Raw genomic sequence first — 144,179 nt, 5'->3', positions numbered from 1 at the left:
TCATTCTCAGAGAAAAATCTAGCTAATGTGAGTTACCTTTAATATTGGTTCCAGAAATAAAAATGTAATTCCCCTAATTCTAATAATTTGGAGAGTTCACTGGAAATTTGGCTGGGGAGAATTCTATCTTCATCGGAAACCTGAAATCAAGAAATTGACTCACCCTGTAATTGTTTAATTAATCATACTTTTAATATTATTCTTCTCAGAAGGCATTTCAAATGAAAAACAATTATGTGTGAAAGTCCTCACAAATGGCTGAACACAAAACCTATGCCGCTAGAAAAATATTGATGAAAAATGTGGAAGTTTTAAGACATTTCTGTAAGACCAAAGATTATATATGAATCATTGAATAGAAATATAGTTATAATCCATCCCCCAAAACAGACATTTTAATTTAAATTTTATTTTTCATAAAGTGGTGATTTGATCTGAAAAAAAAAAAAGAGCCTTGGTGACATGGAGTAGCTGTCACTTAGGATACCAGGAGGGGAAGGAGTCCCTCTCTGCCCATTTGCCTGATCCTAGAGAATTGCTGAATGTCAGAGATGGCAGTGTGGCCACCAAAAACAGCTTCTTTTGTGGACCAGGTTTACTTCACATTCTGGGTCTCTGGACTTCAGTGGCAATGGGAGATTCTGTTGGGGAGCTTGGATGGCACCAGGCTACAGAACCACTAACATGACTAGAGCTATACAAGGTTTATTAGATGGGATGTGCTTAATTGTGATGCCTTTTGCTAGCAGTAGTGCAACTCAATAACAAAACAAAACAACAAAACGAACAAGGGATTCCTTTCAATGTGAGAGTGGTTTTCCCATTCTTCCTTGTCATGGTAACCAAGAGCTACTGTTAAGAATGAACAATCATCCTTTGAAGGATATTATCATAAAATGTGAAATGAGGGTCTCATATCATTTATTTTGACTATCCAATCCTATTTGGTGGATGAAGAAATTACAGAACGGGAAAGGGAAGGGAAACCGATTTCTTTAGCCTCCTGAATTCTTCAGTTAAATCAGGTGCAAAGAAAAGGTGTGTTTTGTTACTCAACACTTACATCCACTCAAAAGCCCATGAGAGAACTGAAATCTCTGTTTACCTTCCTGACACACAGAAGCTTAAAGCAAGTTGCAAGACTTTGCCACATAGTAATCTGTGCAAATCAGAAAGATTAGCTCATGTAAGACTTCTAACAAGAAAAGGCAGCTACAGCTTTTTTTTTTCTTTTTTTCTAAACTGAAAAAACTATTCAGGATGATATTTAGAAAGATAATTGCTTCTATTTGCCATTTAGATGTTTACTTCCAAAATCCCTTCAAATACGTCTCTTATTTTACATCTAGTATGGAGTGGTTGGGTACTTTACATATTGATTAGCATATTTCCAGTGTAGTGTTTTCTTAAAACACATTACAATCCTGTCCTTGATACCCAGAGCTGGAGAGGAAAGCTGGATGGAGATCTGCTGCTGCCAAGAGCACCACATATTGATGGCTCTTGGAAATAGCAGGCACATGCCCACAGCCACCCCTTCCTCCCAACCCACAAATGAATGCTTGATATGTTAGGGAATTTCAAAATTCTTATTTTGAAATGATATGAAGACTCAGCAACACTAAGCTTGCATTCATCTTTGATGACAATGAACTAGAGCTGATTAGTGGCTGCTTCGGTGGCTACTGTCATCACCTTCACCCTGTCTAGCACTATAAGAATTTTAATTTGCAAAACAAAGTCTTGGCATATCGCAAGTAATATATGTCACAATAGATTTCCTCTTAGGTTATACCACTATGGAATCTACCTCTGAGTGAATATTATGTCAGTCATTCATCAAGAAGTATTTGTTGAATGAATATGTTATTGCCCTTTATTTACCTATGAAAACATTTTATGGTGCTTCTGCTTGATCCAAAACATGAAGCAAGTACCTTAAAACATGTAAACATGTAAACCTTAAAAAATAAAGTTCTTGCCTGAGCCCTCATAGCAATTACAGTGTGAACCTCATTAGTTATTTCATTATCATAAATTCTCATTTTTTTGTCCTCTTTCATGTATATTTATCATGCCTCCCCAGTGAAACTGTAGCTCATCAAAGATCAGGATGTTTGTCTTACATCTTTATGATCCTCCATGGTGGTTTGCACATGGCAATCATGCAATAAATGCACATGCATTTATTTAAAAGCTTACGTGAAGCAGAAACATCCCAACATCCTCCAACTGTCATGACAGTGCATTGTCTGAGACCATCCTCCTCTGCCTTTTCTTCTTTTATAAGAATAATCCAGGGCTGAATCACACAAAGCAATGCCAACCAGTTTTTCTAGATGTGTCTTCCATTGGCTTTTTTTTCCCCTCAAATCACAAGCAAGGCTCCTTTGAAGCAGGCCCTGCCAGAGGCATGATAATGATCAGGCTGAGATTATAATAAGCATGCAGTGTTGGAACACAGCACTGGTTACTGGCACTTACATGTTCACACCAGGCTCTGCCAAACCACATGTGCTCCAGTACAAGGAGCTTCCTCTCAAACAAAGGGCAGGCTCGCAGGCTGCTCACGCAAGGAGATGAATCAAGAGCCCTGAAGGCAAGTAATAAACTCCCCTCTTCTTGGCATAGGCCATAGTCTAAAATGGATACAAATTGATTCCATGAACATAGATAATGATTTAAAGTGAATGCACCTAGACTCTCCCCAGTGAAAAAGGAGCCATTAATAGGTTGAAGTAGACCAGGTTGAAATGGAAATTTTACTGTTGGTTCAATGGGTTTAGGCAGTATGTGGCCATGGTCCCATAAATATGACATGATGACGTGGCCAAGTGGGTTTAAGAAACCTAGCCTTTTTCCCGATACTTTATTTTTGTCTTATCTTGTGCTGGTACAGTACATGGTATATTGCAAGTACCCAGTGACTGCCGTTGGATGGAACCGTCACTTTATTATTAATAGTTACAATACTTAAATAGAATCTAAATCCTCATACTAAAAAAAGGGAATTGTCAGCTTTAGAGAAGGCAAATGGTTGCTGGTGAAAAATACTATAACTACATTCATACATAATCTAAAACAAGATGATTTTAAAATCAAAATGGTATTGTTTCATCTTATGTAAAAACAGGGATGAAGATTGTATTGATGCTCCCTTTTACTGCCTAGGTCTGTTGGGAGTTTTACTGAGTTTCTTGTGGGATGTTAGCAATGCTGTTTGAATATGGTTTAATCACATTAGAGTAACACATGCAGTGATAATCAGTTCAGTAGGTAAGTGATTAATACAATAAGAGAAGAAATATTTATGTGGGCCTAGTTCTCATAATTTCTTTTCCCCTGTATAACCCACCATTGGCAATTATTTTATGGTCCTCTAGGGTGACTTACATGGAAAAGAAACAAAAGTGACAAGACCTCACATGCATTTGTGTCCAATGAGTTATAAGGCTTGCTATCAGTGTTAATAGTAGGAATATTATAATTTTGTAAAGAACTGGTTTTTGATCTCAGTCTAAATTCTACCTCCCACCATCTCATTTAAGTATTGCCCCCATACCCAACTCATTTATGCTCTGAATTTGTAATATTTTAGTATCTGTAATGCACTTACATTTTGAAATAACCATCTGTATAAACATTTTCTGTCATATTTACCACAGAGTAGGTGTTCAATAAATATTTTCCAAAAAATTAATGAACAAATGAGAATTTAATATTTTCAAATAATCAAAGTGACCACATCAAAAATTAAAAACATGTTCTTTATTTCCAAGTACATATTTCTGAGGTATCTTTGAGCATCAGCCCATCTCTCATTCATCTGAGCATTACTGTCCCATTTCTTAGCTTGGGGAGAAGGGATAGGGATGTGGGAGGTTCAAGGATAGGAAAGAGTGGGTCTCAAGAAAGAGACACAGATTTATTTTTCACTATTTTTTTGTAACAAAAAGCAGAAGTTTGATAATTTGTTTTATAGACCACAGTAAACTTTTGATGACCTCAGCTTAAGACTCATTTTCTTGACTCTCTTGGAGTAGCCAAGCAGAAGTCATTGTGTGTGCCTTCCAGGAATGGGCTTTGCAGTGGAATGACTCAGCTGAGAAAGAAGTCCTTTTACCCTTTCCATCTCCTTCTTCCTCCTGCAGAGACTACAGATGAAGTGGCTAGAACTCACTGCGGCAGTGTTAAGGATGGAAGCTACACAAAGACAAGGGAGAGGAGAGACAGCCGCCTGGTCCACTGATGGCATCATGGGGCCACCATTCCGGCCCTGGATTGGTACCTCTGATAATTTTTTGAGAGAGAAAAGTACGTTGTTCCCGCCATCATTATTTAGGGGGGTTCTTCTATACTATTTATCCAAATCTCTCCTAATCAATACATCACTTTAAAAACTATAGCTAAATAATATCAAAATGATCAACTAAGTCTAAATTGCCATGTTAAAATGGCTATATCTAAATAGCATACATGTTTTACAAAGCTTCTACCTCCTCCATCATTTTAATGCTTACAACATACCCCATAAATCAATTAAAGAAGATATGGTCATACCCATTTAACAAATGAGAATATAAGACTAAGGAGGTTAAGTCTTTTACCCAAGGTTTCTAGCTGGTAAATCAGACAGCAAATCATCTGACTCTTAGCCCAGGGCTGTTTCCAGTAGAGGATGTTTGCCAGTTGCTGAAATGCATGTCAGTTTCAAGAATTCCTACATATGCATTTTAATGATATTCATAATCTACATCCAGATTTCCTCTTTGAGAATGAAATTTTAAGAGCTTAAGCATGTATAAGGAAGATGACACTAAAGTTTCTATTGTCACTAAATGGTTTTTTAAAAATATTCCTATAAATTCTGAAATCTCTTCTGTAGAAGATATGTATAAAATAAATACTACAGGCAAGTAACAATTTTTTTCCACTTTAGGTCACTGGGAAGTAAACCCAGTTGGAGCGGAGTTAATGTTGCAACTGGTTGCCGTGGCTCATACCTGTAATCCTAGTGGTTTGGGAGGCTAAGGAAGGTGGATCCTTGAGGCCAGGAGTTCAAGACCAGCCTGGTCAACATAGAGAGACCTGTCTGTACAAAAAAGTTTTAAAAAAAATTAGCCAGGCATTGTGGCATACTACTAGGGGGGCTGAGGCAGGAGAATCACTTAAGATCAGGAGGTCGAGGTTGTGGCTGCAGTGAGCTATGGTCACATCACTGCACAGTCTGGTGATAGAGTGAGATTCTGTCTCTTAAAAAAAAAAAAAAGATTGTCAGCCAATGTAACTCACAATATGGGCCAAATAACTCAGATGGTAGATTCAAGAATGTACATTAAGACAAGGTGAGGGTTCTAGCTGTATAGTGCCAATACTTGATACCACAACAAAAGAGTGATACAATATCACCAGCTTTGGAGCCATTTCTATATTTATTGCCAATTAATCACAAACAGATTGTCATACAATTGATTCAATACATTTAGGACCACCAGATTACATAATATTTATCAGTTGGAGTCACCTAATGAATCAAGGTGTATTAATACCATAAAATCCATTTGTTGAAGAAAGATTTTTTCATATAAAAAGAAATTTCCTATAGATAAATCACAGATATTATATAAAATGAAAATTTCCTTATGTACATTAACATGTCCACTACTGCATGGATCACTAAATTTAGAATAGTAAATTAAGAGGACGATTTTCTAACCTGTATAGAGCTGGATTTTGAAGATGCACTAATATCCTACACTTTAGGTGGGTGACCTCATAGAAAAGAAAATTTACTTTTCTAACTCAAGAGATTTTTGAGCATGTTGGCCACTAACTTTCTAAGTCTCTTGACTATGTACATTTTGAAACAAGGTCATTATTTTTCTGGAGATAAAATAAATGGTAGGCAGAGATGATGGTCAATATTAAACCAACACCAATGTTTTGTATCAAAGATAATTTTTAAAAATGTACAGATCCTTATCTATAAGGAATATAGAATATCGTTATTTTGGATTTCATCTCATTTTAGAAATAATCTAGTAAAGAAAAAGAGGAATAATTTTGTTGGGTCTGCCTAGTCTCATCAGTACTGAAAGTATAAATATCAAATGATTTCTTGGACACAGCTCTCTAGGATGTTTCTAGACTTAGGCACACTTCCTGAGTCTAGACAAACTCTGAATATGTTCTGGGAACTTTCCTGAATGTTCTAAGATCTGGCTTCTCTCCACTGCAGTCCCTATGCCTGATACCTACACTTCTTGTTATAATGACACATTTAATGTTTCTGGGCTGTTCCGGATTCTGTCCTACATCAATATCCTCATTCTTCTTTGTGTGGTTTTGGTATTACTTCATATGGCCTCTCAGGGAATCATAAAATAATACGTAACTAAAAAACTGACTTCTTCTTGCCTACAATATATATATTTACAACCTAGACATTTGAGTAATGTTTACCTTATGGATTTCAAGACATAAGATTTGCTCCCATGCTTTGAAAGAACTGCCAGAAACTCACTATTCACCCAAAGAGACTAACAGTCCAAAGAGAGTGTCCTTTCATTAGGTCTTTTTATTTTTTGAAAGAAAAATATTCTCTCAGAGATTCCAGTAGACTTCCCATCATCATCTTACACATACATTCCTAAACAAATCACTAGAAAGAGTTACCATATTTTATTTGGAAGAATCAAGACTCGTGACTCATGCCCTAATACTTCCAAGATGCCCAGCCTTTCTAGAAGCCTAGGGCTATTACCTGAAATAGTCAGTTATCAAAAAGAGTTAAGGATGATGGCTCTTGGTTAGGTGACGGGCAGTGTTTAGACAGCACTCTTCCAGGTATGAAATGATTTACTCTTCACATTTACAGCCCCACTTTGTTGCCTTTAATCTTTTAATAAAATATGTATGTGGTTCTATATATGTGCATGTTTATGTATATATACATACATATGTGTATATAAAGATATATTTTATATTTTCTTTAGAAATATCTTCATATATACATACGGGTGTATATGTATATATACCAGGCTCACATAAAAATTACACCTTCATATTTTATGATGATGATGCAGATGATGATTGTTTCTGTGAGGATGATGTTGAAAAGATCAAAGCATGAATAATATCCATTATGTCAAACTACCTTTAAAAAATATTCCTTGATTTGGGACTTTGAGCAGATTGCATCTGATTTGGCCTTAAGAGGAGTTACTCCATTGTTCACTCCTGTAAGTTAATTATTGGAATCCTCCACCCAGTGGGAGAAACATTCAGTGGCTGAGGCATGCTGATTTGCCCCAGAGTGAGAGACAAAGAGGTCTTTGAGCTCCTTAAGAAGGGATAGAAGCTCTGTTTGTTTTAGAATTTAGAAACATTTATTTTTAGTTTAGGTTTGCCATACAGAATTTCTCCCAACATCACTAATTAAGGGGCATATTCAGGAGCTCTTATTCTTTAAGGATTACCAGAGGAAAAATAAATGGGAATATATTTTAAAAAGTCATCAAGTATAATATTTAATAACTATTCTTCAAAAGTTTTAAGTTTAAATTTCTGTCTTAAATTTTAGGAGGGGATGTGGAAGGTTTTGGGCTGGTGAAAAACATATGGATTTGGCAGCAGTGGGATTGTTGAGAGAAAAATACAAACAAATTACTGCTTATACAGTGAATCCCGAAAAACAAGTAGGTATGTTTGTAAGGATATGTTTAAAAATGGGATTTCATTTTTTCCACAAAAAGTTGTAAATTATGGTAAATCCCCAGTTTAACCCAGTGAATTATAAAAAGAATGCCACTGATGACTGGTTCGTTCAATTCTTGATATGGGAAAATTCACACTGAGCTGTAATACTTGATAGAAATTCTTCCAGTATGGTGGACTCTGCTGATACTCTGCTGTATTGTAGCAGCAGAAAAAAAGAGCAAATTGCCCTATTTTTCAAAGATGGTTGCTCCTGGGATAGTGTCAGTACAGTATCTGTTCCTGAGGTGGATGGAAAGGGTAAAAACTGTAGTAACAAGGAGCACAGCCAGAGAGTCATCCATCATTGTCCCATTGCAGTGTGAGCCATTCCTAGGTTAGGGGTCCATTTATTTGACAGTCATCCATTTATCAAGTTATGTAATATTTCTTGAATGTCAACCTCAGAGTAAACACTGTGCCAGGCTCTGGGGAAGCAATGAAAACCAAACGACAGACATGGTCTTTTCTGTCTAGGAGCTTACACCCTAATTTGTAATGTTTGGATGGGCAAACAATCAAATAACCACATGTGAATAGAATATTGCAGTTGGGATAAACACTAGGAGATACAAGGTCTATTAAACAACAGAACTACACATTTACAGAATTTTGCAGGAGACTCTTAACTTGGAAAGCTACAGAAGACTTTTCTGAAAAAAAGATTTCTCCTAAAGGGTGTGTTAGAGATAATCAATCAGGAAAGAATTGGGATAAGTCAGTAGAGAGGCGTGAGAGAAGGCCAGAGGGGCAAGGGCTGAGAAGGGGAGGGAGTGCTGTTAGAAGTGACCTGAGAAGTAGATTGGGCACCAGACCTTAAGTGCCTTACAGGTCATGTTAAACATTTTGGTCTTTAGCCTAAGAGTATTAGAAAATCATTGACTTTTTTAATAGGTAGAGAAACATGATTTTTTTTTTGTAGTAAATATTGATTGGACTATAGAGTTGAGAAAGGAATGAAAGGGAATCAGAGTTGGGAAGTTATTGTGGTAACAAAGAGTAATGGAAATATCTTGGTAAAGAGAAGAGGTTCTCAAACTTCAGTGTGCATCAGAATCACCTGGATGACTTATTAAATCACAGATTGCTGGGTCCCAGCCTCAGAGATTTACACTCAGTAGGTCTGGAATGAAGAACAAACATTTGTATTTCTAACAAGTTTCCAAGTGATGTTAAAATGACTGGTCTGACGACTGCATTTTGAAGACCGCTGGTCCAGAGGAATGATGGTAGAACGGAGGTGACAGAAGTGGACAGATGATTTGTATGTTCTTATTTTCAATGCACAGGGAAGTCTCCTGAGTAAAATGATTTTAAAATTTCCCTTGAATACTTATTTTGTTCTTTGAAATTTTGAGGAATAATGAAATCTAATATAACTTAGCATTTTATGATTTCTGACTTAACACTGGTCTCGTGGTAGGGTTTTTATAAGATTAAAATGATTAGCTGTGTTTTCTTATTCTAGTCAATATTTTCATCACAAAATAAAAAACGATTTTACTTGAGTTGATTTGGAAATTTGCTAAATTAGCTATAATGTATTTATAGTTTTAGAATAAATATGTTTGCGTAAGACCCACATAATATGTGCTTTGCAGCAGTGCAAAGATATCTGTAAAGGACCCATTTTTCCATTTTTTGTTTGTTTGTTTGTTTGTTTGAGACATGGTCTCACTCTGTTACCCAGGCTGGAGTACAACGGCATGAACATGGCTCACTGCAGTCACCTGGATACAAGCAATCCTCCCGTCTTAGCCTCCCAAGCAGGTGGGACTAACTACAGGTGTGTGCCACCATACACCAAAAAAAAAAAAAAAAAAAAATTTTACTTTTTTTTTTCGTAGAGACAACTCACTACATTGCCCAGGCTGGTCTTGAACTCCTGGGCTCAAGCGATCCTTTCACCTCAGCCTCCCAGAGTTCTGGGATTACAGGTGTAAGCCACTGTGCCTGGCACCATTTTCTGTTTTTAATGTCTTATCTGCCAGAACTAATATATGTTCCACATACATGTGCTCGGTGAGCAGTATGTATCCCGTGGACTCACACATAAATTCAGTAGCACCTGGACTGGTCCAGAATCTGTTCAGTGAGATGAATACACTGACCACATATTCGTATGTTGTTGCAATGTCACCTTTCTCCAAAAGTTTCTAAATGCATGCATTTAATTTCTGTAATTACCTTGTTGTATATAGGTAGCCTACCATTCATGGCCTGGCAGCACAACCTTACAGGAAATATAATTATATTTTTTCCTGAAAATTATTAGTCAAAAGAGATCTTCAAAATGGGCAAAGTTCCGCTGAATTTCATAAATCAAAATCAGCTTCACTAGTGTTTATTTTGCAAAAACCAAAATGGTAGCACAAAGCTAGGAATATGATAGATAATCAAGATTTTGCTTTATTTTACTTGACATAACTTTTAAAGAAAGACCCCAAGATTTCAGTAATTAACTTATTTTGCAGTGACTTTGTTTTATCCTAGCAATCTTATAATCTTTAAAAATTTGAATAAAATTTGACTTACACTACAGGGTTTAATTTTAGGCAAAATTTCTTTGGATTTCTTGATTGTCCTTTCCTAATCTTTTTCTACATGCTTGAAATTGCTATCTAGTTAATGCTTAACTCTGATATTTTTTGGTGTTTAATGTGCTCAGGAACAAAATAAACAATCCTGGTATCTGCCTAAGCAGGCTGGAAAACTCGCAGGACACAAGATTTAGTGCTTTACCCTCTAACTCATTTGACTGTCTGAAATGTTTTATCATAATATCAATAGTAAGACCCTAGAAGTTTCTTGAACAAATTAAAACATTTTATTTTTTCTAAATGTTGAAGTACTATACTGTTCATTTCTATATCAGAATCCTTAAATATCCTGGTACATTTATGTAAGAGGAAAACAACCCTTCTACTTTTCATAACTCAACAATGATATGGGTATCAGTACTGCATTCTACTTTAGTGTATTTGCTGAGAAGAGAGAATAATTTAGACCTGAAATAAATCATTCATTTCTAGAGATTCATAAGATTTGAACTCCTTTTCAGATTAGGCAGTAATTAACTCTCTGATGTGATAGAAAGATATACTGCTGGCTAAATATGCACAACTCCTGGCTCCACTTCTGAGAAGATGAAGTTGATGCACTTGTTCCTATTTCTCCCACTAATTAAACTAAAACCCTGGACCTCATGTGTAAAACAAGCATCAGATGATTCTAAAAGAAGAGAAGAAGGCAGATTGGCTATGGATCCTGGGACCTAAGGAATGATATGATGCTGAATCCCCTAGATGTTCATTTGGCCTCATATATCCAAGACTTTTAGTTAAATAAGCTAGCAGGCCAGGCATGGTGACTCACACCTATAATCCCAGTACTTTGAGAGACCAAGGCAGGAGGATCACCTGAGGTCAGGAGTTCGAGATCAGCCTGGCCAACATGGTGAAACCCCATCTCTACTAAAAATATAAAAATTAGCTGTAATCCCAGCTACTCAGGAGGCTGAGGCAGGAGGACCACTTGAACCCAGGAGGTGGAGGTTGCAGTGAGCCGAGATCACTCCATTGCACTCCAGCCTGGGTGACAAGAGTGAAACTCTGTCTCAAAAAAAAGAAAGAAAAGAAAAGAAAAGAAAGAAGCTAATAAGCTGGAATCACTGATAGGCATGGACAAAAAATAAATAAATTAAAAATAAAGCCTTCTCTCTGTAGGAAAAGGATCAGGAAAGAGGCAGTCTAAGACCAAATAAAAATAAAGACAAAAACAAATATTTAGACAATGACTACTTTATTCCAGCCAAACACCACGGCGGGAGGGAAGAAAAAACCTACAGCCCCACTTATGCTCATACCCACACCAGCAAATACTGAGGGAGGGACCAAAGTGCCTGGGCTTCTACCCATGGTAGGCTGTGGTGAGGTGCCTCAACCTCCCTCCATGAGGATGGTGTCAGAGAATGCTAAGTGGAGAGTCAGAACTTTAGCAATCCCCAGCAATACAGAGGCCATTTCTCCAAATCCACCACTAACAGTTGGAAATTTCAGCACTCCTATCTCAACAATTGATATTTATAGAACAGCTAGACAGAAAATCAGCAAGAGTATAGATTACAACACTGACAACAAAATGAATCTAATAGACATTTATAGAACACAACTTAACAACAGAAGAATATACATTCTTTTTAGGCACCCATAAAAACTTAGCCAGGTCATAAGAATTGAAACTGTAGAGAGTGTGCTTTCTGATAACAAGGAAATGCACCACTCCTCCACCCCCTGCCAGAGAGGTATGCATAAAAGCCTAGTCGGGAGCCAGCAATTCCACTCTGACCCAGGAGTAACACGGATCCTTCACTCCTCATATCAATGGAGGTTGAGGGGGACACCCACAATTCTCCCCCAACTGGGCAGTGACAAGGTGCCCCCATCTTTGTCCTACCTTGGTGGGGTTAGAGTAAATCAGCTAAAACAGAAGGTTTACGTAAGTTCCAGACTCTTATAACATAATATTCCAAATATTCAGGTCTCAATAGAAAATCATTCATCATCCCACAAAGAACAAGGAAGATCTCAATCTGAGTGAAAGAAGACAATCAATAAATGGGAACATCTAAATGACAGATATTAAAATTAGCTGACAAAGATGATAAGGAGGCCATCATAAAATGCTTCAATAAGCAATTACAAACACATTTGAGACAAACAGAAAAACGGAAAGTCTCTGAAATAGAAAATCTCAGCTATAAAATAAAAGATATAAAGGAGAACCAAATGAAAATATTAGAACTCAGAAAATACGATAACTGAAATTATTAATTATTATTTTAAAAACTCAATGAAAAACTCAGTGAAAGTGCTCAACAGCAAAATGGAGGAGCTACAGGAAAGAATACGTGAATTGAAAGATGGAACAATAGAAATTATGCAGTTTCAGCAATGGACAGGAAATAGACTGACAAAAAAGATGAACAGAGCCTCAAGGACCTGGAGAACTATAACAAACAAACAAACAAAAAAAACATTTCTGCCATTGGAGTTCTTGAAATAAATGAGAAAAAAATGGGGAACTGAAGAATTGATCAAAGTAATATAAAATCAAAGTGAAAAACTTTCCAGTTTGGTTAAAGACACAAACATACAGATTGAAGCTGAGTGAATAAAAAACACAATAAATCCAGAGAAATGTACAATAAGACACAGCATAGTCAAACTTTAGAAAACTAAAGAAAAAGAAACACTTTTATGGAAACGAGAGAAATAACACATTACCTATATGGGAAAATATTTGAATAACAGCAAATTTCTCAGGAGAAACCATAAAGCCAAGAGGAAGTATCAGTACCATTTTCAAATGCTGAAAGGAAAAAAAAAAAAACTATCAGCCTAGGATCCTATATTTAATTAGTAAAAATATATCTCAGGAATGAAAGGAAAATCACCATATTCTGAAATGAAGAAAAACGAAGAGAATTTGTTGCTGAAAATCAACTCTACAAGAATGGCTAAACAAATTTCTCTAAACAGAAATAAAAGAGAATAGAATCTTGGAACATCAGGAAGGAAGACACAACACAGTGAGAAACAATACACATAAAATATAGGTAAAACATTAAACTATGATGATTGAAGCAATTAAAAAATATATAGCAGTGTTTGACATGGTTCAATATGTATGTAGAGAAAATGTTTAAGACAATTATAAATGCGGGAAGGTGAATGAATATAAAGTGAAGTAAAGCTTCTGAACTTCACTCAAACTGGTAAAATTATACTATCATTAGACTGTGATAAGTTTTGTATGTATAATGTAACACCTAAAGCAACCACAAAAAAAAATTATACTATGAGATAAACTCTAGAAACAATACAGATAAGTCAGAATGTAACTATTTTTAAAAAGTTTGGCCAGGCGCGGTGGCTCTCGCCTGTAATCCCAGCACTGTGGGAGGCCGAGGCAGGCAGATTAAGAGGTCAGAAGATCGATACCACCCTGGTTAACACGGTGAAACCCCGTCTCTACTAAAAAATACAAAAAACTAGTCGGGCGAGGCGGCGGGCGCCTGTAGTCCCAGCTACTCAGGAGGCTGAGGGAGGAGAATGGCGTGAACCCGGAAGGCGGAGCTTGCAGTGAGCCCAGATGGAGCCACTGCACTCCAGCCTGGGCGACAGAGGGAGACTCTGTTTCAAAAAAAAAAAAAGTTTAAGAGCCCAGCACAGTGGCTCATGCCTGTAATCCCAGCTACTGAGGAGGCTGAAGTGGGAAGATAGCTTGAAGCCAGGAGTTTAAGATGAGCCTGTGCAACGTTGAACAACCCCATGTCTCAAAAATTTTTTAAAGGTTAGCCAGGATTTAGAGGTGCAGCACAGCCACTCAGGAGGCTTAGGTTGGGAGGGTGGCTTAAGCCCAGGAGTTCAAGGTTACAAAAAGCTATGATCATGCCACTGGGAAGACAAAGATTGGCAAAGCAGATTTTACAATACCATCCAAATATAGTTTCTACAAAAATCTTACTTCAAATATTCATAAAACAATGTAAGCCGATTAAAGTAAAAAGATAAAGAAGATATATTATGAAATATTAATAAAAAGACAGTGGAAATAGCTTCTATTATGATAATATCAGATTAAATAGACTTCAGAGAAAATAAAAGAATTCGGGTAAGACATTGTATAATGACAAAAGGGTCAATCTACCAAGAAGACATAGCAATTATAAAAGTATATATATATATCAAACAACCAATATGCAAAAGATGTGAAACGAAAAGCAATATAACTAAAAGGAAAACTATACAAATCGACGACTAAAGTTGGAAATTTCAACACCCCTACCTCAACAACTGACAGAACAACTGGACAGAAAATCAACAAGATTATACAAGATTAAAACACTAAATGAATTCACTAAATGAATCTAGTACACTTAAAGAACACAACAACGGAAGAATATACATTCTTTTTAAGCACCCAAAAAATGTATGCCATGAAAGACCATATACTGGGCCATATGAATTGAAACCATGAAGAGTATGTTTTCTGATAACAAGGAAATCAAACTATAAATCAATAATAGAAAGAAAGAAAAATCCTCAAAGACTTGAAAACTGAACAACACAGTTCCAAGCAAATAACTCATTGGCCAAAAAAGAAGATTGAAGAAAAACCCAAGAAATATATTCAACTGAATGAAAATAAAAACACACCATACCGAAATTTTGAGGACAAATGTAGGCAAGACTCAGGGGGAAACTTATAGCACCAGATGTATAGATAGCACTTAGGATAGAGACAATGCTTCAAATCAATAATTCAACCTTGCACCTCAAGAATCTATAAAAAGAAGACCAGTATAAATCTAAATAAAGTAAGCATAAGGAGAGCAATAATAAAGATAACAGCAGAAAAGCAATGGAATTGAAAACAGAGAAAAAAAAGAAACGAAAAGCTGTTTATTTGAATGATCAATAAGACTGACAAACTTCTAGTAAGACTGACAAAAAAGGAAAAAGATGATTCTAATTGCCAACATCAGGAATAAAACAGACCCTGAAAACATCAAAAAGATAGTAAGTGAATACTACAAACATCTCTGCATAACTAAATGTAATAACTTAGAAGAAATTTTACCATTCCTCAGAAAAAAAAAAAAAACAGAAAACTACCACAATTTATCCAATAAGAAATAGAAAATTTGAACAGACATTTAAATATTAAGTAAATTGAATTCATAAGCTAAAAACTCATCTCTATCCCAAATTAATCTCCACCCCAAATAATTTCTCTGGCGAATTCTACCAAACTTTTAAAGAACATTTAACACCAATTCTACACAGTCTCTTGAAGGGAAGAAAAACAGAACATTTCATAATTCATCATATGAAGTTAGTATTACCTTGATATCAAAACCAGACAAAGACAGTACCAAACAAAACAAAAGAAAGCTTCAGACCAATATCCTTCAAGAATATAGATGCAGAAATATTTAACAAATATTAGCACATAGAATTCATCATACATCATGACCAAGTGGGTTTAAGACTAATTTAATATTTGAAAATAAATTAATATAACCCACCAAATGAACACCCTAAAGAAGAAAGAGCACATGATCATATACTCTATGAAGAAAAAGATTTTGGAAAAAATTCAACATGCATTTATAATTTAAAAAACTCTCAGAAAAATAAAAATTGAGAATAACTTTCTCTACTTGATAAACAGCATCTACAAAAATATCACAGCAAAAATTATAAATAATGAAAGATTGAATGCTTGCTCTGTAAAATCAGGAACAAGGCAACAACATCTGCTCTTACCACTCCTATTCAACATAGTGCTCAAAGTTCTAGCCAGTGGGATAAAACAAGAAAAAGAAATAATGGCATGTAGATTGAGAAAAAAAAGGGATAAACTGTGCTGTATGTAGTTGGCATTATTATTGAAATAGAAAATCCTATGGAACATGCAAAGAAAACGTCTCCTAAATTAAAAAGTGAGCTCAGCAAGATCACAAAATGTAAGATAAACATTAAAAAAAAATTAATTGCATTTCTATATACTAACAATAAACGCTGGAAACAAAAACTTACAATTTTATTTATAATCACTTAACAAAATTAAATAGTTCAATGTAATTCTATTAAAACACACAATTTCCATGCTGAAAAATATAAAATGCTAATAAAAAGTCAAAGATGAGCTCACTCTGTCACCAGGCTAGAGTGCAGCACCATGATCTCGGCTCACTGCAACCTCTCACTCTCTGGTTCAAGCAATTCTCCTGCCTCAGCCTCCCAAGTATCTGGGATTACAAGTGCCTGCCACCACACCCAGCTAATTTTTGTATTGTTAGTAGAGATGGGGTTTCACCATGTTGGCCAGGATGGTCTCCGCCTCCTGACTGTGATCTGCCTGCCTTGGCCTCCCAACGTTCTGGGATTACAGGCATGAGCCACCATACCTAGCCAATATACCCAACTTTCCATGACAAAGATACAAAAATAATTCAATGAAGGAAAAATAGCTTTCCACAAAATGGTGCTGAAGCAATTGGACATAAACTGGACAAGCAATTGGACCAATAATGAACTTTGACCTAAACCTTATACTTTATATAGAAATGAACCCCAAAGGAATAACAAAGTTAAATGTAAAGTATAAAATTATAAGACTTTTAGAAAAAAAAATGTCTTTGGGATATAGGGCTAGAGTTTTTAAACTTGAAGCTACAACCATGACTTATAGAAGAAAAAAGAATAAATTAGACTTTATCAATATTAAAAATGTATTCTTTGCATCAGACCCTGTTAAGAGGATGAAAAAAACAAGCTACAGACTGAGAGAAAATATTTGCTAACCATATATTAGGCAAAAGGATTAGTATCTAGGATAAGTAAAGAACTCTCAAAATGTGACAGGAAAAAAAAAAAAAGAAGAAGAAGAACCTAAAGAATTTAATTATACAACTGGCAAAAGACATGAACAGATATTTTATTAAAGTGGATACACAGATAACAAATAAGCACATAAAAATGATAAATATTGCTAACCATCCGGAAAGTGCAAATTAAAAACACACTGAGATATTACAACACACCTCTCAGAATGAACACGATTTTAAAATTATGAAAACACTAAATGCTGGTGAGGATGTGGAGAAACTGAATCACTCATATTTCTGGTGGGAATATGAAATAACTCAGTCATTCTGGAAAATACATTCAGTTTCTTAAAAAAGTACATATATGCAACTATCCTATGGCACAGCAATTGCACCTCTGAGCACTTATCCCAGAGAAATGAAAATTATGTGCACGTAGAAACTTGTACATAAATGTTCATAATAGCATTATTTGTAATAGTTTCAAACTGAAAACAATTCAGATGCCCTTCAATTGGTAAATGGATAAACAAACTGTGTGAAATACTACTCTGTAATAGCCAAGAATAAACTGTTAATATATGCATCACCTTGAATAAACCTTCAGAGAATTATGGTTGAAAAAATCCTAAAAACTTACACAGTATATGATTCCACTTACATAACATTATTGAAATAACAAAATTATAGAAATGAATAGATGAGTGAAATGAAGAGCAGTGATTTTAATTTTAATTTTTTTCTTTTTTTGAAAAAGCAAAAGTTGCATAGGTGGTTCACAAGATTACTGGCCAGGCATTAAAGGAGGGAGGACAATTAGGAAGTCATTATGACGCACTGCACAAGGGATTAAAAGAGTCTAAATCTGGAAGCAGAAATGGGAGAACCTACTATGCCCATATTTCAAAGGAAGATTGACAGCACTCGAAGACAGAAGGATGTAGGAATTTGCTTTTCCTCTCAAATAACACAAGTTCTAGTTTTTCTTCCTGTTTTTCTATATCTATTAACCTAATCCAAATCAACAAAATAGAAAAAATATTTGCTCTAAAAACAACAGCAAAAGAACAACTGTCATGTTTTTAAAATCTCATTTTTATTTGAAATCTTCCTAAAAAGCATTTAATATAACCACTAGTAAATCGCTCAATTTCTAATCCTGAATTTGCCACGTGACAGATTAAGAAATTTATCTTCATACAAACACACTGAATCAGTGATATCAACTCAAGTTTCCTAAAAATCTGAAAAAAAATATTATTTTTCTCCTCTTGGCATTGATGTAATGCTTGATCATGAAACTATATATTCCATGACCTATCAATAAACAATATCTTGTCAATGAATAACTGTGTGAACAATTCTTTTCTTTTTAATACTTTCAATTTAGTTTCTAAGCAACTATCAGGCATTGTTCTTTTTTCTTTTTTTTCTCATGCTAGTCTAAGATGTCAGGCATTGTTCTAATAAGAACTGGATCTAACAGACATACTCAAACCAGATTCACTTAAAGAGTTGTTAAACAAATGTGATATGGAATATGAATTTGGAAGGGAGCAGAACTATTCATTATAGACAAGCAGCAGTGAAAATCTATATTGTAACTGGTCCTCAGGAACTCCATAGCCTTGACAGATATCACCAAACCTCATTATTAGGGCATCCAATAGCCTTGACAGGTATCACCAAACCTCATTATTGGGACAGGCCAATCTCAGAATTTCTCCTTTAAATCATATCTTAGAAAGCTTAGAAACTTAAAGTATTATTCAACATGCTCAGATATTTTATTTGACTCAGCAAATCCCACAAAACTAGTTATCTGAAGTTGTTTCAACAACACATCAAGATTAATCCAGTGAGTATAATTACTGCCTAATCAAATAGTTTTTAAAGTTCATTTTCTGTCCTCTAGATATATTCATGTGCCATAAACATAGGTAGATCTGAACCGGAGTACCTCTAATTAAAATATACAACTGTGCTAGTCTTTAAAAACAATTAAAAAGAATATATTCTAAGTATACATTATTACAAGATGCAAAGGGATCTCCTTTTAGAAGTATCTTTTATTCTGGGAAATAAATAGTCTTTTACAGTAAGGAGGTATAGAGGCCAGCACTGACAAATAATTCTAAAACTACATATAAAATTTATCATGACCTCTAACCATTTCTGTCCTTCCTTTCCCTCAAGGCAACAGTTTTTCATACAAAGCTTAAAATGTCAGGCTTTAAAGTCAAGGAATAAATTTGTGCATTTATGGTGAACATATAGTGTAATTTAGAAATTGAATACTTTTGAGCTCTGAAAAATATGCCCCAAAGAACTGAATCGTCTATTTATATACACTAGTAGGATGCATCATTGCTCATGAGAACTCCTTCAATAGAAGTCAGTCATTCAAACTGAATTAGAGATGACAACTATGCTATTTGTTTCCACTAGTAAATTCTAATGTTTGTTTTTACTTCTAAAAAAATGTTCAATCAATCTAACTTATAAAAACCTTTTTAGAAAGGTCAGTTTATTATACTACAAAAGGCTAGTAAACAGTCTTTGAGTATGTCTGAATATGTCACTATCCAAATCAAACTACCACTGGCTTAATATAATTGGGGAAATAATAGTATGTCATTATTATGTCGAAGGGTAAATAAGACTGAACTTCCATGTATTTGCATGGGGTTACGGTTGAAATGCTATAACTTCCTGATTTCAAGAGAAACTTTAAAAAATTATACTTAAAATATTTGAGCACCCATATAACTATTAACAAAACAAAACAAAAAACCTTTAATCATAGAAGGCTTAAAAACTGTGTCAGTTCTGAGCTGCACAATTTACCAGAAAGTTCAAGAATTTGAAGCAAGTTTAGAGAATAGCCACAAGGATGATTAAAAGACTGAAAAATTGGATCTAATAATAAGAGAAACATTTAGACAAAGGGAAACAAGTAAGGACTTAAACTTCAAATTACTCAAGACAGTTGAGCAGCTGTTATCTATTGCCTTCTATCCAAGTCTTCCATTACTCCACTGTGGCTAGCAAACCCTTTGTGTTTTCTGCATTTTCAAAGCAGAGGGTCATCTAAGTGCTGTGGAATATACTGTATAAAGGTCACTGTGAGACTCCTGTCACTTAATTTCCTAAATTTTTCTTCTACAGGGTTGTTTCCATGGAGCATTGGATTTTAATCCTTCACTCTAGAGCCCCTGTGGAGACAAATGCCAAGTAATTGTCATAATATGTGGAACGTTTGAGACTTCTTCATTTTCTTACTTGACATACAACAGACTCCAATCATTATTATAGCTTGAATACCTGTTCAAATGAAAACTCACTGTATCACCACCAACATTTTTTATTTCCATGGCTAACCACATTTGTTCCAATTCCTAATAAGCTGCACATTTTATTTTTAATAGACATTTTGTGGTGCTGTCTATGGCTTATAATCTTGAGCCCTATCTTCTGATTTCTTAGGGACACCCTGATATTGTGTCTTGCCTGAAGTGTTCTGAGTAAAACTTAAGTAAGTGTTCAATTAATAAATCAAGTTATAAATTTACTTAGAGAATATGTCTCTTCTACCTAAATTCTGGTATCAAATATCACCTTTTATGAGCTCTCTAGTATAGTTATTCTCTAATTGATAACAAATTTATAAAATTTCACAGCATGCACGAATATTAAATTTATCACCATCCTCTTCCCTTTCACTAATTGCTGTTTGGCATCTCTTGTATTTGAAAACTTGGTTTGCCCAGACTCTAGAGGATGGGGTTGTGGCCAAAGCTGAAGTACACATCTAAAGACCACATTTTATAAAACACATACACGTACACACACACACATACCAAATTGCTTGCCAAATTTCATTGCTGTTAGCTTCCCACAATATTCTAAAAAATATCAGACAAACAGGCGTCAGTATGATTAATTCTGATGATTACTTAATTTATTTTTGCTATGCACAGTGACCTCTGGAAGCTCTAAGTTCAGTTGACTATGCGTAGAGTCTCTTCAATTAACTGAAGTGTTTGTAAACAGATGATATCTTTTCTCCATTAACATGTCTCCATCTTGACTCACAAGAGTACATTGTATGGGCCATCTCAGATGACTAACTTGCCTTTTTCTTTAACCCATTGTAAGAGAGAAAAAAGCTCAGGGAAACATAGAAATAGTTTAAAATATATACATATTCAGGCATTACTGTAGAAAGTGAATTTCTGCTGAATTTAAGTCAAATTTTCCTATGAGTTCCCATTTTTTGTCATGAATACCAAATTCCATTAAATAACAATAACAAATAATATTGAAATTTTGACTTACAGATAAAAAGATAGTTTTATTTGTATCATCTCATTTTACTGTCACAAAAATCTTATAGTCTAGGTATTACTGTTCTCATATTACCAGTGAGGAAACTGAGGCTCAGGGAGGTAAAGTTAATTGTCCAAGTCTCACAGATAGAAAATGCTAAGCTAGATCTCTATCTCTTGTTCTTGGCTCTTGGCCACCATCATTGTGAATGTGCACATAAATGCATCCAACATGAATCTACATACAACTAAAGATGATGAGATACATTTTAAATTGTGATTAGAAACTCCAAAAGCACAAGAAACAAAAGCAAAAATAGGCAAATGGAATTGCATCAGATTAAACAGCTTCTGCACAGCTAAGGAAATAATCAACAGAGTGAAGAGACCTACATAAAAGGGAGGAAAACATCTGCAAAACGTGTATCTGATATGGATTAATATTCAAATTATAAAAGGAAGTCAAACAATGAAATAGCAAGAAAACAAAGAACACAATTCAAAAATGGGCAAAAACTTGAATAAACATTTCTCAAAAGAAGACATCCAAAAGACCAGTGGGTATATGCAAGGGTCCTCAACATCATTAACCATCAGGGAAATGCAAATCAAAACCACAATAAGATACTACCTTACACCTGTGAGGGTGGCTTTTACTACAAATAAAAAGATAAATGTTGATAAGTATGTGATGAAAGGGAATCCTTGTAGTGTTGGTGGGAATGTAAATTAGTACAGCCATTACGAAAAGTAATATGGCAGTTACTCAGAAAATTAACAGTAGAGCTACTGTATGATCTAGCAATCCCACTCCTGCAGATATATCCAAAGTAAGTAAAATCAGTATGTCAAAGAGATATCTTCACTTCCATGTTCATTGCAACATTTTTCACAATGGAATAATGTGAATTATTGTTTCAATATATGGAAACAACCTGAGTGTCCATCAACAGATGAATGGCTAAATAAACTGTGGTATACATGCATGATGGAATACTATTTAGCCTTAAAAAAAAGAAGGAAATCTTGTTCTTTGTGACAATGTGGATGAACTTGGAGGGCATCATGCTCAGTGAAATAAGTCAGGCACAGAAAGACAAATATTACAGGATCTCATATATATGTGGCATCTAAAAATACTGAACTCATAGAAGCAGAGAGTACAATGATGCTTACTAGGGGTTGGGAGTTGGAAAGTGGGATGGAGAATTGAAAGATGTTGGTTGAAGGGTACAATTTGTATTCAATTACAAAGAAAGAATAAGTTCTGGAGATCTATTATACAGCATGGTGACGATAATAATAATACATAGTTACTTAAAAATTGTTGAGAGTAGAGTTTAAATGTTCTTAGCACAAATAAAATATGTATGTGATGTGATGGATATGTTAACTTGTTCATTAGCTTGATTTAATCATTCTACTATGTATACATGTACCGAAACACCATATTGTATATGATAAATATATACATTTTCTTATTTGTCAATTAGTTAATTATTTCAAATGTGACAAGATTTCTCCAAATTCCAATTTGCTTAAAGATCACTTCTCTGGTTAATAACACTGTACTGGCAGAAGGTTGTGTTTGTGCATTTCAGAGCAAAATAAAATAGTATCTATATAAATAGAGTTCCAGATATAAACTAGATTAGCTACCAGAAAAGTATCCTTGTTATGTATCACTTATTTAAATAATGAGATAATGCCTATATAACTAGAGTTCCATCTAGAAATTGTATCAACTAATAAAAAGTAATCTTTTATCCATCATCTCTAAAAAAAGGGAAATATGCGTTAGCTTATGCAATGTTTAGTATTTTAAAAATAATTTAATTTTAATTTCTTTCATAATTTAAAACTTAGGGTGTAGTTTTGTCTATCATTTAATGATATTAATTCTTTACTTAAATACATGTTCAATTTTATATTAGTTAAATAACATTAGTTGCTATACTAAACTCCAAAGTTTCAACAGCCTACAACAAAATTTATTTCTCAGTTATACCACAGTCTGACCTGGGTGTTCCTAGTAGGCTGCTTTTCTTCACAGGGTGATTCAAAGATCTACATGATTTCCATTTTAGGGCTCTCCCCTCAATTGGGGCCTCATTTTACACTATGTTGAGAGAAGGAGAAGAAAGCTTAGAGAAAACACACCAATGACCATGCTGCTGCTCGTGGCACCATTGGCGAGATCTACTCCCACGCCTCAGCTAAATGGAAAGGGAACTGCAATTCCCAACTTAGCAGCTATTCCCAGCTAAACTTTACACTATGGCAGGCAGTCCTGAATTTGGGTGGCTAGCTGGCATCCCTATGTAACTACAAAAATATATGCAATCTGCCTGCCTTTGTTCTATCTTGCACAATTAATCATTTTTTCTCACTTTATGTTGTATATCTAGTCTGAAGGCCAGGTAAATATACTTCACTTGGTATGTGAATCCAATTTGAATTTCTTGTTTATTGTTAGTGCAAAAAATGAGAAAATCACTTGTTCTCTCTCAGAATCCATTTTCTTTCCATAAAATGGGGTTTTGGAGTTCAACATTTATCAAACCATCCCTGAACTGTGATGAATGAATTTTATAAAGCAAAGAAAGATAAACTATGTAATAACAAAATACTGGATATTTGTTCATTTCAAAGCATTTCGTGTCTAGTATATACTTGTGTACTTTGCATGCTTTGCACAACCATCTAGTGAAGAGAATGAGACCTAGAGTCACTTTTTCCATTTGTGACCTTGAAAAAAGGATGAAATAGTGCTCTTTCACTAAATAGGGACAATGAAACCTATAACTTGGGGTTTGCAAGAATTAATGTGACATATTAAATGTCATATATTAATATAAAAATGTATGTGAATTTTTTAAACTATATAGTTCTTTATAAATTTTATTATTTTTATCATTATAACTTATTACAAAAAATATACAAAAATCTCCTAGCTTTAACATCTTTTTGAGAGAAGACCTCTCTTAAGATGATTGTACTTCAGGCATCCATTATGGAGCGGATATATGTTGACAAGTGTGAAATTCCTATAAACTAGGAAGAACAGGAAAGTATGGAAGCACTAGCCACAGGTCCAGAAGCTCCAACACTCCTATACCTATGGCTGAAAAGCACATATGGTAAGGAAAGAAAAGGGCAAGAGGAGATGGATTTATAGTTTTGCTATGAAATCTAAGTAATATATTTATATATGTCTATGTGTACTTTTTATTTTAAAATATTTTGTAGACTTTTAATCCACAACATGCTAGTTCTCATTTTGAAATCAAGCTTATGTCTTTTACCTCTAGCATTTTAGCAAACATTTTTACTACAATCTCTCCCTACTCAAATACTTTCTGGTAGTCAAATAGCTTATTGTGTAGGTGATAAGCACTAGGGAAGAGAAACTCTCAATATAACTATTAGCTTGTCCAGCCGGCACAGATTTAGAGAGATACCAATAGGTTTCTTGAGTAAGTGGTTTATGTTATGGAGTATCAGATCACCCACACAAAACATTTGTCTGACTACTAACCCATGTGGAGTGCTTATGTATGTGAGCACTCACAGAGACACTGTTAACATCATATACAACGTGTAACTGGAGACAGGTACAGTCTTTTGTTTTTCAGTAGTAGTGTGTTATAGATTATTTCATTGAGACATAAATGCTCAAGTAATTCAATAACCCTACTATATAAATTTATATTTTAATTGGTCACTGAGAAGAAAGTGGAAATATTTTAAATTTCTATCTTTTCCAATCTTGAGTCTTAAAATCGATCAGGAAAAAAATCTGTTTTGCATAGGAAATTGTACTGTAATCCAGAGGCCTATATACTATAACCCAGGGGCTTAGCAGAACTACTATGATCCCATAAATTGAAAAATGTATTTAAGATTTACAGTTGGAATCAATCAAATCAATGCTTTCTTTTCTAAATCTGATGTCTTATCTACCACATGTGACTAATGACAATCCAAAAGGGAAAATGAAAACAATTGGTCTTAATAGAATAATTGAACACTACTCTGTCAGAATTTCGAATTTCTTGGTTACTTGAATATGTAGTTTACCATAAATATCACTATGTGACTTATAAGAATGAGAATTTTTGGATAATGTTTTTTTAAAAGGTAAAATTTGTTTGTCAGATTTTCTTTTTCTTGAGACACTGTGATACAGTGGGAAAAGTCTTGAATGTGGGTTCAGAAGCCATGAATGTTTCATTTCTGTCCCTTACTCTCCATTTCCTTAGATAAGTCTCTTAGTCTCCCTTAGCCCACTGACTCATAGAAATAATATGTCTTCTTCATGGAGTTGTTGTAAAGATGAAATATAATAATGTTTGCGATGTTTAGTTTCTGGTAGGTATTAGGTAGTGCTGTGAAGTATCTCAATTTGAGTCTGAGAGTATATTAGGCTTTTGGGGGCATGTTTAGGAAATTGGCAAGGTGGACCCTCCAGAAGTCTATTTGCAATGGGACTGGGTGGCCCCCAGGAAATACTTTTCCTGATGGAAAAGGTAGCCTAGAATAATGAGCTTAATGGAAAGCTTTGGTTACTGGAGGTGAGAGATCTGAGTAAACATGGCATCTCTTCCTTGGATTTACCTGTTACTTCAGCCCTGCTGGACTCTCATCTGGGACATGATGAGAAATGAAGAAAAATGTGGAAAATGAAGAAAAAATCAGAAGAGAACCTTTACTAGCATCTTAGTCAAGACTTTAGAAGAGAAGCAGCACTTCTTTGATCACGCTGAAAGAAGCCTTTCCCATTTGAAGCAGAAACCTAAGGAGTCTTAACCCATCAAGGCCTCCAGTACCCCAGCTGCCATGAGGTTGGAGAGGTCTGGTAGACACTGAGGCACCCAGCAGATGCCGAACCAGGACTGGGAAGCCAACTTGATCATCAGTGTGTGTTGGGCAATCTGGGGGAGGGAGTTCCCAGGAAAACCAGAAGGACTCTATCCAGAGAGCTGATAGAGTTCTATTAGCAAGCAGGGATGGGGCCAAGGAAATTATTACCGTTTATGTGACTGCATCTGTCACTATGTGCTGGCGATGCACGGGAAAAAACTGAAAATACAAAAACATACTGTTATGTCATACCATTAGTCCATTTTTAATTGTTTTTTAAAAATTCATGTTTTGTACTCTCAAAGACTAAAAATTTCTGTGAAATAGGATGTGAAAATTTTCAAATGATGTTGCCACATCAGTTTTTTTTCTTTTCTCAAAAATAAAAAAGGATGTGAAAAATCTGGTCAACACACATGTTGGACATAAAATGAGAATTCTTTTTAAAGCCAGAAATACCTATTCATTTCATTCACACATTCACTAAGCTACTAAATCTGATACTAGTTTTGAGGGATACTAATTATTTATGGTTTTAATAAAGAAAACAATTGAATGAACACACACACACACACAACATATACATGGATTGTTGAAGAACTACTGAAACAAATTTGATAACTAGGTTTTCGAATGTTTATTTTCTGGTTTTGTTTTTCTCTTTTGTGGCAATGTAGTATAAAGGAAAAATCACAAGCTCTTCAAATCTAACAATTCCTGATCCTTCCACTTAACTGGTTGTGATCCTTAGAAAACTGTTTGAGCTTATCTTTAAAGTGTTACAGAACAAAATTAGATAATCCGCACGTGGCACCTAGCTCAGCACCTGTTACATTCAGCAGAAATGCTGTTTTTCTGCCTTCTCAATTCCCTGCCCCCATTCTTTCCAAGCATACCTTTCCATGCCAAGGATCCACCAGCAAAGCAGGAAAATGGTTAAGAAACAGCAAAATGGTTAAGAAACAGGTCTGTATCCTGTTTCTGGCAAGTTATGCTACATTCTCAAGGTTTCCGTTTTCTCATCTATAAAATGGGGATGACTGAGCTTTCCACACAGATTTTTATGAGCGGTAAATGGGTTAAGTCATGTGAAGTTCTGAGAACTGTGATGGGTTTGTAGTAAGGCCACTAGCATGTAAGTTCTACGGGAACTTTTTTGTCATTCCTATGTTTAAGATATAGAAGAGTACCTGGAACAAGTAGGTACAAAATAAATATGTGTAATCAACGAATAAATGCTGTGACATGCTTGCTTCTCTTTGTCTAATACAAACTCTCCCTTTGCAGACTGTGGGACCTGTGTGGGTGTGTGCGGGGCAGAGTTTTAGAGGCTGCACCCAAATGGAAATAAGGAAGCCTCCTCGTGACTTCTCATGACTCAAACTGTATTTTCTGTGACCCACTATCACATCCTTCCATAGTAGATATGCCTGCCCTGTCTTGCACAGGCACAGATCGGGGTTCAATGCTTGAGCACTGATCTCTGTGCCAGTGTGTCTCCATGCTGCCTTCTGTCCATGCTGACTGAGAGTGGAGCTGCTGAAGAGCAGTTTAGTTGCTGTGGTACATTGCATCACGAAATAAAAGATCCATGGAGAGAATCACTTTCCACATTACCTTGTGAATACGTATCTTTATTATAATGAGCTCTCTTACACACAAACTTTCAATAATTTCTAGTCTCTTAACAGTAATATTATAAATTCTGGAGTTATACAAGGAATGTTATAAAATTCCTTTGGTCTGGACCACCATTTAAGAATACCTGAACAAGTACCTAAGTAGATTAAGTGCTACTGGAATGTGGTATGTGTCCTGATGATTCTCTTTGATGACTGCTAGTAAGCTAGCAGATGGTGCTTACTATATATAATGTAGGTTATGCACTAGGCAATCCAGACTTCCTTTTATAATTTAGATATTAATCCATATCAGGTATACATTTTGCAGATGTTTTCCTCCCTTTTGTGTAGGTCTCTTCACTCTGTTGATTATTTCCTTAGCTGTGCAGAAGCTTTTTAATCTGATGCAATTCTATTTGCCTATTTTTGCTTTTGTTTCTTGTGCTTTTGTAATTGTTTTAAAAGTAAATTATAAATTCAACATAGTATTATTATGTGACTCTGAACTTTGCTTTATGAAACTCTGTGAGACTCTATATGCCCTGAGTTGTTGATTATTTTTCTAACATGCTTTTAAGTGCAGTCCCTTAGTAAAAGCTGAGTATCCCTAACCCGAAAATCTGAAATCTGAAATGTTCCAAAATCTGAAACTTTTTGAGGGTCAACATGATGTTCAAAGGAAATATCCACTGGAACATTTCAGATTTCAGATTTCAGAATGAGAAATGCTCAACTGGTAAGTATAATGTAAATATTCCAAAATTTGCTTTAAAAAATCTGAAATCTCAAATGCTTTGGATAAGGAATATTCAACCTGTAGTTAATTGCAAGCAAACTAAACTCTATTAATATGGTCCTCACTAATTCTCAACATGCCATGCTTTAAGAAGACTAACTGAATGATGAGGGTGGGATAGGAAGGTCATGTGATGTTTTGACTAAGGCAAATGAAGGAAACTCACCCCTTTCAGTCTCTGTGTGATGCTTTTTTTCTACTCTTCCTTTGTGATGAGGCAGCAAAATGTTTATGATGAGAATCACTGGAAGTGTCAACCACATGCTGAATGAAAATAGCCAGATCAGCAGCCAGGAGGATGCCATGCCCAACATGGCGGAGGGACTTGGAGTTTCGTAATTAACATGCCATCCCACCTCTCCCCCAAGTCAAACACAGGATGACAATTACTTGGGAAAATATTTGATAGTGTTTATTTTTAGAAAATTTAATTCATTGCTTTCATTGCTTTGATCCCGTCTATACTACAATATGCCTAGTGAAGACTTCTCAAGACAATCATTTTCTTCTTGAAGCTGATCAAACAAGAGAGTTTACAGTTCCTCATTTTAGCAATCAAAGAGACCTAGTATCATTCAATCATGAATCACACTCTATTTCTGTAATAAATGTGTCTAATAGTAGATGCTTAAGTAGAAGGGCAAATGCAGGAAACAATCTTATTTGTGATTATGTGTGTGCGTGCATATGTACATGTATGTTAAAATTTCAGAATCTAAACATTTTTTGTTACGTTTCAGGGTTGCAAGCAAAATCATCCTTAATTTGAGAAACAGTGATTGTGATAGTCTTAAAAATGCTCTAAAACCTTTACCATATTCCCTTCCCCCCAAATAATCTTAGAACTAACAACTTAAGCTTTCACTCAATTTGTTAGGAAAATACAAACTCTAGTTTGTAAATGCTAAGGGATACATGAACCGAAGCATTTCTTCCCCAAACTGAGAGCCTTGGGACTTATAACTCTAGTCTGTCAGATATCACCAAAAGGTCTATCGAGAGGTTTATTGTTGCAAACACACACACACACACACACACACACACACACGAGTCAAGTCAACTGGGAAATAACACAGGAATAATGGGTGACGTGTGGACGTGATTGAGCCAATTATAATAAATAATCACATTGCTTTAATTTAAGAGATCAAATGATGGTTGAAGTAACACTAAAAGTAAGTCCTTTTGGCCAGGCGCGGGGGCTCACACCTGTAATCCCAGCACTTTGGAAGGCCGGGGCGGGCGGATCACGAGGTCAGGAGATCGAGACCATCCTGGCCAACATGGTGAAACCCCGTCTCTACTACAAATACAAAAAATTAGCCAGGCGTGGTGGCGGGCACCTGTAGTCCCAGCTACTGTGGTGGCTGAGGCAGGAGAATGGCGTGAACTCGGGAGGCGGAGCTTGCAGTGAGCTGAGATACGGCCACTGCACTCCAGCCTGGGCGACAGAGCGAGACTCCATCTTGAAGGAATACATAAAAATAAAATAAAATAAAATAAAATAAGTACTTTAAACTGTTTTAAAATGATCAGTCCGGTAGGTGCAGCTCAGTAACAATACCCTCGGGATTCTACAGCTCAGCAGATCTTGTGGAGTCCTGAAACAGTGATTCTTGACTCCTCTTGGGTACCAGACCAGCAATGAGATTCTCACCAAAGCCCTAGACATTCTCATCTGAAAATGCAGACACATACAACATTTTGAATGCAATTCCTTTGGTCTGACCACTGTTTCAGAATACCTGAACAAGTACTTCAGGATGTCTTTTCCCCGAGGTGTCTTACACAGCCATCATCTGCACTAATAATCTTAAATATTGAAGCCAACTATTCTTATGTTTATAAGGTGGAATCAATGAACACACTTAGCATGCTTGATGAAAATACAGAAATAAAATCCATATATATAGACTTTACTAAGTGTATCGACAGCCATCTGTGCTAGAGTGTATGTTTTACATTCAACTGTGAGTTGTTTTTTATTTTTTATATGTATTTTTTTGAGACGGAGTCTCGCACTGTCGCCCACGCTGGAGTGCAGTGGTGCTATCTCAACTGTTAGATTTTTAATTAATTTTCCATAATTCAAAATCTCAGATTTTCTTTCCAAATAATTGGAATGTATATTTTTAAAATACCAAGTTTGCTTCTTTTCTTCCCCCAGATCCCCGTCTTCAGAGAACAAGTTTACTGCTTAATGACTCAACACTTGATCTGCAAAACCCCTGATCCACTGACTTACTGTGCTAATAAAACTTACTTCCATAATAGCATATTGTTACAGGTGGGTTTTTGTTCTTAGGGCTCCCAAGATGGTGGCAGACCACTCCCAAGATGGTGGCTGCCACTCCCAAGATGGCAGCAAGCCTTTTGTTTTCTGATCTGGGGTTTTTGGCCTCACAGATTCCAAAGAATGGAACCTTGGGCCATGAGGTGAACGTTATACCTCTATTAGAAGCCGTGGGTCACAGAAGAGAACCGTGGAACCCAGTGACTACTGTTCAGCTCAATTACAACGAACCCAAGCACTTAGCCGCGCAGGAACAATGGTGAGCCTCTAATCTAAACGGGAGTTCAGCAAGGGGCGCCTGGCTGGATCAGAAATGCAGCGGACACCCTACCGGATCTGGAGGGGTGGACAGCAGCGAACAGCAGTGGTGGATGGTGAGCCAAAGTTCAGCTCCAGGCAGAACAAACGCAGACCAGAAGAGTATGCAGTTGCAAGATTTAATAGAGTGAAAACGGAGCTCCCATACAATGGGAGGGGATTCAAAGGGGGTTGCCCACTCCTGACTCGAATACCTGGGGTTTATATCCCAATCATTGTCCTTCCTCCCATGCTCTCAGATGATAGATGATTTGACTATTTCTTTACCTCCTGCTTTTAGCCTAATTGGTATTTTAATGAGCCCTCTTTACTACATGATTGGTCGGGTGTGAGCTGAATTACAAGCCCTGTGTTTAAAGGTGGGTGCAATCACCTTCCCCAGCTAGGCTTAGGAATTCTTAGTCAGCCTAGGAAATCCAGCTAGTCCTGTCTCTCAGTATCACTGAGAAAAGGATGCAAAATATTGACCAATTTTTTAAAATGTGGAAGTGATATTTATTAAGAGGACTGTGATACGTAAAAAGGAGGAAATCTGGAACAAAAGAATATTGGTACAAATGCACAAATGTACAACCACATGTACTCAATTCTACCTTGCCCGGCTGGTGGCTAGCATTAACACAAAATCTGAAATCTGTGCAGAACTCTACTGTTATGCCTAGGAGGCTCATTTTATAGCTAAAATGTTAACTGGCAAAGCATTGCTTAGAGCACATGGGGCGTGAGAAAACTCATGGACAAACAGGTCATGACATCATAAAATGAAGTGTTTAATAAGTAAATATTAAGCACTCACTTATATATTTGAAATATTCTCAACTTACTTTCTACACAGAAGTTTTAATGATCTGGTTGCTAGTTGTAAGGATTCAACCATTGCCTGGGAACTTTAGGTGATTCCTAAGAGCCTGGCTACTTGGCAACACCACCTTGCCAACAAGGAGCCTCTCTAATGAAGCTGATCTTCTAAAGAAGATTCTAGTCCCAGTGCTAGGATCATGCATGGGGATGATTCAGCTTATTTCTCCTTTTTCCACAGCAGCCATCCTTTTCTTAGTTTCTGGAGAACTCTCTAAGGCACACAATAAAATGTTCAGCTATGCTCAGATATTTCTGTCACTCTTCAATGTTTCTTAACATGTCTACTATGGAATCCTAGTCCTGTAAGATTCCCTATGGAAGGAAGGAGGGGAGGGGCAATTTCTCCTTGGATAAATAACTTTAGAAAACATCATGTAAAATGTTCCCTCAAGTGAAATCTTATAATACAAATTAGTACATTAAAGATCTGATACTTTGGGTCTGCACAAAATTATTTTTTTAACTAAATTTTTATTTGCTTATTAACCAAAAGCCTGTTAATATCCTGGGGATTCATATCTTGCATACACTTTGGAAAATATTTTATCATATCCTAGAGCTCATTCACACATGTTTTTGCTTCTACTCCTAGCCGTCCCTCCAACCAGAATAGAAGTTCAATTCTCCTTGCCCTCTCTCCTATCTGACGTTTCTTCTCCGGAAACCATTCTTTCCTTCCCTTCTCCAGAGTCATTATCAGATATGACCTAATTACTGAGTTTTTCTTGGAAACTTTTACTACAAATGCTTATTGTTTTCAGAAGTTTAGAAATAGATTGGTGATTATATGTACCATGTTTACAGTTTTGTGGTTGCACTGAATCCCTCTTAATAGATTACAGCAAAATACATAGAGTATTTTAATGTAATTTAGCTGCCAGCTGAATCAATATTGTTAGTTCTCCTTAACTTTCATTGGATATAAATTTGGAAGAATAAAGATTAGTAAGCAATTTTATTATAATATGTGTTTATTAAACTTATGACTGCATATGTGTATCCAGTTGTAACACAGCTAGCTTTAAAAATGGCCTAGGTATTCACTGTGCTAAAGGGCTATTGGGTTTTCATGATTTGCATTGGCTTTTCAACACCTCAGTCAATGATCATTCATTTTTTTCATAAGCTCTATAAAAGTTATTAACATTCATCTGAAAAGTAAAAATTATCTAATTTCTGGGGCTCTGAAATCCAACTCCTTGCTGTGAGTCAATGCTCCCCTTTTGCTCTGTGACCTTTGCAAAGTTAACCTTTTTGCCCTTGGTTTTCCAATATGAAAAATGGTAGTAATACTAATATAAACCTCCATAAGACTGCTAAGTGAATTACAGAAAATAAACTCAAAGGGCTTGGAATATTATCCAGAGAATGGTAAGTGCTTAATAAATGTTAGCTGTTGTTACTATGATGAAAGTGGTATAGATAAAATAAAATTCACTCCAATGTCCTCCTGCAAATGCCTTCTCTCATCTCCTTACTAGAACTTGAATGGCCAGAAGTAGCAAGAAGTTGATTCAGGAATGGAGGAAAGCAAAAGTTTGTCCCAGCACACACGCAGAGATAATCCACGTGCCCAAGTCATTCGAATTGGGCATAATAGCAAATGTCAAGAAATGCAAATACACACACATGTATGGAGAGGCATGGAGTTATTAGTTTCTATGAAAACTGAGTAACTTATCCATGACATCGATGTCAGTAAGCATGCACTGAGCAAATAACAGGGGAAGGATACTCACCAGAGAATTTAATTCTCTCACATCTTGCTCTCTTTGATAAAATGGTACCTTCACACTATGACCTTCCCTGATGACTCCATGTGCAACTCCAATACCTCTTACACTTCCACATCTTCTTATTTTTTTATTACATTAATCACTTTAAAAGCTGTATATATACATATATATATGATCTTATTTATTCTATTTAATGTCTAGCTCCCCCTACTTGAATATTAGCTTCATTGCATAGAGGTTTTTGTTTTTTGTTTTTTGTTTTCTACTTTTTAAAGCTATACCTCCAGCACTTAGAACAGTTCTTGGTTCCTAGCAAGTCCTCAATGAATATTTGATGAATGAATGAACAGTAAGTCCAGAAGTAGGCTTAATTAAGTCAGTAGCTAAAGAATATTATCAGAGTAGGTCCCTTTCATCTCTGCTTTGCCATTCTTGGTGCTGGCCTCATCCTAAAGTAAAGCCTTATGGTCACGTGATAGCTGCAGCAGTTCTAGGCATCATATCCTGAGAAGACAATGACCAGAAAGGGAGAGCCAGAAAGTCCATTTTAAAAGCAAGATGCCACTCACAGAGGCTCCTAATGACTTGACTAGAATTTGACCACTTAACCAAATTAGTGTTAAGGAGAAAGGAATTTCTTTAAATATTAGACTAATCAGAATTTCCTCTTAAAATGAAGGAAAGGGCCAAGCTCCTGAAGAGGTAAATACTTGAACGAATTTGGTGCTCCATGAGCAAAGAAGAAAGCCTGGATGACTGGGTAGACAGCGAGCAAATAACTTTGTCTCCTACCTCCTCAGATCTCCACTTCTGCGTACTACTGAAGTGAGTTGCAGTAAGGCTAAAAGCTTTTAAAACAATTTCAAATAATACTGCCCTTCACTATAAACCAAAAAAGGTAAAGCAGAGCTACATTCAGGAGGAGTTAATTGGACTACTTCACATGTGAGCTGATTTAGGGAACATTATTCAACTAAAGGCAAGTAAAGTGAGTTTTTATTAATATTTGTGTCCTGCTCTCTGGATGATGGCTCTGCTTTCAGAAAGAGTGTGAGGAACATTGACCTAAATAAATCCATCTGTGAACTAATCTGTTCCAGGAATGTCCACTTAAATTTCAAAATGTATTTGATACGTTTATGTTATAAAGATTAGTTTGCTTTATCTTGAACATAAACAGCCCCATTTCTGTTGGTTTTTTAAGTGACTGAGACAAAAAATTAAAAATGGGTATTTTTATGGATGTGAGATGTGATGTGTTGAAACATTTTATTGGTTTAGATTCAGCTAGGTAATCTTCTGGCTTCTTTTTTTGAGTTGCATAGCAGAAATGAAAAAAAAAAAAAGGGATTTATGAAATGTCTTCTATAAAATAAAACAGCATGATTATTTGCACAAATATGCAAGTAAAACATTGAATTGGGGTTTTAAGTGACTGAACTTTACGTTTTTTAAAAATATTAATTTTCAATAATACAGCTTAATTATGAAACTTTCACTTTTTAAGCGATGATGATGTACTTTCTTAACCTCCATCTGCTCTTTAATTTTATGTATTTTATCTTACTATTGTCATCTGCAAAAGAAGAAAGTCAGCTGCCACAGTGATAAAAGTGATATTAGTTCAGTTTACTAAAATTTAATACTTCTGATTCAGCTCCTGTATTGGCTAGTATGGAATTGATGAATGACCAAGAGTCATTTTACATTTACCTGTTAAGGAAATATTGAGTGCTCTCCTAGACAAGTGCAGCCTTCTCACGCACCTGACCAGAGTCTATGAGTAACAGATTTCGCTCAGGAACAAACATACACCCTTATGTTCTACTAGGAATAACTCAGTATTAATTACATTTGATGCATTTAATTGTCAAGCTACAATTGGGCCTTTCCTGAGGGCTATTTACAAGTACTTTAACACTCCTCCCTACCCTCTAGAATGCTATGACTCCCTTGTCTGTTTACCTTTTCCTATTGTACCTATCACCTTCTTGCATACTATACAGTTTACTAATTTATTCTATTTTTTTAGAAGTTAAAGTTGAAATTGGATAGGTGCTTTACCTATATTAACTATAGGCTGGGCACGGTGGCTCACGCCTGTAATCCCAGTACTTTGGGAGGCTGAGGCAGGCGGATTGTCTGAGGTCAGGAGTTCGAGACCAGCCTGGCCAACATGGTGAAACCCCGTCTCTACTAAAAATACAAAAATTAGCTGCGCATATTGGCGCATGCCTGTAGTCCCAGCTACTCGGGAGGAGAGTTGCTTGAACCCATGAGGTGGAGGTTGCATTGCAGTGAGCTGAGATCGTGCCACTGCACTCTAGCCTAGGCGACAGAGCAAGACTGTCTAAAAAAAAAAAAAAGCTATCAGGGTGACATGTATTTAGTAAACAAAACAATCAAGCAGCAGAAAAAAATACCTCTTATTAAGTTGGCCAAAATTTTTGCAACACACAGACAACAACATTTACGTTTTAGGTTATCAGTATTGTGATTTATGTGATAGACTTAATAAACAAATCAGATAGTAACAAATTTCTTGGTTCTACACTACACATCCTGAGATTTCCTGCTTGAAACAGACTACTTCTATTCACTGACCTACATAATGAGGAAATTTAAAAAGATGAAGGTGAATGGTCAGATCTGCAGAAGGCCAAGGTTTGAAGACCTCTTCGGGCAATAAAAAGGTGATAGGCATGCTTTTAAGGACATGCTGCTAATACTGCTCCCTAGGGGAGGGCTCTCCAGCCGACTGTCAAGTAAAAATCTACCTCTGGGTGGAGAGTTGTCAATCTCTCCAAAAAGAGCACGCCTCATTTCATTGAAGTTCATGCTTAACATAATAAATGATAGAAAAAACATGAGCATTCTACATATGATATAGAATGAATTGCTTTATTAAAGAAGATGATACAGTCAAAAGCTTCATTTGGGAGAGAATGTAAGATCGTATTTCTTATAAAGAAAAGTTATAGCAAGAAATGAACACATTATGAGAATCTTCACTAAAACTCTACTTATCATTTGACTGAAAGTTCAAAGAAAATATGAGGATGCCTCATTATTGCATGACTTAAGTAAAACACATTGAGTTCATTGAATGCTGGGAGACCCTTAATGCCCTAAGGCAAGGACTTCACTGCTGGTGCCAGGATTAGAGTGTCAGATTCAGCATAACCTGAAGCACATAGTGCATTCACACTCAACCTTCTAGTCCTACATTTCCATAAATGTAACAGAATTATCTAGTTCCCTTTTGTTTTTAATCATTCTGTATAAGAAACCACCTAACTTGGATCCATTTTTTCTAGTACTTATTTACAAACAGAATAGTAGTAAATTTTATCTGAGTAAATATTGATCTCGTTCCTATAGCAAAACATCTAAAGTTGTAATTTTTCAGAGTATTCATTTTTAGATTTATGGAGAAACTATAATGAAGAAGGTAAAAAACAGAAAGAGGAAGTAATTGAAATCAACTATGTCTTCTGCATTTTTTTTTTTTTTTTTTTTTTGAGATGGAGTCTTGCTCTGTCACCCAGGCTGGAGTGCAGTGGCACAATCTCAGCTCACTGCAACCTCCACCTCCTGAGTTTAAGCGATTCTCCTGCCTCAGCCTCCCGAGTAGCTGGGATTACAGGCGCATGCCAACACACCTAAATTTTGTTTTTTTAGTAGAGACAGGGTTTCACCATGTTGGCCAGGCTCATCTTGAACTCCTGATCGGCTCACCTCAGCCTCCAAGGTGCATGGTATTTAGATGGCATTTTACTTGTGTTCTTGTGTTCTAAAATACTTTTTCTTCTTCTTTTTTTTTTTTTTTTTTTTGATGAAGTCCCACTCTGTCACGTAGGCTAAAGTGTAGTGGTGCAGTCTCAGCTCACCACAACCTCTGCCTCCCAGGTTGAAGCGATCCTCCTGCCTCAGCCTCCCTAGTAGCTGGGACTACAGGCACATGCCACCATGCCCAGTTAATTTTTGTATTTTTAGTAGAGATAGGGTTTCACCATGTTTGCCAGGCTGGTCTTAAACTCCTGACCTCAGGTGATCTGGCTGCCTCGGCCTCCCAAAGTGCTGGGATTACAGGTGTGAGCCACCTCGCCCAGCCATATTTTAAAATACTTTAATTTTTTTCTTTTAGTGACATCATTTTGTCCTTGAATACAAAAGGATCCATATATGTAGGGAACCAACAGTCAAGCAAGTTGGCCATTATCTGGTCAAACTGTATTCAGTCAACTAATATAAAATAGAATGCTCCAGTGGCAATCAGATAGATTGCTATTCTTTCTGTCAGCCCAAAATATGGGATTTCGAGTATTGGTCCCCCAAATCATGAAATATAAGCATGTAATCTCACTCCCAGTAAGTAGTAATCCTTAAAAGTATCGTTGGCAACAGTAAATAAAATGGAGGAAAATCACACATACATATTGTGAAGTTAAACCAATCACGAAAAAAAAAAAAAAAAAAAAGATGCCATTTAAGGGCAGCTGTAAAATAATATCTCCATATAAAGTAGCCTCTGTGTGAAAATACAGTAAGTCTTTAAAATTGCAGCAACAGATGATACTAAGACCTCTGTTATTGGAGATGTTCAATAATAGGCTCAGTGACCATTCAGCAGGTATAGAAACAGATTCAAATACGTTTAATAACTGGGTATCAGGAATAAACAAGCTTTAAATTCTCTACCTCTTAAGAGATTACAATTTGATGTCTATTCAAATATTTATCAATAATCTCAAATAATTGCCACCTAAATTTCGATAGGCTATTTTTCCCCAAATAAATCCATAAAATAAAATAGCAAAATTGGGGCAACTAAATAGACAATGTTCTGTCCCATGAAAAATAAATATGCATACTTTATTTCTTTGATGATTGTTTCAGTTCCCCTAATCCAGCTTCTCTTTCTGAATTTCCTCTATGACTTTTTGGTCACAGTCAGTTGGTGACTCATCTCCTCATTTCTTCTTGGAAAAAAAAAAAAGTGGTTTATCATCGTGTGGCTTATATCACAATTTTTTTTTGTCTATTTTCTATGTGTCTTTTTACTTTAAATATATTGAGCTTTCCTTCAATTAAAAAAAATTATTTTTACCTGCTCAAAAAATAACAGGTCTGTTGTTTTCCAAAACTGGCCCTTATAATATCTGTACTTTTTGACATGATTTAAGAGATTCTGAACCTTGATCCTTGAATCCTTTTATAATATAGTATTTCAAAGATTCATAGAATATTAGAACTGAAAAGTAGAATTTAACCCAAATACCACATTTAACACACGAAGAACTCAATACTCGGAAAAGTTAAATAGCTTGGTTAAGCAAACATCTAGCAAGAGAAGAATGAGTATTCAGACTTCTTTACCTTAATTCTAATATTCTTTCCAGGGCACAATATTGCCTTTCATGGTGTGATACTATTAGAACTTTTCAAAAATAAATACTTGAATAATATATTCCCTAGATCTGAAATCTATAATTATGTATTCGTTACACAACATCAAGTTACTATTGGGAACAAAAAATTGGGTTTTTGTATGTGTAAATCCTTGCTGGATGGAAGGATGATCTATAATAAAACATTATTTGAACCACTACAAAATAGTTTCCTAATATTTCAAGATAACCACTGTAGCAATGTTATAAGGTAATGTTTAATCAATTGACCTATACAGTTAATAATGATTCAATCTTCAGAATAGAAAGAAAACTCACAGAGCAGGGTGATCAGAACGAATTTCATGGGGGAGTAGGTCTTAAAAGATGCATAGTATTTCTAAAGCTTTTGTTGTTGCTGCTAAATATAACACAGGGACATTAAAATGCATAAAGTGGAAAATCCTAAGGCAAATACTCATATAACCATCATGAGTGCCTCGGCATTCAACAGTATGTTCATTCCTTCATTCTTACCTTACAGATAACTGCTCTATTAAATATGGTGGGAATCATAGCTTTGCACTACTTTATTCTTTGGCTATTTGAATATGCATCTCTAAACGAGATACTTTTTTTCCTATTTTTAAATTTTACAAAATTGGAAAGTGGTAGTATATATTCTTCTGTATCTGACTTCTTTGGCACGATGCTGTGTTTTCAGCATTCGTCCATGAGATCCATCGCTCCTTCATTTATTTTCAGTGCTTTGGTTCATTCTATGAATACATAATTGATTAATTCATTCTTTCTTTGATGTGCTTTGAGTTAAACTCCTAATGCATCCCTTGAAACTTGGCTCAATTTACCTGAAGAATGGCAACTCCATTCTGCATTTGTTTAGGCCAAAAGCCTTAGGGCTGTCCTGACTCTTGCTTTCTCTCATAGCTGCACATCCAGTCTGCCAGGAAATCCTGTGACTGCTACCTTCAAAACAGAGCCACAGTTTGACCACCCCAAGTCTGGGTTATGTTTGGCTCTTAACTGGTGTCCCGGCTTCTACCCTTACATCTCCCTTACAATCTGTTCTGAAACCAGCAGCCAGAGTGATTTTTCCCACTCCATAAAACACAAAGGGAATCATGTAATGCCTCACTCCCTACAAAGACCCACCATTTCACTAAAACCAAAGTCAAGGTCCAAATAGTGACCCACATAATCTAGCCCTGGGTTTCTTCTCTCAGCATTATCTTATACTTCTCTTCCCTTCTTTGCTCTGATCCCATGGGCTTCCTGGATCTTCTCTGAACATGCTAGGCATGGTTTCCCTTCAAATGTTGGCCTTAACTGTTCCCTCTGCCTGGAATGATTTTCTCCCCAATAAACGTATGCCTTTCACGGATTGCATGAAAGCATGTATGTACACATGTTTCCTTAACTATAGGTATCAAATAAAGTTCTTTACTATTATGATTTTAATAACAAACATCTGTTGGCATTATTCCTTATTTCTTTAGAACGAACTTGATTTACCTATACATTGGAATCTTGCTAGGATAGTACACGTCATACACAGTTTTAGTTACAGCATTGATGAAATCACAATCTCTGGAACACTAATCTTTTAGGTATGTGCCATTACTCTCCTGCAAGATAATAGTTGCCATTTGTTTAGTGCTCACTATGAGCCAGGCCCTGGATTTAAAATGCATTATCTGATTTAATCCTCACCTCAACCCTATGAGATTGGAAACATTTTTTCCCAATTTAACAGAAGAAGAAATTAAGCCCCAGAGTATTAAATAACACTCTTAAGCCCATAGTCAGTAAATGTGCTAGTTTTCAAACATGGGACTGTCTTACTCCAAAGTCCTATATGCCACAAAGTCTTCTTTGTTCCACATATCAAAACTAGAAAAACATCACTGTGAATTTTTTCAGATTTATCTGATATGTAATGCTCTTGAAATTACTTGAACTATTTTGGATGCCAACATAATTTAATGACAGAAGAAAATAATTCCATGCTCTAAATTCAATTACTACCCTGTTTCCATTTAGTAATGAAGCAAACATGGAAAACTCCTGATATACAGTAAAACATATAAAAACAAAGTGTCAAAATAAATTAAAAGTGCAATAGGGGAAAAGAAACAAATATGAAACATGTTTGAGAGGACCATGAAGAGTTCATTTAAGGGCAAGGAGTTCCAGAATGTCATACAAAATCAAAACACAAAAGAATCAGGTCATTTTTTTCTGTAACAACTGAGCTCTGATGAAGTTGAGCTGTGTGATGGTAAACCCAAGGGTATGGATGATCTAAAATCACATAGATCCATGCTGCTATGTTACTAGTTGCCAAGCAAACAAATGGCCACATTACAGTTCAACATAAGAGTTTTTGCCATTCTTTCCCTTTGCCTGGCTGTGAAAAGGCAACAAGTAGCTTTAGAGCCAAATGGGAGATACAAATGTGTAGCAATGCCATCTGTGCTATTCTATTCTGGTCAAGAGCAGGCATATGCTGTTTGAGAAGACACCAACATATACAGCTGTTAATAGTTACTCTAACTCAACGTGTGTTAAGACCAAAGAGTAGTTGTCATCCGGCGCAAGTGCAAGAGCCTCTTTTAGATGACGCAATGGGGTACAAGTCTATCACCTCTAGCTCAGAAACTATTCACCAACTACCCAATAATAAACACATCTATTCCACTTGTTTTAAGGCTTTCTAGAAATCATTAACTCAAAGTATCTTTGTAATTGATACACATCTGGAGACCACAGGATAGCTGGGACATAACAGTTATAATGAAAGAATGATTATGTGTCAACACGAAAGAGTGTCTCATAAGAGCCTAGACATTGTAAATATAATGCCATATCTTGCCTTTGGAAGGCCAGGGAAAATATACGTGTCCATTCACTAAATATACTTAAGGCCTTGCTAAATTGTTATTCATTTAAAGAAAGCTTTAGTGATAATAGAACATTATAAAATTTAAAATAATTGAAATCATGGTTGTTTTCCATCCACAGAGAGTGAAAATGTTCATAGTGTTGGGGGAAGAAAAGACCAAATGATGAAAGTGGCTAAGAGCTCTTACATCTTGGTGAGAAAATATTTAACCTCTCTTGGCCATCAGAAACCTGACTAAGCGTGTTCTCATCTTTGTCTGCCAAAGGCTATCTTGGAATCTGGGAGCACTTGTTTTAAGCGGAAAGAAATTGTCTTAGTCTAGATTCCAGAGGCATGTGTGGAGACCTTCCTCTCATTTCTCTCATTTACTCAACAAATATTTAAGGCAGTATTGCATACAATGATGATGCAACAATGAACAAGGCAGACAAAGCCCCTGCTCTTCAGAATCTTACATGCTACTGGTGGAGGTGAGTGGACTCATAACTGAACAAATAAGATGATTTCATGTAATAATGAAAGCTCTGTATAAAATAAAATAGGAAAGTACTGAGATTGATTAAAGGAAGAAGGAACCTGTGTATTAGGATGGGTTAGGTATTCTGTACTAATAAGCAACCCCAAAGTCTGAATGGTATTTAAAAACCAAGTTATTTTTTCCCATACAGTATTTGTCCATCACAGTTCAGTGTGGTGCTTAGTTCCACATCCTCTCTCAGGGATGCAGGACGAGGGAGGCTTCACTGTTGAATGTCATCAACTGCAGTGACATAGGTAAGGACATGTGGTAAATCATATACCAGCTTTTAATGGCTTCCACCGAACAGTGTCAGATATGTGCTCTCACATTTCATTGACCAAAGCAAGTCTTTGAAGGGGTAGGGAAATGCAATCCTACTGCATGCCCAGCAGGAGGAGAACCACAAATATTGATGAAGAGCAATAGTAATCATCACTGTCTACTTTAATTAGCTTTGTCTTGGAATGCTTCTCTGAATTAATGATAAATGAAAACCTGAATGATAAAGAGCCAGTCATAAATAGATCAGCAGAGAGGAAGCACGAGATTTCAGGAGTGAATAAGGTTGGTGTGTTGGAAGAAACAAGGATGGAAACTTTGGAACACAGTTAACCAGCACCGTTAAGGAGACTGGAAGATTTCATAGTTGGGGTCAGAGAGGCATACAGGAACCACATCATGTAGAAACTTATTGATTAGTAAATGCATATTTTATTTTATTTGTAATGGAAGCCTACTTATAATTTGGAAAGACTAAAACCAAAAACAGATCAAACATAACTTTTACAACATATACAGCTGTTAATAGTTACTCTAACTCAACGTGTGTTAAGACCAAAGAGTAGTTGTCATCCGGCGCAAGTGCAAGAGCCTCTTTTAGATGACGCAATGGGGTACAAGTCTATCACCTCTAGCTCAGAAACTATTCACCAACTACCCAATAATAAACACATCTATTCCACTTGTTTTAAGGCTTTCTAGAAATCATTAACTCAAAGTATCTTTGTAATTGATACACATCTGGAGACCACAGGATAGCTGGGACATAACAGTTATAATGAAAGAATGATTATGTGTCAACACGAAAGAGTGTCTCATAAGAGCCTAGACATTGTAAATATAATGCCATATCTTGCCATATGCCACATAACTTTTTAATCCACAAAACACATGTTATTATATATTAATTTGAACTCTTCATTTGTAGTGTTACTATTCTTTCCTGACAAATTAACCAAAGTCAGCATGCTATAAGATAACAATGTACATTCTTCCCAGAAATATCACTATTTGGTAATATTTCTAAGAAAATGCTCATAAATATATGCAGAGATTTAGTAATATGTCATTTTCATTGTGTTGCTTTATAATATACTCAAGCCTTTTAAATTACATTAAAATGCTTAATCACATAAGAAAATTTCATAATACTTTATATGCCCAAATGATTCATCTATCTATTTTAAAACCTCATTTAAAAGACCAATATTTAGTTTTAGGAGAATTCACACTCATATCCTGTTTTTATTTTCAAACTGATGTGTGTCCTAGAGTGCAATTTGCTATACAAAGATATAAATATATGCATACCTTTGGCATCAATAACAATACTTCTGAGAATTTGTCCTAAGGAAATAAAGTTATAGATATATTTGAAGAATAAATATGTTTCAAGGATGTTCACTGAAGTATTGCTTGTAAAACCAAAAATAAAAATACTTAAACATCCATTATTGTATTTTAGAAAATCAGCTGTGTATATCCTCAAAGTGGAATTCTATATAGCCATAAATCATGATGGTGCAGATATAGACCTATTGAAATGGACAGATGATTATAACCTATTGTTATTCTTTAAAAGTAGGTTAGAAGATGTCCTATAAAATAGATAATCTATTTTGCAAAAAACTGTATAATTATTATATACTAGGATTTTGAAAGATTATACCAGAAGATATAAACAATGGTTATTTCTAGGTTGCTGAGAGTTTGCATGTATTACATACTTTCTTATTTTATTTTCTGGGTTTTTTGCAATAAACATTCATTTCTCTTATAACAAGAATCATTCTTAAGAAAACAATTTCACAGCACATTAATAAACACTGTATATAAGAATAGTTTTATAACAACAACTATGCATATATGGGTGTGTTTGTTATACATTTGTGGTTTTAAGCACACATATAACACAAGTATACACACTATATATATATACACACACACACACACACACATATGTGTGTGCGTGTGTATAGTATTTGGCTAGGTGTGTGTGTGTGTAGTGTACATGTATGCGATATACTATACATATATGTGTACAGTATATATATACACACACACAAAAACACAAACCATACACACACACACACACACACCATTATATGAATGCATCTCCCAAAATTGTGGTGATTAACATTTTTAAAAATTTCTTTTGTGTTTATGTTTTTCTGTATCTTAAAAATTTACTGTAACAGTCATATATTGCTTTCACAATAAAAATTTTACTAAATAATATTAATAGGTTTTATTCCTCCCTACTCTCATTTTCTATTATAATTTTCCCTGAAGATAACTTTACACAATGTAGGATTGTATTCCCGACGAGCCATGACCCTCTCATTTTGACTCTCTAACCTGCAGGATATTAATTTTAATAGAGATAGTCCATTTAGCTTGAAAAGGTATTCTGGGGCTCTCTTACCATACAGTAATCACCATTTTGGCAATCTTATATTACAATAAAATTCTCACAATTCATTGCTTTATTAAACTCTAAGTGGAGCATAGAAAGCATTAAATCCCCAAACAAATCTGTCAAACTTTAAGCTCTATGTCAAAATGTATTTACTGAAAACCTATCATATGAGACCTGTGAAATATGCATAAGCTCTGCCTTCAAAGACTTAGCACTCCAACTTGAAAAACAGTTAAAGAACAATAAAAGGCATCATTGTTTGTTAGAATACTTTTTAACTACTCAACATCTGAACCTTGTCCTGTTTGGGAAGAAACTCCTCTTTTTTTGTGAGTCTGGGTGGAAGGCCAGGAGATTTCCCTATCCTCTGACAGCTATAGTTGGAGAGTGTGACAGAGATTGTTGTATATTTCCACCCAGAACTTTAACATTGAACAATTGATGCAACAGCAGTAACAACAAACACCAAAAAGAGAGGGAGATAGAGGTTGAGAATTCATAAATGATGAGAGCATGCAATAAGCAGGTACAACAGTACTCAGCCATGGTGTCTTAACCCAACTGTTTCTGCAGAAACTCCCCTGTGCTTCCTGCTGTCTAGGCTCTTGCTTGTGACCCAATTTTTATGCCTTTTTGTCAATATATCCTGTTGATTCTGTGAGATGCCCAATATAGTTCTGTACAAATTAGCTAGAACCTATTTCTGTTGCTTGTAATCAATAACTTTGACTAATACAACAGTATATAATTATAGGCCCTGTAATGATGATACTAGTTAACATTTAACATTTACTGAAGGTTTAATATAATGTTTGGTACTTTACATGCAGTATTACATTTACCTGTCCCAAGAAACCCATGAAGTTGATATATTTATTCTGTTTGTTAAGGAAAATAAGTTAAGATTGATTATGAAGTGCCAAACAAAGCTGGAAACTGATTGAAACGAGATTTGAACCTAGGAAGTATGACTTCAAAGCTTAGGCCCTTGACAACTATGTAATATCTGCCCTTCCTCCTTGTATAGTTGGATTATCCACAGGGTGTCAATCTGAGAAGCAGGTTAAGGAGGCTTTGGATTTCTGTCATAGAGGGCAGAGAAAGAATTTCCATTCATAGAAGAGCAAAATGTGTGCGGTAAAGACCATAAAGGGTTTGTGGGTGAGGGAGGCCGAAGGTTTCTATTAGAAAATAAGACTGGCTTTGTGCATGAAATCAGACCACAGAGAGCTGTGAAAATCGGTCAGGAGTTTTAGGTTGAAAGTGGTTGTCTTAACAGAAAATGTCTAAGCTGTGAAATGGTATAAAAATGCTATTTTATTTAACTGGCTAAGATGTGATTAAGCTCAAAATATGCAAAACGTGTCATTTTAAAGTGCTTCATTACCATGACTTTGTCAACTGTAAAAGAAGACCAAACGGCATAGGACTGTCATTTTGATTATCAGTGGTATACACAGAAGTTCATATCTTTCCCTGTTCATAGGTAAAAGCAAATGAACTAATGTTTTTTGCAGTCATGGAGCACAGAGACCTAACAAATCCTTGTACCTCACATACTCAATAACCTCTTCCCACAACAGTCATTTTAAAGGGCTGGCTGCATGCCTTTAGTAGGCCTTCGAGCTTTGTTCTAATTGCATTATAGTTAATTGACTATTCCAGAGAATGCTTAATTCATGGTCATCAATATTTATTGAAGTTTTCCCTCTGGACTTTCAAGGGTATAATGATGTATTCTCCTAGAACATAAGAGAAAGAAAATTCATTTTATTTTTTCCTTGCATCTTATACACAATTATATCTAAATTCCCTCTACTACTGCCAATATTATAACCCTTTTAGAATAGACATAGGAAAACTATATTTAGTTGGGGGGTGGGGTGGAAATGTCCTCATCATGTTATGAGAGAGAGAGTGGCAAAAATCCCACCACTGCAAGAGTTCTCCTTTTGCTGGACTATATTCCAACTGGGCTCAAAGCCTATTGGGCAAACAGAACCATGCAGAAAATCTCTAGGACTTTGAAATAACCCAACTCTATATTCTAAAATGCAGAGATAACTTGTTTTATCTATTAAGTGCTCTAAAGAAGTTTACAGGCCGGGCGCGGTGGCTCACGCCTGTAATTCCAGCACTTTGGGAGGCCGAGGCGGGTGGATCAGGAAGTCAGGAAATCGAGACCATCCTGGCTAACACGGTGAAACCCCGTCTCTACTAAAAATACAAAAAATTAGCCGGGCGAGGTGGCGGGCGCCTATAGTTCCAGTTACTCGGGAGGCTGAGGCAGGAGAATGGCGGCGGAGCTTGCAGTGAGCTGACATCCGGCCACTGAACTCCAGCCTGGGCGACAGAGCGAGACTCCGTCTCAAAAAAAAAAAAAAAAAAGAAGTTTATAGGTGCTTTGAAGAGACCACATAGTTAAGAAGGGGTCTCTAGAGGTCACCAAATTATTCTTAAAAATAAGAAGAATACACCTGTGTTTACATACTTACAAATAAGGACTGTCATTCTGAAGTTAAGATTGATAAATTAGTCAAACATATCTGGCAACTGTTAACAATCTGTTGTGTGTTTAATCATCTTCAAGGAAAAGTGTCCACACAAAGACTGTAAACTTCTCAAATGACTAACAGGAAATGGTCAGTAGTGAAAATGAGTGACATGGGCTGACTAACAATAGCAAGCCCACTGATAAAGACAGCCATACACAGCATCAGCTGATTGTCATGTGGGAAAGCAACCCAGATTTTCACTTTTAAAGTTTAACAATTAATTTCTTTTTTAATGTTATGAGACAATATAAATGTATACCTAACTCTGAAATCAGCCTGGGCTCCCAGTTAAAACCAATAATCTACAGATGGTATAAAATCAGATCTAGCATTTCTTTTCAAATCTTTCTCAAATAGAAGTCACCCTTGACATTTTCTCTTTATATTGGAAATCGGTCTTCACCTGCTTATACAAAGGAAAACTTATTTCACCCATTCTGGAGCCTTCTCTCCAAGCTACTGGCTAAGTGGATACTAATCAGTCTATCAGCCACAGAAATATGTAACTGAGAAAGAATCTTAAAGCAGAATATCAAGAAGGCAATATAGAATGATAGAAAAAATGTAAGTTTTGAGTCAAGTAGATCTGTGTTTAATTCCCAGACTTAAACGAAGTTCCTATGTTATCTCTCTGATAACATATTATATTATCATTCATAGTTTGAGCCTGGTACCGCCTATGAGGATGAAGTGAAGAAAAGCATATGTAAAATCCCTAGCACAAGCATAATTTATAGACCTTTCTGAAAAACTATATTCCTCCTAGGAATGCTAAGTGTCAATCTTAGAAATGGAGACAGTCTGCCGTTAGCCTTCCTATAAGGTGCCCATATTAGTTGGGATTGTGTTTGACTATGAATTATTTTTAAAATAAAATAACATTACTTAGAGAGGACAAGTATAAAGAAGGCAATTTGGGATGCTTATGCCAGCTCCATTCCATGATCTCTTCAGGAACCTAGTTCTTTCCAGCCACCATTCTGCCATAGCTGGAGTAGGACGCTTGTCCCCACAGTGCAAGATGGTAGCATCTGCATTCCAGGGAGCAGGATAGAGAAGCAGCCAAAGAGAGGAAGGGCCACGGTGTACATCAGCTGTCCTAAGGAAGTTTCCCAAAAGCTGTCATAGGATAGTTGGCTTCTATCATATTTGTCATAACGTAAGACACATGGCATCATTTTGCTGCAAGGGAGACTGGGCTATGTAGTGGCACTGGATGATAGACTAAAATTTTTGTTAAAATGGAGGAAAGGGAAGGTCGATTATTGGGAGAAAACTTACAGTTGAAACCAAGGGCTAACCTGATTAGGTCTGCCAAGCTTAACCTGCCTTGCTTATTTTTAGCTACTTGCTTTTAGTTGATTTTAAAATCTATGTAGCTAAAAGTCATGTGGCTAAGCGATACATAACTGAACTTGCACTAGCTTCCCCACAGATAACATCTCTGACATATAGGTCACCATGGTGATGGTTAGTCGAGTTGTTTTTCAGGAACTTAGAGTCAGCTCTAGTCCAGTTCAAGTCATTTGCAACCACTGACCCTGCTTGAGTGTTCAATAGGTACACTTTTGATGTTAGAGGGTCAGAATGTCCACCTTCAGATCATGCTAACACCACCACCGTGTGAACATGCATCCTATGAAGAGCCATGAAGCTTGACATGCTTGCATATGTCACTGATAACCTCACTTTTCCTTACTCCCAACCATTTTTCCTCATACTTCAGACCACCTCACTCCTCTTTCTCATAAATATCCCTAAAACCCCATCTTTAGGGAAGCAGATTTGAGACCTGTTCTCCCACCTCCTTGCTTGACTGCTTCACGAATAAACTCTTTCTCTGCTGTAAAACTTACCATATCAGGGATTGGCATTCCACATGACAGGCAGAATGGACCTGGTTTGGCATCACAGTCTGTGTCTCAGAGGCCTTTTTATCTAAGGACAGCAGAGCGGGTAACTTGACATATGTCCATTCTTATCCTACTGATTGTCCCCACTAAAAACTAAAACAGCTGCTTGCTCTACCCTTCTGTTCTACTTTCATTAATTCTTTGTGGGGTTATAACTGGAGGGGCTCACTGGGGATAGATGCCCATGTTTAAATGCTTGCTCGATTTTCATTGTCCACCTTTTGCTGTTTCTGTGGGTGCCTGGTTACTTCCAGCAGCAAATTAAAATATATAATCAATGGAAAAAAGACTTCTGGATTTCTTTTAAAAAATTAATTTCTGAAACAGCATTGCTAGTTTCCTCAGTTTTAATGTGCTCTAAAATTGTCAGTGTTAAGTGGAAAGGAAATAGAGACAAGCCCTTCTCAGAAGAAGGAGTACTGAATGCTTTTCTTCACATAATTAACTATTACTTCTCAATAACAGACTTTTAGGTTTAGAAGCAAAGTATCTTACACACAATAGGACTTTAATACATGTGTGAAGACTCAATGGAAAGAGGGAAAGAGAAAAGGGAAGGAAAGGAAGAAAGAGAGGAAGAAAAAAGGACAGATGACAAACAGAAGGGAGGACAGGAAACAAGGTCTCTCGCCACACAATTAACTCATCACCAACACCTCAAAAACCCTTCCAAGAGACAGAAAGCTCTGCTCCATCATGAAAAAAGAATCCTATGGCTACTTATTGATGAGCTGTTCCTCAGATGGAGCTAAAATCTATGTCTATATAATTTCCACTCACTGGTTCCATTCTGCCCTTTCCAGAAACAGAGCTTTAGTTTCCATGTCAGAGTATATTCATTTTAGGCAAGTGCTTTCTGACTAGTATAAGGATCAATTCCTTGATATGAATCTGGCATTCAAGTCGCGGTATTGTTTGTGCATTTTACAAACACAGACAATAATGTGTACATAAGTTGCTAAGTTAGGTTCAAAGAATGAAAATGGGTCATAGGAAAGCTCCCCACCTCCTCAGAACTCTGTCACATTCAGGAAGACAGAAAGAAAGACAGAAAGAGAGAGAGAGAGAAAAGAAAGAAAGAAAGAAAGAAAGAAAGAAAGAAAGAAAGAAAGAAAGAAAGAAAGAAAGAAAGAAAGAAAGAAAGAAAGAAAGAAAGAAGAGAGAGAGAGAGGGAGGGAGGGAGGGAGGGAGAGAGAGAGAGAGAGAGAGAGAGAGAAAGAAAGAAAGAAAGAAAGAAAGAAAGAAAAGAGAGAGAGAGGGAGGGAGGGAGGGAGGGAGAGAGAGAGAGAGAGAGAGAGAGAGAGAGAGAAAGAAAGAAAGAAAGAAAGAAAGAAAGAAAGAAAGAAAGAAAGAAAGAAAGAAAGAAGAGAAAGAAAGAAGGAAAGAAAGAAAGAAAGAAAGAAAGAAAGAAAGAAAGAAAGAAAGAAAGAAAGAAAGAAAGAAAGAAAGAAAGAAAGAAAGAAAGGAAGGAAGGAAGGAAGGAAGGAGAGAGAGAGGGAGGGAGGGAGAGAGAGAGAGAGAGAGAAAGAAAGAAAGAAAGAAAGAAAGAAAGAAAGAAAGAAAGAAAGAAAGAAAGAAAGAAAGAAAGAAAGAAAGAGAGAGAGAGAAAGATGTTAGCATATGCAAAGATCCAAAAAAGAAAGCAAGTAAAAATAACTCGACTTTGGTTAAGGGGCTGATAAAGTTAAGATACTTCACTGAAACATACAGGTCCATGTTTAGGTCTTAATCACTGTTCTCCAAACCTCTCATGACTGCAGAATTAGGTCAGAGATTTCCATCATGCAATGCACTCCAATTGTCCGTGCAGGATTAAAAAAAAATGTATTTGGAGAAACTAGTCCAGGAAAAGATATGAGTGTAATAGACACTAAGGCATTTGTTTTAACAACAACAACAAAAAGCAGACATCGTGAAACTATGCTTTATTTATGCACAGATTGCTAAGAGTAAATCACACTGAAAGTGAGCAACAGACTGTGATGACCAGAGCTTTACTGCTCTGTTATGGTGAGATATTAAAATAGAGTTGCTATAATACATTTTGACAAATCAGCTAAGGCTAATTTGAAGTTACCGTAATTTGAAGGTACCATATACTTTTCTAATTTAGATCATCAAAGTGGACCCCAAAATAATAAACTTAGTTTTAAAATCTCTTACCTATAATATTTAGAATTTATAAAATTATTTTATTATTTTTTCTAGATTTGCTAAATATGCATTCCTTTTAGGAAGTACTCTCCATGCACGTGAATTTTCATTGTAAATAAACTTTGTAGGGCAACACATTTTCTTGATGTAAATTGATTGTGGGAAAAGAAAATAATGTGTGCCTACCACCACAATCAGAAAAAACAAAATCATGACCAATGATTTTATATAGACAAACTTCAAGCCATCAAAAGAAACCATTATGTGTCTGCTGCTAAATTCAAGGTTTACAAGGAGCAAAATTTTGCCTCTTCTCACTTTTAATGTCTTAGGAAAACAGAGCTCTCTACAAGTTTGGGTGGAGATAGCTGTCATTCATTCATTTTTTTTTCAAAGGATATACAAAATCTGAATATTATGAAAAATAACATATTAACACAAGATACTCTAACTTTAAAGATGCTATCATATATCTGAATTTAGAGAATCATCAGAAAGGAATTTCCTCTTTCTCCCAATATATACCTACTTCTTTTTCTATTAATCTGTACTTCTGACAACTACCTGTCTGTATGCAATACATAAACACATACACGGTCATCCACAACAGTTGTAAACACACACGCATATATAGCCATGCAATTGAAGTTTTTTTCTCAGTGATCCATACACAAAGTAATGTAGTAAATACACTGTAAACATAATCCTTCTTCTCTTTTTCATGATTGTAACTGACGCTAACTTTCCAAACTCCATATTTAAAAATTGTTAAATATGAGTTGAATAAACTCAGAATATGATCCTCATTTCGAAGTGGAGGGCTTAATAGGATTGACCCAATGTATTTAATACAGTCACTATTGCTTGAAAAATGTACTTTTAAAATCAAATCCATGCAAGAAAAAGGGTAGATCTTTGTGTTATAGCTAATTATAGAAACTATTTTTCCAGCACAACTGTTCACCTTCTCCGAATTAATCTGATTTGAGATGCCCTTGAGAAATTCAGATTGATTCACTCATAAAATTTTAGGGTAATATATCATCAGTTGTTTTGATTTTGCTCAGTTGGCATGCAATAAAGCATTGATTTCAACTTACTTCTCAATAAAATTAAAAAGTCGGTCAGGCATCACTTTGTTTTCATTTGAACTATGCTGCTACCTGGTTTTAATTGTTAGAATACCTTACTGTTCAGTAGTGATGTGTGTATTTGTGGCTCCTGTCCATCCAGTAGACCACTCTGAAGGACCCTCTTTTATTGACAGCACATTTTGCTCTACGAAACATAATCTGTTTTCTGTGCCAAAAGAACTATTTGAAACAGAGCCAGTGTCTCATTCCAGGAAGAGGAAAGGATATCAAGAGTTTCCATGGCAATCAGTTGATGGAACTAAATTAAGCAGGAAACCTCTTCAGAATGCAAAGTAGTCTTGCAAAACAGAGTGGTTTGAAATATCCAGGAAGTGTGTCACAGCACAACGAAAGAAATGGAGATATGAATACCTCCATAATGTAAACTCCCTAACTGTAAAATAAACAATTAAATGCTAGCTTTTGTCCTACAAAAATAAACTCTCAAACAACTGTCATTTCTAATGAAATCTTTTGTTCCAGTTAGTTTTAGTTTTTTTAGTTCTTATCTCTTATGATCAACATCATGTAAGAATATTACCACAACTGTTTATGTAGGTAGGAAAAATAACTTTTTATGTTACTGCTGTTAAATTTAGTTTGTATGAAATTGTGCAAACTTCATAAGCTAGTTATTTACCAGTAAAATCAGAAGGAATGACCAAAATTTATTTTAGTGAAAAAATAAATGAAGAAACAGATTCCTTAGTTTAGAGAAAGGAATTGAACTTTTTAAAATGGGATTCTTCATGGTAATTTGGATTTTTGATAGTTTTAAAAATATCATTCTACTTCCTGGAGTGGAATTAGAAGTAATGAGTCTTGAAATTCCAGGAAATAGAAGAATTAGAATGAACCAGAGGTTCCCTACCTTCTGGTCAATTGCCAGATCGTTATAATAGTTTGCTTGGAAATGTGGTTTCAACCTGTATCAGTAACTACTTATTTCCAAAAGTTCTTCAGACCACCTAAATCTTTCCAAATGCTTTCTTTTTCTCTTTAAGAAAAGAGTTATTAGAGCAAACATTTCTAAAGCAGATGGATTCACAGTAAAAAATATTTAAACAATTCCTAAAAACCTATTAACCACTGGTTATCCCAGCTTTTTAAGTTAAATCACTGTACCTGCTTGAAGTAAAATTATAAGGTCTCTTTTGAAAATGAACACATAAGAATCTTAAAAGAATCTTAAGATTCTTCCTCTTTTAAAAGGAAGGTCTTATGAATTTTAATTTCAAATATTCTGGCCTCAATTTCAATGTGAACTTTAAAGTGTCATCTAAATGCTTACTGTGTGTAATATAAACATTAAGGGCACATTTTGATGTCAACTGCCTGATAAAACTCACCTGATATCATGGTGCTAAGCTTTTCTCAAATTTTCTGGACCAGAAACATAGTCCAAACATAGCACATCATCATCTCACACAGACACACACACACACACACACTCACACACTATCATACACACAGCAAGAACACAGTACAGCAGCAGCATACAGTAAGTGCCATAGGTGTGCCCACCTTAGAATGTTATTGAAAATTAGACTCTCCTGGTCAATAGCCATCAAGTCCTATAACCACCACCATCTTTCCAAGATATTTTCCCCAATTCCATTTCACTCCCTAAAATACTAGTCTCACTGGAGACAAAACATGGCAAGAACTCTTTACACAATCTCTTAAAAATCTACTTTATTTCACATTGCACGCCTGTTATCAAAACATCTCAGGTATCCCATAAATACATATACTTACTATGTGCTCAAAAGTTTTTTTAAATCTACTTTAACTTGGATAAGTTAAGTATATTTCTGTATATTAGGTAGAAAAAATCAGGTGGTTTTCTTAGTTTGGGTTAGCAGACTCTGAGACAATAATCCAAATGCAAATGGTTTATCTGGGCAGTGATCCCAGGAAGAACAGTGAAAGAATAAGGAAGTACAACAAAGAAGGAAGGAAGTGAATATAGCTAATATTTATATTGTTAATCAGCAAATCACCACTATGGAAATGTAGGCTCAGTCTCACTGAGATGCTCTAAGAAGCTGTACAGAACATTCTTCAGTACTGTACCAGCAATGGCAAGAAAGCTAGAGTGTTTATCCACCAGATCTCATCCCTCACTGGTTGAGGGTCACTCCTAAGGTTTTGATTTTCCCAGATTCCTGGTCTGCACTTCTTGGACCTACCACATTTCCATGATCAGAGAATGCTCTCCAACAGAGACACAGGAAGTTTCATTTATTCTTGAAAGTTGAGTGGCTCAGGCTCACAGATATTAATGATCCAAGTATTTTCTGGTGTTTAGAGCTAGCCATAGTGTGATATCTAGGAATGTCTAGCCAAGCTGACCAAGCCTCCTTCTAGCAATACTCCATTACGCGTACCATTTATTACCTGGTTGCTAGGGACAACCACACTTTGCCTGTAATGATGAATAGAGGTCCTCCTGACCCAAATATCTGAGTGTATTTGAAAGGAGTTCTTTAATTTAAAGTCATATATAAAGGCAACAAAAAGCAGGAGTTGCAATATAGTTTGAGAGCTGAATAATTTTTCTTGTATTGTTTATGTAGACACAAATATGTATATAAAAAATTAAGATTAGTGGAGTCATGATATTAACTTTCAAACTCTTCACAGAGAAGTAGTGAAACTGGTTTGACTGAGAGAATTCTCTCACTCTGATTCTTTCTGATGTGTCTTGGTTCTTGCTTTCTAATTCTGTCTTCACCTAAACTGGTACATTCTATGATGTTCATGTTCCTCCGTGAGACCACATCAGAATGATCACTTCCTTGATGCAAGGCTCTCAATTATGACTCCAGAGAAATCCAGAAAAATCTGTTCCCATCGGTTACTGCTGAAAAAAGTACAAGATCTTGCTCAGCAGCATTCCTAAAGAGAGTGCTTTCTTTTGCTCACATTTTTTCAAAATGCCTGCTGTCTGTTTTACCTTAAAAATAGTAATTCTTAATTCATATAGCATTGCAATTCATAACTGTGTTTTTCCAAAATACCCCAAGATGTATCAGTGAGAAAAATTATTTCCTATTTGGGCTTTCTCTGGGAAAGGGACATTTCTAACATTTTACTTCCATGTGCAAAAGTCTTCAAATTCTGGGATATTTCCCATGAATCTTTAATCTAATCTACCTAATAATGCCCTTTGAGTTGACTGTCTGAGGTTTTATGGTTTAACAACTTCATGCTCACTGATATATAGGTTAGGCTAGCATCAAAGGAAATAGGTTAAAGAAATAGTTTCACTTATTTTGGTCCACCTAAAACCAGGACTTGAACTTTACCAAAAACTAAATATCTAAGTACAGCACGTTAGAAAGCAGCATATAGTATACAAGAACAGTAGGCAGGGCACAAAGCTCAGGTCTGTGGCTTAATAGTGACCGACCACAGGCACAGTGGTAACTTCTCTTAACCGTCCTGCCTCATCTGACAAGCAGGGTAAATGTCATCTACGTTACAAAGTGGGTGGTGGTTCTAAATTAGAGAGCCTAGACAAAGTGTCCCTGACTGCTGCATATCATAGGCTCTCAGAAAACATTAACTAACTGCCTTCCTCCTTCCTCCAAAGTTTCAGTTGAGAAAAGTATAAGCTCAAGGAATAGAAGATGAATGTTCAGTAGAATAGGAATGGAATCTAATGCTTTTTCATGCTGTGGTAAATCACTGAAAATGTGTCTTCATGTCACGTTCTGTTTGCAGAGCAGTGTCCATTTCCCCTTCTAAATATCATTCATCATTGCATCCTTTCTCGTCTCCAAATAAATGAATCTTAAATCTCTCGTTAAATAGTTATAAGGCATGTGGCTGACACAAACCATAAATCTAGATAAAGATTTGAAGAATATGCTAACCAGGCTTGAGATTACTAGAAGAGAGAATAAGGAAAATTGCAAATGAACTGTTCTGAAATAAAATGACTACCATGCGTTACAATTAGAAAATCTAGGGGAAAACGACAAGTTGAGCTTTGTCTTCTTACCAGAAACTGCACTGCTTTCTTTCCATGTTTCTACTACCACTTTTGCCACATGTGGTGAGAAATACAAAATAGCACGTTAGAAAAGTGAATACTGTCAGATAGAAATTGGGCCTCACTCTTTTCTGGGAATTACATTCCAGGGTTTGAATGACTGATTACCTTTAAGCATGAACAACTCAATCAACTCATCTCTGTACTCACCCCAGCTGGGTCTTGGCAATAATTCAATTTGGGAAGGATCTTCCAGAAAACCATGCTAATATTTTTAGTTTTTAGAAGAAAAAAATCATACATTGTAGATAATTGATTTGGGGTTTGGCAATGTAGTTGTAGGGGAAAGGGATTCAAGTAAGGACTATCATTTTTTTTCCTTCATGGAAGGCAAAGGATTGGAGAGATTAAGGAACTTGATTAAAGTCACAAAGCTACAAAGAGGCAAAACCATGGTTTTGGCGAGACCTGGCTGGTTTCAAGAAGCGTAGTTTAAGTGTTTTGAGAGCCTATCATGTACCAGTCACTATGTTCAGAAATTTATATACAGTACCTAGACCCCTCACAACAGGTATGCATGGTAGGCATTGTTACCCACCATTTATAATTTAAAAAGCTGTGACCTACCCATTGTCTCCAAACTAGTTACACTGCAAGCCTACATTTGAATTCAAACTTGTTGGATGCAAAATCCTACATTTTCTTTTACTATACTATATTGCTTCCTAAGAACTACAAGTATTATATCCTAGAAATGTTAACAGATCAATAATGTTTATTATCTGGTTCTTCAACGGCTTCAATATTTCCTTTGATTGTGTTGATGTTTCCATCTTGAATTTATTCTGAGCCCCTCCTTGTAGAAAGGGTAATTCATGATTGTCAGTAGATAATGATAGAAGTCCTGTCTTTATACCAAAATAACATAAAGTAATGAAGAAATAAAACTGTAGTTATTGAGCTCCTGTTCTGGTTTTTACCAATGAATGATGAAAGTGACACAATCCATGCAAATGCAATCGTCAGCAGTATACTGTGGATGCAGATAAGAGCTTACAGAAAAGAATAGCCAATCTGAGACCATAGACAGAGAAATAGACACGCAAAATCAATGCAGAATGATAGTAAATAAAATACATTCAGATTTAAACTTCAAATTTTATTACTCAGCTCTGTGGCCTACTACTGCCAAGAAGCTTATTTTGAAAAAGTGTGACATATTAAGACTAAAACATTAAGAGAACATGCAACATAGACAAAATGTTCACAATTTAATGACATGCAATAGTAGTTAGTGGCATGGTTAATTTCAAAGTAATGGATCCATACTTTGGTTGATATCGAATCCTGAATCTGGAGTGTAAAGACCTGAACTACCTACGAAAATCAATAATCTTCCAGAGATAGTTTAACTAGAATGCTACTGCTTATACTAAAAGTAGAAAATAAGTGTTAGTAGCAATGGCACATGGTTTACCACCACATCATAGGACTGGAATGAGGTTAATGATATGTAGTCAAAATATTATATTTGTATAGAACTATTTTATCAAAAATACATATCAAAACAATTGTTTCTTGGAAAGCATTATATTAATAAATTTGGGTTATAAAGACTTAAAGTTACTAGGCAACTTTTCCTCCATTGTGTATTTTATCAGTCTTTTTTCTCTAAAATTTTGGCCATTAACTGAATTATTAAATTATCCTTTTCTAAGATTATACTAATACATCTTTGAATGAAATATTTTAATATAAATTTTAGAATAAGAACAATGTTTATGCTATGGGTATACTTTCTGCCAATCTAAGGGGAAACTTGATCAAGTTAAGAAGGATTTAGAATTCACTTCATGCAACTCTGTATTTTATATATTGGGGCTCAGATTTAAATATAATTGTTTCTGCTATTTTTCAGAAGCTGAAACTACCTCTAAAAGACAAAATAAACTATGGATTTTTCCATAGTCTATATTTTTAAAATATCATCTTTTCCTCAAAACAATTTAATGAGGTAAGGATTATTTCCTCTGTTTTACAGACAAAGAAATTGAGAACCCCACAATTTACATGCCTTGCCCCGATTCTTACCAGCTACTTATGTGTCTTGGCCCAATTCTCACAGTGGATTAAACTTTCAGTCATGATCTTCCTTTCAGTCACCCTCTTTATTTCTCCAATAATATTTGGTAGGAGGAACTCCCAACATAGGTTGAAAAAGCAAATGGACTAGTAGCAGGCTCCATTTATGGCTAATACTCACATTTTAGACAACAGGAAAACCACACAAAAACCATTGCTTACAGTTTACCATTCACAATAGTTTAATAATATTAACATAACAAATCTGGTACAAAATCTTAAAGAAAAACTCAAAATAATTTTTTATTCCCCAAAAGTATGTAGCTCCACTAGATAACAGTTCCAATTAGAACTTGACGAAAGTAGAATTGAAAAGCAGACAGATTCCTACAAGGAACACTGGGACACAGTGCTTCAGAGCTGTGTAGGATGTTAAAAGTTGTAGTCATCTTGCTGGTCATGAGGTATTTGCTGCCTTTCACATAAGCATATTATTTAAAATTTACTTTTTATTATTAACATGCAACATAGACTAAGGATTACACATTCAGATTTTAAGCTTTGTACAATTTACTTAACTTCTCTAAGACACAACTCAAATGTGCTCTTTATAAAGTTGGAATATGGAGGGCATTGTTGTGTGTGTGAAAAACCCCAAAACAAAAACCTATAGGCAATATCCCAAAGCATAACAAAATGTGAGCAAATCGAATCCAACAATGTGTAAGTACCGCATGACTAGATAAGGCTTATCCTAGGAAACAAAAAGCTTAGTTTAATATTCAAAAATCAGTCAAACGTATTCATGATATTAATAGATCTTGAAAGAAAAATTACAAAAGCATTCAACAAAATCCAACATTCATTTCCAATTTAAAACAAAAAATAAAAACCTCTCAGTAAACTAAGAATAAAAGAGAATTCTTCAGCCAGATAAAGGACACTTATAAAATGACATAGCTTACATCATTCTTTTTTTTTTTTTGTAAATTATTTTATTTCTTCCTTGATGATTTAGAGGGAATATAGTCAAACCAGTACAAATATTTCATACATAATACCTGGCCATTTTCTAACCAATTGAGTAATTTGTTGCACAATAAGCTACCTCACGTCTTTCAGCAAGAAATACATTACATTTGAATAGTAAAGACATTACATAATGAATTAGGACACAATTAAAATTTGCTTTAAATATTGCTTTGGGGGAGAGGACACCACACTTCTACTCAATGAAGAGAAATGTTTTCACAGTCCAGAGATCTTTTATTTTTTTAACACCTAGTATGCCATGAATTCACAGGGAATAGGTTCCAGCAGCTCAGGCTCCTTCCCACTGATTCCCACAAAGTGTGCTTTTCTGGGCGGAGCAGGCTGAAGCTTCAGTTGAACCCAGGTACCTTTCTCTTTGGCTTCTTTCTTTTTCTGATCATTTTCCCTCCCACGTTTCAGGAAGCTATCTTAGCTCTTATAGAGTGCTTAATGTGCTCAATACACACATTAATTCTCTTGGCAAGAATCTTGCCCTTAACTTGTTTGTTCACAACAATGCCAACAGCATGCTGGGGAACACTCTACACTCTCCCAGCCTAGCCATGGTAATGCTTCTGGGGCATTCCATTCCTTTGAAGTCTACAATATCACCTTTCTTACAGATCTGCATATACGTGGCCAAAGGAACAACTCCGTGTTTTCTAAAAGGCCAGAAAACATGTATCGGGTGCCTCTCCTCTTTCCCTTTGTGTTTGTCATTTTGGCAAATTACTGAAAGATGGCAGTTCCAGCCGAAATCTCTTACATCATTCTTAATGGTGAAAGACTAAATATTATTTTACCCCTACATCAGGAATAAGACAAGAATGCTCATTCGCACCAATTCTATTAAACACTGTCTAAGAGGTTCCAGCCAGTGAAATAAGGCAAAAATAAAATCTCTCCAGATTGAAGTAGAGCTATTATTATTCACCATTACCATCATTGTCTACGTGGAAAAAGAAGCCCAATGTAATTGACAAGTCAATATTTACCTCCACACATAAAAATTAACACAAAATGGAACATTTGTGAAAAACCTAAAATCTTAACACTTTCAGAGAAAAAACGAGGAAGAAAACCTGTGATTATGGGGTAGGCAAGTATTTCTCAGACAAAACATAAAAACTATGCACTGTAAAAATTAAAAATTAATCAACTGAATTTTATAAAACTTTAAATTTTCAGTCTTCAAAGACACTGAACAGCATGAAAAGACAAGCCACAGACTGGGATAAAATATTTGCCATCACATATCTGATAAAGGACTTGTATCAAAAATATCTGAAGAACTCTGAAAACTCAGTAAGAAACAGCCCACTTAAAAAAAGATGAGCAAAAATTTTGAACAGAAACTTCACTAAAGAAGATATATGGATGGCAAATAAAGACTTGAAAATATATTCAACATCATTAATCATTAGGGAAATGCAAAATTAAAGCCATGATATCACACTACATGTAATTATTAATATTTAAAATTATAAAGGCTCACCACACAAAGTGTCAATGAAGATGTGGAGGAATTAATATGCTTTTATATACCACTTATGGGAATATTAAATGGTACAACCACTTTGGAAAAATATGGCAGTTTCTTAAAAATTAAAGCTACACCAACAATATGATCTAGTTATTCTACTCCTAGGTATTTACCAAGAGAAATGAAAGCATACTTGCATACAAAGACTTGTACATTAATGTTCGTAGCAGCTTTGTTGGTAATATTTTAAAATTGAAATCAACTCAAATGCCCATGAACAGATGAATGGATGAATTAACTGTGGCATATCCATACTGTGGAATACTACTCAGCAATATAAAGGAATGAACTACTGATACACACAACATGGAGTGAATAAAGTCTGACCCCCAGAAAAAGAAAGAAAGAAAGATAATTCCAGAAAATGCAAACTAACCTATAGTGACAGAAAGCAGGTCAAACGTGGTGGTTCACGTCGGTAATCCCACCACTTTGGGAGGCCCAGCCGGGTGGATCACCTGAGGTCAGGAGCTCGACACCAGCCTGGACAACATGGCAAAATGCCTTGTCTACTAAAAATACAAACATCAGCGGGCGTGGTGGCATGTGCTTGTAATCCTGGCTACTTGGGAGGCTGATGCAGGAGAATCGCTCGAACCCAGGAAGCAGAGATTGCAGTGAGCCAAGATCGCAGGAGCAAAATTCTGTCAAAAGAGGGGAGGGGAGGGGAGGGGAAGGGAGGGGAGGGGAGGGGAGGGGAGGAGAGGAGAGAAGAGAAGAGAAAGGAAGCAGATCAGTGGTTACCCAGGAACAGGAGTGGGTGATAGGAAAGGATGATAAACAGGCATAAGGAAACTTTCAGGGGTGATAGAAACATCTACTATCTTGATCATGGTGAGGACTTCATGTGAATATACAAATCAAAATTTATTAAAATATATGCTTTAACCATTTATAGTTTATTATCTGTCAACTTCCCCAATAAAGTTGTTTTTAGGCCGAGGCGGGTGGATCACGAGGTCAGGAGATCGAGACCATCCTGGCTAACATGGTGAAACCCCCTCTCTACTAAAAATACAAAAAACTAGCCGGGCGCGGCGGCGGGCGCCTGTAGTCCCAGCTACTCGGAGGCTGAGGCGGGAGAATGGCGTGAACCCAGGAGGTGGAGCTTTCAGTGAGCCGAGATCGCGCCACTGCACTCCAGCCTGGGTGACACAGTAAGACTCCGTCTCAAAAAAAAAAAAAAAAAAAAAAAAAAAAAAAAAAAAAAATTAAAGTAAAATAAATAAATAAATATTTGTAATCTTCACATATGTATTATATATAAAGTCCTTAGTATAATCTTAAACATTGTAAGATCTCAATAAATTTTGAGTGGTGGACATGGTAGTATTAGAGTATGAGTAGTGGTTGAAATAATCGCAACAGTTAGGAAAGCTACTTTCTCTTGGGCCCCACCAGTGCTGGATATTGGTAGTTCCATCATCTGTCCTTTACCTGCTAGAACGTGAATTCATAGCTCCTTGTACAAGTCTACAATAATTCTGGTGGGGCCAGAGGTAAGTAACTACCTGGCCACTGTCTTTCAAACGTTCCCATTGCCACTAGAATCCTGAAGCCCTTCAGCTGATTATTCTCAGCAGATATACAAAATTAAATTTTAGTTAATGAATTACCACATCAAGAGAGTACCCCATGACAAGACAGGGAAATCTGGCTTATAAGAGTAATTCTTATCTCTTTGAGGATTAAATATTGTCTCTACATTATCCTATTTGCCAAAAAACTTTCAAAGTTGGTTAAATGGTACACTGTAAAAAACAAAATCATAGAAAACTAGAAGAAAATGTAGCTCAGTATTAACAACCTGATCTTGTGGTGGGGAAGGTCTTTCTAAACACTTTTTTAAATGGCCAAAATCATATAAGAAACTATTGACAAATTTGACTATGCTAAATTTAGCATTATGTGTTAAAATTGAAAGGGAATAAGAAAATTTATATAAACACACATACACATAAAAACTTGATATTTTATGTTAATGGCTAGTGTATATTATATATATATAAAAAATGTCAATGAATAAGGTTAATTCAAGTTTAGTCAAAAAATAAAAATTAACTCCACATCATTTTCCTTATAAAATGGGTAAAATAAAAAGAGGTAAGCTGGGCACGGTGGCTCACGCCTGTAATCCCGGGCACTTTGGGAGGCCGAGGTAGGCGGATCACCTGGGGTTGGGAGTTTGAGACCAACATGGAGAAACCCTGTCTCTACTAAAAATACAAAAATTAGCCGGGTGTGGTGGTGCATGCCTGTAATCACAGCTACTCTGGAGGCTGAGACAGGAGAATTTCTTGAACCCTGGAGGTGGAGGTTACGGTGAGCTGAGATCACACCATTGCACTCCAGCCTGGGCAACAAGAGCAAAACTCTGTCTCAAAAAAAAAAAGTAATATTACCAATACTGTTTATAAGTAAGTTCACATATTGCAGATAAAAAATACATTAAATTATACCCTTCTGGCTTGCACAGCTTGGCTGTGGCGTGCACCTGGGGTGGAGACGTGCACCTGGGGTGAAAACCTGACCCTGGCCTGGTCCGGCCTCATGGCGCCTGAATGCTTTGCCCACCACCTGTTCCCACCTCCTGCCCTGCGCCCATCCTTGGCTGAGCCCTGGTGGCCAGATGCCCAGTGTCTGTCTCGGAGTAGGAGCTGTACTTCCTCATCAGTCGGTACCTGTTGACCAGCCTGTGTCAGAGAGTGCTCTAGGTACCAGTGCTGGAGTTGAAGCAGCACCAGTTGCTGCTGAAGAGGTTGGACTGGGAGGGCAAAAAGCACAACAGTCTAAAAATTTGAGGCATGATTATTAGACTGAATACAAAGAATTGGTCTTGTCCATTAAGCATGTGGCTCCTGATCATCTGCTGTGGGTCTGCCAGTGCTTCAATCTTATTTTGGATAAAGAAATTCCACTCCGTATTTCAAGAGTCACTTCTTTCCTTCGTGCAGGAGGCAGTCTTTGTTACGTACAGCAAAACGTAGGTTAATGTGGAGATGTGCTCTGCTTTGTGTTAATAGCTGTAAGCACTGTGGAGGAAATGTGATAATATATATGCGTCATGCTGTGAACTATACAATTCTCTGCATTTAGCATAGAACATTGAATTTTGCTGTGTGTTTCATGGGTCCTTCTGCATTTAAAAAATTGATAAGGACACATTTGTTAGCTAAAAAGCTTGAATTTATTCTGAGATGTATTTGAGGTTTTATCAGTGTGAATTCTTAATCTTCCACTTTGTAGCTCACTCATAACTTCATTGAATGTAATTGTATGTGTCTGATAAACTCTTTAAATGCTAGGAGTATTTCATTTGATATTTACATTATGAAAAGTCCTTTGTTATAAAGGGAAGTGATTTTATAAATTTAGAAGCAGCTTGAAAACAAGCACCAAAAATGTAAAACTGCTTGGTTCTTTTCTTTACCAATTTAATTTTTTTTGCAAAGTTACGTGCTAGCAAAATGTTTGGAATTGCTATCCTTTTTCTGTTAGCTTGGTATAAATGACTTAAACTAAGTATATGCATGTGATATGATCCATGTGTACATCTGATTAAATTGTCAATGGGCAAAGATTGTTGGTTCTTTTGATCCTAAGCATACATTAAATTACATCCCATGATTATTTTTTGTTGCAAGCTATTGCTGATGTGATGCTACCTCTTAAATGCACCACCAATATAAAGCTTAACTGAGAAGGAACCACCCTCCCTCTTAGTTCCACGCCAGACTGGTTTGTCAGCTTTAGTTGTTTCTTAGTCCTCTATAGCAATGCCACACTGTGGCATCAGGAAACCGTTTATATTCTTTTTTCTTCTGTGTCCCTATTCACTTTGTAATTATTCTGTTCTAGGTGGTTATATGGTAGTTACTAGGGTAGCATGTTTTCCTTTGTTTTCTCTACTTGCGTCAAGTTCAATGTCATGGTTTTGTTATGAGCACTGCTTGCTACTGGCCGATCTTAGAAGAGACTTCAGCAAGCAGCTCCAGAGTAGGGGCATTAATTCTCTAGTTGTTTTGTACTAGTACCACAAGAGGATGCCTTGTAACTGCTCTTTGGTCATGACAGTGGTCACGAATCCATTCATGTAAAATGCAATATGCCTGTTGGTTGTTGGTTTGGGGCACTGAAGATTCCACAGAGGTTTAGTATAATGCTCTGTCTTCTTTCTTTTTGAGTGGTGAAGAAACTAAATTTCAAGCACAGCATGACTGCTCATAACCTGTGTTCTGCTGTTATCTGCTATAGAGGGGGGCAGATGCTGTTTTCTTAGTGCATTTGCTGGTAGGTCAAGGAAGGATGGGACTTTTGAATTTGTGTTCAGACTCACAGATCCTACATATGGGCTTTTCTGTGGAGGATTATCTGTGATCCTAAAATAAAAGGAAAGGTACTTAATTTTAATTTGTCAATACTTCATAAAGAGACTAACGTCATGGCAGTATTGGCCAAATTAATTTTAAAACCGAAGAAGTCAAGAATGTTTATGTAAATTAAAGAAATTTAATTTTTCCTTATAAAAGTTTCCATTTTTAAAAAGTTGAATCAAACGTAAGGCCTTTCATCTTTAATATTGTATGGCATAATGCTATGTTGAAAAATCAACACTTATTTGGCATTAAATGGGAAATAAATAAATAATAGCTTTCTGGAGACTCTTTGAATATCTATAATCTGATTTGAAAATTCCACCTTGAGAAATTTACCCTAAGGAAATTCTCAGAGATATATATAAAATATCAAATGCTAAAACGTTCATTTCAGTCTTATTTATGACAGCAAAAGATTTCAAAACAACATACTCAAAATTAGACTGAATAATGGCATTTTCATACAATAGAAGAACATATAGTCATACAAAAATCTTACTATAGAAGTGTATATTCATGTGAGAAATAGTTATACTATTATAAAATATACAGAATGATTCCAACTTTACAAAACTAACTACATATATATGCATGACAAATGCCAAAGAAAATGTTAAAGATGCTTATCTCTGGGCAATAGGATTATGGGTGTTTTGTTTCACAGTTTCAAAACTGAGTGTATGTGTATATATATATATGTATATATAAAAAATATTATATATATAAAGATTTATATGTATATAAAGCTTTTTTTAAAAGTAACTAAATGGTGAATATACAGAAGGAGGAGGAAGCATGAAGCATGGAGTCCAACAGTCATGTGGAAGAGAATAGTGAGAGAACTAGTGGGGTTAGCCAGTACATGGCAAGGGGAAGCTGTCCGTCTTCAATCAGTTTTTCAATAATCAAGGATCCAACCGATTAACCTGTGATCTTCGAGGCTATTTAATTGAGATTGTGCAGTTGCCACACTGTGAACTTCTTTCAGTTTCTGGTCATTTTCAATGAAAAAGACAGGAAAGGGAAGTGGCTGACACAGCTGCTCTTCCCATGGGTAGTCACGTTAATTAGGGGCCAAGGAAGAAGAACAAGGGAAGTTTTCTGATTTTTCCTGAGGAAAAAAACTTACTGTCAGCAGCTTTCTTTCTAATCTCGTTCTTTTAGCAAACCCCTCCTTCTCTTTCTGTCTTCTTTGGGATGCTGAATATTGATGAAAAAAATTTTTTAATCCCTGCCCTAAAATTGAAATAATTTACCTGCAATGCAAATAACAGGTATTGGTTTTCACAAAAGCAATTGAAAACTGTACCTCAGACCAAATTCTCAAAAAATTATAATTCACCAGGCTAATGTTATAAGAAGAAACATTTAGAGTAGAAGAGAGCAAGAGATGATCCGATAGAATACAAGGTGTAGAGCAAATGCTCTCAGATTCCTAGAAGTGCAGAAAAAGCATTAGGTATTCTGAGCTTCTGCTACAAGGTGATCAATGTCTAATCTTGGAGGGAAAAGTCACTGGAAGCCTCATCCATGAGAAATCTTGGAATCTTTGGAAATTCTGCCAGCAGGCTGGTGTCCGCCCTTGGGCAGGGATAGAAGCTGTATGCTCATCTCTCTTCTTAACCAGAAAAGCCAGGAAAGCCAGGCAGGCACCTTTCCCTGTCTATTTAATGAATGAGGGTGCTTTTCTTCAGGAGATAAGTCACAACTGAAGACCAGAGTTCTAAAATGCCAGGGTGGCATTCTCCCTAACACTGCCTCAGAGCAAGATTCTGTCGTACATTGAAGAGAAAATGACTCTAGAGTTTGGTTGATTAAGACTTCTCTGCAGTCATATTTCAGTCATACTTCCTTTAGGAGACATGGAAGCCTTCATGATAATACTCTATTTACAATATAAATCTAATTATCCTTATTAGCTATTCTGTTTCTCTTGACAAATTAACATTTGATAGTCTTGATAATTCTATTTAGAGACTTTGTTACGGGAAAAACAACCCTCAACAAATGGCTAAATTTCCTAAGCTTACCTCAGATATAATTATTTGATATAAGTACAGATTGCTTTGATATTTCGGTAAATGGGATTAAAGTTTCTGGGATTCACTTTCTCATTAAAAAGAAAATAGCCGAGGGCAAGTGGGTTGAATCTAAGGCCCTTTACAATATTAAGTGCCCAAGAGATATACACCCCAAATCACTGAAAAGTTTCTTTAGAGTTTTCTTTGTGAGCCTCAGCTCTACAGCGAAAACGTATTCTGATCTAGAAAGGTCACACTGTTTTTATTATCTTGGACTACATCTCTAAGCAGGGCTAAAACAGAAAAAATTCTAATGCCACTTCCTGTCTCCCTGGGTTAGCTCTGATACTTCGACAATGACCACAAAATAGATGTAGATTATAAAGCGCTAGCTAGTATAGGGCAGTAGATCCTGTTTCAGTTTGAAACAGCAAAATGCCACTAATCCAATTAAGAAAGTTCAGCTTCCCAGGTCACTGAAGGAAAATGTCTCTCAGGAGAGGTTTAGACATGATAGAATTAAGGCCTGCTTCCAATACAATGCTTTGTAGACCTCTCAGTCAGGAAGATAATTAGAGATCAGCAGAAATCCATAGATAAATATATGTATGAATATGTTTGCCAGAAATTTGATAGAGCATTGGTTTCTTCATCATCTTATGAACAAATGAAGACCATTTCCACATATGTATCTTTACTTTCATGGCTTTTCTGCCTAGAGTATCTCTACTCTCTTTACTTTTCTGGTGAAAACTATATGCCAAGGCCTAACCCAGGTCCCACCTCTTCTGTGAAACTTTTCCAAGTTGGGTGAAGATTATTTTCTTTATCTTCATCCTTGTGATAACCACCATACCATTGTTTAGCTCATAATTTGCTATCTGGTATTCATTCATTCATTCATTCATTCATCCAATCAACAAATATTTATCCAAACTTATTACATTGTACCAGGCACTGTATTCACTCCTGTGTGTACAATGGTGATCAAAACAGAAGTAACACTGCCTTAGTGAAGCTTAGATTTTGGTAAGTTCTAAGGAAGAAAAGTCCTAGGGAGCTGTGGAGGGAGAGACAAGGGACACATGCTTTAGTTGGGTGATCAGGTGCCGGACGTGGTAATGAACATCTGCCATTGGGGGTGCCCAACATCTTTTGAGTACCCTCCCTATGTCATAGTAGCTTTCTACATTGTGAAAACAGCCTTCCTAAGATTGAAACCAAAAACCTGACTCTATAGGGTAAATACGTGGTATGTATCCTTAGATTCCCTCCACTGCCTTCTTCCTTCTAAAGGTGCCACCCACTCTGAACAGTGCCAGCACTCTTCTGGGCTTGCAGGCTGGGTGGAGGCTGAGATGAAGCTCCAGGCCACATGGTCCACATCCCTCAGATGTTGAAGCAATCCACCCTAAGTTTCCCCTACATTTCCAGACCTAGAAGAAACGCCACAGTACTAGGAGTGGGATTCAACAGTGACCTGAATTATACAAGTTGAAAGTCTGAGGGAACTGGCCCATGGTGAGGGCAATCTAGTAAAATAGGAAACATATATGGGAGAAAGCTCCACAGATAAATTTCTCCTCCTTTCTCCCTTCTAAAGATTACCCTGAATCAGTTCCTCTTTTTAACTGCTCTGGAGAAGTACGACAGACCAGTGGATACACATTCTGAACACAGGAACCAACACAGAAATGCATCATAGCACCTTTCTCTGCTAATTTTCTTTACCCTCACTGCTGGATTTGTACTTCTCAAAGAAAGTGTCAACATGTTAATCCTTGCCTTAGGCTCTGCTTTCTGGAGAACATGGTGTAAGAAATGTACATTTCCTAGACTCCTTTGCAGTTGTGGGAGGACAAATACCCAGGTTTCATTGGTCAGATGAATCTCACCTGAGATTTGAATGTAGACAGAAGCAATATGAATGAGTGGCTACTAGTGGGGACATCTTTTGGCTTGTGCCGTTGTGAGAACAGTATTGTGGAGCTTCTGGAATTCAGATCCAAGATCCACAAATGATCACTGCCAACCAGGGACAAAAGCAGCTGTTTTTTTTCTAGGGGTTCGAAATATTGCATACTTTACAGAACTGTTGAAAAGAAACTGTGCCAGCATATGTGAATGAGTTGCACTATCTCTGAAGTGTTACATAAATGCCTGTCTTTTTTTTTCTGTAAATTCAGGATATTGACATAGATTAGAGATGTCAAAACACCTAATATACTTGCCAACATTCTCTATGCTGGGTCCATGCCTCCATAAGTAATCAATTATAGAATTCTTTTTTCCTAATCCATATGCAGACCTAGAATTCTCAAACAATATTCCACACAACCACTACCATTTCAACAGCATTAACACAAGAAAAAATACCTATTTAAAATCCCAGGTTTAGATGGTTTCTAAGATCTAGTCTATCTATAACACACTAATTCCAATACTATACTATACATGTGAGTAAGTTACAAATAATTCCACACTGTGTTATACCAAAAATTTGATATATATAATATATTTAGTATAACAGATGTTTAATTTAAGGAATGTGTCTGGTGGAGGATTATTTGTATACACTTTTAAATCAGCATGATGCTATTATTAACATGCCTGCTTTAGGAATATGATAGCCCAGATTATTTGACAAATTGAAAATCAATATAATTTTTATGCATTCTAAACCATGTGTTTATTACTGTGATTTTATTTATTTTCAAGATGCTTACTACTCTGTATGCCCACCTAACTTTTATTCTTTTCTTTCTTTCCTTCCTTACCATAACCATACTCATAATGATATCAAACACACACATGAATTCATACACACACACAGTTCTTCAAAGTTCTTAAGGTATAAAACAGAACCTACACTAAGGACAAATGTATAATGAAGTATTTCTTTTTATAAATGACATTACACATATCCACAAAGGGAGAACATGGGCATAATTTATAGATAATGCTCTGTGCTGTATTCGAGATGATAAAATCCAGGAATAAATGTCACTCTAGCTGGACACCCTCAAAAATATCTAGAAATTTACAAATAACTCAAAATGCATAGTAGTCTGAAGTTGAAGATCTCTGATCTTCAGAAAATAAGTAGTAAACCTCAACATTTAACTTCAGACCCAGTGGATGCAACCCATACACATCAGATTCACTCGCTTAGCCAGGATAGCAACTAATGAGAGAGGTTTTTCACTCACTTACACAGGAGGAAGGAAGGCTTTAGTTAGCAAGTTCACTTAAGCACTAGACCAAACAGAGACAAGCCATGGGCTGCTGCCCACTGACCTCAGAGGTTTCCCAAGACACTGAAGGCTTTAGGTATCTGTCCTCCCAAATGAGGCTCTACCTTAAGCAATTATTAGTATACTTCCACGTAAAAATAGTGTCCATGGGTGTCCTAGTATATATAACAAGGATATAGCTTTGGTCAAATACAGGTCAGTTACTGGTTACTTGTTAAGGTATTTTAGCCAAACTTATTGTGAATTAATATTTTTTAGAGATTAATCTCCCCCATTATCTATTTCTTTTCATCTAATATGGATAATCAATAAGAGGTCAAGTAAAACATTTATTTTTCACTTAATTTCCTACTATCTACACATAGGAGGAGCAGGGAAAATGGGATTCTCCTCTTTCCCCTGATTCTTCTACAAGAAAAGGAATAAAGCAAGGGCAAAAGATAAAGTAGGGGAAAGGGAATTTTTTCACTTGCCTTCTTATAGCTTTTACCCTCTAATGTTCTACAAAACTAATTCACTCATTCCAGTAGACAACAGAATGAAAAATGTTCTTGCTATTGAGATTAAAAAAAATATGGTCATAAAATTAATCTTGAAAACATACACCTACAGTTGTATTGATTAGCACAATCCAAGAACCAGAAATCCATTTGGCCTGGCCCCAAAAGTCAATGTCTGGAAAAACAATAATAATCTAAATTCTAATCTATGTTTTCTGGTGCAGTAAAGCATTTCTTAAGACTGTTTATGCCAATTACATTCAGATGCATCAACATTATGATATTATTAAAAGTGAGAGGAAGAAGACAAGTCAAATCTCATTATCACAAATAAGGTTTCATGTTTCCACGCTAGAGCAGTTAGCTTGTTCATTACACATAACTGTGATTTCAATGATAAGGTAAATTCCAGGACAGAGATAGAGAATCTTAATGGAAGCAGTGATGCCCCATTGAAATATTGTGTGTATTGAATCTGGACTATGGAAGTTGAGAAATATCAAGATTCATGATTAAAATATAGCAGAATATTTTGAATAACTAATAAATCATATGAAATATATACTAGTAGAAAACATAGACTCAAGCAAAATTACATTCTGTTTATGCACTGTAGTAAAAAGCAATAATAGAATAATGTTAGACAAAACCTATATCCCTGCAACAGTGAAAAGTTTCAATGGACATGATTTTTTACAGTTACAGATATATTTTCATGCAGAGCCTTTTTGAGCAGTGCTGAAACAAAAACATTCAATGTCTCCAAAACTCTACCACCTTGACCTGATTCTGTAAGGCTCATTCAGTCTTGAGTGAATTTGTGCTGCCTAGATTTCCAGATAGAGTACATGAGTCTTGTCCTTAAACTCCATCTTTATGTAAGGCATATGTTAAAAGTCTCATATTATTGAACTGTATTATATTAGGATAATTTTTCAACTACAATAGAACTGTGCACATGATTCAAACAATTGAAGCATAAAATTATACAGTTAGGTATGCTGTGCAAAATAGACTATACATGTAAACAAAGAGGGGAAAGAAAATTTAGGAAGTGATGGTACCTGAGTTGGATCTTGAAGGAAAATGTCTTGCAAAGACAAACTCGGCCCCTTTGTTTAACTTCATTAATATAGATAACCAATCTAATATAAATAATGAATCAACATGATACAGAGAAAAAAAATCTATTGGGGTTTAACAAAGTATAAATTACCCACAGATCACCTGTGATTTCATAATAGCATGATATGTGTATGTAATGTTATTGTCTCCAGTAATCTTTATGCAATTAAGGGTATCCTTTTGCTAAATTTGCTTATAGAAGCATAATCCTCAAAGTGCCTATGTTTCCTATGTAACTTTTATGGAAACACATTCCCTAAACACCTTCGACAATCTCTACCTCTTTTATGAATTTGAGAAATCTTAAATTTAAGTCTTCTTGCTAATTCATCAGAACCACACATAGACTGTATTTCTGTTGTTTATAGAGTTTTACTCAATTGAATTTCATGATTACCTTAAAAACATTATAAACACATCCCTATGACTATTACTACATTTATACTTGTTAGAGGAAAGATGTAGATTATACACTTTATATGTACACTATAGTTATCCACTATATTATGCCAGTTTTTCTTTGTAATAAAGATGCAAAGAAAACATTTCTCTTGGGGTTCAGCCTAAAGGAAAGCTCTATTTCTGAACAAAAGGTTCTCTTTCATCATTATAATCACCATGAACTTACAGATGTTTTCCTTTTTGCTACTTAGAAATGAATTGAAGAAAGCCTAAATAGATAATAGACTAATATCTCAATAAATGGCAGATGATCAAAACATTTTACCCCATCATATTATATTAGAGTGAGTTCAAATTCCATCCAGCTAAACTCTGCTAAGAGCACACACTCCAAACCACTAACTGCAGAAATGACCTCACTGAATATGGGAAAATCTCTTTTTCTTCCCCTGGTCCTTCAAGATATCCAGAATCTGCCTTGCTAGTAGCCACATTTATAAATTGTCTCGTTAGTTAATCTGACATAAACTCCTCACAAATCATCTATCATTGTAGGATGGTGTGGGACCATTAGTACTTTCTTATCAAACAATGTCAGAGAATACATATAATTCATTTTTAAAACTACAAAAGATAATCGTTCTTGGGTCATTTATAAGTTATTATTATTATTATTATTATGTTAGCAACAAGATCTTGCTATGCTGTCCAGCATGGAGTGCAGTGGCTATTCACATGCATGATCATAATGTACTGCAGCCTTGAACTCCTGGCCTCAAGTGATCCTCCCACTTCAGCCTTCCTAGTAGTATATTAGTTTTGAGGTATCTTTTCTATATAGTCTTTATATTTCTTGGCTTAAGTTTGTGAATCATTTTAATAAGCTAGTTATCTAAGAAGCCTAGTAGAAATGCTTTCTGGGCTGAGGATTCAGTGAGACCCATGGGAAAACGACATTTGGAGATGGAACTCACAGCTGGTTCCCACAGCCTCAATCCTCAAGTGAGACTCTCAGAGTGACAAACCTAGACCAAGGACCTTGGCTAGGAGAAATGAAAAGACTTGATTTTGTGTGTGAAAAACAGCAACCTATGTGAGCTGTCCTCCAACTCAGCCTCTTGAAGACCTGTGACAATTTTTTCAAGAGTGGAGAGATATACTAAAAATGAATCAAGAAATGCACTCCATAACTAAAGGTACAGTAGAAAAACAAGAAAATGAGGTCAACCTGGTTTTTGACTCACTACTAAGATCAATGCTTGTGATAAAAGGATATTTACCACAAATCTCTTTATGACCATGGTTTGAGCAGAGTCAACACAGTGATACAGAAAAGGTGACCTGAATGCAGTCAGCAGAGAGGGATGGCAATGAAAAATGATTAAGAGCAAAGTGTGAGTACATGCTGGGAACTGGAATCAGGGTCCCCTTAGCAGAAAAGATGATGGAGTCTAAAGTCAGAGAATGTGAACTTACCATCATGTTATGACTCTATTCATCATTCATCAGTTGCACCCAAGGACTACTGGGTAATAATCTGTCAAAAAATAGGATTTTATAAGTTAAAAGTATAAGATACACCTAAGTGTTAGAGTTCAAGACACATATGACAAAGAAGTTCAAAAGAGCAGAGGGAACCAACATAGGAAAAAAAGAATATGGAGTGTTCACGGCACTTGAGACTTCTGCAGTTACTGAATTACAGGACGAATATATTGAAAAGATGGGATTGGTAAGAGAGGTTGGAGTCAGGTTAGGGTTTGAGAACCCTGAAGAATGGGCTAAGGCATTTAGATTTGTTACTAGAGGAATTTGGGATCTATTAAATATTCAAGAACAGGAGAGTACACCTACCATATTTGTTGTCTAAAAGGTAAGAACACTGATAGTTTGGTGGGTGGAGTCAAGGCTGATGGTAGGCAGGAGATACTGACTCCTCCAAGGAATGTCACTGGGGATGATAGTGAAAAAGCAGATTTGAAATATATGTGAGTTGATAGAAGCAAAAAGATATGGTGACTGATTAAAGTTAGAGGGCATCAGGAGATGCCAAAAAGTGGTCACTCCTTCAACATCTAAGATGATTTATTGAGAACCTTCCATGTGCCAGGGACTGTGCTTGTTGCCAAGGATAAAATGGCTGACCAAAATAAAGATGGCTTCTGTGGTTTTGGAAAACAGTGGCAAAAGTGAGAAATATATTTATTTATGTAATAATCATTCAAATGTTTGTATTTCCAGGGCAGGCAGGTAGATGGGGCTGGAGACCGAAAGTCTGCATTCATCAATGTCCACTTAATACTTTTATTCATGACTTAGTGAATTTTTCCAGGGAAATGAAAAAGAAAAGAGTTTAGAATGGAACCCCAGGGAAGAAGCAATAATTAAACAATATGTGAAGCAAAAAGAGGGAGTAATAAGACTGGGTAAAAGTTGTCAGAAAGACTAAAAGAGGGACACAAGCGTGATGTCATGGGAGCCAATGGCAGCAATTTCCACAGAGAAAATGGTTAATTGGGTTGAACTCATAGACTGATCAAGCACAATGTACTGTAAAAAGCCCATGCTTAGTCAAGTCATAGGTCAAAGGCAACTTTAACAAAAGAAGATTCTGTTCAGGATAGAGTCTGGAAAGCTATTGAGGAATGAAAAGAAGGAAAGTTCCAGAAACACTGTAAAACAAAGCAAAAAAAAAAAAAAATCCAGTTTTATTTCTATATCTCTTAGTAACCCTTAATTTTTCCCCCTTAAAAATAGAGACTTAACCACCTTCTCTAAAAACTGAAGTTGCAAAGCCAAATTCAGTGGATGGTTGTACGCTTGATATGGGAGAGTTTACAATTTTTAAAACTAGCCTGAGATAATTTGAGGGGAAACAAATCTGATATAATTTGAGAGAATAATATTTTTTGTGTGTGCTTTCCTTGTAGAATCAGATTTGGTTTGCAAAAAGGTAAAAGTTACGTATGTGGGTAGGATATCATCTTAAACACACAGCAGATTCCAAGAAAGTGTTCAGTGGTTAGGCAAATAGTTTTCCCTCAGTTCCGGTACTTTCCGCTGGACTTTCGCCTTCTGAGTTTGAACTTGCCTATTGGGAAAGCAAAGAATGCTGTAGAAACATGTGTCTGCAAGTGTATGCTTATTTCAAAACAGTATAAAAGAATTAAGTACGTAGGTTGCAGTGACTTTGTATAAAAAGTAGATGACCCTCACAAAGTGACAGGTTAACACAAATTTAAATAAATTAAAACTTTTAACAGCTTTATTGATGCATAACTGATAATATAAAAAAGTACACATATTTAAAGTGTACAATTTGATAAGTTTAAACATATGCAAACACTCTTGTAACGATTACCACTATTAATTGCTGGACAGATCCAGCAATTCCCATAGTTTCCTTTTTGTTTTTGTTTGTTTGTTTTGAGACAGTCTCACTGTCACCCAGGCTGGAGTGCAGTGGTGTGATCTCAGCTCAGTGCAGCCTCCGCCTCCTAGGTTCAAGCTATTCTCCTGCCTCAGCCTCCTGAGTACCTGGGACTACAGGTGCATGCCACCATGCCCAGCTAACTTTTTTGTATTTTTGGTAGAGATAGATTTGTCCAGGCTGGTCTTGAACTCCTGACCTAAGGTAATCTACCCACTTTGTCCTCCCAAACTTCTGGGATTGCAAGTGTGAGCCACCGCACCCAGCCCCCATAGTTTCTTTGTTTCTCATTGTTGTGTTTTTTGTTTATTTTTGTCATAAGAACACTTAAAATGTGATCTACTCTCTTAACAAATGTTGAAATACACCATACTGTATTGTTTACTATAAGTCCAATGTTGTACAGCAGATCTCTAGAACATATTCATCTAGCATAGCTGATGAATAACATAGCAGCTCCTGGCAAGCACTATTGCACTCACTACTTCTATGATGTTGACTATAAAGATCTCTCACACAAGTGGAATCATGCAGTATTTGACCTTTGGTACTGGCTTATTTTGCTTAGCATAATGTCCTCCAGGTTCATCCACATTGTCCATAAATGGCAGGATTCTCTTCCTTTTTAAAGCTGAATAATATCACATTGTACATGTATAGCACATTTTCTGTATCCATTCATCTGTTGATGAACCCTTGGGTTGTTCCCACATCTTGCTATTGTGAATAATGCTGTAACAAATAAGGGAGCGCAGCAAGCTCTTCAAGAGCCTAATTTCAATTATTTTGGATGTATACCCAGAATAAGAAATAAAACTCTACTTCTTCAGCTGGCAAAGAACTTTTATAAAAATATATTTTTAGAACTGTGTTAAAGCTATATATTCTTGTTAATTAACATCCTAGTATAAGTTTATGCAAAATGACCGATTTCCTCCCTATTACCGCCAGGTAGGCAGGCACAAACACACACACACACACACACACACACACACACACGAAAACTAAAAGGCCATACAGAACTCAGATGACCTCCAAGCTAATAATAAAGGATACAGCATACAATTGATCTGCATATTAATTACTTTTAAATTAATAACTTCTGGAAAATTTCACTCACATTCCAAAGAAATTCATTATTTAATACAGAACACAGATGAGCTTGAGAGTGAAAATACATGGCATATAATGAGATATGTGCGTCAAATTCAACAAGACTGATTTTATTTTGAGCCACACATCTTTGCTCCATATTAACCCTTAGGTTTTATTTAATTCTCTTTAATCTATTAGCAAATCACACTATATACTATTTTTATATTATCTTAGCCTAATTTTCAAAACAGTAATCATGATGATAAAACAGCAACAATTTCTCCTGTCTTGTAGGTTGCAGAAAACATGTAGTAGGTGTTTTATACATTTTCATCCTGTTTTATAGACAAACTGATACTTGGCGAGTTAATGCAATTTGTCCAAGGTCGCACAGTTAGTAATTGTAAAAGCATGGATTGAAAACTCAAGTATTAATCTGAAACCCCAACTCTTTCCTTCACTACACTGTAATCCATTATTATGCCAACAGTTGAATGGAAGCATCATGAAATGAGAGAAAAAAAACAACAAACTAATGTGTAGAGAAAAATATCTGTTAAAATATGGGAAGCCAAAGCTTCTTACATGGTTCGAGCATTTGTTGTTGCAGCTGAAAATGATTAAAATCAGAAATCCAAATCAAGTATTCACAAAAGGATTTTTATTCTGGAATCTGTTTCCACATTACAACCATTTTTATAACTTTCTTAAGTAGTATATTTGACTTGACCACCACCGGTTGAAATTCTTTCTCTTAGTTCTTAAAGTTGGAACAGCATGTTTTTAGTATGATCTTCCTTGAAAACTCCCCTACCGGCCGGGCGCGGTGGCTCACTCCTGTAATCCTAGCACTTGGGGAGGCCGAGGCAAGCGGATCACGGGGTCAGGAGATCGAGACCATCCTGGCTAACAAGGTGAAACCCCGTCTCTACTAAAAAATACCAAAAAAAATTAGCCGGTTGTGGTGGTGGGTGCCTGTAGTCCCACCTACTCAGGAGGCTGAGGCAGGAGAATGGTGTGAACCCAGGAGGTGGAGCTTGCAGTGAGCCAAGATCGCACCACTACACTCCAGCCTGGGCAACAGAGCAAGACTCCATCCCAAAAAAAGAAAGAAAGAAAACCTCCCTCCCTTCCTTCTTCTCTGACTTCTATTGATTTTCCTAAGACATCCCCCAGGGACCCCACCCCTATATACCCTCACTTTATTCTATCTGCCAGCCTAAGCCACTGAAGTCGGAGTAGAAATTCAATGGCTCACTCTACACAGCCTAGCTGTGCCTTATGGGGTGGGTGGAACAACAAGTGCTTTGCTAAATTAGGCACTATTCAGAGGCATCCCCAGTGTATTACCAGTCTTATTATTCAAACATGCACCCTATGATGTGACATGAACTACTAAACAAGAAAAGGAAAGGAGAAAGAAACCGCTTCAAAAAAGCATTAGAGATATCTGAAACTCGCTGTTTGTAGGCCGTGGGTACACTGCTACAACACAGAGGCTGTTCTGTTTTGAGAAAAGTCTAGCTAACCTTGAGACAAAAATGACAACTGGAAATATCATCTGCAGCTACATCAAAACAAACACTCAAGGTGCACAATGTGAAATAACTGCTGGCAACATACCCCCACACAGAGATAGTAATCACTGCCAGGAATGTTATCTTTGAAGGGCAGAAGTCTAAGTGATTGACTAGCCAGAAAAAATAGCATGGACCCTTAGAACTACTGATCAAAGCAAACTGAAGTTCCCTAAAGGAATCAGGATATGAAGTAATATACATGTTTCTGAAATAAGGATACACTCAGATTATGTGTGTGTGTGCGTGTGTGTGTGTGTGTGTGTGTAACCCCTGGATATCACCCATGGGCATCCTAGTCCAGACCATACCTTTTGAGCTCCAAGAGAATTGGGAGAAATAAGCTTGGCATAGCCGACCCTCTTGTTCATGGTTTTAAGATTGGGAACATTGAAATTCCTTACATTTCTTCCAAATTAAGATATTCAGATTGCAAACCCTTTAATCCAACTGGAAAGAGATATCTGGAATGTCTGAGTTCTCCTCCCAGATTGAGAGCTGTTTTTCAATTAGTAACATGCATTGAGGAATGTTCTGGCATCTGCCACTAAGTGAGTAAACTCAAAGATGATAAAATAAACTTAAAAAGAAAAAAAAAAAACCCAGCTCATTTTAATTAACTTCCGGTGAGACTTAAAAGACAGCCCAAACCACAAAAAGTCCGTTTCCAAAAACGCTGCTCTTTTTTATTTTTGCCAGACAGCATGACTCCACTGCCACTTATTAGTACTGATTTTTAAATGTATTGCTTTCTTTTTTTTAAGTAACAGATTCACAAACAGAGAGAATACAATTCTCAGAGGAACCAGGACAATATTGTCATCTTTAAGTTGTTTTAAATTGATTCATCAAAACTAAAATATGAACACATCTCAATATTAACTATCTTACAAATCTAGGCCAAGACCACACTAAATTTGGACCATTTCCCTTAATAGTGCAGTAAAATACAATGGGTTTTTCAACAAGGAATACTTCTAACTCTGTGTGTGTGTGTGTGTGTGTGTGTGTGTGTATGTGTATCTATATATATAACTACTGCCTCTATTTCCCTCAACCACCACTAGATCTTATATTTACTGCAATATCCTAACTACAACACTGAAAAGAAAACCTTATATCTATGAATTACATAAACGTATTGGTATTTTGAGAAAAGTTGGCATCACATTGTCATCAGATTCGATTAATTTTTCTGTTTAATTTTAACTTGTTAAAATTTATTTAATTGTATTTATTTCTTTTATTATCAGTATGTTCTTTGCCCTTTGTTTAACCCTATCAAACCTTTTGACAAGTGGCAAGTTTACAAAAGATGAAATTTTATGTTAGAAACACTTTACACTAAGATCTTGCCCAGATTAGAAATCTTATTCAAGTGAAAAATCTTTCCTTCAGACATAAATGTGGCCCAATAACGTGAGAGGTTCACAGTATCTTAATTCAGTTCTTGTATTTTGCAGAGTTAGCAAAAATGGTATTTGTAGAAGTTTTACCCCAAGAAAATTGATTGATTGATCTGGCAATTTACTCAGTTTTCCAAATTCATCTTGAACTATAACCTTAATCCAATCTATACCTGATTGCTCTAAATGATAATGTGGTATTGTTTGCCAATTACCTGTCCGAAGAATTAGCAACTTTTATTTGCTATACTATACAGGGTTTACTTGATATAGCTATCTATGTGTGAAAGGTTGATAACTTTTTAAAAGAAGGTGTTGAAAAACGTGGTAACAAATAACCTGTATCATTTCAAAGAATAATAGCTACAAATTCAGCATGTGATATGTGAATTATAATGCTGTAATTCTTCACACTTGAATTCTCTTATGATTCTCTCACTATTCACCTACCACTTGAGAACTCATTCTGGAGGCTGTCCGAAAAAACACTGGAGTTTTCCTACCACTTTCTTAGAAATTGTGGTGAGAAAACAAGATAGTATTCTTTCCATAGGGTATCTGCTCAAGTGTCAAAAAAGCTTGACATTTTTCTATGTGTTTTTGAAGAGCAAATTTTCCTTTCTTAAAAGACAACTGAATCCCAATACTTTCGGAGGCCAAGGAAGGCAGATCACTTGAGTCCAGGAGTTTGAGACCAGCCTGGGCAACATGGAGAAACCCCATCTCTGCAAAAAATACAAAAATAATTAGCCCGACATGGTGGCACACACCTGTGGTCCCAGATACTCAGGAGGCTGAGGCAGAAGGATCACTTGAGCCTGTGGGGCAGAGGTTGCAGTGAGCTGAGATTGTGCCACTGCACTCCAGCCTAGGCAACAGAGTGAGACACTGTCTCAAAAAAAAAAAAAAAAAAAAAGACAGCTGTAAGAAAGCACTTGAAATAACTATTATTAATTGCCTCTCCTTTAAACTCTTTCCATCTCCTTTAGTCATTGAACCTGAATAGGTTTAAGGCAACCAGACTACTTTGTCCTCACTCTAGTCAAGTCTTGGGGGCAGCCTCAGAATTGATTGCGCTCCTTCAAGATTTTTCACACCAAGGGTGTTGCATACATGGACAATGCTTCCCCAGGATGCACATCTCCCCTTGTGAGATAGCTGAGTGTGGAAGAATCAACTGACCCAGGACAGAGAAACTACCTCCTCCTCCCTGCCAGGCATACAGAAATAAAGGGCACCCATTTTGCTGATGTAAAGGGCATCAGTGGAGGGAGGCAAAGGGAAGTAATCAGGACCAATACCCCAAATTGCAAATAAATCCTCTTAATTAGACCCTTATTAGTGGAAAACTAGAAAAGTGTAACTGTTACCAAAAGGAAGAACTTGTTCTGACATAACAAGAGCACCAGCATAAACATACTGTTCTGCTCTCAGTAACGCCTATCAGTCCCCACCTCAGATGAACTGCAGAAAAACCTTCCTCTCTGCCCTCCCATCATCTGCCACCCTCCTCTACAATCTAACCTCTTTTCAGCCACTGGCTCAAGCTCATGATGAATCATCCACCCACTCTCCCCTTAACATTTGATGTCCTTTAGTCCTTAAGTAGGAGAAAAGCATAGAAGGAAACAACCTTTGCTGATCTGGCCTCAGAAAGACACAGCAATAATGCCGACAATTCATGTCTTGATAAGTTTGGCCACCTTATCACTAGCATAATTCCAGTGAGTTATGATGCACAGTCACTTCATAGCTTCTCCATTTTACCAGACCCTTTTTCTTTTTAATTATTAGAAGACAAGGTCTCAGGATAAGAGTGGGTAAAACACTTAACTCCAGAAAGCCAGTAAGAGGGAAGAAGGGATAAAACCTCATCCTGCACAGTATGATGCTGAGATTCCTCACATATCTTCAAAGCATCCTAAGAAAGTACGTTTGAGTATCTGTGGGCACTTGGGCTTCAAAGAACAAACAAGAGAGGCAAAATCAAGGGAGTTCACAACTCTCCCTCTTTCATTCTTACATTATAACATTTATACATTCGTAGACAGCAAATGAAGAGTCTCATATACATCATGTTTTGGATACAGGTCAGAAAGCTGAAACACAAAAATGTCAACCACTTGAGGATTTCTGACTTTTAGTTCTGATTCTCAGGACTTAATTTTTGTCTTTTGTTATGCCCCATCCCAGAGAAAGGTCAACTGTTTCTTCAAGGCCAAGAGACTGTGGGTGTCCAGAGAATCCTCAATTGGAATATTTTTTCGGGTCTTTTATTACACAAATGAAATACTCTTCAATAATTGTTGGGGGGGTGGTATTTTTGTTGTTCTGTGAAACAACTCCAGTGGGCTTTTTAGCTCTGCAAAGCCCCTCCACACAAATGGTGATGCTTGACATTTCAGCTCCAAGAAAGTAAAATTGCTTGGGGATGAAGTTATCAATGGTGATGTTGAAGTCAGAGATGCACCTCTGCAGACCAGGTTATATTTGAGGAAAACATGCTTAGCTAAAAGAAGAAAAAGAATAGTGATCAGATATGTCAAGGTGTCTGCCCAACCTCTTGGCCTGGGTCTCATGAAGAAGTTGGTGAGATTCAGAAGGCAATGAAACCATTTTCATTGAGTGCATAAGCACAAGTAGATCTGTCCTTGGGCCAGAAGGGCAAGGAAATCATGGGTTTTTACAAATTTAATTAGTATCTGGCCACTTCAACAAATTTCTACCAATGCTAATAATTCTTCAGTTGAGTTTTTAGTGTACAAGCATATTATCTTCATTTAAAGATAATGTTACTTTATTCTTTTAAAAAGTTGTACCTCCTATTTCCTGCCTTATTGCTTCAGCTATAAAGCAAATCTATATGTACTTAGTTTGAATGATGGAAAGGGTGTTGAGAATTTTGAGTTGTTTTCAGAAATATGGATTTGAGTACAAAATGCTGAAGACAGAGAAACTGAAGAACTATTGTAGTAGTTTAGGTGTGGGCCGGGGGCAGTGGCTCATGCCTGTAATTCTAGCTCTTTGGGAGGAAGACAGAGGCACATCATGAGGTCAGGAGTTCAAGACCAGCCTGGACACCATAGTGAAACCCTGTCTCTACTAAAAAAAAAAAAAAAAAAAAAAAAAAAAAAAATTGCCAGGCATGGTGGCAGGAGCCTGTAGTCCCAGCTACTTGGGAGACTGAGCCAGGAGAATTGCTTGAACCCGGGAGGTGGAGGTTTTAGTGAGCCGAAATCATGCCACTGCACTCCAGCCAAAATCATGTCACTGCACTCCAGCCTGGATGACAGACTGAGACTCTGTCTCAAAAAAACAACAAAAAAAGTTGAAGTGAGGTGACAATGCATGAAATAGGATGATTGCTAAAAATATATAGAGAAGAAGAAGTAGCTATAGAATATTTTAGTTTTAAGAAAAAGATCAACTGGAAAAGATGGGTAGGCAACAAAAAATAACTCCAGACTTTTAACATGCACTATGGTTGACTAATAGACAATAACCAGGATTGCTATATTTTTATAGATACTAAAATATACGACAACATAGAAATCTAAACAGGGATTTAAAATGGTAAATTAATCTTACTTCTTAGTTTATAAACAGTGTGAATTATGCAGATCAAGAGAAACATTTAAATATTCTACCATATCTCCATGATCGCATATAATCTTGCTCATACCATAATATCTCACATTAATGACATTTGTATAAAGCTTTCACACTATACGAAGTAATTACACATATATTATATACAAAAATTTTTCCTGAGAGATTGACATTAACACTTCCTAAAAAGTTATACTTTAAAAAATATTTTCTATGATCTCAGTTGATAATTGCAATCCATTCTTTATTCTCTTTGCAGACTCCATTCTACCAAACCTGATTTACCAGTGGCTTTTGTATGCAAACATCTTGTTCTCCCATTCTATATATCCTTCACCTTTCCATTCTTGTACACAAAGTGAAATCCTAATTAACCTTCAAAGTAATCTTTTGCCATTCCCTTGAAGTGGCGGACTAAAGGGCAGAGGAGAAGAAATCGGTACAGACAGCAAGTTTCTATAGAGGAGAAATGTCAGTCACCTTGCCCTTCCTGGGCATGTGGGTAGAGCAGAAGGTCAGGGAGTGCACCAGCAGTTCCATTCCACAGCCCTTAAGGCAATCACAGGAAGTCACTATGTCAGCAAGCAAAGCACAGGAAACCATATCACTGATGATACTAATGTATCTGCCTTGTTTCCATCCCCAAAAACAAAATAAAAATTGTTCCTTCTTCCCTCTCCCTCACCCTCCCCAGCCCACAAATCTTTCCCATCAAGCTAAATTCATTTTCCTTATTTAAAGGAGGAAAAAACAGTGGCTTTTATTGCTTGTAAAGGCAAACCACAATGAAAGTTGCAATTCATTTCTCTCCAATCCCAATTTTATGTATGATTCTTTTGGCCAAGAAGAAATTTTAAAGAAAGCAGAAGAAAATTCTATGAAAAAAGTTCAACATAAAATGAGATAAAGCATAAGCAATTAAATTTATAAAATTATATCACTAAAGTTTTTAATATCACTTCTATGATAAAGAATGAAATTATCCAAAAATTTAGCAATTGCTCTTCGCAGAATAGTTTATTCACTTTAATAAAGTGTATTTAATACATGCAATTTTAGTTTCTTTATGCTTCATCTATTAAAACACTGTTGAGTCTTTAGTATAAACAAGACTGGTGTGACAAGTATATTTTTCCTAGTTGTATCCCCTCCCTTTCTATTCTTACATTCCATTTCCTTTTTCTAACTAACTTGCTGTTTTCAAATAGTTTTAAATGTTTTCACAACAGTTTGAGTCATTTAAGGTATTTAAAGCCCAGATATGACATTCTTAGGGAGTACACAAATAAAGAAGGTAAAAGCATCATGTAAGTATGATGGGGAGAGGTGAACAGCTAGCTTGTTAAAACTGTAGTTTTTGCCTTTTGTGAAGTGAGCATAGCATTTCTTTCTGACTTTATGGCAGAGGTTTATGGGCCATAAGCAGGAGCTTCTTTGGAATCAGACGTTCATGATACTTAACAAAAAAAAAAAAAGCAGAAGTTCCTGAAAGTTAAGATGGAATTGTTATCGCAGACAGGTAATCCCTGTGATCTTGTTTACTATTAATAATTGCTGCTGACTATCCTATTGTCTTCAAATTGCCAAGGAGTCATTAAGAGAGTGAGGCAGGGAAAAGGAAGAGGAGGTAGACCATGCTGATGAGAGTAAAACAGTTTTATGCACCATTTTAAGCAACCAAAGAGATACCGTGTGAAAAATTAATGTCTGTTGCTAGTGATCTTATCCCAGAGTCTGATCTAATTTTGGCAATGCTAGAACAAAGCACATGCTGTCTGTATTGCTATTTGCTTACCTCTTTCACTATGACAATAGCAAAATGCGGATTATGAAATAATTTTCCTTGGCATAGATTTTGAGAAGTATTTTTTCCCTTTTTTTAGTTTCGAGACATTGTTCTTGGGTAACTTCTCAGAAACTGTGCTCCCAGGACAAGCAGCTTATCTGACTGACAGGATGCCTCTCAAGGGTCCTAATATCCATTCTCACTAATCCTATCCTATGGGTACTTCTCGATATACTAAATCACTCATGGTAGGTGACAAAAAAATCCCAGTCATTTACATCTGTTCAACAAACATTTATTGATAGTGTTATGATATTTTTAATATAAAAGTAGTGATGCTGTATTCAGCCAACAGTGGACTTATTACATCTAATTTACTGAAATCCCTTAGCTCCCCCTATAGGAAGGGTTGGATTAAGTAGGAAGTAAGAGAAGACAAATTCACATGCAAGCCCACTTTCATGGCAGAAAATAAAAATTAATGAATCTGTTCTTCTTGTCCAACCATGTAAAAGCCAAAATACCAACTAAGAAGATTGGTCTTATCTTTACAGCTGCCTGATCCAATGAGTAAAGGAAAAGCACACCTTTGCTATTTTGCAGAAGAGGCAACTTAGAAAACAAATCTCATCTCTGTTACTCACCATTCTGTCTATTCCCCTATTCCCTCTACAGCTCAGTATTAGCACTAGCAAAGGGTCTCATTGATGAAGTTAATACCCAGCTTGGGTTTCAGTCTCATTTAAGCCACTGCACTAATTCAGTCATTAATTCAATGAACATTATTATGCAACTGATATATTTAAGAAACTCATAATTTCTCCTCTCAATGTTTGCTTTGAAATAGAGAGGTAGACTGTTATACACGTGTTCCAAACTCAGTGAGATAACAGCTACAAAGTATGTCTAAGGTAGGGAATATTGTAGCACACATAGAAAACAGCATAATCAATTCTCTGTGGTTGAGAAAAAGGATAGTTTTAAGTTTCACAAATATGGCCGGGCGCGGTGGCTCAAGCCTGTAATCCCAGCACTTTGGGAGGCCGAGATGGGCGGATCACGAGGTCAGGAGATCGAGACCATCCTGGCGAACACGGTGAAACCCCGTCTCTACTAAAAAAATACAAAAAACTAGCCGGGCGAGGTGGCGGGCGCCTGTAGTCCCAGCTACTCGGGAGGCTGAGGCAGGAGAATGGCGTAAACCCGGGAGGCGGAGCTTGCAGTGAGCTGAGATCCGGCCACTGCGCTCCAGCCCCGGCGACAGAGCGAGACTCCGTCTCGAAAAAAAAAAAAAGTTTCACAAATATATCTGCTGATTTCTTCATCAAGCCAAACTGATCTTAAGAGCTTTTATATCAGTATTTCCTTTGCATTCACACTGCCACTGCACTAATTCAGACCATTATTACAAAACACCAAAACTATATAGTCTCTTAAGTGTATTCCATGTTATCTTTCTTTTTCTCAGTACGCAACAGAACTGTGAGTTTATCGTCTTGTATTACTTTTTAAATGTCTCATTGAATAAAATCGTGAATGCCCCATCCACACGATACATAATTTGAATATAGAAGTGAGGCTAAATACCGGGACTTCAGGGCCATTACCATAATCTAGTTCCCTCTTTTATTATTATGGGTTACATCATAATAACCCAATTGTTATAAATCCAATTAAAAAGTTACAAAGCAATATTTGCTTAATTCAAAATCAAGAAGTATTACAACAGCACTCCAAAACACCTCCATGCCCATAGTTTACACCTTTTCCATTACAGTTTTTCCCTCCTTGCTAAGGATAACCAGCAATGCTGAGTCTGCTATTAGTCATAATCTTGCCTTTTATGGCGGACACTTTTGGGCTGTGTATCACAATTCCTCAGTCCGCTTCTAATTGCAATCACAGCTCTGTTGGACAGTTACCTGTAAGCTCAGTTAATGCTGACAATGCTGCACCTGAAGTGCCTGGCTTGCAATCTCAGCTTATCTGTTCCAAGAAATTTCCAAGACCACCACATATAGGAAGGGGAGTTATCATCCCAGAGTACAACCCTCTCACAATGGTGAATGGGAGCTAATGGATAAATTCCCCAACCTCCTGTTCATCAGACCTAATTCTGGAAGGCATCTGTCCAGCCCTCAGAGATCCTGGTGTAATACAACCTGTTGTCTTTATCAGTGGCCTGGAAAATACACACTTATATTGGTCTGCCTTTTTTTGTTTTTCTCACTCTCCCCGCTTCCTAAGATCCCTTCTTTTATAAACAATTTGCCATAAGCCTTTGACTCATGTTCTGCTTTCAGGAAACCCTAAATGAAAAATTTTAAATAATTTTACCACTTATGAATGCAGTCACAACTGACACATTGACCATTTTGAACTTCATAAAAATGGAACCACATCCTGTGAGTTCCATTCTATCTTGTGTCTTTAAATCAATATTATATTTGTGAAATTCATCAATGTTGTGAGTGTATGTTTTTAGATCAGGTGTGTCCAATCTTTTGGCTTCCCTGGGCCACATTGGAAGAAGATGAATGTCTTGGACCACACATAAAATACACTAACACTGGCCAGGTGCGATGGCTTGCCCCTGTAATTCCAGCACTTTGGGAGACCGAGGCAGGTAGATCATGAGGTCAAGAGGTAGAGGCCATCCTGGCCAACATGGTGAAACCCCATCTCTACAAAAAATGCAAAAATTAGCTGGGCATGGTGGCGTGTGCCTGTAGTCCCAGCTACTCAGGAGGCTGAGGCAGGAGAATCACTTGAACTCGGGAGGCAGAGGTTGCAATGATCTCAGATCGTGCCACTGTACTCTAGCCTGGTGACAGAGCGAGACTCCATTAAAAAAAAAAAAAAGAACACTAATGATAGCTGACAAGCTAAAAATATCACAACAAAATCTCATGTTTTAAGAAAATTTATGAATTCGTGTTGGGCCGCATTCAAAGCCATCCTGGGCACATGTGGCCCACAGGCCATAGAATGGACAAGGTCAGTTTCAATTATTCATTTTTTGGCTGTACAGTGGGGCATTGGAAAATTTTTCTCTCAGGAATCCAACTATCCCCCCAAGAAACCTTAATGATTATAACATCAGGTGTTTCCTCAACAAAAATAACCAAATTATACCCTCCTACTGAGAAGCCTACATTCAACAAGTCTCATGAAATTGCCTACAGCTTGCAATCAGTTCCTGAATGATACACTTGTTAACATAAATAGCCAAACCAAAGATTACTAAACTCTAGGCAAAACTCTAACGTGAAAAACAAAAAGGAAAGCAACCCAAAATGGAGGTCATTATGACAATGTAGAGAGTAAAAATTTTACAAAATTCATTATTACTCAGAAAAATGAAGGAAGATCTATCTACAAACAAGAACAAAATTTTATTTTAAAATATCAATAGAAGGAAAAATCCAAATTATGTCTTAAAATTTAAAATGTGATGGTAAAAATAGAAAACTTAAAATTAAAGAAAACATTAGAAAGTAGAAGGAGAGAGGAAGGAAGTAAGAGAATGGAGAGAGAGAAAGAGAGGTAGAGAGAAAGAGAGAGAGAAGAAAAGGAGACCAAAGAAGAGAAAAATGAACCTAAAGAACTTATTTATGATGTCCAACAGGTGAATAATAAGGATTCAGTGAGGAGCGTATACAAATAAACAGACAAAATTATCAATGAAATAATTCTAAAAATTATTCCAGAATTGAAGGATGCATATTTTCAGATCAAGATGCTCCAGCTAGTAACCTGAGCAATGGAGAAAAAGGAACTCACAGCAGGATATCCACCTGGAAAATGCAACCACTTTGGGAAAAGAGGAAATACTAAACGTTTCAGAGAATAAAAATATGTTACATACAAAAGACCAAGAAAGAGAATGGCTTTTAACTTTTCAATATCAGCTGTAGATGTCAAAGACAACAAAAGAAAAATGATTTCCAACTACCAACTAATAATCCAGACAAAGTGTAAATTAAATGTGAAAGTAGGCATTCCAATTGGCCATAGGAGTGGCTGCCTGAATCTAAATCTCTCCACACAATTTCCAAGAAGGAGGAGGAGAAGGGGAGGAAGAGGGAAGAAAAGAAAAAGGAGCTCAAATCAAATGACACTTGACCTACATTTTCAGCATTACTAAGAGACCAAGAATACTGTAAACTTCAATTTCCCTTCATACAAAGACACAAACAATTCCAGCAGATCTTTACTGATTGGGAAAGGTAGGGTAGAAAGCCTTTGAACACTTGGTGTAAAAGAAAAAAATACCAGGTGACTTTTAAATAAAGCAAAGACAAAATCACAAGTCCAAAGTTAAATACCAAAATAGTGAACACAGGTCTGGAACTGGAAAATTCACAGCAACAGCTACAGAGAAGGGGTTTACAACTGAGTGAGTTGGAAATTGGCAACACTGAAGCATTGATTCTGGGGGAAAGGGAAAAAATAGAGAAGAGGAAATACCTGTCATAGACTGGCAATGAAGTGAAAGCAGAAAGCAAGTAGGAAAAATAAAGGAGTGTGCAGAAATAAAAACTATCACAGTACATGTAGACCCTTCTTATTTCCCATCTACCACCACTCATTACCAACAAAATCATCTATTAATGATATTTAACTTTATTACACTCACTGAAGAGAATATGCTCGACCTAAAAAGCCAGTCAACAAAATGCATAAGAATAGAAGCAAAACAAATTAGCCTTATACAAAGCTATTGTAAAAAAAAAAAAAAGATATTACATATCATAAAATAGTTCCATCATAAACAACCACAAAGCAGAAGAAACTATAATATAACCTCAAGTCTTAATTAGATGTCTTCAAATAAGCATTTAGATATACGTATATAATTTCTAATAAAAAAATGCAAAAAGTAAGCACAGAAATATACAAATAAAGAAAGAAATGCAATGAGTTGCTAGATCTCAGGAAAGAAATTACACAGATAAAACATCTCTAAAATGAAGAATAAATTATAAGGTATCCAAAGGAAAATAGATTTAAGTGACACATTACTAATGAATAAATGCAAGAAAGAAGCCAAGAAAATGAAAATAAAGAACTTCTAAAAGTCAGAGAGAAGGAGGTTGGAATCTAAGGTAGACAAATATTCAATACACGTACACTTGGAATCCCTGAAGAAGAAAAACAAGACAATAAAACAGAGCTAATATTTAAACCAATAATCCAAGAAAATCTAAATCTATACATTGAAAGGGCTTCCTATATACCTGGAAAATTTTACTGAGGATGATCGAACTTGAGAAATAGCCTAGAAAATACCAGGATTTTAAAAATAGAAAGAACAAAAATCCACAAGCAGGCCCTCCAGACAAAAAAGAACAAATTAGGTATAAGAGTAAGACAAGTCAACCATAATTCTCAAGAGCAACTTAAAACCATACAGTGACATTTTCAAGAAACTTAAAGAAAGCAAAACCCAGAGATTTTGTTTGTAAGCTGAAATTGAAATACCAAGGCTATAACAAAATAGTCTTTAAAGTACAGAAACTTAGGAAATAATGAACCTATAAACCTTTGACAAGAAGTCTTCTAGAGGACGATCTTCATCCAACCAAGAAATAATATTAATAGTAGTAACAAGAAAACATACTGGTAGTGAACTTTTAATATGTTTAACTAGATATCTGTGAATAAAACAAAATTGAGAGTATAGATTAAAAAAAAGCGTGTAAAATCATATGTTCTGAAAAAGTAGAAAGAATGTGTCTATAAAATATATAGAAAAAATATAAATATATATAAGTATATTTATATAAAATATAGAGTAAAGAGGAATATAATAAGTTGTTGTATAGTTAGAAGAGAAAATCAAATGATGCCATTTAAAACTATCAAGAGGTTAAATAAGAATGAAAAAAGCCAAAAAAAAAAATTTTTTTTTGAGATAGGGTCTTGCTCTGCTGCCCAGGCTCACTGCAACTTCATCCTCCCAAGCTCAAGCAATCCTCCCACCTCAGCCTTCTGAATAGCTGGGACCACAGGCGTGTGCCACCATGCCTGGCTAATTTTTGTATTTTAAGTAGAGATGGGGTTTCACTGTCTTGCCTAGGCTGGTCTCAAACTCCTGGCCTCAAGCAATCTTCCTGCCTTGGCCTCCCAAAGTATTGGGATTATAGGCTTGAGCCACTGTGTCCAGCAGAGAAAAATCTTTTTAATTTTGGGTTAGCCCAAGTGTTTTTAGACACCAATAAAAGCACAATCGAAAAAAATAAATAATTGATAAAATGGACTTCATAAACATTAAAACTTTAGCTCTGTGAAATATCCTGGTAGGAGAATAAAAAGACAAACAACAGACAGAAAACATTTACAAGTCACATATCTGAAAAAGAACTTTTATCTAGAATATGTAAAGAACAAGAACTCTCAAAACTTGACAATTTGAGACAAACCAATTAAAATATATCCAAAAGACCTGAACAGACACTTCACCAAGAAGACACACAGAGAGCAAGTAAAAACATGAAAAGATATTCAACATTATTAGTTATGAAGGAAGTGCAAATTGAAGCCAAGTACTAAGTAACTGGAACTCTCATATATTGCTGGTGGAAAGGCAAAATTGTTTGGCAAATTGTTTGAAAGTTACTTGAAAAATTAAACGTACATTTACCACATGACCTAGCAAGCAACATCTAGGTATTTACCCTGAAGAAATGAAAAGTTATGTTCATACAAAGACTTATGTATAAATGTTTATAGGAGAATTATTCATAATCACTAGAAACTGGAAACAACCCAAATGTTTTTCAATGAGTACATGAATCTTTAAAAATTGTAGATGGAATACTATTGGGCCATAAAAAAGAATAAAATCCTGTCATTCATGGCAACATGGATGGAACTTTAGGACTCTATGTTAAGTGAAATAAGCCAGGAACAGAAAGTTAAACACCACATGTTCTCACTCATATGTGGAAACTAAAAAAAGTTTATCGCATAGAAATAAAAAGCTTAACAGAAATTATTAGAGGCTGGAAAGTGTAGGGAGAATGGGGACAGGAAGAGATTTGTGAAAGGACACAAATTTTCAGCTAAATAGGAGGAACAAGTTCTAGTGTTTTAGAGCACTGTAGGATGAGTATAGTTAACGATACTATATATTTTCAAATAGCTAGAAGAAAGGATATTGAATGTTCCCAACACAGAAAAATGATAAATGTTTGAGGTAAAAGATATGCTAATTACCCTGATCTCATCACTATCCATTGTATGTATCAAAACATCACTATGTACCCCATAAATATGTACAATTATCATGTTAATTAAAATAAATAATTTAAAATTGAAGTCTATCTATCTATATAATGGAATATAAAAAAGCAATGAACTATTGATACATACAAAAACATGAATAAAGTGCAAATGCATTATATCAGTGAAATAAGTAAATTTCAAAAGATTACATACTGTATGATTCCATTTATAAGATGTTCTGTAAAAACCAAACAGTAGGACACAGTCACCTCCAGATAATAGTGTTATCAGAATCAACAGGTGCCAGAATTTATGGGCAAAAGGAGGGATTGACTTCAAAATGGACTTTTGAAAAAATGTTTTGAGGTGATAAAACTGTGTCCTGACTGTAGTGATGATTATATGAATCAACATGTGTTAAAAGTCACAGAACTATACATCAAAAAAGTTAAGTTGGTTGTAGACAACTTTAAAATATTTTATAGGAATTTTTTTGTAAATTAAAAGAAATTAAAAATACATAATTAATTGTAATGCATAAACCTAGATTGGACATTGTTGTTGTTGTTTCTTTTTAGCAAAATAGTAAAAAGCATTTTGGTGATAATTGTGAAAATTTGAATTGAACCTGACACTAGATTTTTATAGGTGTGTTAGGGTACAACGTTTTTGTAATAAATTATGATCACTTTGGTGAGATCTATGTTGACATAGTTTGGTGTAAATTTCACAATGTCTACTTATCTTCACATGGAAAAGCAAATAAAAGTGAATATATATGTATGTATGTAGTTGTATGAAACCTAGGTAGACGCAGGTAACTACTTCAGTAATTTTTCAAATATTTGTGTTTGAACAATTTTATAGTAAAAAGTTTAAGAAAAACACATCACAAACAAGTCAAAAAAGAGTTCATTTTGAGAGTGTACAAAAGCTTAGTCATTTAACAAAAAATTACATTTTATAAATTTCTACTTATATAACATCTATGGAATGAAGCAATAATGATCTTCAGTGAAAAGAGAGGTGTGCTGGAAGCATGGGGACCAGGTTTACTTCATCTCTAGCAAGATGTGAATAAGAGGAAATACAGGGTGCATTGCCTGGTTTGGTCACATTCACTTCTAGGAATCTTCCTACTTAGCTGAGTTGACTTTCGTGGTTGAGTGGTATGACGAAGGCCCAAGTGAGGCAAACAGTATAAGGAGGAAGGAAATGTGTTAACCTATCATACTTTCAGTAAACACCAATGTTTCCAAGCTAATTGGGTTTTGTGTGCCAATGCATATACTTTCATTCAGCTCTTCATTCTGTGATATGCTTGTGACACCAATCTGTACTGTCAGTTCTCTTCTGATGAATGGAGTGGAATGGAATGGAATGGAGTGGAATGGAATGGAATGGAATGGAATGGAAAAGAAAGGAAAGGGGAGGGAAATGGAGAGGAGGGGGTGAGAAGGGAAAAGGGAAAAGAGAAAGGAAAGGAGAGAAAGGGAAGGGGGAAATAAAAGAAAAGAAAAAGAGTACAACTTCCTTGGGTGGTTTCACAGAAACTCAGACACAGTTTAATTGAGTAAATACCTCCTTTTTTCAATGCTATAACTTTAAAACAGTTCTAATTTTTTCTTACCTGTGAAGTGGGCATATCCATAGCACCTACCTTGTCAGGTTGTTGTAAAGGTTATGATTTATACAAAGTGTTTACTAAAGTGCTTGGCATTTATATAAGATCTCCTCTTATATAACATCTCTACATAATTACATAGCATCTCCTATTGAACATTTAGGAGATGTTAGTTGAGCTGTTGTTATTAAGATTGTGGCAAAGAACTTGAGCTAGGGTAAGATAGGTCTAGCTTTATTAATAGATTCAATCATTCAGGTCTGAAGGAGTAAAAATGAAGCCTGACACTCCCAGAACCCATATTATAGCTGTATCAGCACTCGATGTGGTCTTCTGTCCACTAGACCTGTCAACTGGATATAATGAAAAAGAAAAGAACTGTAATTATAACAACCCTCATTTATCGGGCTCTTCTATCTGCCATGTACTCTTTCAAGGACTTTACTTGTATTAAATTATTTAAAACTTACAGGTCTTATAAAATATAATGAAATCCTATTTGAAGGATTTTATAGATGAGGAAACAGGGGCAGACAGCTTAAGCAACTTGCCTAAAGTCATGGTCATAGTAGGTGGCATAGCCTGGGCCCCAGAGTTCATGTTGGTAACTAGAACTAGCCTCTCAGTTTCACAATGGTTTCAATTCCACCTTAAGTTCCTAGGTGTCAAGGGAGTGTGGAATGAGAATTTTCTAACTATTTCTTTGAAGGGACCATTTGTCTCTTGCAAAATTTCCTAAGAATTGGCCTCTCAAGTGCAGACCCAAGACATTTCCTGAAGTCCCAAGTGACAGGGCTCATGGGCTGCCAGCTTCATCAACAGCATCCCTGCAGATGCTAACTATTTATACTTTGCCACAGCTTGGAGCTACTTATCAGTGGGGAGTGTGACTGGAAAGCTTCAAGGCAAATACAGTCACTAATACATAGTGCTTAAGAATGTAAATTCAAGGTCAAAGAAGCACAAATCTCCAGATCTGCCATTTGATAGACATGGCAAATATTTAACCCTTTTAACATCAATGATTTTATCTGTGAAGTAGGGGTAAGAAAGACAGCTACATGATAAGACTGCTCCAAATGTGATAATCATAATGACAATAATAATTGAATAATGCACATAAAATGCTTACCACCAGACTGAAAGTGCTCAATAAGGACTATTATTTTCATGATTAAGGTTTTTATCTCCCTTCAACAAACTAAGCATCAAAGGAACACGTCTCAAAATAATGATAAGACCCATCTATGACAAACTCACAGCCAATATCATACTGAACAGAAAAAAGCTTCAAGAATTCCTCTTGAGAACTGGGACAAGACATGGACGCCCACTCTCACTATTCCTATTCAACACAATACTGACAGTTCTAGCCAGACTAATCAGGCAAGAAAAACAAATAAAAGGCCTCTACATAGGAAAAGAAGAAGTCAAACTACCTCCCTTCACAGATAGTATGATTTTATACCTAGAAAACCCTAAAGACCAACCCAAAGAGCTCCTGGAACTAATAAACAACTTCAGTAATATTTCAAGATGTACAAAAATCAGTAGAATTTCTACACACCAATAACGTTCAAGTTGAGAGCCAAAACAAGAATACAATCCCATTTACAATGACACACACAAAAACTGAAACTACCTAGGAATACACCTAACAAAGGAGGTAAAAGATCTCTATGAAGAGAACTGCAAAAGCATTACTGAAAGAAATAATAGATGACATAAACAAATGGAAAAACATGCTATACTCATGGATTGGAAGACTCAATATCATTAAAATGGCATACCACCCAAAGCAATCTACAGATTCAATGCTACTCTATCAAACTATCAACATCATTTTTCACAGAATTAGAAAAAACTATTTTAAAATTCGCATAGAACCAAAAAAGAGCCCAAAGAGCCTAAACCATCCTAAGCAAAAAGAACAAAGCTGGAGGCATCACATTATCCAACTTCCACTATACTATCAGGCCACAGTAACCAAAACAGCATGGTACTGGTACAAAAACAGACACATAGGCCAAAGCAACAGAAGAAAGAACCCAGAAATAAGGATGCACAACTACAGGCACCTGAAATTCAACAAAGTCAACAAAAATAAGCAATGGGAAAGAACTATTCCATAAATGGTGCTGGGATAACTGGCTAGCCGTTGGCTGAAGACTAAAACTGGACCCCCAACTTTCACCACGTACAAAAATTAACTCAAGATGGATTGAAGATTTAAATATAAGACTTCAAACTCTAAGAATCCTGGGGCCGGGCGCGGTGGCTCAAGCCTGTAATCCCAGCACTTTGGGAGGCCGAGGTGGGCGGATCACAAGGTCAGGAGATCGAGACCACAGTGAAACCCCGTCTCTACTAAAAATACAAAAAATTAGCCGGGCGCGGTGGCGGGCGCCTGTAGTCCCAGCTACTCAGGAAGCTGAGGCAGGAGAATGGCGTGAACCCAGGAGGCAGAGCTTGCAGTGAGCCGAGATCGCGCCACTGCACTCCAGCCTGGGCAACATCGTGAGACTCCATCTCAAAAAAAAAAAAAAAAAAAAAAAAAAAAAAAAGATTCCTGGAAGAAAACCTAGGAAACACCATTCTGAACATCAACTTTAGGAAAGGATATATGACTAAGTTCTCAAAAGCAATGGCAACAAAAACAAAAACTGATAAGTGAGACCTAATTAAAAACTAAAGAGCTTCTACACAGCAAAAGGAACTCAGTAGACAACCTACACAATGGGAGATAATAGACAACCTACACAATGGGAGATAATATTTACAAACTCTCACAAAGGTCTAATATCCAGAATCTATAAGGAACTTAAACAATTCAACAAACAAAAAACAAATAAACCTATTAAAAAGTGGGCAAAAGACATGAACAGACACTTCCCAAAAGAAGACATACAAGCAGCCAACAAACATGTGAATAAATGCTCCACATCACTAATTATCAGGAAAATGCAAATCAAAATCACAGTGAGATACCATCTACACTAATCAGAATGGCTATTACTAAAAAGTCAGAAAATAACAAATGCTGGCAAGGCTTCAGGGGGAAAAAGGGAACACTTACACACTGTCTGTGGGAATGAAAATTAGTTCCGCCACCATGGAAAGTAGTTTAGGGATTTCTCAAAGAACTTAAAACAGAACTGCCATTGACCTTGCATTCCCATTACTGGGTATATATCTGATACGGTTTGGCTGTGTCCCCACCAAAATCTCATCTTGAATTGTAGTTTCCATAATCCCCATGTGTCACGGGAGGGACCAAGTGGGAGGTAACTGAATCATGGGGGCAGTTTCCCCTATGCTATTCTCAAGATAGTAAGTTCTCATGCAATCTGATGGTTTTATACAGGGCTTCCCTCTTCGCTAGGTTCTCATACTTCTCCTTCCTGCCATCATGTGAAGAAGGACGTGTTTGCTTCCCTTTCTGCCATGACTGTGTCCTAAGGCCTCCCCAGCCACGCTGAACTGTGAGTAATTAAACCTCTTTCCTTCATAAATTACCCAGTCTTGGGTATGCCTTTATTAGCAGCATGAGAATGGACTCATGCAATATCCAAAAGAAAATAAGTTGTCCTACCAAAAAGACACTCATGTTCATCACAGAGCTATTCACAATAGCAAAGATATGGAATCAATCCAGGTGCCCATCAATGGTGGATTGGATTAAAAAAAAAGTGGTACATACATGCCATGGAATACTAAGCAGCCATAACAAAGAGTAAAATCACATCCTTCACAGCCACATGAATTGTAATTGGAAGCCATTATCCTAAGTGAATTAATGCAGGAACAGAAAACCAAATACTGTATGTTCTCACTTATAAGTGGGAACCAACCATTGGGTACCCATAGACATAAAGATGGTAACAACAGACACTGGAAGCTACTAGAGGAGGGCGGGGGGGGAGCATGGGTTGAAAAACTCTTGGGTACTATGCTCACTACCTGGGTGATGGGATCCATCATACCCCAAACCTTAGCATCACGCAGTATGCCTATGTAACAAACCTGCACATGTACATCCTGAATCTAAAATAAACGTTGAAATTATTTAAAAAATTGTATCTCCTTTTAGTTTCTTGCTATAACTATCTTTCTCTTCCACTTAACCATATTTTAAGTGTGTTGCATGACATTGGGTTTAATATGATAAATTGCCTCAATTCAGTCCTTTTTACAAATTAAATAGGATTCGAATAATTTAAAATTAGGTAGGTTTGTTCCTGGTAATAGAAAAATATTATGTTTTCAGCAATGGGTAATGTGTTATTATAAGTATGTATTGGGGGGGAGATGTGCAAAAGATAAAGGAAGCAGAAAACCCAATAACTCAGTCTTACCTTGCCACATAGAAACAAAAATGGTTGCTCAACAGCTGCAGGAACCTCAGCAACAAAATTCAAATGTCTCTGTCAATGGCAAGACTTAGTTTCCCTCTCCATCTCTACTTTTTGTGTGTTCATCCTTTCTTCTCGTACTACTTTCAGCAGCATCCTCATTTTCTACCCCATGTCCTTTACTCACCTAAGCTTCTGTTCATTTATAGTTTCTGCCATCCTCTACTTTTGTGTTACGTATGGTCATCATAGTCTGACTCTGACCATTTCTGCTGACTTTAGCTTTAGCTTCCACTGCTAACTGATATCTATCTTGATGTTCTACTTCAAACTGCTGATATAGAGATGCTGATTGACCTAGATCCTCTTTTCATACCGGAACATGTCAATCATAGGCCACTAACCAGTCTATGCATTGACTGCACTGGTTAGTTTCCCACCTTTGGTCTAATTAGTTGTGTTGCAATAGGTGGCGTCATATGGTACAAATAATTGAGCCTACTACTGTCCCTTCAGCAAGATCCCTGATGTAGCAATTGTTAATACCTCATAGGTCCCAGTGAGTATGACAAGGTACTATGCCCTTCTGGACTTCAGATTTTAGAATCGTAGGAATGGTCCAGGGTATAGAGGCATTCACACCACAATAAAACTACTCTTTAAACCCATTGTCGAGGTTACTTTTAATGAATAATTTTTTCTTTGTTTCTGTCAGGAAGAGTGATGCATCCACTCTTTCTGACAAATTTCTTGACTCGCAATGTTAAGAATATCCTCATATTTGCATAGAGTTTTACGTTGTCAAAATTAATTTCAGCAGCATATGAAAGAAAAGCCAACTTAACAAAGGCTTAAACACAAAAGGCATTATTCTGTCATATAAAGAAAATATGAAGGCTGGCAGCCCAATGCTGACTTAGTGGATCCACAAATTCATCAGTGTTTTACCTTGTACAGTTTTTCATTCCAATATCCCTACAGTGAGGAGCCTCATCTCCACCATCTAGAGTGTTCAGCCATTACACCCATATTCCAGTAAGCAGGATTGATGAGAAAAAATGGAAGAATCTGAATCCTTCCTTTTAAAAAGTATAATACAATACTGCCTCTTACTGCTTATTTGCCAGACTTTGTGACATAGCTGCACAAGGATGCGAGAGATGCTGGGAAATATAATCATTTAGCTGAGTCAATAGGCCCTTAAAGTGAATTTGCAGTTTTATGATGGAGAAGGAGAAGAACAATGGATTTCTTGAGATAATCAGTGGTCTTTGTGATACTCTGCTCTTTTGGTTATTCAACTCTTTCCATGTGCATTCCTCTCCTACAAAAAGAACACGCTTCCTCTCCAGCAGACATGAACCAAAATCGTCCCCAGTTACTGCATTTAGCTCAAAGTCCAGGATCTCTGGGTGACGTACAGTTCTCTCCATCAGGTCAAAATATTGACCGTCATAATCTGGTGATCTGAATACTAAGAAAATCCTGCCTGAGGCACACTTGCTACACTCTGGCAGGAAAGGAACAGCACAACAGTAATAAAGCCTCCCAGACGGAAATGGGAAGAATGACCAACACAGCACACCCACTGGCTGAAGCAATGATAAAATCCATCTGGATTTTATAATTCAATAGAGTTGAAAGATGCCCAGCCCCAGCAGTGAGGTTGGTTCCTTGGTTTACCCTTCTTGTAGCTTCTGGTTCTGCCTTCTGGGAAAGCACTCTTAGCCATTCTCTGTGACCCTTTGGTCTTTTCTCCTGGGGGACTTCTCTATGTCCACTATCAGCTGTGGACATAGTGAACTAGGTTCTGGAGTGAATGGCCGACTGGGGACCTGCACAGCTTTCACAGCTCCCTTCCAACTGAGACCCAAAGCCCACTCAAAAGGTTTAATTGTCCCAGGGCACTGTAGACCAAGTTTGGGGTCTCTTTGCCAATGTCATTCTTCAAATCTTAGTAGGCTACTATTTGTTTCCAGTTAGTTCCACATACAAATAACCAAGATCTTGTGTGTACTAAGTTTTTCAGCCCGGTAACTCTCATTTTTATTTGCTGTCTTCTCTTCATTATCTATTTTATTTGCCCTCTCTCTCAAATGAGTGGGAGCCACTAAGACACTATTTGATAAAACAGGCTTGGATGGGAAAATAAGAACCCTAAGCTAATACTTTCAATCTAGCTCCCATTGTCTGCAGAGAGCTCTTGCTTGCTTGCTTGCTTGCTTGCTTGCTTGCTTGCTTGCTAGCTATAGCTCTTGCAGGCACTGTATTATCTCCTACTAAGGAGGGCTACGCAGCTTCCAACACGTACAAGTGCTCTGATTTGAGCTATGGAAAAAGAAGGCTTTTTCAAAATTTCAGCACCTCAAATCACAGGACACATAGGCAATTTATGCCACAGGATACTCTCAGAGAGAGCCTTTGTAGAAACCAATGTGTTTCCTGTCTGGCATACTGTAGACCGAGCTCCTCTCTCACTCCTACAGGACTTTGCTAAAAATGGCAAAAGGTACACAACACCCACTAACATTCTGATGTTTTCCTACCATTTCCTTCCCTTTTGCTTTCACTCTAATTCATATGTGGTTTGACTTCCAAAGGACAAAAAGTGACCATGTGACCAGATATTTTCCTGTGCCATATTAAGAGTTATTCGTTGTCCAGCCTTTGCTATCTGAGTACCCACTACCTAAATGCCTCCTCACGACTAGGCCGGGGCACATGCTGTTGAGTTCTGTTATTGCACCCCACCTCCAGATGCCAAATTCTGTATTTGTTAGGATTCAGCTTGTATATAAATAAAACATCCCAACATAACAGAGTCTAAACAACATAGGGTTTGTTTTTCTCTCACATAAAATAAAATTCGGCCAAGTTCAGTGGCTCATGCCTGTAATCCCAGCACTTCGGGAGAATAAGGCAGGTGGATCACCTGAGGTCAAGAGTTCAAGACCAGCCTGGTCAACATAGTGAAACGCTATCTCTACTAAAAAATACAAAAACATTAGCCAGGCGTGGTGGTTGGAGCCTATAATCCCAGCTACCTGGGAGGATCAGGCAGGAGAATTGCTTGAACCTGGGAGGTGGAGGTTGCAGTGAGCCGAAATCATGCCACTGCACTCCTTCCTGGGCTACAAGAGTGAAACTCAAAAGAAAGAGGGAAGGAGGGAAGGAGGGAAGGAAGGAAGAAAGGAAGGAAGGAAGGAAGGAAGGAAGGAAGGAAGGAAGGAAGGAAGGAAGGAAGGAAGGAAGGAAAGAATTAATTCTGGGGACAAATATGCTAGGAATCCCCCCAGAGCAAGGAATAAGCATGCTTACTGTCCAGTCTATGAAAAATAATATCCCTCTGCAGAGCAAGGCCAGGCTTTCTGATTTGCCCATTATAAAATACTTTGGTTCCTAAATTTTGGGTTCATCTCACGTAATACAATTCATTGCTTGTATCTGACCCTCTTCATGTCACCCTGTGGGACCTAGAATTCAAGGGAACACTACAAATGCTACTACCTAGCAACTGTGGCTGCTATGAGTAGCACAGCCTCGTGTTTCTGACCCAGTGGTTGCATGTCTTCCTTCAGCATCCATAGAACTGTGAGAGGCTAATTTCTTAGCTTAGCACCAATTATTAGGGCAAACTCTCAGACCCGTTCCAGTTCTCAATGGATAAAACAGATAATAAATATTAGCTCTGTTTCCAGGGTGAAAATTATGCTCGGGGAAGTAGTCAGAGTCACCTAAATTCACACAACCTATGAAATTTCTTCCCACCCTCATCCAGCATGCATTGCCCCACCCATAGTTGCTTCTGTGGAACCAGAAATAGTTTTGGTGAAAGTTGTGGAAAGTGGCTCTTTGTCTTAGAAGCAGGTCTTGATGCTAGGGTGAGGCAAAAGTGTCTCTCAAGGTGCAAAATGTAACCAGGCACTCAGACTCAGATGCGCAGCCTGCACTTGCATGAAGCTGAGAACGAACGCCTCCTTAAATACTATGCCCTAGGACATTATGCCAGGCGAAATAAAGCAGCCACAGAAGGACAAACACTGCATGATTCCATTTATATGAGGTGTCTGAAATAACCAAACTCATAGAGGCGGAGAGTAGAATGGTGACTGTCAGGGGCTGAGGATTACAGGAAAGAAGAGTTGTTGTTCAACAGATACAAAGTTTCAGTTATGCAAGATGAAAACTTTCTAGAGATGTGCCATACAACACTGTGCCTATGGTTAACAATATTGTATCATACACTTAAAAATTAAGAGGGTAGATCTCAGGTTAAGTGCTTTTACCACTAATATCAGACACACACACATACACACACACACACACACACACACACACACAGACACACACGCTAACAGCCTCACTTAATCCTGGCCCTGATTAGAAGTCTTCCAATCTAGTACTTTTTCTGTCTTTAGATGGATTTCCTTCTTACCTACAAATATCCTTACATTTTCTAACCCCACCATATCTGTCCTCAAAATCTGTAATTTGAAACAAATCTAAGACACATTCACCCAGTATCAAATAACTGCCAACCACTTAATACTATACGCGCAGCACTGTTCAATTCTGAAAGTAAGTTTTGCCACAGAAGGAGCAGTAAGAGTAGAATCTCAAGGATTGTTATACCGAGAATTGTATGCTTCATGTGAAACATTCAAGGGAGAATTTATGGTTGGGAGGGACACTGATAAAATACTTTTAAAACACATAAAAATCATACCCCTCCATATTACCAGGTACCAATACCATGTTTATCCCTTAAATCTAGAATCCAATATGTGAGGGTTATTAATAGCAAAAAGAATTTTTTAAAGAAATCCTAACAATTAATTTCAGAAGCAGAGATGGCCTCATTTGTCCTTTTAAAAACGGAGACAAGGGAAGGCTGAAAAGGCACTTCTATTCACAGTCATCCTCACTTTGGTCGAGCCACGGGAAGAAATGAAGGGATTCTCCATCAGCCAGATGGTGCGAGAGAGAAGTCAAGCAAAGACAAACCTTCGATTCTCTCTCTGCCTGGAAGCTGCTGGCATCTCCGTCCAAGTGCTGAACAAATGGGACTTTGTGTGCTCTCATAAGAGATCTCTTTGATGTTCTGGCATCCCGATTGGCAACTTTTCATATCTGGCCATCTTAGAGCAGGGGAGATTGAGAAACAGAGAGAGGAAGAACCAGGGGAAGAAGGCTGGCTCCAAGCCCAGTGGGTAAACATGCTGGCTGCCTTCTCACACAGATTACTTTTCAAAAATGAAAAGGGAGTGTTCAGCTTCGCTTGGAATGAAGATGAGGAAATGACTCTCAGCTGTCCACACACAACAAAACAACCAACCACTACAGAGTAGGGGAGCCTTCCATCCAAGGTAGACCAGACGGGATTTGTCTCCCAGACCCAGAATATATGTTCCCCTTCAATAATGTTTATACTGATAGTATCTTCAGCATCCTGACGATGGGGACATTTTAATGAGATCCATAGTCTTTGCTTTCTGCAAAGAACACACAGTCACAAACTTTCCTTCAGGACAAGAGCAGCTTTGCTTTTCTGAGTGCTTTCTTAATCTAATTATATAGATGGAGGCTGTGTGGCCTTTTGTTCTGAGTTTAGAATTATGGGTTTGAAAGTCTGAGGTCCAACTGTAGTTTTATACCTAACTTCTTGTGTGGCCCTTCACAAGCAATTATTTCCTGTCTTATTTTTCTGAACTGTTGAAGGGATTAAGGTGGTAATAATGGAGAGGGAAGCGGTTTATATCTAGTTTTAAATTATTAGAATTGATTTCAAGACGACAAATTATCAAGCATCTACTCTCAACTTAGCAGTGGGCTAACAGAAAGAAGAAAAATATATAGAAGAAAATCATAGGGACTCTGTGTCAAGAACCTTATAAATGACTTGACAAAACTTAAGTATCATACATAAGCAAGGTAGTATCCAGTCTGATATATATAACTGGATAACATTAGCTATAAATACTGTAATAATTAGAAAAAAATTAACACATTGCTATTAGTGGGGTTATTTGGCAGAGGTTTATAAAACAGAATAAATTTCAGATTAACTGTAAGAAAAAAGAAATAATGTACTGACTTGTAAAGAGGAGAGGTAGTTAAAAAAAATAATTCCATCTTTTAGATATAAAATAAGCACCAAATGGCTTTATCATGGTTAACATCAAGGTTAACCAAAATATTATCTGATTCTCCTGAGTAATTTGGAGACCTATTAAATTCAAAACAAATGCTTATGAAGAGACACTTTGCCGAATTTCTAGGGAGATTATAGCAGGATTGCCACAAGGTAAGTGACTTTTTAAGATATTGAGCCATTGTATCTGGTCCCCTGACTCCTAACATCATCCCAAAGTATTTTTTTTAACCTACCATTTCTTCATATTTGTATTTTCTGTTTCCCAAAATGACAGCGTGTTTAAGCTTTGTTTAAAAGGCTTAATGTTGTACATCTTAAATCTATACAATAAAAAATAAATTTTAAAAAAAGGTCATTGAAAGTATCTTTATGTGAAAGATGTAGCAATAATATGACATATCTCCTATTTTCTTATAACTTTTCTAGAAACTAACACACATTCTTACTTTGTATAGTTGAGTGCTTTGTTTGTGAGAAGTCTTTTTCTTCTAAAATTCTTAGGACATCACCAAATTTGCAGTGTTTCCACTCATGTCATCTGTGCCAGTCATATTTGCATTTTCAACACATTGTACACACAGGCGGACACACACACCATATTCACTTGCCACCAGTAAGTTTTAAGTTTAACACATCTTAAAAGAGCTTTCAATGGAATCAAACAGGAAAGTTAAAGAAAGCATAAAGTCTATTCAATTTTATTGTCTCAGCATCTATCTGTAAAGATAGTACTCTAATTTCTTCTAGATATGTAGTATATGATCCAGGACTTGTTATTAAAACTGGATAAGGTGAAACATAAAAATAAAAATAAACTGGATAAAGCAAAACACAAGCCTAGAATAAAGTGACCTGCATTTACATTCACAGATCTGCTAATGATTACATATCCTAAAAGTAACCTCTGAGAATATGTGATCATTGTGTGCTCTAGAGATGCGGCTATTCTAAAAGAGAGAAGAGAGAGGGAAGAGACCTTATAAAATGAAGTCTATATGTTTTATCTGCAAAATTAAATTTTATTTTATTTTATTGAATGAGAAGTGAAACTCAACACCGGACCTATTGATCATAGTGATCAACCTGTAGCTAATTAATTTTGCAGAGACATCTGTAGTACCATTAAGGAGTCTTGCCAACTCTCTCTGACACTTGACACTCTCTCTTGACAACGTCTTACCCTAAAGCCAAAGATGGTAAACCAACTCACCAGTGTGAAAGATAACATTTGTTGGGAGTCATAGGCAATTTTTAATGGAGACAGCAATAAAGAATGTTTTCTAATTTAAAACTGACATAGTTATTTCCAGACAAGACAAGAGTAAGAGGGACTAGGTTTATCCTCTCCCATGAAACAACTAAAAATATGGACATAATATATGAAACTGTGATTTCCAGACATTGGACATCAGGCAGCATAGAACAGGAAAAGACAGGAAACCAAAAAAGAACTGAAGTCCCTGTCGTTGCCCCAGCTTTCTACTTGGAGAGAGATTCCAGGTCACAGTTCGGGGAATAGAAACCCAGGAGGAGCCTGGCAGAGTCCCAGAGCTGAGGGAACAGAGCTGGGAGGCCAAGACAGCTAGAGTTCATAGGCAGATTCCCAAAAGAAAGCCACACACAAGGGTGTGCAGAGGGTCCCTTCTGAGCCTTCAGCTGAATTCTGATCAGCACACAACTGAGGAAAAACTATGCAAGTCTAGCAAAAGAAGCCCCTCCAGGATCAATATCCAAAGATCACACAGGGACAGGAATAGGCTGGGTTCCCACCAACCAAAGTGGAGAAACTTCCTAAGTCACAGGACATCAAAATGAGCATTCAGAAGGATATCACCTCAAGAGGGGGACAAATTAGCTCTAGGCTAAGGGCTGTTCTAATGCCACCTAACAAAACTTAAAATCTACCATTTGAGATCATTTATTTCTCATCCTTGGGGAGAACTATCTTTGAGAATCATCTGGTTCCTCAATAAATATTCGTTAAGTGCTTAAAGATTGAATAGAGATTTTGACTTGGTCCCAATTTCAGCTCTGATTCCTGCTATACACGTGCAAAGAAGGATACAGTGAGAACATCACAGATGTGGAAGAAAGCACATCACTCAGTTTCTACCTTGTCTTCTACTTTGAAGTGTTTTCCATTGAGCAGGAGATGAATCCAACTCCCTGGATAAAGTCATAGGGACCTAATGTCCCCATAAGTTCAACTTGTGATGGCAACATTGGAAAGTGTTTACTTCCTCATTTTGAAAGGACAATGCACCCATTGTTCAGTAACATTACTGCGTGGTTCTTATGCAATTATCCACATAATATAATTAACGATATATATATATAATAACAGAGACCATGCTGTTTTCCACCCGTGACGTTTGCTTACAGCTTCATTCACTATTAACGAAACCATGAATTTAATCAACTTAGTAATGTTGCCATCAGAATTGGAAGCTTGTTTTCTGAGGTTGGTCTCATAAACCTTTTGCCGAACAGAGATTTTTCTTTTAATTGGAGGATTTCACAGTTTTATTTGAAAAACAACAAACAAAAAGTGATTTCACTCAGGATTTCCCACCTGTTTGATAAAAAATTACATATTCCTCAGGAAAACCCTGATGACATAAATACTAAATTGTTCACACTTGCCTCCTCCAGCAAGCATGGAACGGTGCAAGATCCTGTAGCAACATGACTGGTATTCTTTGATTTCTGAACCCAATTGCTACGGCCAGAGGATAACTGATGACTTTTCTGTTGGTAGAGTCTATTTTGAGAGATTGCTTGGAAAGTGGTTGGCTGCAAGATTTCAGGGGCTGCCTGGATGATATTGGAGCCAGGTGCTTCTCTTCCCTGCCCTCTCACTACTGGTAATTGCTTAGCCTCCCTCACTGAGGGTTTACACAGATGACAACAAGCCTTTGGATGAAACCATATTCTTCTTTGTTGATTTTTAACTCATAGTTATCCTTAGCTTAGGAGAAGTCACCAGGATGGCTCTATGACTACTATCCAATGCGGAAAACCACAACTTCTTGTGTCATTCCTGAATTCAGCCATAGGCCAGATAAAGGCCAAATACAAGGAATATAGGAGGAAAAATCCAGAGATCACCTCTCTCTGGCTTCAGTCCATTTCAGTCCTTATTGAGTGTCTACTACTTTGAAAGTCAATGGAGGGAGGAAAGAATGAATTAGAGTCTGTTTACCCTTATCTGATATGGGCTCTGAAATGTTACTCACACCCAGGTACTTGTTCATAATGCTGGAAAGGTCTGTCTCCTTTTTCCTAGGTGATGCAACTAGTACTTTTTCTTGCAAAAGGAGAGGTTCATATTAACGCATATCTAGTTAAGAATTCATTCCAAGAATTTAGATAAAAGGAAAAGTTGAGATCGACTCATTAAGCCCAGAGTTTAGAAGAAATTTCCAATTGATTTGCGTTTCTTTCACAGGTAGTTTTGTTTTGTTTATTGTGGGTTTTTTGTTTGTTTTGTTTTGTTTTGTTTTTTGAGATGGAGTCTCACTGTCACCAGACTGGAGTGCAGTGGCGTGATCTAGGCTCACTGCAACCTCTGCCTCCAGGGTTCAAGTGATTCTCCTGCCTCAGCCTCCCAAGTAGCTGGGACTACAGGTGGCTTGCACCACCACGCCCAGCTAATTTTTGTATTTTTAGTAGAGATGGGGTTTCACCATGTTGGCCAGGCTGGTCTCAATCTCTTGACCTCATGATCCACCTGCTTTAGCTTCCCATAGTGCTGGGATTACAGGCGTGAGCCATGCCGCCCAGCCCATAGGTAGGTTTTTTAAATGTATTTTTAAAAATCTGAGATTCTTTATAGCATAGTACCTTTTACAGTAAAGAAACTTTATCTGAAGTGTAGCATTTTCTTCAGTTTCCCTTCATTTCTTTCTTCTGTTAAATTGTAGTAAAATTAAATGGTAACTCATTATTTTAAAATAGCACTACAGTATGATCACATTTTTATAACAATGTCTCTGCCCATCTGCCTACACAACTATCCATATATATATATACACACACACACACACTCTAGACATTTCTCTCTATATGTATAGACATATATAGGTATTGATATAGATATAGATATAGGTAGAATAATTTTTACCTAATGTTCATGATGGTGGGATTTATGATAATGATATTTGAATGAATTTTTTTTTTTTACATCTTCAAACTTGAATGGGTTTTGGGTTTTCCTTGTTTTTTATTTAGTATGATTTTTATTTATTGATTGATACCTTGTTATTTTCAAATTTCTATTCAAAATATGACTGTTTCATTTTTTAAAGACAAGCAAAAAAAAAAAGTAAAATTTTTAAAAATCCTTGTAAAGACATCAAACTATTTAAGGACTCTTTGGAAAATGTGTCCCTAGATTGCTGGTTCAAGGACTGCAATATTGAGTGTAGATGTGGGTCTCTAGAAAGGTAAAACTAGCATAAAACCATTTTGAGAGAAGTGGCCACCCTGTCTTCAGATTACATCATTACACTCGGCACACACCAGTCTCAAACACGAGGACTCTCAGGCATTAGCCCGTAACTACTATCAAGCAATCTTTTCTATACATAGCCTAGACTTTGTTCCTAGTTTTTCCCTTTTATACATAGCCTAGACTATGTTCCTAGTTTTTCCCTTTTAAAGTCCCCTCCATAAATAAAAACAAAAGGCTTTGTACGCTACCCACTTATTAATTCCTACATGTCAAACAACAGTTTACTCTCCTAACTGCGTGACGAATTAATTTCACAAGACACTGGGTAGCTGTGTCAAGCCTATTGCTATGGCACCCAAGAGACAAAGATTTCTGAGGTTGTCAGTGGTAATGGATATAGCAACAAACAGAAAGCACTTTAGTACTATACTGAGACTTTGAGACAACCAGTAGAAAAAGCAGTTAGAAATTCAGACAAGCCTAGGAGCAAGGTGAAGAAATCCTGAGAGAACTATGTAGAAAAACAGAGGCTATAATTATGGAATAAAAGGGCTTTTGTTCTGGATCATATTTTATTACCACCCCAAATGAAGCTCATAAAAATACAGAAATTTAGAGAAAGTACACAAGCATAAAGTGTGAAGAAGTGGCAGCATCTATATAATATTACTATATAATCAGGGGGTAGTAGTGGGAATCCTTAAATTTAGAAACTTATTTTGTTAATTCTGAAGATATTTTGAGTGGCTTTCCAAAATTAAAAAAGAATAATAATTAGAAAAAATGTAAAAATTGTGGTAAGAAGTGATAAAAAAATATTAGTAAATATTTTATTCACTGGGTTACATTATGAAATTTTTCAAAGAGAAACAAACATATGTCTGGATTCTGTACTAATAGAACCAAGTCTTGAATCATAGCAACATAAACCATCACCTGAGGACCAAACTATGTTTATAGAGAAGTAGCAGTAAACACAAGACAAAATCTGGATAGAGAAGTCAGATCATATGTTACACTCCAAATAAAAGTCTATTTTCAATGACCAAAAAGAAGAAATAAAGTGGTATGATTCTTAAAACACCGTTAAGTTCTACAGAAAGAGCACCCAATGTATTAATGGACTGTTAATTCTAGGACAAACAATTGTCGAAGTCTCCATCTGCACAATACACAACTGTCCACAACAGGTACCGCCACCTATTTAACAGTATTAAAAATACATTGGGTACCTGTCTACTTTGAGCTAGCTCCAAGCAAATTACCCAAAGTCACACAGCATTCTCTTCCAGTTGCCCAACCTGTTTAAAAGAGCAGGTGGGGATAAAATTATGCTCTTACTGAATTGGTGCCTCTGTGCATTTCCAACCCAAGTATGATTTCAAAGCATGTGAGAGTTTGTATGTTTTATTTGCTCTCCTCCCCAGATAATTAAGATATTGTTATATTTAGGAAAACTGCCTCCTTGGTCCCTTGTAAATTCCAGGAACTCTAATTTAAGATCAAACCTCTAAGGAAAAGTTCATTCATTTGTAAAGGCTTTTTTGTGTGTATGTCTTTGATAAAAAGTCTAATTGGCTCCGTTTCTTTTTGAACATTTTGTTTATCCACCTAATTATCCTGGGAAAACTGACATGTTTATCAAGTTAAACTAAACAATTACACAGTAGAACAGACCCATAAAACAAGGACCTCAGGAGGGGCTGCAGATCCATTGGCCACTGGTTTGAGTTTGTCTTATTTTAAAAACGTATCGAATTCAGAGAATTAAATTCTCATAAAGGAAAGAGTGCATCTTAAGTGCAGCTATTAAGGCAAAGTTTGTTTTATGAACTACGTGATCATGGTAGGTCCATGTAATCACCATAATTAAAATTCAGTAGGTATTCATGTATTTAACAACATTTACGAGCTTGTTTCAATCTGTCTTCTTTGAATTCAATCAGCAGTTTATCTTTTAGATAGTTGATGCCCAGACTTGCTGCAGCATAGTGCCCTCTGCTGGTCACACTGAAACACTGCACCATGAGGAAAACAGAAAAGAAGGTTCAAATAAAAAAAAGGAGTGACTGCAAGGGAATGGAAAAAGGAGAGAGGCGGAAAGGGAAGGAAAAAGAAAAGGAAAAGAAAGTAAATAAATAAGTTAAGTTGAGAAATATAATCTTTAACCCCCAGGATATGGCACACATTAAAAATATAGTGTGTTTGCCACACAGTTATGGTTGCTTAGTAAATTGAGATTGTGCTTTCATTGAAAAGAAATATTTGTCAGACTTGAAAGATTAAACAGTAATATTGGATTGAAACTGTTCTGAGACCATTTTCTGGTGATGTTAAATTAATTTAGAAGATTTTCAAAGTTAAGGTGCTCAAAAATCACCAATCGTCAGACAGATGCAAATCAAAACCACAATGAGATTACCATCTCACACCAGTCCAAATGGCTATTATTAAAACGTCAGAAAATAACATGTTGGCAAGGTTGGGGCGAAAAGGAAACACAATACACTGTTGAGAATGCAAATCAACTCAGCCACTGTGGAAAGCATTTTGGAGATTTCTCAGCGAACTAAAAACAGAATTGCCATGTAACCCAGCAATCCCATCACTGGGTATATATCCAAAGGAATATAAATCATTCTACCAAAAAGACACTTACACTCATATGTTTATTGCAGCACTATCACAATAGCAGAGATACGGAATCAACCCAGGTACTCAGCAGTGGTCAATTGGATAAAGAAAATGTGGTGCATATATACCATGGAATACTGCAAAGCCATAAAAAAGAATGAAATCATGTCCTTCACAGCAACATTGATGTAGCAGGAGACTATTATCCTAAGTAAACTAATGCAGAAACAGAAACCAAATACTGCATATTCGCACTTACAAGTGGGAGCTAAATATTGGGTACTCATGGACACAAAGATAAGAACCACAGACACTGGAGATTTTAAAAGTAGGGAGGTAGTGAGAGGAACAAGAGTTGAAAAGCTACCTATTGGGTACTATATTCACTACTTGGGCAATGAGATTATTAGAAGCCCAAAACTCAGCATCACACAATATATCCATGTAAAAACTTGCACATGTACCCCCTTGAATCTAAAATAAAAATTATACTCTTAAAAAAAAGAGGCAAGGTAAGAGTCAATGAAATACAGCGACATCCTCTCCTTCCCATAGTGTCAATCCCCTTTCCCCAGACCAAGATTTTCAGATTCTAATGGACATCAAGAACCTCCTAGGGAGCTTGTAAAAAATACAAATGATTTTTGCTCTATGGTTAAGGATTCTAATTCACTGTACTGTAAACTTCAGAATATTAATTTTAATATTTACCCTTAGAAGATAATGGTGAAGATATTTTATTCCCCTCAATTAGAATACAAGAGCCAATGTGTACCTGGCCTCCTTGTTCAGGTACTAAGAACCCCAACCTCAGTGCTCCAGGAGGGTTTACCTTATCCAGGTATTTGCATGTCATCATCATCATCAACGACAACCATAGTTGCTATAATTTATTGAATATTTCCTATGTATCAGGTACTATATTACCATTTCCCTTACATATTCATGTTCCTTAGACACTTAAGGCTTTGAAAATGCCTCTGCTTTCTTTCTTTAATATCAAATTCTATATGAAAGAAAGCTAGACCATACTAGTGCATAATTGACCTCAACAAATGTTAGTTTTGCTTCCCTTTCTCCATGTTCCTTGTTATTTTAGATCGAATAATTAACTATAGGTTAACTATATCAAGATCCTTATTAATATTGACAAACTCCTTGTTGCTTTCCATAATTGCTCAAAGGTCAAGTTTCATGGAACACAGGCATGATTCCCTGATTTTGAAAGAGATTTTAATTTTCTTCAAAACATTTTGAAAACATGTTTTGATAGCATTAATAATGTTCAAAGAACAACTGGGAACATACCTGCATTCTCTGAAATGCATTTATTTGTGCGCCATTCTGCTTTTCCCTCTCTCTGGTACTCAATTATACGTCTGGTTAGTTGCCTCTGCATTCTTTGTGTGCTAAGGAGCGACAGCAGAGAAACTGATGAGATTGCGTTCCAGTTGAAACGAATTCCTTTATTTCATGTCAATATAGAACCTGATTATTTCTCAGTAGCACCATTAAACAGACATCAGCAGGTTTTATGATAGAATTATTTCATACCACTTCATGTAATTTATCTAGCACATGTAGGGTCATGTGTATCTCATAAAGCTGGTACACTTCAATAAGAAAAAGGAGTTGGCTATTGGAATGAATAGGAGCCCAGAAGAAGTTACCAAACTGAATTGATGAAGACTCATTCAGGTGCAATTTGCATAAATTTACTGAAACTGGCTTAAAGGGGGAAGGGATCTTTATTGGCATATGTAACACAAAAATCAAGGAGTGATACAGCATTAGGCAGGTTAGATTCAAGTTCTACAAAGATGTCCCCAGAAAAGTTGCTTAATTCATCTATAAGCTTTGTTTTCCTCTATGTTGGTCTCATTCTAACATAAGCTCTTTTTCTCTGTCTTTGAGGAGTTAGACATGGCCCCTTAACAATCTCAGAAAAAGAGCCAGTCCCCCTTGCAGGAGTTTCAGCAAAAGACTTTGGTTGAGTCACTTGTTTGTCCCTGAAGCAACCACTGAACAGGAAAGGAGAACACACTAACCAGACCAGGGTCCCATGCTCAGCCCTAGAAGAAAGGGATGGAAGCTCCCAGCAAATCACACTGAAGGAAAATGGGGCGAGAAACTGGCAGGAAAAGAAAAATGCTTCCTGGTCTGATGCGTCCTCATGAACACTCACAGAAGACATTTGTCAAAAACAAAAAGATTCATAATTCTATGGCTTAAGAATCTGGAAGTGAATGTAACTCAACATGGTTGGAGAACCAGCAAAAATGCTGTTCTGGTTGAGTAAGTCTGAATCTCAAAAGAGGAGTAAAGAGAGGGGGAAGCTAAAGACTCCAGTAAAGATACACAGAAACAGTTACAAAAAAGAAAGCACACTAAGATGCCCAACTTTCAAAATAGAAAGAATGTCAATATACTTTCATAGTCAATAAAATGAACTTATTACTCATGTTTGAAACAAAAAGTGGTTAAAAACCTAGACTTATTTCTCAAGACAAATGTGTTTTTGAAGAACATAAAAAAGAACTCTTGAACTCCTAGTTAGCTTGTGTTCTCTGAGTTTTAGCAGAGATGGCTCATTGCTACCCAATAGCTGTTCTCATCTTCTAAGTAATACAAATCCATTTTCACTGGGGTTGCAGTGCCCCTGGACAAAGATTGCATTTCACAGCCTCTCTAATAGCTATCCTTACAAATGCTCATTAGAAAGCTGTGGCCATTTCATGAAATTCTGGTAAGAGAGGGTAAGCAGGGTACTTACAGAAAGCTGGCTTGGTGGTGAGATGTCTTGTTCTTTCCACTTCCAGCTGCCTGGAAGATGGAGGCAATGGAAGGAACTCCAGCAGCATGGTGAACCTTGAGGCTGACAGCCAAGTCTCTGCAAGCTACCGTAGCCTAAGGGACAGGTTCACCCAACACCTAGGAGTTCAGGTGATTCGAGAGAATAAATGACAGCAGTGAGTGCCAATTGAGAAAAGAGATATATGGGGGATGATCACAAAAGGAAGAGTGACCATATAAAGCAAAGAGAAGATAGACAGAAGCTGGTTACTACTAAGAAATGTTAGAGTGGGAAAATGAGCAAATGCAGACTAATTGAGCTGGGAAGCCTAGTGATTCAGGGGACAGACTGTGCAAGTCAGTCTTGCCTAAAGAAGAACTACGTACTGCTCATCTTTCTTTTGTTTGGGTTTTGGGAAAAATAATCTAGGTTCATTTAATTGTACATTGGTTGTTTGTGATTTAACAGTTTAATATCAGTATCTTCTTTTGTATTCCCTTTGGAACATCCAGGAAGGAAACAAAAATCAACAGCACAGATTTCTGCAGTGCCTGGAATGACTCTGCTTTTTCCATTTGAAAGCACCAAAAACCATCCTGTAATGAAGGAAAAAACCTCTAATTCTGGAAGTATGGGGAACCTAAACTACATGAGATTGGCCCCATGGTCAAACAATAGTACTTTCCTACCAGAAAAGAAAGAGAAAGTCCAAAGGCAAATTTGCAAGGAAAAAATGCCCTCTGAGCCTTTACAGTTCAGATTAAAGCCATCAACTTATTCAGCCATCAGGAGAACACACTCCAAGTTTCTAAAGGAGCCAGTAAGCTGAATCATTGCATATTAAATAAACACGCTGAGTTGAATCACAAAGTAAATAAAGGCCTCTTCTGACATAAGCTTGTATTTACAGAAATTCTGTGACTAAAAGCAACTTAAATTTGGATCATTAAAAACAAAACAAAACAAGTTTCTCTAAGTTTACGTTAATTATACAATGCATCCAGAAACCCAGGGCCTGACAAACCATGTAGCAAAGTCTTAAAAATTAGTTAATCAAAAAGCATTTTTAGCAAAAATGAAGCTATCATTTAAAACAGAAATAAGCCTATTCTCAGACTAACTCTACCTATAGATGAAAAAAATTATCATCATGATGGCACTGGTGATTATGACAAAAGTCTGTAAAAATAATACAGATGCTGTTTTTAAATAAATTCAGCATCACCTACTGGTTCAACATCTCTGGTTACTTTGCAATCAAAGTACTATAGTGGAATTAAATAATCTATACCTCCAAACAAATTAATTGATAACATATTCCAATATTTAGGGAACGATTTGATCTCACTCTTCAGTCTTTAACTACTTTTTATTTTTAGTCTCAAAAAATAATAATATGAAGAAAACAAAACCGGCTCTTCATCCGAATCCTATGAAGAGTCTGTTGAAGAGTCTCAGATCAGGAAGATTATTACCTTTAGGCGGGTCTGCCTGTGCTGGGCAACTGGCTGCACCTTGAAGATGTACATATGATAAATAAGCTGTGGTCTTCTCATAAAAATGGAAAAGGTTTCTGGGGAAAAATGAGACAAGTTTTTAAAACCACTAGGAGTTAACCAGCAAAATAACTGTGAGGAGAAAAAGAGGATGGGAATTCTAACCAGAGAGCAAAACTGCAGGAGTCCAAGAAAGCAGGAAAAAGGTCTTGTGAAACTCACAGGTAATACAGTGAAATTGAGTGTGGCTGATGGAGAAGCAGAGCAGCAAAAAATGAGACCAGAGAGTTAGGCAAGGGCCAGATCAAGTGCTAAGGGCCGATCAAGTGCTAAGGGTGCCATGCAAGGAAAAGTGGACCTCATCCTGAAAGCTGCTGAGAACCACCAACGGGTGCTGATGGTTGCTGCTGCCGTTCCTTTAAGGCAGCAACTTGATCAAATTTGTGTTTCATAAGGCCATGCTACCAGCTGTTGGTTAAATGGCATGGAATGGGGAAGGCTGGAAGCAAGAGATTGTTAATCATAATCCAAGTAGAAAGTGTTGAGAGCCTGAAACAAGTCAACTGAAGTAGGAGGGGGAAAGAGGAAGAGATGTGTAAGAAGACACAACCAATTAGACTGGATAGGATTTAGGAACTAGGGGAACATAAGACCCTGATTTTTATTGAGAGACAGTATTTATAACTCGGATTCTGGAGTTACGAATGTCTCTTGGAGTGTAGCTGGATATTAACTCATGGAGGAATTATAATGTGGGAAGTGACATGTCAAATGAAGGGGCAGTGGAGATAGCAAGGAAGACAAAACTGGGGATAAAAAAACAGGTATGTGGCCTACTGCAGGGTAGTTCAAGCTAGGGAGGGTAAAGTGTCAGGAGAAACACACGAAAACTCCCAGATCTGTGGCTTGGATGCCATAAAAGTACCGGACACTTGTTGAGACATGAGCCTTACTTTTTTCTTTCACAATCAAGACAAGTGAATTATATGAAGCCACGCACTTATTCCTTAGATGTGTCAACTATAGAGACATTAATTTTCAATCTCCAGAGCTGAGAATTATTCTAGAAGCATAGTAAGTACTAGGTAAATATTTAGATGCATATTTGCATTAACACTAAGAGAAAAAAAATAGTATTAAAGCAAACTTGAAAGTGTTCAGATATAAATGCACATATTTACCAATATGTACCCTCATATGTGTTACTGCACACTTTTGTAACTTTTGAGAATTTCAGGACTCAATCCCTCAAGCTATTCGAATGCTATATCCAAGCAAACAACAATCCCAGTCATTTTAAAACTGGTTCCAAGTTGTTATGCAAACTATTAGCACAATATAACCATCTTTTCTAATTACACAATTTAAACAATAATAATAGCAATTCTTTTGTCTGTAACTCCTGCATCAATATAAGGAGAATCTTATGTCTACAAAATAATCAAATGTGACTTTCAAGTTAACACTGTTGGCAGTATTCCTGAAGAGTTCTCATTTCTTGCACATTTTTTGGCATAACTGAAATCAAACATTTTTAAGGTAAATAGATGACCAAAAGCAAGGTGGAAAATGTTTTTTCTTTTTATCTGTGGACATTTCAAAAATTGCTTGAAGACTATCACCTAATGGTTATCATGCTTATGAAATGAGATCTTATCATTCTTATGAAATATCATTGACAGTGTCAGGGACAATTTTTCAAGTTGCAGGCAGCCTGCAGAGGGAGGTGTATCTTCCCTTGATTCTCTCTTTGAGGAGTGTGAGATGGAATGTCTCTGGCTCCTCTCTCTGATGCCCTTTTTGCTCCTCCAGAAGAAAAGAATAACTAATCTGATTATCCTGAACTTGATGTTCATGGACTATGTTTCACTGTTGGAGGCTTGCAGCAGCTCAAAAGCAAGAATTAGTGCAAGCACTTCCTCTTTCTCTGCTTACCCTTAGGTGAGGTGTGACCTCTTCCTCAAATGCTTCGTCTTTCAAGCAGTTAGCAAATGTGAACTATGCTTTCCCCAAAGGCTGGGAGAAGGATGCCATTCACCCCGTATCCATTCTCAGAGAGTAGATGTGAGACTGGCCTGTAGACTTATTCCATAAAAGCTGGTTGGGCAACTGGATCCCAGAGTCTACTCTACCTACATGATCATAACCCACTCCTCCAACAAGCACCCCTCAGCATTTTCATTCTGAGATTTTGATTTTCAGTATAGGAGGAAGAATACCTCACTTTAACCTCTAGTCTAAGCTACATTTTCTTTAACCAAAAAGCTCATCATTGGATGACTTCTCATCCTAGCTCTAAGTAATATTATGGCATCTTATGGTTCATGGCTTGTGTGCATTCTCTATATGAAAACTCCTCCAAGGAAGAAAATGTGCAGATAAACCAAATCTCTGACCAATAGCCTCCTCAGAAAATATGTTCTCAAAAATAATTATTAATGAGAATTTTGGATGATCAAATAAGAAGGTGATTTGTAAGGTGAAACTAAGCAGGTTTATTCAGTATGTTCAATTTCTACTGTATATTATAACCTGAATAGTAAACTCCAAACTACTTAGAAAACTTGTCTTGTGTTTTTAACTTTGAAAAATTGTGTATGTGCATGTACATGTATATGTGTGTGCACAAAATTTGTTTTTAGAAAAATGCATAAATAGTCCATTTCACACACTGGTGTAGATTTTAGTGCAGTCTCTTAAAATTTTTTATAGTTCCTCCCTTGCCTTTCCCCCAATAAGAATATAATCATTTTCTTTCCAACTAGTCATCCCATTTTAATAATCTATTGTTCTTTCTTATTTTTCTTTGTGATAATGTTATTATATGCAATTAAATATACATACATTACTGATTTTACCAAATGGTATATTATATACACTTTATACTCACACATTGACACATTCTTCTATTCCTGGGCATTAGCTTTTTGATACAGTTTGGCTCTGTCCCCACCCAAATCTCATCTTAAATTGTAGCTTCCATAATTCTCACATCATGGGAGGGACACAGTGGGAGATAATTGAATCACGGGGCTGGTTTCTCCCATACTATTTTTGGGTTAGTGAATAAATTGCATGAGATCTGATGGTTTTAAAAATGGGAGCTCCTCTTCACAAGCTCTCCTTGACTGCTGCCATGTAAGATGTGACTTTGCTCCTCATTCGCCTGCCGCCATGATTGTGAGGCCTCCCCAGCCATGTGGAACTTTGAGTCCATTAAACCTCTTTACTTTATAAATCACCCAGTCTTGGGTATGTCTTTATTAGCAGTGAGAGAACAGATTGACACACTTTTCTTTCTTTCTTTCTTTCTTTTTTTTTTTTTGTCATTTCAAGCAGTCTCACTACAAATATCTCGTTCCTATATCATATATACTGGTCTTTTTATTAATTTTTTTTATTTCTGTGGGCTAAATTCACAGGTGTGAAATTGCTGAGATGAAAGGTATGTGTATGTCTAAATTTAAGAGGTTCCACTAAATACATTGTCCCAAATGCTATAACAATTCATATATCTACCAGTCATTCATGAGTACCCATTTCCTGCATTGATTGAGTTTACTCATCTATTAAATTTTTCATATTGTTTGCCTCTTTCCTATTGAATTGTATTTTTTCTAATTGTAAATTTGTTGTTGTTTATGTTAAGTCTTTCCATTCAAGAATAGGGTGTCTTTTCATTCGTTTGGATTTTTTTTTATATTCTTCATAAGTCAAGAAGATGTGATAGTTTCTTCATATATATCCTGTGCTTCTCTTGTTAAATCTATTATATAGTATTCATCTATATATTTTTTACTCTTTTTTTTTTTTTTATTTGAGACAGTTTCACTCTTGTTGCCCAGGCTGGAGTGCAATGGCACAATCTTGGCTTATTGCAACCTTCGCCTCCCAGGTTCAGGCAATTCTCCTGCCTTAACCTCCTGAGTAGCTGGGATTTACAGGCATGTGCCACCATGCCCAGCTAATTTTGTATTTTTAGTAGAGATGGGACTTCTTCATGTTGGTCAGGCTCGTCTCGAACTCCTGACCTCAGGTGATCTGCCCGCCTCGGGCTCCCAAAGTGCTGGGATTATAGGCGTGAGCCAACTGCACCCAGCTCATCTATATTTTAATAGAATTTTTTGTATTCCACCTCTAGGTGTGTATAGCTAGTAGAGAAAGTCTATTGATTTCTGATTTATATTGTGCTACGCAACTTATTAAATTTTTATATTAACTTTAAAATTTTTAAACAGAATATCTTGAATTTGTATCATCAGCACAAAGAAAATTTAATTTCTTTCCTGTGCTTGTATCAATTATTTCTCATTTTGTCATAAATATCTTAATTAAATTAATTAGGGAAATTTTCTTCTTTTTCTATGTCCTGAGAGATTTTTAAGTAACACAAAACAATGTATGTTTTAAACATTTTTTTAACTTTGCAGATAAAATTTAGTAGTAAGACCATCTGGTCTTGATGAAATTTTTAATGATATTCCTGTATCTTCTATGGAAATTGCTTTGAGTATTATATTTTCTTGGATCAATTTTTGATAATTTGTATTTTGATAGAAATCATCTGTTAAATTCAAATTTTTAAATTTGCGGCTATAAAGTTGAATGTATTCCTTAGTGTAGTTTCTTTCCTTTATCCCATTTGAAATTACTTAAGGATGAAATAATATGATGCCTGGGATTAGTTGCAAAATAATCTGCAAAAATGTGTAGAGGTGAATGACACTTATCTTCATGCTTATAATTGTTGAAACTGAGTGATGAATCAGCAAAGGTTAATCACTCTGTTTTATTTTTCTAAAATTTTTACATAATAAAAACAAAAATTCATGGACATGTTCTAATGTTTGTTTGTAATATTTAGTTACTATATAGACTTAGGCACATCGTTTATTCTTTCTCTATGCTAGTGTCAAGAGAGAAATCACAATTAAATGCTTTACTAGTAACCTTTTATTAAGAAAATCAAGGCTGGGAGCAGTGGCTTGCACTTGTAATTCCATCACTTTGGGAGAGTGAGGTAGGAGGATCACTTGAGCCCAGGAGTTCAAGACCAGCCTGGGCAATATAGGGAGACTCAATCTCTACAAAGAAAAAAATGTAAGAAAAATTAGCTGGGCATAGTGGCACATTCATGTAGTCCCAGCGATTCAGGAGGCCAAGGTGGGAGGATCACTTGAACCCAGGAGATTGAGGCTGCGGTGAGCTGTGTTTAGAATTTCAGACAGAGAAAGACCCTCTCTTGAAAAAATAAAAGAAAGAAAGAAAGAAAGAAAAGCACTAAAATTAAGATCATCAACTCTGAATTTTCCATTCATCCTCATGTACTTTAAATACAGTGAGTTCTCATGTAAAGTTTTGGGAATGTCAACTTTTAAGTAAAACTATGCACAACAAAACCAATTTTACTATAGGCAAATTGATATAAAAGGCAGCAAGATCCTAGGGCATAGTTCTGGTCACAAAAACATTATGGCGCTTCTAAGTAAGAACCAAAACACTTATAATATTAAACATGGAAATAAATGAAAGCTACATTTAAGAAAGATGAATAAAAACAAGTAAAATAATTATTTACCCAATTTTTGGTGAGTCAGTGAGTGACTGTGGTCATAGTGCAGGTGGGTTAAATCAAGGAACAAAAAATTGCAAAGCAAAAATTGTCAGGAACACCTACCACCCACCACAAAGTTCAGAAACAATCATAAATGTTGTGGACTCGCTGTGGGATTTCCTGCCTTGTTGTTTACTGCCATGCATTTGTATGATTATCGTCCACTTTACAAATTGGTATTTTACAGTAATTTGTTTTCAACCATTCATTTTTCAACCTACTTAATCCAGCTCAGGATGGAGGGTGGCTGGAGCCTCTCCCAGCTCTCTCCTGCTTAACCAGGCCTAAACATGATGCCACTGCATTGCAGACTCACTCAGACTGGGCCTAAACATGATGCCATTGCATTCCACACTCACTCAGACTGGGACCATTTAGACACGCCAGTTCACCCAACGTGCCCAGCTTTGGGATATGACAGGAAACCCACACAGACATGGGGAGAATGTGTCAATTTCATACAGATAGAGGCCCCAGATGGGAATTCATTTTGTTTTTCTCATCCAGGTTATAAGGAGACAAGTTGAACGAAATGACATTATTCAAGGACCTGCTGCATTTGGTCTGAGTGAGTCTTCTTTGCTTTCTGTTTTGGATAAAGAGTTGTCTGTCCTCTTCTTCAAAACTAACTCCCCTCACTTTTTCCAACAACCTATCCAATTATCCTTAGAGCATTTTATATGTGTTCCATAAATCTCATCTGCACTCAAGAAGGCACAAGCTGACATAGATTTAAAATCTGTTTGCTGATTATAGCCACCTAGCAAAAGGATAAATCATAGGACACAATTTCTATTTCTCTCTTCTCTATGAAAAAAGGTATCGGAACACCCAGTTGAGATGACTGAAGTCTGGTGACTTCTTCTAACCAGCGATGTATGCATACCCTAGAATCACTTCGGGAATGCCCCTCAGAAGGGGAGGAACAGATGTGCAAGATCACCCAGGGCAACCTTTAGAAATGTCGGCAAGTAATCCCCTTATCCAGGGAAAGCACGGCATTCTATATCCGTTGTTCTGCACCTTCCCTTTTTTCAGTACCAGTATGTCTTGCAGCTCTTTCTAGGTCAGTAGTCAGCTTGCTCATTCTATTTCTTTTTCTTTGCAGATGCAAACAATTCCTTTGGATGGCTGAGTCATCATTTATTTAACCATATACTCTGTGTTCTGAAGCAAAACAGAAAACTATTTTATCTTTGGGGGGAAGGGGGAAACAAGTGGAATCAGGGATGAACCAGCCAAGTACCACCCCTGTAGGGAGCCTTCCCTAGAAGTCACACTATGCAGGATGCAGCTTCCACCCCTGACCTTGTGGGTCAGAGACAGCAGTGGCACTTGACTGTTCATACAGCTCAGGGTAGACCGACACCCTGCATGGATTGTGTTAGCCCGTGGGAGTCTTGTAAAATTGAAGAGGAGGGTGTTGACTTGGAAGGAAGAACCAAAGGACCCACTAAAAAGGCAGGTGAATGCTTGAATAACTTATTAGAAAGGCCAAAGGATGCAACCCTACTAGGCCTAAAGTAGTAGAGTGCTTTCTACAGAAAATATAAGCAAAGTATTACTCTTTCTACTGCTAAATTTCATAAATAATGTCTCAATCTGCTGCTTCTGTTTTCTCGTCACTATCTTTTTAAACCTGCTTCCTGTTATCTACTATAAGATTACTCAAAAAATAATGAATGAATGCATTACTACTACCTAATGGGCTTTCTTTTATGTCTATTTGACCTAGTATCTCTACAGCACTTGACATGTGTCTCTGCTAAAATAGTAGTGCAGGCTTAATCATCCATCCTCCTTGAAATTATTATTTTGTAGTTTCATGAATTCCTTTCTAGCCTACTCTTCTCCTACTCCTCTGTCTCTTTCTCTTTCTTCTGCCTCTTTCCTGTGTTTGCCTGCTCCTCCTCCTTAAATGTTAGCCTCCCCAACTATGACTACAATTTAAAATTTAATAGATATCTTTATGTATAAGGATACAGAATAGGATAAAAGGAAAGAAAAATGCTTTATCACAAAACGCCAATGAAAAGGAAATTGTAGAGCCATAATGATATTAGAAAAAGCAAACTTTAAGAAATGATACTAAAGATCAGTAGATATATTTTGTAGTAGAAAAATCTCATTTTAACAGAAAGATATAACAAGCCTAAATACATCTGCACCTGACAAGCTTCCAAATCAATAAAGAAAAAAAAAGACAGAACTAACAGAACTAAACAAATTCATGATAATAGTGGGAAAATGTAACATACTTCTCTCACTAACTGAAAGAACAAAAACGGCATTAAAGAAGCATTGTGGAAGGTCTGAACGCTATGATGAACAAACTTGACCTAATTGATGTTTATAGAACACTGTATTCAACATTCCAGAGTCCATATTATTTTCCAAGGCATTGGAACATTTACCAAAATAGAAAATTTCCTAGGCCATAAAGCAAGTCGTAACAAATTTCAAAGGATTGAAATAATACCAAGAATGTTTTCTGGTTTCTGTGGGATTAAGCTAAAATCAATAACAGAAAGCAAATTAGAAAATTTCTAAATTTGTTAAAAATTAAGCAACACATTCTGAATAGCCCATGGGTCGAATTAGAAAAGATAACATCTCACAGTCATAAAACTGAGCAAATAAGACAGACGTGAAGGGGTAGATGCTAGACAACTTCAAGTATACAAGGTTCCAAATAATCTCTAGTGACAACGATCAGAATAATGACTATCTTTGCAGGAAGAGGATTAGGAGAAAAACTCGTAAGATGGTGGTGGTATTCTACACCATAATTTTCTGTGTTACGTGAGTGTGTCACTTTCTAAAATTTTGCTTAAAATTTGAACATCATACTATGCTACATTTAAATACAAACTTTACCAAAAGAAGCAATTCAACTTTTGTTAAACAGAGCTTCTCTTTAACATCACTCCTTGCTTCTCCTCATCCACTGCTATGGTTGAAGTAATTTCCTCTATGCGTTGGCTCTGTAACTCTATCCTATTTCTGACGTCTAATTTTAGTACCAGTCCTGAACATTTAAATTTATTCTTATTAGACATGCCATTCATGATCCCACTAGAACAGGTTTAAAACTGAATTCTGCTAGATTTCTTTCTACCTTCTCAACAGTGCTATTTGCCCAATTATACAGGCTCACAACAAACCAGCTGTCCTTAAATTTTCTGTTTTATTAATTGTCCATACCTTGTCATGAACACCTGAGGATTTTTTCTCTAAGTTATCTCTTGCCTACACCCATTATTTCCATTTGCACTAATCTGATGAAGGACCCATTTCCCTATAAGAGAGCCCCAGTTATCCTTGACCGTGTAACTATGAGTTTCTGCGAAGAGTACTGTAACAGTCTCCTCATTGGCCTCAGACTTCAGCTGCTCCTCCTTCCAAAGCCTCCTTTGCACAGCTGCTGCATACATTTGCTTAAAACATTATTTTTATCATATGTTTCTCTAATTAAAACAAAAACTTTTTATTATTTTCCATTAACTGAAAGAAATATGAAAAGTTTTGAGCCTTATATACAGTTTTACATATTCTGACTCCAACTTGTTTTTCTAGTTTTCCTAAACCTCCCATAGCTAAATCAGTCTTTGTTATCTCCATAATCTGCTTTGTGCTTATTTTCCAACCTGACTTGCCCATCTCATTTTTCTCCAGATATTTAAATCTTATCCATCACTTCAGAGCATTGTATCACAAGAGGCCTTAGGATTTGCAACCACATAGACTGAGATGCAAGTGCCAGCTTTGTCATTTATTGGCACTGTGACCTTGCACAAGTTATTTAACCTCAGACCCTCAGTCTCAGACCCTCATCTGTACTCCACAAATAATTATTAGGTACTTCCCATCTGCCAAAGATTGCACTAGGCTTAAGGATACAAGGGCGACCAAAGGCAGATAAATCCATCTCTGTCCTCATGGAACTTCCAGGCCAACGAAAGAGAGACATTAATAAAATCCTGTAAGACCCACATTGCATAGTGTTAGAACTAAAGGGAATACATGCAAAGCAAGTAACTCAGCGTTGGACACATTGTGGGCAGAAAAAAAAATAGTTATTACTAATAATCCTCCAAAACCCAGCAAAATATCCATCTTCTGTGATACATTCTAACACTTCAGTTTCCTCTCCAAGGACTCTGGAAATTCAGATCACCCTCATATTACCGTGAAGTCTACAAATATCCTTTCATTCTCCAAGTTCTTCTTTTACTGCTTTTACCACGCATCCGGCAACTGACCATGTGCTTTTCAGAGGTGCTTTCATTTGTTATATTGCCATTAAAGGTGGCAAGCATTTTATCTCTGCAACTCAATCTTAGCTTTTTAGGAGTATGGACTGAGTTTTTAAAAGTTTGATATGCACTAAAGCTCCCAGAACATGCTAAATACTTGTTGATTTAGTAAGTCCAGCCCTACAAGTCCAGCTCTATGAATCTCCATGGAGTACTTGAAGTGATTCCAGAGGTTTTCTTCCCCCACATAGAAAAACAATCTGGCCAAGAATATTGGGAAGTGGAAACATCATTACTCATTTACCCTCTTTGAGAGTTTCTCCCACCCATTTTCCTCTGTGGCCTGCCAAAATGTTTCAGATTTCTAGGAGCCCAGGAAAAGGCTGGTTTTGGCAGCAGACAAGAAAAGGATGAAATGTTGATTACAAGGGGAAAAATATTAAAAAGAACCAGAGCCAGAATCCCTGAAAAAAAAAAATTTTTTTTTAATTGAATTTCTAAAAGGAGCCTTGATTCTTGGAGTATGTTTATTTCCCATTGAGCTTGGGAGATTTTCCAAAGGAAGTTAAAACCAAAATATTTCCCACTAGGAATAGTAGACATTGGCTTGCCAAGTTTAGAATCTACTAACTCATTGGGCCCTAGATTTTGAAGCAGTCACAAAGAATACCATTTCACTTTTCTCTTGGGAAATGATTTCCAGTTTCATAGTTTTAAAGTGTTGTAAGATGTAAAGTTATACTCAAATAATATCATATGAATGTTAATTTTAAAGAATAAAAAACACAAGTTTCTGTCAGCCCAAGTATGTTTGAAAACTGATGAGAAGGCTATTTTGTTAGAATTTGAAATCTTTAATACTAAGACAAAAAGAGAGGAGGTGATATTAAATTTTTAAACTACGTGCCTGAATTATAAGCCGTAACGTTTCTAGCATTCTATTCACCTCAAAACATCTGAAAGCGGCCGGACGCGGTGGCTCGTGCCTGTAATCCCAGCACTTTGGGAGGCCGAGGCAGGCGGATCACGAGGTCAGGAGATCGAGACCATCCTGGCTAATATGGTGAAACCTCATCTCTACTAAAAAAAAAAAATTAGCCAGGCGTGGTGGTGGGCACCTGTAGTCCCAGCTACTTGGGAGGCTGAGGCAGGAGAATGGCGGGAACCCAGGAGGCAGAGCTTGCAGTGAGCCGAGATCGCACCACTGCCCTCCAACCTGGGTGACAGAAAGAGACTCCACCTCAAAAAAAAAAAAAAAAAAAAAAAAATTCTGAAACCAATGTTCTAAAATATGGTTTTAAAATAATCACCGACACCTCTCTGAGTACCCATTGTTCAGCAAGTAATGTCTGTTAACATCAATCATCCAATTGGGTTAATTAGCCATATTTTGTTCCCTGCTTGTATTAAATTCCATGGATATTTTCTGAATGACAGTGGCCTTCAAAGCACCATGTTAGGTTCTATGGGGACATAAAAATAAACGGCATACTCTCAGCCCTTCAGAATCATATCTTGGTTAGGGAGTCAAACACCTACAGTCATAATACAATCAGGAAAATATTACAAAGCAGCCTTTCAGAAACATGATAATAGAGATCCATACACTGTGTGATGGGAGATGAGACCCATGGATGGGTGGTGGTGTGTCCAGAATTTATTCCTTCCGATGGGTTCTTACTGACTTCAAGAATGAGGCCGCGGACCTTCGCGGTGAGTGTTACAGCTCTTAAAGATGGTGTGTCAAGAGTTTGTTCCCTCAGATGTTCAGATGTGATCCGGAGTTTTTTCCTTCTGGTGGGTTCATGGTCTCACTGACTTCAAGAATGAAGCTGTGGACCTTCGCAGTGAGTGTTACAGTTCTTAAAGGTGGCACATTCAGAGTTGTTTGTTCCTCCCGGTGGGTTCATGGTCTCCCTTCATAAATGAAGCTGCAGACCCTCACGGTGAGTGTCACAGCTCATAAAGGTAGTGCAGACCCAAAGAGTGAGCAGCAACAAGATTTATTGTGAAGAATGAAACAACAAACCTTCTATAAGGTGGAAGGGGACCCCAGTGGGTTGTCGCTGCTGGCTCTGGCAGCCAGCTTTTATTCCCTTATTTGGCCCTGCCCACATCCTGCTAACTGGTCCATTTTACAGAGCACTGACTGGTCCATTTTGCAGACTACTGATTGGTGCATTTACAATCCTTTAGCTAGACACAGAGTGCTGATTGGTGCTTTTTTACAGAGCGCTGATTGTTGCATTTACAATCCTTAACTAGACACAGAGCGCTGATCAGTGCATTTACAATCCTCTAGCTAGACAGAAAAGTTCTCTAAGTCCCCACTCCACCTAGGAAGTCCAGCTGGCTTCACCTTTCAGTGGAAACATAGCATATCCACATTCAACTGAGGGAATCCAGGAAGGATTCACAGAGAGATGGCCTTTGATCAGTTAATCAGTAGAAATTATTTGTGGGGCAGAAGTTTTCCAGGCAGAAGGAACAGCTTGAAGAAAAAGTTTACAAATGAATATTTTTTAAAAAGACAGAGTGTGTATGTGTGTGTGTGTGTGTGTGTGTGTGTAGGGTTTTGGTGACAGTGTACAAGGTATGCTATAAGAGTACAGGAGAAGCTTAAATGAGAAAGGTCAGTGAATGGCTTACACAAAGGATGAAACAATCAGAGGCTGGGCACGGTGGCTCACGCCTATAATCCCAGCAGTTTGGGAGGCTGAGGCAGGTGGATCACGAGGTCAAGGGATGGAGACCATCCTGGTCAATATGGTGAAACCTCATCTCTACAAAAAATACAAAAATTAGCAGGGGGTGGTGGCCCATGCCTGTAGTCATAGCTGTTCGGGAGGCTGAGGCAGGAGAATGGCTTGAACCTGGCAGGTGGAGGTTGCAGTGAGCTGAGATTGCTCCACTGCACTCCAGCCTGGGCAACTGAACAAGACTTCGTCTCAAGAAAAAAAAAAAAACAAAACACACACACACACACAACAACAGCAATCGGGAATTCTAACAGCAAGGATATACTGGCACCCTAACATGGTTATGGGGCTCAGGCCTAGCCTGGATGCAATGACAGACTCTCAGAGAGCAAATACAGATTCTCACTCAAGGAAGACACTGAGGTTCAGTTTTAGAAGAGGCACGGCAGTTTCCACATTCACGGGATAAGTCTAAAGAAAAGGAGGAAGAGCTCAGGACCCAAGAGGACCACAGTGAATAAGTGGCAATAGATGGTGAGTTAAGGCATAAACCTTGGGAACCTCTAGCAGGAGCCACATCCTGTGTGGGAGGTGACCAGAGGCAGTGCAGACGGTGCCATGACCTAGGACGAAGATGTAATGACTCTAAAGCCGCTACCTCCACCATTTGGAAAAGCAGATTTCAGTCAACCATTTTGGTTTTCTCATCTATAATATGTAAAGCAAGTGGTGTCATTTTGGCTTTGATTTGACTTTTTTTTTTTTTTTTTTGAGATGGAGTCTTGCTCTGTCGCCCAGGCTGGAGTGTGCAGTGGCGCCATCTCAGCTCACTGCAATCTCCACCTCCCAGGTTCAAGTGATTCTCTTGCCTTAGCCTCCCAAGTAGTTGGGACTATAGGCACGCATCACCACGATGAGATAATTTTTGTATTTTTTTGCAGAGAGGGGTTTCACCATGTTGGCCAGGATGGTATTGATCTCCTGACCTCATGATCTGCATGCCTTGGCCTCCCAAAGTGCTGGGGTTACAGGCGTGAGCCACCCCACTCAGCCTGATTTGACTAGTTCTCTCAAAATGTTATACAACTGGGCTTCCTTTTATGCAGATATGGGGATGGTATAGAAGATGTCACAGCATAGATATTATGGTTATACAATATAATTTCTTCACAGGAATGGATCATCATCACATATTTTAGATTCTCCAGATTATAGCTCAAGCTTTTTTTAATATTAGCATTTTGAAAACTGATGAAACTACTCATAAGTATCGTAATCAATAAGCCATTTGATAATCAGTTTTATATATGTGGAAAAAAATAGATGTTATATTTCTTAAATACATTCAACAATTGAAGGTGGGGAAAGAAGTTGGAACACCAACATTTTTATTTTATTTTATCCAATGTTATTTTGTATCTATCTTACACAGGAATTTTCTTTGGCTGCTTGTCTTAGAGAGCTGTTGACACAAGATTTCTGCTAAATACTCAACTCCTAGTGGCCTTTTGCTACTTGCCAACTCTTTCACTCTGCCTCTAACCCTCTAATTCATTTGCACCATCTCCTTCCTTCCAAAAAGTAAAATATACCTTCCTGTATGAATTCATGATGCAATCAGCAATGTAATTACAGGACACAAACTAGTCTTTATTTCCCCTTTGTCAACAAATCTTCCAATAGGGAGGGATGATTTTTTTGAAGGGTAGCCTGGTTTCCTTCTAATACCACTCCCCAAAACATTCATTTCTTTCTCTACAAGATTTCTCTGATAAGGAGGAAAAATCATAAAAGAGTAGATAGGAGAGAGTGAGAGAAGAATCAGGAAGACCAAAAATTATACTTTAGAAAGTCCAGCCTTCAAAACATAGCCTGCTGAAAGAATGCCATGAATCGAAACTGCAAAAGATTTGAATGAATGAACTTAAGACAAAATGTATGGAGAATAATGAAAATTGAGACTATGGTAATTGACAGGCTGTGATTACTAGGATAAAGAGTTTAGCCCCTGCCCAAACACTATTAGCCCTGCTGAAAGGTTTTAAGTCAGGAGGTAAGAAATGCAATATGTCTAGCATGAGTTTTATGTTTCTGATGTAAACAACCACTGAGATAAGAAATACCGGAAGAGATAAAAATTTGAGACCATAGGAGTGGGTTTGATGAGGTAAACATTAGAAGATGAATCAATTAAAATACACGTAGATTACAGTTCGAGTTTTGAATCCCTTGCTCCAGGCCTGTATTAAAATGCCTCTACTCTACGATTCCGTAATTCTCTACCATAGCATATATCATACCACACCTGAATTGCTCTTGTTTATTTCTTTGTTTACTTGTTTTATTTTGTCTTGTTTTGTCTTCTTTATGGGATTTATTTTTTAAATTAAGACCATAATAGCTAGTATTTTTGAACTCATAATGTGCTAGCTACTCTGTGCCAGACACTTTATATATATTTACGCATCTAATGATTAACAAATGAGATAAGTGTCTTTATTATTACCCATTTCATTCAGCAAAATGATTAAATTGCCAAAACCAGTCAAATTAGAAAGTTCTTGAACCAAGCTAGAAGAGGGCCTTGAACCCAAGTAGATTGATCTAGTTCCAAAGCTTATACCCTTAGCCTCTTCACTCTGATATGCTCCCAGATATCATTGATTATATGATGTTGAGAGGCAAACATATAGCCTTCATATTCTCCTGACTTTTTTTACTGCCTATAATATAAGTTCACTGAAGGAAATAATTTCCTTCATTAACTTCAGGAAACTGGCCACAAAGTTATAACGCCCTTTTTTAAATGCCCTTTTTACTGCCTATAATATAAGTTCATTGAAGGAAATTATTTCCTTCATTAACTCCAGGAAACTGGCCACAAAGTTATAACGCCCTTTTGTCTACATTGATATATAGTAATATAGGTGATATTTTCTGGTCATCATTTCCTCTGTTTGCAAAATAAACAGTAAGAAATAAACAGAGAAAATAACTTGAGCGTTAGACCTAACTCTACCACTTGCAGAATGGCCTTGATATTTTAGGCCTCCATTGGGTGAAGGCATTTGGACTAGAATCTCCAATGTCTTCCAGCTCTGTAATTCTGGCATTTTCTCATGTTTGCATTACTCTACACTTCTACAATGCCTTTATATTACAGGAAGCATTTAATCCAAATGTTTCAGATGGACAAACTTAGGAATCTGCACATGATAACTTCCTTGTTCCAGAAAGGAATAATAAAACCCAGCTATCCCCTTAAGTACTTATTGTTCCAGACGGGGGTAAAAAATAGACCCTAGCTATTCTCTCTTCCATCCACTAGATCTTACTAATTCCAAGTCTATGATTTCAACTGCCTTTATTGGCCAACCAAAAGCCTGTGATTCACTACATAGTTTAGCGTTTACTTTGTAGACTCAAAATAGAGCTCTGCCAGGCCCCTCTCTGCAGCTTTCATGTTTCCTAAATCCAGCCCATTCTCAGGATAGCTATTAGGATAGCCATCTGTTTCTTAAGTGGCACTGCACACCCCTCCCTGAGTTACATCTCCAGTGTGAGACAAATGTTTATAAAAAGGCAGAAACAACTGCTTACATTTCACTTCTTCAAAGCCCTGCCTATAACACTTTTTCTCCCATATAATAGCACTTCTTCAAAATACTCTTTCTGCATTGCAGTTGGGAATTTTTAAGAATCTATTTTTCTAACTCTTTTTGCTTCTTTTAGGAGTATATTCCTTAAATTCAGATTTAGAATGCTCTAAATCCCCATGACAAAGAGAACACGTGGCCAAAATCTAGATTCTTACTATTAAAATAAAAAGCATGCAATTTTATAAAAAATGTTATGGCAAGCATTCTCAATTACATGATCAATATTCAATTTGAAAAACTTCAAACATTTTTATTCTTATATGAGAGTGTTCATTTTTACAACTTAAAAGCATCCCGTTATCAAAATTTTCCAAATGAGCTAAGAGTTTCTGGCCAATTTAATCCCATTATTTTAGCTTGGAAATAAGAATAGGAAGAAGCTAGGGACAAGGTTCTAAGAAAATAAACAGAATCCTCAGGCCACAAAAGGAGCTAAAGATAATTGAGTTCATCATCTATAAACAGATGCCAATTTTACAATCCCTAAACAAACACTAAATAAATATATGTGATAAATAAGTAAATAATATATAAATACAAAAATGTAAGCTTAATATATAAAGAAGTATATGTTATTAAGTTGACAAACACTAAAATAAATAGAAAAATTTTATTTTATATAATCATTTTATGTATATAATAAGCATATGGTAAAAAAATTATAATTACTTCAAATACATTTTAGAGTGCATTAGTTGATGAATTTCAAAACTTGTTAATATTTCAGACATTTCCAAAAAGAGATCCTAATGTTATAATTATCTCATAATTATATAAGAGATGATTCACAACTGAATTCTACCAGATGTACAAAGAAGAGCTGGTACCATTCCTATAGAAACTATTCCAAAAAGTTGAGGAGGAGGCACTCCTCTCCAACTCATTCTATGAGGCCAGCATCATCTTGATACCAAAACCTGGCAGAGAAAAAACGAAAAAAAAAAAAAAAAAGGAAAACTTCAGGCCAATATCCTTGATGAACATCAATGCAAAAATTCTCAACAAAGTACTCACAAACTGAATCCAGCAGCATATGAAAAAGTTAATCCACCATAGTCAAGTAGGCTTCATCCCCAGGACGCAAAGCTGGTTTGACATATGCAAATTAATTAGTGTGATTCATCATGTAACTAAAGACAAAAGCCATATGATTATCAAAATAGACACAGAAAAGGCCTTAGATAAAATTTAACATCCCTTCATGTTAAAAACTCTCAATAAACCAGGTGTTGAAGAAACATACCTAGTTTAAGATAAATTTCAAGTTTTAAGAACAAAATAATAAGAGCCATTTATAACAAACCCAAGGCCATTATACTGAATGATCAAAAGCTGGAAGTATTCCCCCTGAAAACTGGCACAAGACAAGGATGCCCTCTGACTCTACTTCTACTCAACATAATATTGGAAGTCCTAGCCAGAGCAATCAGGCAAGAGAAAGAAATAAAGGGCATCCAAATAAAAACAGAGGAATTCAAACTATCTCTGTTTGCAGATGACATGATTCTATATCTAGAAAACCCCTTGACTGGGAGTGGTGGCTCATGCCTGTAATCCCAGCACTTTGGGAGACAAAGGCGGGTGAATCACAAGGTCAGCAGTTCAAAACCAGCCTGGTCAACATGGTGAAACCCCATCTCTAATAAAAATACAAAAATTAGCTGGGTGTGGTGATGGGCACCAGTAATCCCAGCTACTTAGGAGGCTAAGGCAGGAGAATTGCTTGAACCCAGGAGGAGGAGGTTGCAGTGAGCCAAGATTGTGCCACTGTACTCCAGCCTGGGTGACAGAGCAGGACTCCATCTCGAAAAAAGAAAAGAAAAGAAAGAAAACCCCATAGTCTCAGCCCAAAAGCTCCTTCAGCTGATAAACAACTTCAGTAAAGTTGCAGGATACAAAATCAATGTCCAAAAGAAAAGAAAGAAAAACTAGCATTCCTATACACCAACAATAGCCAAACCAAGAGCTAAATCACAAATGCCACAAAAAGAATAAAATACCTAGGAATACAGCTAATCAGGGAGGTGAAAGACCTCTACAATGAGAATTAAAAACACTGCTCAAAGAAATCAGAGAAGACACAAAAAATGGAAAATCATCCCATTCTCATGGATAGGAAGAATCAATGTCACTAAAATGGATATACTGCCCAAGGCAATTTACAGATTCAATGCTATTCCTATCATACTACTAATGACATTCTTCACAGAACTAGAAAAAAATATTTTAAAATTCATATGGAACCAAAAAAGAGCCCAAATAGCCAAGGCAATCCTAAGCAAAAAGAACAAAGCTGGAGACATCAGGTTACCCAACTTCAAATTATACCACAAGGCTACAGTAACTGAACCAACATGGTAGTGGTACAAAAACAGACACATAGACCAATGGAACAGAATAGAGAGCCCAGAAATAAGGCCACACATCTATGACCATCTGACCTTCGACAAAGTTGACGAAAACAAGCAGGAGGAAAAGATTCCCCATTCAATACACAGAGCTACGATAACTGGCTAGTCATATGCAGAAGATTGAAGCTGGACCCTTCCTTACACCATAAACAAAAATAAACCCAAGATGGATTAAAGACTTAAATGTAAAACCCAAAACCCTGGAACGCAGCCTAGGCAATATCACCCTGGACATAGGAATGGGCAAAGGTTTCATGACAAAGACAGCAAAAGCAATTGCAACAAAAGCAAACATTGACAAGTAGCATCTAATTCAACTTAAGAGCTTCTGCATAGCAAAAGAAAAAGTATCAACAGAGTAAACAGACAACTACAGAGTGGGAGAAAATATTTGCAATTTATCCGTCTGACAGAGGTCTAGTATCCAATGTCTATAAGGAATGTAAACAACTTTGCAAGAAAAAAAAAAACTCTATTAAAAAGTGGCAAAGGACATGAACAGACACTTCTCGAAAGAAGACATACATGTGGCCAGCAAGCATATGAAAAAAAGCTTTATCACTAATCATTAGAGAAATGAAAATCAAAACTACAATGAGATACCATCTCACACCAGTCAGAATGGCAATTTAAAAAGTCAAAAAAAATAGCAGATGTTGGAGAAGTTGCGTAGAAAAGGAACACTTATACACTGTTGGCGGGAGTGTAAATTAGTTCAAACATTGTGGAAAGCTGGTGAAGTTGCATAGAAAAGGAACACTTATACACTGTTGGTGGGAGCATAAATTAGTTCAAACATTGTGGAAAGCAGTATGGTGATTCCTCAAAAAGCTAAAAGCAGAACTACTATTTGACCCAGCAATCCCATTACTGGGTATTTATCCAGAGGATTATAAATCATTCTACTATAAAGACACATGCACACGTATGTTTATTGAAGTACTATTTACAATAGCAAAGACATGAAATCAACCTAAATGCCCATCAATGACAGATTGGGTAAAGAAAATGTGGTACATATATACCATGGAATACTATGCAGCCATAAAAAAGAAAGAGATCATGTAGGCCGGACGCGGTGGTTCACGCCTGTAATCCCAGCACTTTGGGAGGCCGAGGTGGGCAGATCATCTGAGGTCAGGAGTTCAAGACCAGCCTGACCAACATGGTGAAATCTCATCTCTACTAAAAATACAAAAATTAGCCAGGCATGGTGGCAGACGCCTGTAATCCCAGTTACTCGGGAGGCTGAGGCAGGAGAATCGCTTGAACCTGGGAGGGGGAGGTTGCAGTGAGCTGAGATCATGCCACTGTATTCCAGCCTGGGTGACAGAGGGAGACTCTGTCTCGAAAAAAAGAAAAATCATGTCTTTTGCAGGAGCATGAATGGAGCTAGAGGCTATCATCCTTAGAAAACTAACACAGGAACAGTAAACCAAATACCATATGTTCTCACTTATAAGTGGGAACTAAATAATAAGACCTTATGAACACAAAGAAGGAAACAACAGACACTGAGGCCTACTTAAGCGGGGAGGGAAGGGGGAGGCAGAGGAGTAGAAAAGATAACTATTGGGTACTGGGCTTAATACGTGGATGATGAAATATGAGATTGGTGCAAAAGTAATAGTGGTTTCAGACCGTGAATTTTACATCATTTTAACTTGGCTCAAACACATCTTTATTAATCAAAATAGCAACCGTTATAATCAACACATTTTTACCAATGAGAAATAAGTTTGTTTATTCCTATAGTGTAAAAACCTGTGCTTCAGGATTCGATGAACTCTTGGAAAGCATTTTCTTCATCTTGCTGGTTATGGAAGCACTCTCCCTGCAAAAAGTTGTCGAGATGCTTGAGGAAGTGGTAGTTGGTTGGCAAGAGGGCAGGTGAATATGGCAGATGAGGCAAAACTTCGTAACCCAATTCATTCAGCTTTTGAAACGTTGGTTGTGTGACATGTGGTCTAGCATTGTCATGGAGAAGAATTGAGCCCTTTCTGTTGACCAATGCTGGCTTCAGGCATTGCTCATTGATTTGCTGAGCATAATTCTCAGATATAATGGTTTCGTCGGGATTCAGAAAGCTGTAGTGGATCAGACTGGCAGCAGACCACCAAACAATGACCAGGACTTTTTTTTTTTTTTTGGATGCAAGTTTGTCTTTGAGAAGCGCTTTGGAACTTCTTCTAGGTCCGACCACTGAGCTGGTTATCACTGATAATTGTACAAAATCCTCTTTTCGTTGCACATCACAATCCAATCCCAGAAATGGTTTGTTGTTGCATAGAATAAGAGATGACACTTCAAAATGATGACTTTTTTCTTTGCTCAGTTCATGAGGCACTCACTTATCAAGCTTTTTCCTCTTTCCAATTTGCTTCGAATGCCAAATGACCATAGAATGGTTGACACTGAGTTCTCCAGCAACTTCTCCTATAGTCGTAAAAGGATCAGCTTCGATGATCGCTCTCAATTGGTCATGGTCAGCTTCCAATGGTTGGTCACAATACTCCTTATGGTCAAGGCTCTTGTCTCCTTTGCAAAACTTCTTGAACCACCACCGGACTGTACATTTGTCAGCAGTTCGTGGGCCAAACACGTTGTCGATGTTGCAAGTAGTCTCCGTTGCTTTATTACCCATTTTGAACTCGAATAAGAAAATTGCTTGATTTTGCTCTTTGTCTAACATCATTTCCATAGTCCAAAATAAACATAAACAGCAAGTAGCAAGCAATTAGCAAAAAAAAAGTGAGAAATGTGAGTTGAAATGATATATTAATATAACACAACTTCGTTTAAGAATGTATTTCAATATCACATGGCAAACTTCAACAATGCAAAAACCACAATTATTTTGTTACATAGGTAAACATGTGGCATGGGGCTTTGTCAACAAACCCTCAAACCTAAAATAAAAGTTAAAAAGAAAAACACAAGAGACAGGCAGACAGAAAATGATACAAAGGAACATTACCAAATTTTAAAAAAATTAGGAAGATCTCCTCCAAATCCTAAATTCTGAAGCAGTCGAGGCACCAAGATAGCAAGCCACATGGGCTGAATTGGATGTGCAAGTGGAATCCTGAGAAATCTATGGGTCAAAGTCAGATGTGTTGGATGTTTGAGTGACACGTCTGAGATAGAGGAGTAGTCACCTACAGTGATGTCAACTGAGTCTAATTTTGGATTGAGAATCTGGGCACATTAGACAGGAGAGGCCATCATAAGGCCATTTTTAGTGGGCCTGAGAATACTCAAGGAAGGAACAAGCTGAAGCTTTGGACACTGCTGAGCTTCAAGTAGATGTGACCCGACAGAAACCTGTTTTCAGAAGGCAAATGGAATCCACTTTAGAAAGTTCTTTCCAAAAGGAAAAGCAGCAGCAGGTAACAACCTTTATCAAGTTAGAAAACCTTAGTGTCAAAAGAGGTAAAGTGATTCTTTACCTTGATACTAAATGATGGCTGTTACTTTAACCAATACCTCGATGAGCCTGGACACATGTTTGGATCCTAGTTTAAGAGAGTTTTATGGAGACGCTAGTTTGATGAACGACGTGTGACCAAGCAGCATTGACTTGGGCCACTAGTACAGTGTGAATCTAAGAGAAAATAGCCTTTCTTCCTCACTGCACTGCAAAGTACCAGGAAATGCTGACACCTTTAGAACACAAACAGACATTAAGAGGGAATCGTGTCTGACAAGGAAGCAGGAAAAGCTGACGTAGCCCCTTGTTGAGTGACAATATAAACTGCATGGATGCTGAAGGAGTGCCACACACATGATTTAGCTGCTTACAAAAATACTTAGAGACAATGATCAGGGGAATGGAGGTTTTGTATTAACAAGTATAAGCAGTTAACCAATAAAATTTAAGTATGGCTGTTCTGTGATTTTATTTGTACCAATAAGTTAGGGAACATGGATAAATACTAATATTTCTTGCAGCCAATGCTTTAATGTGACATAACTATTAACTACTAATAAATAATAAAGAGGAAGCTACATTCATATATTCACCCTTCATGTCTCTGTCCACTTCCCTGGCAACTCTCCTCCACAAAATAGAAAGAGTTGCTAATCATATTGGTTAGAAACGGAGGTATTTATTGGTCATGGTTTCTCTAGGGTAAAGTCCTTGTCCCCTACAAGACACGGACCTGTGAGTCCTCCCCCTCTAAAACTGCTCTTCCGCTCCTTACAGCAGGATTAGCGAGTGAAGTTGAAACATCCTCTCAGAGACCTGACCCTTTCTCACTCACAGATTTCATACAGCCCATGTAGGACTGTCCATCCTTCTCTGTGTATAGGCACAGCAAAATATACCAGTCCCAAGTGCTAGAAGGGAATGGGAAGAGGGTGGATGGGGGAGGAAGTTCAACTTAAACCTCTAGTCTAAGTCATACACTCCAAGTTGGCCTGTAACCAAAGCTCTACTTTGCAATAATAGGTGTTTCTTTAGCTATTAATAATATGGCTATTTAACATCCCTTTTAGCCCACATGAAAGAAAAATGATTGATGGACAGGATTTATGTCTGTTTATCAAGTATCTCAACACTCTCTGCCTACATTCTTAACAATGCCTAAATAATTCCATTAATTTTGAAGGCTTCGAAAATCCATATGATGATCATTTACATAGCTACTTTGAGACAACAAGATCACAGAGAACTTTTCTGTATCACAAATCTTTATCAAACTCCCCATTCCCCGTCAGCACAATATTGTGAATGGTAATGTGACCCTCGGATGGATACTTGCTGCCAAAAAACAATTCCCCAGTGGCAGTTGAATCTATTTATATCAGTGCCTCTGCTGGAAGGAATTCATTAATGTGATTTCCACAGACTGCTTACGAGCCAGGCATGCTCCTGCCACTGGGTACCCATTACACATCTGAAATGCACCTGTCTTATGTAAAACTATTCAGAGTACATACATATTTTTGACTATGTAATAGTAAAGCACAGTCATCCTTTTTGGCTGTTTGCTATGTGTCAAAAATAGATTTCTGCTTCTGTTAGTATTTTCTAAAAATAAACAGTTTAGCAATATTTCATAATACTCCTTAAGGTAGCTATTGCTGCCCTGATATCTAAGTGCTATTCTACTTTTGCTCACACTCACTATTGAATTCAGTAAATAGATACTAAGTACCTACAGTGCACCTGTAAAAGCACTCTGCTAAATGTTGTGGAGATGCAAATATGCCTTTAAAGAGATTCTTAACTGACTAGTCAGGAGTTGCTTAGAAAATATCATAATCTTGCTGGGTAGGGTGGCTCATGCCTATAATCTCAGCACTTTGGGAGGCCGAGATAGGCGGGTCATTTGAGTTCAGGAGTTCAAGATCAGCCTGGCCAACATGGTGACAACCCGTCTCTAATTAAAAAAAAAAAATACAAAAATTAAATGGGCATAGTGGTGCATGCCTGTAATCCCAGCTATTTGGATGGCTGAAGCAGGAGAATCGTTTGAACCCAGGAGGTGGAAGTTGCAGTGAGCCGAAATCACACCACTGCACTCTAGCCTGAGCGACAGAGTGAGACTCCATCTCAAGAATTTAAAAAAAAAAAAAAAATCATGATCCAACTGAGCTGAGTAACAGAGAGCCCTGCTATGCTGGCTGGTTGACAGATTGCTATACAAAAGGACACATGGATTTGTGATCCTGTCTCTACTTGGCTTTTCACTGTGGTTTCTGGGGGTTATTCTTTAACCATTCCAGATGTTGAAAGTGGTGCCCATGGTAGACCCAAGAATAGGTGTCACCTGGTATGTTTACCATCATAATATATTGCTAAACTTGAGCTTGGTCTGGAAAATTGATTCCACTTTGGGATGTTGGCACTCAAATCAGTGTGACAAGGAACAAACAGGACAAAGAAAAAACAACATTTTTTTGGATTCTTAGCTTTTCTTTCATGTCTTCTTGTACAGCTAAGTCATCACAATCTTAATTGCCTCACCAAGGGGCTCACAGTAGGTTTCTAAATGTTCCTAAGGCAACTGTATAACACTCACCCAATTAACACTCAAGCACACATTATATGTAATCATTTCACAAGGTTGCATAGTGACCCAACAGAGATATGCAGCATAGCATTTAAGATGCATTGAGAACACTGAAATATTTACAGCTAAAATGAAATGATGTTTTGGATTTGCTTCAAACTAATCTGCATTTATGGAGATTGAGTATAGATAAAATAAGATTGTTTATGTGTAGATAATTGTTGAAGCTGGGTGACGAGTAGATCAGGCTCACTATACTCTTTTACTCACTTTTGTGTGTGGCTAATTTTCAATGTAAAATGTTTTTTTGAAAAATGCAGGTAGTTACTAGGACATCAACTCTAATCTCTGTCTCTATAGATATCCAATCAAAAGTTGCCCAATCAAAGAACCAGTTGTCAGTTTCTCATAAATATTTCCTTAGTGCTTGTCTAAATGTTGCTATGGGAGTATTAGTTAATCAATCAATACATGTTTGAGTGGCTATTATGTGAAGGCACTATTGAGAATTAAAGGTAAATCATAGATTCAGCCTCCAAATAGCTTTCAGCCTAATGAAGAAGGTAAACCTTGAATATGTGCAAGGGTAAAACAAGAGAGAAAATGATAAGTACTATGAGAGAAAGTTATATGATATTAATATTATGTCCAAGATGGAGAGAGAGAGCCACTACTGGCTGCCTTTCATGGCCTGATCCAACACAATGAGTCTCTTATGTATTCTAACCATATGTGTGTGTATGTGTGTTCATGTACACACTCACAAACAAAGAGGAAAAGAAGGACACCCAAAATTTAAAGTAAAGGCTTGGACCCAAATACATACACAGCTCCTATTCATAGCAAGTTTATTATATTTAAAAAGTGAAGTTCTCCTTTAGGCTAAAGACAAGCCTGAGTCCATCACCCCTCTCCCTGACAGAGGATGAACAGTTCTCTTGACCCCATTTCCCTCAGCTCAGACCCTATCCTTGGCCCCTAGGCTGTAGCACTCTGAAAGAGAGAAGAACCCAGAAAAAGTATGCTGGGAAAGAAGGCATTTTTCACTCAGGCTTTGAACAATAGTGTAAACTATTCCATCCAGGTGTGCTTTCTGTTGAGTTTTCCGTAAGCTGGCTGGGCTGTCTCTGGGAGCTAGAGGGGTATGGGGGAAAGAAGCCCCTGAGTTCTGTCCAGCTACACGGGAGAAAAATAGAAAGTGAATCTGAAGTAAGAGTTAATCACCAGGGAGACGCCATCACTCCAAGAAGACAGAATCTAATAAACAAGGCATGTATAAACACACTTTTAGCCACTTCCATTTTTACTTAAAATGCCTGTGCCCAGTGCTGTTATCCCATAATGCCCCTAAAGAATCCATTCTGTCCCTGGCCCAGGTCTCTATTACTCTGCTTCTCTCCCTGATTTAGAAATGAAAGAAAGTCCAGATGAAGAGAGTTTTGATTCCCAGAAACACACAGAGCGTTGAGCAAGACACTTATCCTCTGTTGGAATCTCTCATGTCTTACAATTGTTTCCTTTGTGCATTTTTATCCTTTTTACAGGAAATTAAAAAGAAAACTCTTAAGGCTATCACTATTTCTGACCTGATTCAGAATCTTAACTACAATTTAGTTTTATGTCCTTTTCATTTTCACACACACACACACACACACACACACACACACACGACCATTATTTTCTCAATGTGCAAGAATGAATCAGTCTCAATGTTCAATAACCCATGACCACATCTGAAAAGTTCATAGCCATCTCAGTATATTTACTGCATAGACTTAGTGTATTGCCATAAATGTATAAAATGAAGGCATATATTTTTAATTACTCAATTCATGAAGATGCCTTTTCAAACACAGCTTCTTTTTGTGAGCTCAGCTGTTAGTTTCATATTAAAGTTCAAGAGCCAAGTATCAACGGCAATGAAAGTTTTGCTATGCAACACTGTCTCAAAGACAACATCAGACCAACTAAGCAAAAACTTGGTATTTTGCAGTCTTTACATAGTTAAATCCTCCACATGTCAAGGGTAACATTTTCAACATTGATAAGGATTACTGACAAAGTACCATACCTGAGAACAGTTCCAGATTTTGGATGGAGTTTCTTTCGGGGGGATGGGGGGTGGCTATAAAATCATGCCATCAGGAATATATACATCTGTCTGAAAAACAGAATGAAGTGGATGGCGTGGATTTTGCCATAAGTGTTGGCCAGGCTAGACAATTAAATCTTATGCCTAGTGTACCCAAAAACTTTAAACAGAAAATTCACATTCCTGTTGAAATACACA

At 36.8% G+C, this 144,179-nt stretch overlaps 1 long non-coding RNA gene across 9 annotated transcripts; it reads left to right on the top strand.

Annotated features, from left to right (window-relative positions):
- The first annotated feature begins 31,259 nt into the window (after positions 1 to 31,259).
- Positions 31,260 to 124,084, top strand: LOC105475636 (uncharacterized). Of its 9 annotated transcripts, none has more exons than XR_011622204.1 (6): positions 31,299 to 31,428; positions 42,548 to 42,752; positions 42,951 to 43,056; positions 98,730 to 98,829; positions 123,352 to 123,412; positions 123,953 to 124,084. It is a non-coding gene; the product is annotated as an uncharacterized lncRNA (long non-coding RNA). The 9 variants fall into 9 exon arrangements; XR_011622202.1 differs by lacking the exon at positions 123,953 to 124,084 and adding an exon at positions 123,664 to 123,803; XR_011622201.1 differs by lacking the exons at positions 98,730 to 98,829; positions 123,352 to 123,412; positions 123,953 to 124,084 and adding exons at positions 34,649 to 34,794; positions 53,390 to 53,708 and having other exon boundaries at positions 31,260 to 31,313.
- Positions 124,085 to 144,179: the final 20,095 nt, after the last annotated feature.

This window comes from Macaca nemestrina, chromosome 4 (assembly GCF_043159975.1).
Source record: "Macaca nemestrina isolate mMacNem1 chromosome 4, mMacNem.hap1, whole genome shotgun sequence".
Classification (NCBI taxonomy): Eukaryota; Metazoa; Chordata; class Mammalia; order Primates; family Cercopithecidae; genus Macaca; species Macaca nemestrina.
The sequence above is the reverse complement of the archived record's forward strand: the minus strand, read 5'-3'. Positions and strand labels throughout refer to the sequence as shown.